Consider the following 142,031-nt stretch of genomic DNA (forward strand, 5'->3'; position numbering starts at 1 on the left):
GTGTGTGTTCTGTGTGTGATCTGTGTGTGTTCTGTGTTTGATCTGTGTGTGATCTGTGTGTGTTCTGTGTGTGTTCTGTGTTCCGTGTGTGTTCTGTGTTTGATCTGTGTGTGTTTTGTGTGTGATCTGTGTGTGTTCTGTGTGTGTTCTGTGTTTGATCTGTGTGTGATCTGTGTGTGATCTGTGTGTGATCTGTGTGTGTTCTGTGTTCTGTGTTTGATCTGTGTGTGATCTGTGTGTGTGTTCTGTGTTCTGTGTGTTCTGTGTTTGATCTGTGTGTGTTTTGTGTGTGTTCTGTGTGTGTTCTGTGTGTGATCTGTGTGTGATCTGTGTGTGTGTTCTGTGTGTGTTCTGTGTGTGATCTGTGTGTGTTCTGTGTGTGATCTGTGTGTGATCTGTGTGTGTTCTGTGTATGATCTGTGTGTGTTCTGTGTGTGATCTGTGTGTGATCTGTGTGTGTTCTGTGTTTGATCTGTGTGTGTTCTGTGTGTGTTCTGTGTGTGTTCTGTGTTCTGTGTGTTCTGTGTGTGATCTGTGTGTGATCTGTGTGTGTTCTGTGTTTGATCTGTGTGTGATCTGTGTGTGTTCTGTGTGTGTTCTGTGTTCTGTGTGTTCTGTGTTTGATCTGTGTGTGATCTGTGTGTGTTCTGTGTTTGATCTGTGTGTGTTCTGTGTGTGTTCTGTGTTCTGTGTGTTCTGTGTGTGATCTGTGTGTGATCTGTGTGTGTTCTGTGTTTGATCTGTGTGTGATCTGTGTGTGTTCTGTGTGTGTTCTGTGTTCTGTGTGTTCTGTGTTTGATCTGTGTGTGATCTGTGTGTGTTCTGTGTGTGTTCTGTGTTCTGTGTGTTCTGTGTTTGATCTGTGTGTGTTTTGTGTGTGTTCTGTGTTCGATCTTGACTTCACTAAAATAAATGTCCAAATGGCTAATTGTTTTTTCATCATTTAAATGTTATATGACTTTAACCAAATATCAAAATCATCAAAAGTAGCAGCAGTTTCCTGATGTTCTGGCTAGCTTTAAGTGCTGCTGAGTTGCTTTGCCCTGCAGGCTTCATCCCACATGGATGACCTTCTTTTTCCCATACTGCAGAGGTCTGTATCACCTTACTCCCACGCAACGCAGAGCCCACGCAAAGTTTTCAAACAGCATGCCGGTAGCTTTTCAACTAAATGCGTACAGTATAGCTCATTGTGAGGAGCAGGGCACGAACACTGGCAGGTACTGGAGGTGCTCGTGCCTACCCGTTGTGAGCGCGGATGCACCCACTTGAAATAGGATTCAACAGAAGGATGGCTTCTCATCAGAAAGTATGAAACCGGTTCAACAGTGGAGTTTAATTTCACCATGCCAACAGTAACAAGACAATGCTAAAATTAACATACAAATCGCACCACCTACTCATTTTATTATTGGCTGCTTTCTGATTGTTCTAAATGCACAAACAGTGTATCATATGCAGCATGCCAACCCTGCCCAACACAGACCACAGAGAATAGCAATACATATTGAACACAAGCATATCTTTATTTATTGCAACAATCCAAGAGGACATGGCGTTCTTTGGCTCAGCCGTATATCACCGCGTGTGTCCCTTCTGGTAACAAGGGAATAATCATGTGAGCTATAAGGACAGTGGTGTACATTGTCCTCATGCTGTTCTCCTCACAGCAGGTCGTAAGGGGGAAAAACAGTTGTGACAGCTCCACCCAAGGCCAGGGCTGTATAAACAGAAACATTGGTTGTATTGTATACTTTGTATAATTTTTCAGTAGTCTACCTCTTTGGCATTCAACAAACTCACAGCAGGCAGCATACATGAATTCATACAGTCGTGAGCACAGGAGGAAAAAAAAAAGCAGCAAATCCAGACCTCAGTATTTCATATTTATTGATATAATTCAACATTGCATGGTGATACATTCACATAAGAACACCACCATGAAGAAAACCTATATAAAGATAGCATATTCTTGCTGTACATACAATATAATATATAATTTTTCATGTGTTTACATTCAAGAATGCATTGTGTGTGTGTGTGTGTGTGTGTGTGTGTGTGTGTGTGAGATAAATCACGTGGCCTCAGTGTGAGTACAGCATCAGAGCAGTGAGCAGTGAACACACACACACACACACACACACACACACACACACACACACACAAGTCCTATTAAGAATCCTACAGTCTGTCAGCGCTCGGCTGCAGTGACTCTCTGTTACTCTGTTGTGTTGCTGTACACTAAGGTTGAGTTGACCCCACGGGACCACATGTTTGGACGAGCCAGCTGCAACTGAACCACTCCTCTAAATCTATAATCACATACAGTCTAAGTGACTTGTATTGTAGATTTCACATGAAATACGTTTTAATCTGCTCAGTATTTACAACATGTACATAAATGGTATTTCAAAAGAGAACTGCATGCTTTTAGCATGCCGAAACCCCAAAATGGAGACCCATAATTATAATGCAATTCAAAACAACAGACCGACAAGGAAAACTACTTTTCTTAAGGCTCTAAGTATTCAGCTTTTGTTGAGAATGTTTCAGAGAGGTGTTGATTAAACTCTATGGTTATTTTTTAGATTATCGATTTTGGTGATGAGACTACATTATATTGAAAGGTCACCTGTCGATTTCACGGTGTCATCTTGACTAGCTAATTCAGCACAACCAGTTGAATTTACCCATAAGTCTGTCAACATTTAATACAATAAAATAGATTTCTTTTTCACTATTTAGAGGACTAGCTAGACATTTTGGGAAAGAGGCTTATTGACTTTTTTGCCGAGAGTTAGATGAGAAGTTTGTAAGCACTCTCTTGTGTAACAGTAGTATCAATCTTCTCATCTAATTCTCTGCAAGAAAGCCAATAAGCCTATTTCCCAAAATGTTAAACTATGACTTCAATCAATGTACCTACCTGCTCCAAGCAGTATATGCAAAACATCAATAAGACATTACACCATTCGATACAAAGTTTGGAGCAAAAGAGCTGCATTTATACAAAAGAGCTTTGCAAGATTTCTTGTAAACACTGTAACATTGACCGTGTAATAACTGCTTTAAGCAAAACTGAATTTTATTATAAACCCTGGCACATTTACATCTTATCCTCATATCATCCCTGTGTCTTGCTTGTAGATATCCAACATGTTCCCCTTTGAGTTCAGAATAGACATCATACCATCAGAGCCGAACTAAGACAGAGACAATGTCAAACACATTCAAAGAGTTTTTTGAGTATTTATTTGTTCAAAGTGTATCAAATCTTTATTTTTAAAGCTGCCTTGGAGCATTAGAGTGGGTGGCAGACTAGATCATCTGCTAGCTAAACACATTCTTTGGAACGGTTAGGTAAGCACCACTAGGAGACCGCTCTATCATACAACTGCATATGTAAACAGACTTCACCATTTGACAGAGTGCAAATTATATACATTTGTGAGTGTGTTCTGTTGAATGATTTTCTTCAGCCGCAGAGGCTGTGTTTCCGACAGCATCCGGCTGTCCCTGCTGTGAATGTTAGCTGTCTTTAGCATGGGCTTGGTGGTTACATTAAAACATCTCCCAGAGTTGGAAATGTGTTTATTTCTTTCACTGGCTTCACACACCAGTGAGTTTAATAACAGAACACACCTGTGACTCTATTTTTAATTACTACTAATAACTAGCCTGGCCCATGAGTGTCAGTCTCACAGGACCTCTGCCAGGCAGCGGTCAGTACCTTCGCTTGCTTCCAGCCGCACCTGCCGGCTGGTTTTTCTGTTCTCCACCCAGGAGTTGTGTATGACGGTGCCCCCTGGTGAAGGGTCTACCTGGAGCAGGGACACCACCCTCTTCTTGACCTTAGTACGGAGGGCACGCCGCAGCTTCTGTCGGGTGAAGGCGTAGAGCAGAGGGTGGGAGACGGTGGTGCCGTACGACAGGGCCAAGAACCAGAGGCGTAGGCTAACCAAGGCGTCGCTGGGGCCTATACCCAAGATTAGCATGTTGGTCACAGAGAGGGGAGCCCAACAGCACAGGAACGTGGTGATAATAATGAGGGACATCCTGAACACCCGCCTCTGTCGCTCTCGCCGATCCCTGTGTCGCCGCACTGCCCTCCTCAGGGCAATGATGGCAGACACGGAAGCCTGGACACCCATGGTGGTGGGCATGGCGGTCGCAGCGCCTGTGTCAGAGGTCACGAGGGGGGCGGAGGACAGGGCAGGGGGGGAGGTGGCTGTGGGAGTGGGGGAGGGGGAAGGAATGAGGGGAGGGTGGCAGAGTTGTTTGGTACCATCTGCGGTGCACTGCTCCCCTCCTACCTGCCCGCCGTCGTTCATCCTGAGCCCCGCCTTCGGTTTTGTCTGTCTCTTGTGGGGCCCCTCCTGCCCCCTGCCGGAAGGGCCCCTGAACCGCGGGCCCTTCTTCATGTGGGAGCCAATGCGGATGTTTAAAGCCCTCAGTATTCTGGAGTAGGTGAAGAGCATGACTGCCACCGTGGTGAAGAAGATGGGTACCTGCAGGATAAGATGGTAGTACATAGCCAGACCTGTGTGGAAGCCCTGCCCACCGACACACAGCAGTGTCTGGTTACGCCACGCTGGCGCCACTGCGGCACTGATACCATGCGAGGACAACGACAAGGGTGTCACCTGCCCTCTCTCCTCTGCTCCTTCTCCACTGGACCACTGCACCTCCAAGAACGGGATGAAAAACACAGCTACCGAGGTGATCCAAACAGCGGCCAGAAGCAGCGTTGCTCTACGTGTGGTCAGCAGCCTGTTGGCCGGCCGCACTGAGATGTCATATCGGTCCAAGCTGATGACCAGGATGTTGATGGCCGTGGCTATGCTGGCAAAGGTGACGCCGGCCTCATGGAAGCAGCAGAGCAGGGCCATGTTTGGTCCTGGAGGCAGCAGCACAACCATCAGAGTGAGGGGCAGACACAGCACACACACCGCCACATCCAGCACATGCAGATTCACAGTCACCATATTGCTCACCGAGTCCACTAAATTGGATTGAGAGCAGTAGAGCACCAGCACCGTCAGGTTGCTGCTGAAACCCAACACCAGCTCCAGCATGAGGAAGGAGGTGAGCGACACCTGAAAGCCCAGCGAGTATGGTGTGTACCAGGACGCCGGGCCGCTGGCCAAGCCCCCCCCTCCCTGCTCCTGAAGGAGTCCCATTCCCTCCAGGCCGGCCACCGTCCCAACCCAGTCAGTCGTGGCTGGGCCTGAGGTGTAGCTGTCCGTCTCCATGACGACCTCTCAGCCCTCATATATTGTATTTGTCATGCAGTTGATGAGCTCCCATGATGCACCCGACTGAGCCTCCATGATGCAGCGATGAATAACAGCTTGATGACAGCGCTGCGGAGACAGAAACACAATTCATACAGATGAAAAATTAACGGGGGAGGAAAAAAATAAAAACATTTTCTCTCTCATAGCAAGTCAGACATCTCAACATTACCTAGGATAGAAAAGTTATAACACAGAGATCATAACAGACATTGTCTACCTACCTACCTACCTACGATCAATTGTTATAAATAAGCATATATCATTCCCAGCGTCTGCAGATTGAACAGGTGCATTATGCATCAGGCCAGCCTTCAATCTGTCTCCTTCCAGTATCTCTGATTACCGTTTTGGCTCAGCCACAGCCTGAGACCTGCACACAAGCTGTCAGAACCTCAGGCCGCTACAACAGACCATCGCTAATGTGTACTGGAGCTCTTGGGAGTGGGCATTTGAATCAAGATAAGTAATCAGACCAATCACTTGCCCTCTTAGTGGATCAGTAAAAACAAAGTGTTCAAAGAATTGTCTATAACATGACTGAATTGAATTGTCAAAAACTCTTCACAACTTCTAAACTTTCTTTCGTCATTTGAGCCATCACATGCAAAATGAGACATTCAATTATCAAAATCTGTCAGTCATACTTGTGTATTCCATAAACATTAATATTATATCGTTATTACACAATACGTTACATGTAAAACATTGCTAAACAAATAGATTTACTGTGTACGTACAAATGTGCATATCCTTTTTCTGTGTACTACAGTATTGTCTTTTCGCAGTGAACTTTTACCTACATTCTTGAAGAATGTCAGTTTGCTGCTTACTGTACCATAGAAGAATGATTCTTCTATGGTACAGTAAGCAGTCAGTGCTAATAAAGAGAGTTTAGTACATAAGAAACCTTTCCAGGGATGACTGAAAAAACTGTTTTTGACCAGTACGACTCACACGATGACAAAACAACTTTTCATTTTAAGGAAATGTTTTGGGTGAGTTACTACTTTTTGCAGACATGCAATAGAGACCGTTTTAAAAAATGAGCCAAAGTGATTGAGAAAAACCTCAGTGTTGAAAGGTTTCCGTTAAACTGACAACCACTTAATTAAAATGTAATTTAGTATCAGTGTTCCATCTAATTCACTGAAATATACTGTGGAAGGAGGTCAAGGAAAAGCTGCCTAAAAAAACAAAAGGTAAACATCAATCCTGAAGCAGATTTCAGGGAGATGCATGTGATTAAAACACAAGAACAGTAAGTTGGCATTTGTAACTACAGTTACAACCAAAACAACTAATTCAATCTCTATTGAAGCACATTTAACACATTAAAAGAATTGCTCTTCTTTGTCTTCATATGTCCACCAGCACTTCTAAAGCTCACTAACATGCATGTTGTTTGTTCAATAAGAAAAAAAAATGTTGATGTGATTTTAAGGGGAGTTACTGTACATGCTGTAAATGTTTTTTGACAAACAACAATGTATCCGTTTGCCAAGCACAAAGCCTATTGTATGTGCAACACCTCCGCTGGTTGACCAACAAAATCACTGTAGCAACAGTTACTGGTCAAGCAATAGCTACACCCACACATCTCTAAGTATGTGTATGTCTATGTGATTATTTATGTAATTTTGACGTACTTCAGACAAAATCACCTTATGACTCCAGCTTTATACATATTGCACAAACATTTCTTTAAAATAACTTCTTATTAGGATGCATGATCAATGTATGATGATAGTGGTTTCAGTCACTACATTTAAACATTTGGACCTTGGTGGGGATTTTAAAAAAACGTTTAAATAAATTGCAGGTTCATTCCCATAATTCCCATCTTGAAGAACACGCAGTTGATTAGGCAGGAGGCCACTGATTGCACCTGTGGGAAATCACTTGAATGAATCCAATCACAGAAATCATCAAGAGGTGAAAATCACAAACGCAACGTTAAAACATTCGCTGATGACCCGAAAAAGTCGAAAGCACAGGAAACAAACAAACAAACACGAAAGATCAACTGTCGACTATCAACTGCTGGAAACAAGACATTTGGTTTATCGATGGACTCATTTTCTCTCAGTTTCTGTTGCCACGGCAACTACACTACAAGAGCCTAGATTAATGAGGGCACAGGTGTGATCGCATTGAAGTGTGTGACGTGTGACACCGAGCTCTTTGGTGATGCAACGCTAGTGACAGAGAGACGGTAGAGTAGTAGAGTTAAAACATCAACTACAAAAGCATGTTACATTCCCACGGAAAAGATAAGGGAGACAAAAACTAATTCCCTGGTGCTCAGTCTGCCTTTTCTGTTGACTTTCATGTGTTCCTCTTCTCCCTGGGCATTGTAAACAGCAGAATGGGGGAGGAAATGGAAGTCCCCTAAGATCAACTGCAAAATAGTATCAGCAAATTACACACTTTGCCACAGCACTGTTTCTACAGCACTGTTTAAGCAAGTGAGGAAGCAGATTCGTGGTTTAGTTAAAACTGTGACAGATATCTCATGGAGATGTAAGGAGAAATGAAAGGAGGGATACTGAGGAAAGTAAAGTGAGAAACAGCCAGAGAAAAAATTGAACGTGTGCATGAGCGCAGCCCTGCAGCCACTCTGCTTGACCCACGTTCCAGCTGGTCCGTTCGTGAGCAGACTGTCTGATTTCCCCCAGAGGCTGGAATTGGTAGAGAGGTGGGGGGGGGACATGGGATTTGGAAAGTAGTGGATTCTTGTTCAAAAGAGGGCATGCATCACCTGGAAGTAGGACATCTGAAATGCCTGCTACAGAGCTGAGACAGATTACAGAAAATGTAAGAGAAGGAAGTAGAAAAGAAGGGCGAGCCAGGATCACTGGTAAACAAGATGTCCCAGGGCGCTGGTTTCCTGGTCGCCTCCAGTACCCAACGGGCTGCTTCTGTCCCAAAAGGCTCCACTTATGATTGCCTGAGTGAAAAGCATGATGACTGCCTGGGTTAGATGCTTAGCACAAGAAAAAGCAATCTGGTCATTGAATGGCACAGGAGCTGATGGGGACTGGACCTCTATACGATACTCAGGTTTTCCTGTAATCTAGGGAGTGATGGTTTGGCTGTGCTGAGTTTGTACGTTCTATTTTTAGGGAGTATTGGTGTGATTTTTTAACAGTATTTTTTTTTATAAGGGTATGTTTTCTACTTCTGTTTCATCACTGTGTATTACAAGGTTGAGTTGCATAAAGCATTCATGTGAAGCAGAAGTGTGAAAAATCAATCAACCAGACCCTGCTCTAATCCAACGTGCCTCATGTCTGACCCTGGAGAGTGCTGTGCTGTTTCACGCTGTTCTTCATCCACAAGATGGTTATTCAGAATGGTCTCCCTCTTTGAAAAACCCGACCCAGAGTCAATCTCTGGGTTGGTTCGCGTTAGGTCTTGTACAGCGTTTTTGTATTTACGAATCCCCTCGCCCGCCCACCCCTCCTGCTAACTAATGTAAGCCAGAGGCAGTCAAGTGTGAAAAACCAGGCGCTGGTCTTAAGATGGCTTCCTAATTATGTCGCCTGCGAGTGGAAGATGTTCAACAGGGAGTTGCCCAGGTGACCATGTGTGTGAGTGTGAGTGTGAGTGTGTGAGTGTGTGTGTGTGTGTGTGTGTGTGTGTGTGTGTGTGTGTGTGTGTGACCATTATCTGGCTTTGCACTTAGATCCTAACATACTGAGAACCAGGAAAAGATCACATCAAGGAACTTGCAGTGAAGTCGAATGTGAAAGCAATGACACTATATTTGTAAAATGTAATGTCAGGTGATGATGTTGAGAACCATGAAGTCATGTGATTTGTGAAGACCCCCTAACACATTTCATTGTTTGACAATACATTAATGTTAACCTTGGTCATATCTGGCTTCAGTTGATGCCTGATATTTTCAGTGCAAAATGCAGAAATGTGCATATTAATTTCATTCTTCAAAGCTTTTGACGTCACATCTGGGTCCTAATCCCTTATCCTGTGTTTTTGATTGTGTGTCTCTCCATTTGATTTGATCTCATTTCAGTTCTATTTATATGTAAAGACTTACAATGTGTAATATGTTATTTTGTATGCAACCCGTTTGTGAAAGCTTGTTTTGTTGCTTTGGGATTTTGTTTTAATGCCATCGTTCTTCAGAATAATCAAGTAGAACATTAAAACATTTCAGCAATTCAGGAGCAAAATAGTAGACATCACCAATTTCCATCTAATTTCTTAATTTGCATCTCCCAAACAGTCAGACGTGAATGTAACAATTTAAAGCTGGTCGCTAGGGATTGTATTGTATTGTAATTCTGGGCAATACAGGTTCAGGAAAAAGGAAACAAAAATGTAAATTACAACGCTTCATGACAAAACAAGCAGAGACTGATCTAATAAGAATTTTTCATTTTAAGAGTAAAAGCCTCAGCAGGGGGGTTAATTCACAAACTGGTGCACCACATCCACGGCTGCCACTACACAGATCTAAGTGACGCCCTACAACGTTTTCCTCTTCTGTGTAGGAAGCCCGAAACTACGTATGTGACATGAGACTGTATAACATGTATAATTGAACAGCTAGTCACACCAGCCATCCCCAGGAGCAGCAGCATAAAGATTAAACGACAGGGAAGATAATCTTGCTATTCATGTGAGACAAGCTGATGTAACAGGTTGTCAAACTGATATATAGTGAAAAAGACTTGCAGAGGAAAGGCACATGAATAGTAATGTAGGAATGTTGGAGTAGTAATGTCTTTTATTTTATGGGAATACAGTGATATTATATTATTATTTTCATCAACCACACAAAAAAAGATCATGATTTAATCAAATACAGCAACAGTGTGCTAACACTGTGTGATTACTGTTAGATTTATAATAGTATGTATAATATATCTGTATAATGTTTATACACATATATATATATATATATATATATATATATATATATATATACATATATATATATATATATATATATATATATACATATATATATATATATATATATATATATATATATATATATATATATAGTTTTTTTGTGCATTCAAAAGCGGCCCAAATCAGATTTATTTTTTTTTGTACATACAGTATGACTAAGATCAGTTTTTGTTTTTTTTAAACTACACGTCACATGGAATCTGATCTTTTCAGTTCAAGTCTGATTTCTTGCAATAGTACCTCAGTCTGAACACTCATATCGGAATTGATCACATCAAATTCCCACCACTACTGGCTCCCACTCTGCATCCACACACACCTACGTACAGAAGAAGCATCTATTGCTTCACAAAAAGCCATAATTAAAAAATGTGGCCCTCTTTCTCTCCATCCTCATCATCATCTGCTCACAAATTCACTGGCCTCCATACAGGTCAACTTGTTAATGTCAGCGTAAACGCTAAATTTAGTGGCCTCCATGTTTACTTCCGAACGACTGCGTGTGATGACTTTGTTATTATACCTCTCTGCTACGCTAGCTTCTGAAGGTATACTGAAGGTAAACGCATGCTGCTTTTGCCTTTGTAACAGTGAATAAAGACCTACTTTACAGGAACACTGTTGTTCCTAAATTTCACTGTCTTCTGTCTCGATCATCAGGTGATGTGGTGGTTCACTTTTAAACTGCGATCTGTAGCTTTAGCTTCTATCTTCATCTTTATAACCCACCTTCACTGTTGAATCAGTTTGACATCCTGGAAATATATTTTTGTGTTTCCAACAATTTGATACTGTTTATTCAGTGAGTGCAGTTAGTGACAGTGTGGACTCCATGGTAGCTCTGACACCTTGACGGAGCAGCAGCGGGCGGCGGGGCTTAGCAAAGGCCCAATTCCTAACCAGATTTGATCAATAATTCAGAATTGAACACAAAGGCTTGCTGTGTGAACGTAGCCTTAGTTTATCATGTTAGCATGCTAACATAAATTGCTGGTGTCATGTCATTAAGCTATCTACATATTCATCAGTAAAGCATATCCACATATTTCTCTTCACATAACACATGGGAGTTCACATGAACTCTATAAACATCACAGATTTATAGCAGTTAGAAGTAAATCAGTTTAACCTCATTAAAATGCAAACTTATGCAGCAAGGTGACTGAAGATCTAATCACTTCAACTCAAACGAGGGAAGCTGTGAGGAAAGTATAACATTTTTATCATGTACAGTTTCATACACTGTACGACGCTCCGGTGGTAGGACAGAACAAAGGCAATATTCAGGGTATTTATTCTAATGGATGTATAATGACACTGTAGGCCCATTACAGAACACGCACTACAATAGAAGACTTTCCATCACAATGTGTAGTAGAAAGATGTTGTCTACTTCAGGTTCTTGAAATTAAGCTGACCACCACAAAGCAGAATTTTAACCAGACTTTACTTAGGACAAAGCACACACAACTATAGAAAAGGACAGCATTCAAGTCTGAGAGTCTGCAGCGAGAGGGGGTGAGTAACGACAAAACAGAGAGGCTGGAGTTAACACGAGGAACATACACTGTGCACTCCTACTATGCATTAAACACCCACCAGCATTTGTGTGTGCGCACAAGTGTAAAAAGACTCCCTATTGAGACGTCAAGCTGTTATTTGAACACTCTCTTCAGTCACCGCGTCATGATGGAGGCAAACGGTCTAGTCAGAGCAAAACACTGGCAGGCCACTGCTCATCCTCAGCACAGTCGGCCTGGGAGAGAAACGCACGTCTTTAAATTTGTACACACACACACACACACACACACCCGCACAAACAGTTGTACAACAGGACACCTGCTGAGTATAAGTGGTCTTGTAGCGGTAGATGAATACAGAGAGGATGAAAGTCTCATCTGGAGCAGCGCTGGAGTGTTTTCCAGTGTAGTAAATGTTAGGGATTATTTTCTCTGCCAGTAGATGAAATGTTAAACAAATACGAATTGAATAGAGATTTCCCCACTGAATCTGACTTAGCTGGTTGTCTGCCTTTAACCCGCCAGCTCTTTGAGGCATAACTCCAAGCTTCAAATGTGAGGACGAATACTACAGTGACATTACGTTCACCGTTTTCAAGATTAGTATCATCATGGAAAGAGTCGTGACCATTCTAAATGCAAATAAATAGTTCTACACTGCCAATATGTCCATTTAATGCATGGTTATGGACACATAGCGGGAAGCGGGCTTGCACATAATTGTGAGGCTCTACTGGGACTGAGACAACATAGAACAGAACAATCCTGGGAGCTTTCAACCATATCACTCACTTCAACAGATGTATCTCCATGACAACTTAACCATCCACTGATGATCATGTGATGCGGTTTAAAGCACCAGTAAAAGCCATTATGGTCCTTCAGTTAAAATTGCTTCATCCAATACTATATCCAATGTCAGGAATTAACTTTGAAGCTTATCTATGAGGACGAATGTGTGAACATAGTTGTATTATAGTGTCTGGTGTTGGATTGCTTTGTAGTGTGAAATGTGAGTGTATTGTATGGCATCAGACATTACAGCCTTCAAAAAGGTTCGATCAACTCCTATCAGGGTGAAAATGGAAGATTTTAACCATCAGGTTGTAATACACTGCTAAAAAAAATGAAGGGAACACTTAATCATCACAGTAAAACACCAAGTCGATTAAACTTCTGGGATATCGATCTGTCCAGTTAGGAAGCGTTAGCGATTGTGAATCAATTTCACCTGCTTTCTTGCAAATGAAGGAGACAACAGTTGGAGAGGAGAGGCAACAGGAAGACAACCCACAATAAGCGTTTGGTTTTGCAGGTGTTGGCCACAGACCATTTCTCTTTCCTTATTCTTCTCGGCTGATTTTGCTCTAGTTTTGCATTTTGCCAGTGCCCTTGTCACTACTGGTGGCATGAGGCGGTACCTGCAGTTCATTCAGGTAGTCCAGCTCCTCCAGGATGGCGCATCCATACGAGTTGTCGCAAGAAGGTTTGCCGTGTCTCCCAGCACAGTCTCAAGATCATGGAGGAGATACCAGGAGACGAGCCATTACATGAGGAGAGCTGGACAGGGCCATAGAAGGGCAACAACCCAGCAGATGGATCAGTATCTGCTCCAACATGACCTCCAGTGGGGCTACTCATGTGCATGTTTCTGACCGAACTGTCAGAAATAGACTCCATGAGGGTGGCATGCGGGCTCGATATCCTCTAGTGGGACCTGTGCTCACAGGCCACCACTGTGCAGCTCAATTGGCATCTGCCAGAGAACATCAGAATTGACAGATTCGCCATTGGCGCCCCTGTTCTCTTCGCAGATGAGAGCAGGTTCACAATTAGGACATGTGACAGACGTGAGACATGGAGACGCCGTGGCGAACGTTATACTGCCTGCAACATCGTCTAGCATGACCAGTTTTGCGGTGGGACAGTAATCTGGGGAGGCATATCCTTGGAGGGTCGCTAAATCTCCATGTGCTACCCAATGGTGCCCTGACTGCTGTCAGATATGTATCAATGCGCCAAGTAGCACTACAGCGTCCAGGAGCTCACTGATGCCCTGATCCAGGTCTGGGAGGAGATCCCCCAGGACACCATTCGCCGTTTAATTAATAGCATGCCCAGACGTTGTCTCAGGAGTGCATACAGGCACGTGGGGGGCCATACACACTACTGAGCCACATTATCGTGTATTGAGTTGTTGTGATGAAAGTTGGATCAGTCGTGATTTCTATTTTTCACTATGATTTTGAATCCAGCCATCAAGGGGTTAATGATTTTGGTTTCCATTGACCATTCATACATCATTTTGTTCTCGATAAATTACACAATGAAGATATCAATAAAGATTTTCAACTTGAATTTTTCGTTCCTCGAGAGCCGATGTGTGATTTAAGTGTTCTTAATGTTTTTATATACACCAGAGCTGTTTTATTATTGCATTAAATTGTAGTGGTGTTGAGTTGTTTGTTAGAGGCCTATCACACCATGATATGTGGGGTGTTTTCTTTTTCTAGGGGCCTAAATACATTGAAATTCAGGCAGGTGTTAAAGTAACATGTATGAAAAACAACGGGAAATCAGTGCTAATTTTAGCTAGCTAAGCTATGTCAAATAACGACGGTTTGAGACGCCTCTCGGCGTCTGATATTGACGCACAAGGGGAGCATCAGTAAAGTTTAGAATTTCTCCACAAAAAGTGAGGAGAATTCAAGTTACTGTTTGACTTGATTAGGCTCTTCAAAATATTAAAAACTTTGTTCAATGAAAAAATAAGTTGCCAGTTCTAGACAATACAACACTGTCTCATGATCAACACAAACAAATACACACAAACTACGTCAGAACACTCTTAACCGTCACTGATATGGTCAGGGTCAGGAATCTGCTTCACTCTGAGTGGTTTACTGACCCTCTGTCCAGGGTTTTTACTGCCCTTAACTGTGGCTGTTGTTAAAGCATCCAGACTTCCAATGCAGCAATCCAATAATCATTTCGGTCCAAGTCATAAATATTTTGGCTCATTTCATAATGGAGCTGAGGAGCAGCTGGAAAAAGCCAGCAGGACGGCATGAAATATGGAGAAATACAGAGAGTGCTTTTAGGGAAAATATGAGGGGGAGTAAAATCAAGCAAAAACCTCAGCTTCTTCAGCAGGAGACTCATTTTTAATGTATGTATCTCTTTGAGTGACCCCTGAGGAGAAATCTGAGAGTAACTTGAACACTCAGTGAGTGCACCTATCGCCATTTCAGTCAAAATACACTACAAATCCATTATGCAGACATATTCTCCAAATGTCGGGCAATTCAGGTTTGAGCAAAGCATCCAGGCTCTCACTGAGGACCTTTGTGTTGTCCTGTTACCTGAATTATTTATTGCCAAGCTGAAATATGGACCTAAATAACCAACCATTGAAAAACCTAAGCTTGGGGAAAAAGCAGAGAGAAGGAAAGTGGGGGAAAAGAAGAAATGGGAGACAAGAGAAAAAAAAGGGTGTTGCTACTGACAGATGACAGATGCTGAACAGAAAGCCACATGGTGAAATACGAGGAGGTTACTTAGCTGCAGAAGGAGTCAATTAGAAGACAATTTAATAATTTGTGTGTGAGACAGAGAGGGGAGGGTGATGTATTGGCACACAGGCAGACACACTCCCTGTCTTCATGTGTCCAGCGGGACTTGGTTTTCCTCCTTCATGTTCACAATCAAAGCCGTCCACAGCCTTACTGGCCTATCTAACCCCAAAGGCATTACCAAACACCATTAATACTCAAACAATGTAACAATAACTGTCATTATCAATGTCATTATTTTCTCAATGAATCATTTGGATAAAAAAAGTCAGAAAATAGTAAAAAATGCCAGTCACTATTTCTCAGAACCCAAAGTGAAGACTATTAATTGCTTGTTTTTGCCGACCAACAGTCCAAAACCAAAAAAGTTATCCAAAATAAGAGTAAGAAAACCAGTAAATAATTACAGTTGATAAACTTGAACCAGATAAATCATTGATCGACAGGTTGATTGAACTTGAAAACCACATTTTGGATTAAATAAATCAAGACGGACCTGGAGGAAACAAAATCGTTTGAGTTTACCTTAAAATGTTTCAGATTAAGGTAAAGTCCTCAGCGCAATTGTAGTAACTTTAAAGAAACTGAATAGTTTAACAGACTAATTAATGGCAAGTACTAACTTCAGTTCATCACTCTCACTTTCAATTAATCCTTAAGGTTTAATTATACCTTATTTCATGTAAGTTGTTATTGTTGATTCTTCCTAAGGATGGACAGATAGACCTATCAACAAACGGATCCTGACGGGAAGTGAGAATCGATGACGAGAGGTTTAAGACATTTTAAAGATATTTTAAGTGATATTTGGCCCCTGGGCCGTTGGCACACACAACAAAATGCAAAAAAAAAACATCGCAAACACCATCCAAACAGAGAACCACGCTTTGACGGTATGCATGGTGAGATGTTTCCAGCGGACTGCATTGAGGAGGACTCCCTCGGGAGCGTGGGAGAAATACAGCCTCAGTGCCCGTAACTGTGTCAAGCACCTACTCCCACATACAGCCCGTGGGTTCGAATAAAACCCGGATTCCTCTGCTAAATCGATATTTCGTGGAGCGCTTTGTGCCAAACAGCACACAGGGCGGTGTGCTGTGCACTGCACGGGAGGAATGCAAGCAGCCTATCCATCTTACCATCAAATATGCACAGAGAGTTTGACATAATATGCATTACCATATAGTGTTTACAGTTTGTAGGGATTTTGTAAAATAGCCACACGAACGGTTATGGAGTAAAATACGCTGCGTAAAAGTTCAACTAACCTATAAGGGAAAAGTTAAAAAAGGGCGTTTTAACGTTTGAAATTAAAGCACACGTTACTATTATAGAAAATGATTCAATGGACTGAAGTTATTGTTGGACTGGATCGGTCGGAGCTGCCTGCCAACTGTTTACCAAGCGGATGCGCAATTTTACACTAAAATGTCTTTATCGGACAAACGGCTGCACCGACAAAATATACATCGCAGAATAAAAAAACCAACACTTGGATTATTGAGCAAAACTTGCACTCTTACCTCTTTGAGTTGGAGCCGTGCGCTCAGCGATTCATGTCCGCAACATGTGTGTTGATGGGAAGCGTCCCTTATGTCCTGTGGGGCCAACAGTTGAGTACCTCTCTGCGGAGCAGCCGAGCACATGCTCAGCGGCAGCAACAGCTCCACCAGGGGCCACTGGCAACAACACAGCTCAGTGGGACGGAAGGACGGACGGCCGTCCGCAGGAAGCGCTCCTGCTGGATCCACAGAGGACGCTGCTGCCAGGATGACTTCAGCTGAGTGAGGGAGGAGGGAGGAGGCATCTACTACCGAGGACATTCAGATCGAAGGTTTAAAAACTCCGAACCTGTCTGTGCTTTGATGCTGGTAGAAACGTAAAGCACTAAATGAACTGTCACATTATTAAATGCGTATGTGACAAAAAAGAAGATATGATATCTTTGTGGCTTCACAGGGAGCTGCACAAAAACGGATAAATTGCCTCAAGTGACGTCACTTGAGGCAATTTATCCGTTCAGTGATTGGGGCTGAAGACTATAGTCTTGATGCTGACACGTTATTTTAATTGTCACAGCACACCTACATAAAATGAAATCTGACATTTGCATTCAAACTATCCGAAGCATTTTTAGGAGCGGTGAGCTGCTGTGAAAGATTTGCGGCGGCTCACTCAAGATCACCTCGAGAGCCAAGTTCTAACCACCGACTTTATGATTAAAGCACATTCTGCTCGACCCACTGAGCCACAGCAGTGCCAAAAATCTAAAGCTGTCGAGATTCAAAGAAGTGAGTTCACTGTAGCCCACTCATCAGCTTTGCCTAAGGCTACATTAGCTGCTGCCTAACTCATACTGACAGTCGGCAGTTGAGTTCCAGTGTGAGTAGGGCAGGCGCCAGGTTTTGACAAGGACAAAGAATGTATGAAAGTTAAAAAAAAAAAATGTATTAGATAAAAAGCAAAACTCTGGTTCTGCTGCATCATGTTTTAATTGCCCATCATGAGTAACATTGTCAGGACTGCGATTGTAAAGCAGTGTAACTCATTTTAAATGTTTCTACATTTATTCAACTGCCAAATTCTTTTGGAGTTACAGCAAGTTCCGATCTTGTTTTGTTTTTTTGGTGGAGTGAACCCTTTAGTTCACAAGTGTCCCTTCTAATGACCACAGAATTTACAGTAAAGCCAAGTCAGCCAAGACAACAGCATGTCTGGGTATTTTCAGTTGGCGCATCTGAACATGGTGAAGGGAAAGAGAAATCAAACTACTCGCCAAACCTGTTAGAGCAGATACTGTAGAAACCAATCTATATGGAGCCAATTGTATAGCTACAATTCAATACACTTTATTAGAGCCATCAGGAATACTGTGAAACACAACGAACGTAGATTAAAGCACAAGAAACAGACAGCAGTCATGACTCGTTTCAGTGCAAACAATGGCCCTTGACCAGTGTTCACAATCACTTTAATGTTGGCATTGTATGCAACTACTGCTCAGGCATTCATGAGATGCAATTTAATTGATGAATGGTCAATAACCAAATTCTGTTGGAACATGTTTTGATTATCCCATGATTCATTATCTCATTACATTTAAACTGCATCCACATCCCTCAATACATTAGCAAACAATAAATCAACTAATATGTATACATCATCTTTCATGTCAGCACTGACTGAATCCGAAATTACCAAATGTGTCGATGGTTATTATTTCTGGTTATATTTTCTGTGGACAGAACAAAAGAAAACCCAGCAGAAGAGACAGCGGGAGCGAGCCACAGTCAGTGTCCAACTCCTGACCTACTGATATGTATACCTCAGACATTTATCTTTTTCTAGGTATATCAGACTGCCAATTTGGTGGAAAATCTGTCCTCAGCTTTTTTTTTCCTGCAACCTTTTTACGACAAAATGGCAAAAGTGGCACTTCTGACGCCAGCTGAGGCAATCATCTCTCTTCTCTCTCCGTATAATGGTTTGCTTCCGGCCTCTCGCCCCCTGCAGCTGCTCTTACTTCGTTCTCTTCCTCTGATTTTCTGAGGCAGGGGCAGGCTGCAGCTGACAGGACAGTGCAGGCCAGGGGACAATTAGGGAAGCGTGGGAGAGACAGCTGGACCTGTTGCCAATTACACTGACTTAGACCAGGAACCACACACACACACACACACACACACACACACACACACAAAGCCAACTTAATGGGCTCACACAGCACACATAAGTTCACTTGTAGACCTACTCTATGTAGACTTAAATGGATTTTCAGGAACGAGAAAATATAAAAAGTGTTAGTTTTATTTATTCATCTCCATAGGAAAAAGTTACAGTAATGAGTAAATGTGCTTACTGAGGAATAACTTGTGGTATCAGCTTCTACATATGGTGCAAAACAAAATAAAAAAATGTAACAGAACAAGAAAGTGACTGAGACTGTTGCAATGTCTAAAATGTCTGCAAACTGCACAGGAAACTGCGACGTGAACATGAAGAGATCGTCAGTTTCACCTGCGACCATCTACATTGTGTCCTAAATCTAAGAGTGGACAAGGTGTCTCCACCATCGCCAGCTCTAGTCCACGATCAGTGGGATATCCTTCTCAGCAGCATGCTCTGCAGCTGCCTGATCCTGCCTTCTTGCGGCAGCGCCATGCTCTTCTCTGCTCGCTCCTCTTCCTCCTCCTCCTCCAGCAGCTGCTCGATGTAGCAGGAGGATCCCAGCAGGATGTGGCCTGTGGCCTGCATGGAGAAGATGGTCCATCGCAGAGCCTCCCTAGAAGCACAGGGAGACAAAGAGAGAGACAGTGGTCATACGTAGCAAATTCCCATCTGCAGAGCAGCTAAGCAGACACTCAGCATTGGAGTAACTTGAGAAATACATAAAGGTATGAGAATATATTTTTCTTGAGTAACAGTCACAGGAAATTAACTACACAAGCTGATGAGAAGATGACCGTCATGAAATAAGAATCATTCATCGCATCAACTGCATCTCATAAAAAATGGACACCTAAGAAACAAACCTCTTCTACTGCACTGTGAGCACAAAAGACCCATATTTGACAAGTCTGCAAAATGTAATCCTCTCTGACTGAAGCTCTGTGCCAACGCTAAAAAACAGCAGATCTCAGCAGCGATGACATAACAGGAATTTAATCTCGGTAAAATCTAGCCTTTGTTCTTCTGCAATCTGATAATTTCAAATCGGCCACCCACACAGGTATATACGCATAAAAACATGGTTGTGCACAGAATACTACTACAGCTGCTGCTATGTTAGAAAAGCAGCCGATATAGAATAGAGAATGAACTAGAAAAAAATGGAATTGTTAGTAGGTAATAGCATTGCAAAGGTGATGTTCCGTTTGGTATTTTATGAATTAGAAACTCATTAAAGTAGATTTTCATTTCTGACTGGATTAAACTGTTACTAGGGAAAGTCACCAGAGAAATCCTTTGACATGAAGAAGAACCAAACATCAACGACATGACAGTTCAACACAAAAGCATAATAGTGACAGAATGTTTGAGATCTTTGACAGACACTCACTTTAGCATCGTTTTGGCAGCGTAACAGCGCAGGTCATAGGAGACAGAATAAGCGCCGTACAGGGTTGCTTTCACGTTCAGGCAGCCAATGAAATCCCTGGGGTTGTTTTTGTAGAGGTCAAAAGTCAGCTTGGCCACATCTGTCCGGTGCTGTGTGCTGAGCTGATCTCTGGAGGGGCTGCTCTGTGAGGCGACAGGACCGGAAACATAAGTTGGGTCAAAGGGGTACAGACACATTCTGCTGGCGTGATTGGGCCAGATGACACCACCGAGCTCCGCCAGCAGACATTACGGACTGAAGCGGCTCCTGCCAGCAGTGACGGGGAAGGCAAATGACAATGAAGCAAGGTCAATGTGAAGTCACCAGAGGAAACATGTAAGGAGGGGGGGGAGATGCAAATCACTGCATGCATTCTAAGGAAATTAATTGCTTTCGGGAGAAAAGCCACGTAAATTTAACACCAGCCTTTGATTCTTCTTCAAGAATTATGAAGAAAGAAATTAATCTCTGGTGTTCGCCCCGAGCTCAGCCGTTGCACAATAACTGACATATTCCTCCTCTATTCAGTTTGAGGACACAATATTTGCTGATTAAATTTCAATGTGTTATTCTTCAGTCTACAGACCCCTGCACCATCCATATTCATGGCTGCTTCATTGAAGAAAACAGATATTTTACCCGTCTGTTCATTCAATACATCAAAGAATCACTGGCGTACCAAACGCTGAATACAAGCAGTCAATCAACATGTTAAACATCACACTGGTGCAGCTGATCAACACCGTCACCTGCTGGTTGATGTGAAAAAAAAAGGTCAAACACTACCATACCGGATGTGGGGTCCACTTGTGGCCCTTCTCCAGGACCATGAGGACGGAGTTGTCGGGCAGCGTCTGGAAGAACTCCTCCGTGTCCACGCCTGTGCCGTCTTCATCCAGCACCAGGGCGCCGACACACGGCACGCTCAGCGAGTCGCTGACCTGAGAGAGCAGGCACGGGGAGGAGCAATTCAGATAACGGCCATTATACAAAAGATAGAGCATTGTCGCAGTCAAGTGTACGCCTCAGTCTTGTGAACTTTGACCAGCATGAGTCTCACAGGCGGCACGGCAATAAGTGAGTCACAGGCCAATCTGTCTGTGGTCATTTTTAAATCAACCGGTTCATCGTCATCCACTCTCAACTACTTCACAATTCATGCTCAGCCATTTTGACACTTCACACAAGCTCCTTGCCTTGGTCATCAGGTCTGTTAGGGAGTTTGCCATGATGCCCTTCTTCGCACTGCGGTCAGCATTTGTGACCCTGAAGGGCTTTGGGCGAGGAGCTCGACCCGACAGGAGCTGCTGGGTCATGGAGGCGCTGGCTGACACGCTGGCTGTCACACACCTGAGAAAAGATAGAAGACGCAATACTTCATAATGTTCAACCTCCTCATCCACTATTAACTGGTGATTGTTGACTATCCCATCCAACAGTGCAGCGCTCTTACTTGGAGAGGGAAGACGGAGTCAGAAGGCTGAGGGACTTCATAGCGTAATCCATCTGGGAGCACATCGATCTGCGATTGGAGCATCAGTTTAGCATTTAGACTTCAACTGTGAGACAACACATCGTCACTTACAACATTACCGACAGGCCTCACAGAAGGAGCAAGCGGCAGCTATGAGTGACTATTGCAGCTTGAAAGTTTATACGTTTTACAGTCAAACAATAAAAAAAAAAATGAGGGCAAAGGATCTAAAGGACATTCTGGTTGTGTATGCCCTATTGAGTGTCCATGTCTACATTGATCATAATTCACTTTAATCTGTAAACCAGACACTTTCTTCAACAAACTACACACATTTCACAAGAATTCTCAATATTATTTTTTTTAAAAACACAAAAATCTACAACATATATGATCTCATTGCTATAGAAAAGACAAGCTGTTGTCCTGACCGTGTTTGAATATAATCCGTATCGTGGTCGTTGTGATCCTCAAGTGCTGCTCCTAACGCCACTGAACCTGTCTGACACGCTCTTCTCTTCTCGCCGTTTCTTGCACCACTTGGTCACTGACCTTTGTGCTGATGACTGTTGAGCTTGTTGCAAGCTTTATTGAGTAATTCTCCATGAGCACTGCTCTGACCCTCCCCTGTGATAGCCCTGCATTGCAGTTTGTTACACGAGCCATAGCTACATTTAACTGAGCATCCTAAAGGAACTACTTTCTACTGAGGAAAATGTCCCTGAGAATGACAGTGTGGTCTGTGGAAGTTACTCAGATTTACCTGGAGAGTGTTATTGGAAAGAGTTCTAAGGCGATTCAAATCATATTTTCTAATAAATCTGATTACAAATACTTTGACATCAAGCTGGAATTAAATTAACTCACACAGACAAACTGGTGACGGCTGCCATGTTCTAGTTGAGTTTTCTCCCTTTAATGCAGTCAAAGGAGGAGTGGGTGACAACAGAAAGATACAGGTATTTGGGTCATCTATGCTTTTTTAAATTTCCCATTATTTAAAAAAAAAGAAAAAAAAAAAAAAGGAGAAAACGATGGCATGTTTTTTTTCTGATAGACCTAATCAAACTTCAAACCTCTGAGAGAAACTTTGAGGACAATTTGCATTTTTAACTGTCAGAGGTTGCGGAGAATGTGTGACAGTAATGTCATTTCCCAAATTAGGTCATCGTTCAATGTTATCTCACACATTGGCGTGTGGCCTATGGAGACAAAGAGTGTCCACACCTCCCAGTGTTATCACATGACGGAACACATCTACAGGTAGTCTGAGATCACTGACCACAATAAAACCCAGGGACTGATATGAAAACTATGTGACAGAAATCTACTATTTTAAATCTGCTATAAAACTGTGTTTCTCCATCCTTAAGACCACATTCAACTGGTAATGTTCCTAAAATGGTTTATAAAGAAAGACGTCTGAATGTTTGTGGATCAGAAGTGACCTGGTGAGACCTCACCTGTTGTGTGACATTTGCACAAAATACTGCCCCATTTAAATAAACCTTAGTCCAGATGAAAGCACACAATTCATGCTTCTCTGCCAGTGGCTATATTTCACTGTCTGATAGCCTTTATGTTTACACTCATCAGCCTCCTGCACAGCTGTGGCATTAGGAATGGAAATGGAGGAAATGAGAGTAAAACTCTCTTATCACATATGAAGAATTCACACTGGCATTATTATTATTATCTGCTTAATTGACATTAAGCCTACTGTTTGCCTATTGGACAGGCTATCAAATCATTATTATGTTTACTTGGCAAATAACGACTTCCTATAGTCTGAATTAAATGTGGGATTTACAGGAAGAGGGTTGGGGCTCTGTGTGAGTAACACATCCAACTCAAGGGACTGAGGAAAATCATAATTAAATATTAAGATAACATTATGCAGCATTTAGATCAACAAAACGTCATGTTGGACATACTGAGGTAGAACAAAAATAGCAATTTACAACATCTAAGACGGGGCCAACTAAAGACAATAGCCTGCCAACAATACCACCATAGAGTAACGCTAAATGTATAGTAATAGAAATGCACTAGTTTCTATTAAATGTGTGCACCAGCTTGTTTCATATTTCATAGAACAAAGTGTGATAAAAACCCAATGAAAGGACAACGTGAAACAAGTGGAACAACAGTAAAATATTCACTTACTTTCCCCCCAGAGTGTTTCCTGATGTAAAGTGCAGCCACATGAACCCGTCACCGCCTCAACGCTAATTAATAACACCTGGATTAGACTGATTAACCACCGCAGTTTGCGCCATTTCATTAAACTAATGATAGCCACAGTTAAGAGAAACAACGAGGACATCGCGCGGACAAACGACGAACTGCCTCAGTTTGGACTGCAGTGGGTCGGAAACACGTCGTCACTTGCACTTGAAATGCTTTGGAGAGTGATGAATATCTTTACTTAAGTAAAAGTAGCACAATATAGTAACGTTATTCAATTTGTACTGAAGTAAAAGTACAGATGTAAACTATTAGCAACACATTTTCTCTACTTTAAGCATCCCAAGTAAAAGGAAGTCTACCCAGGAATGTGATATAACCCACGGTGAAAAAAAAAGAAAAACAGGTTGTATATAAAATATACTAGAAATAAAATGATGTATATAATATATAAGAAATACAATTATATATGATGCATACCACAGGCTTGTGCAGTACAATACTTGATTGAATGCTTGTAATAGCAGCTGTGTCAGAAATACACTTCTCGAGGCTAATCTGTGAATAATGTTTAAACTCAAACTGAAAAGACTAATTTAAAATTGTGATTTCTCAGCAAAGTGAAATCATTAAATAAAACAATGTAGCTTCCATGTACATATTTATTGTGATAAATGCCTTATGATGATGAGTGGAGTTTTTATGTTTTGTTTGTATTTACATGACAGCATTAGAGCACATTTCTACACTTCAGACTGTAGAGTGGAGAACAAAGCTTTAGGTTATTACTCAATTTTTAATAAACAGTATTATTTCCAGAAGTGCCAATTTTATATTACAACTTCTGACGAAGAAGCCTGATAAAAACCATTTAGGCGTCCTTAAATAGATTATTGTTACAGCAATCTTATGGAAACATAAACAACCTTGTGCTCATTGATTCCAGTTGGGGTAACAACCACATGGGCAGTTTGTACGTCTGCAGAGGTTGTTTTACCAGCGTAAAACAGAACAAACTCAGATGTAAATCAGATGAGCAGCTTATTTCACTGTGTTGCTTCATATTTCATGCTCACTGCAGGAGCACAGATGAATCATGCCACAGATATTAACGCAATGTAGAGCAGATAATGCATCAGACTTAAAATAGCTGCGACTTGTTTGCCAAATTTATCAAGTATCAGTGAACAAAGGTCTATATAAAGGGTCTGTTCTGCCTTCAGAGGTCAATATCCTGCCCACGTCTTTGTCCCGTTATCACATATCTGTGGGTGACGCAAGCTCATGCGGCTCAGACCCATTCATTTGTGCTTTATGGGTTGCTGATGCTTGTAATTATACTAAGCATGCCTGATATCAATGCGAGAGAGTGAAATGAATTAGACTTGAGAAAAAAATATGATTATCATATTGGATTTAATTGAACAATCTTTTCTTTGAATTCAAGATTACACATGCAAACACAGGAAACAGATTTCAGAACCTGATCACAGTTTCTGACCCATGGGTGAACAATCTTTGAGACAAGATACCAGCTTCATCTTACTTTGTTTGACATTGTTTGCAGTGTCCTTTAATTTGTTTTACATCATTCTTTCTATTTACTTCTGTTTCAAGAGTCAGCCCATGGAGTGTGGTTTTGGGTGTAAAACAATCATATAATAATTTAATGCAAGTATAAAAGTAAAGCAAATCTAAGCTCTAAAGGACAGATACTGACCGTAATGACTGATTTCACCTGAACTAACAGTGTTTCTAACCAGGTGCCAGTGTAAGAAGTTAACTCCTCTGTGAGATGAGATTTCGTCCATCGAGCCCCCGGCAGCTCCCAGGTGCCCCGCTTCTTATTTCCTCTTGCCTATTCGTGCCATCAGTTCTGCATTGGCTGCAGCCTTGGTTCTCATGTCCTGGTTCTTGGCCAGGTCTATGAGGACACTGAGGATGCTGGTGGGGACATCAAGGGACAGGGCGAAGCGGGACCCCTGCTGGGCTCTCTTCGGCACCTGGGAGGCTGGGCGCGGGGCTCGCTCTCGCCGGAGCACAGTGTGATGCTCTGATCGGAGCAATGAGTTCAACACACCGCTGCGGTTTAGGATGTCGACAGCCAGCACATCCCTCTGTGTGTCCTCATCAAGTTTAGCAAGAGCTGGAAAGCTCCTCTGGCTCTGGGCGATCCAAGGCAGCAGCAGCAGCAGAGCCAGGCAGAAACATACGCGCACACTTCTCATGGTCAGGACTCTGTCTGCAAGGACAGAAGAAGAACAGATCAGCCAGTGGTTCTAGATTTCACAACTCTGACACTGCAAGGCTTCTCTCCAGGATGGTATGCATCAGGAATTTTCTTATCTGCAATAATCTGATTACATATGCAAATCCCTTTTAAGTTGAAAACTGAGGCTTTTTATGAAAAACAGGAGGCTATTACATGAGAATATAGAAGAGAATACGCGAGCAGGAAATTCCTAATATTTTGTAAATATCCAGGAACATCTAAGATTAACATTGTAATAGTCCCTGCCAATGCACAAATGGATATAAATGATCTATCCAGAGTGCAGTGAATGGTAGTTTTGAAATATAGATTAAAAAACAAAGAATAAAAGCATGTTGAAAAAGTAATTTGTTTACACAGTTTTCTGCAGGGAATTACAGATTCTCCAATATTTTGTCCACTTGTCCTATAAATAATACAGTATTTTGTCCAACTGCCTAAAAAAATAATGCAATATGTTGTAAAATATATAGGCTACAGATAAACCTGGGTAAGCATTATCAAATGTCATAATCTCAATCAATACTTACTCAGTGAAAAGTTAGTGACTTGACAAAAAGGCACTTCTCCTTCCTCTGGTCTAAAGCACGGCTTTGCTATTGATCTCTTGTCTTTCACCCTATACTACTGTCTTCTGCCTCCCAGCTTCTTCTTCTTCTTCTTCTTGAGCTGCAGGAGGACGGACCTGTGTGACACGCAGTCGAATGTTCAAATGGACTTCTGCCTGCTCGTCCACGACTTTGTCTTCATCCACGTCGGTCTTCGTCGTGGCACTGCCCCTTCCCCTCTCTGTTTATCTTTTATATCTTTACACGCCATCACCCTCCCTTCATTTCATCTCATTTCCTCTACACTCATTGCTGTCTTTCTCTTTCTAAAAATAACACAATGGTAATCACAATAGTTTGCCTAGAATGAATGGGAGAGTTGTCCCCGAGACACAGCACAACTGAAACCCACCACTTCCGTTCAAAAGTTAAGTACCAACACGTTGCAAGAAACAATCCCTTTCTTATCATGGTGTTATGAGTTCCTGTATTGTCAATCATCCATGCAGACAGGGTGACGAAAGTCTCATCATTACAAAGGGGAGGAATCTGTTATGTTTAAAGGCAGTTTGTAGGATAATCCATAAAGTATGCTGGCCGTCTTTCTCCACTGTCTAAAAAAGAAACATGTGACTTCTCATCTTAAGCCTTGCAGATCATCAGGATCCTCTGAATCAGTGCTCAATGGACAGAGACGCCAAAGGCCTCAAAATGGATAGTTTAACTGTATCGTGACCGTCATAAGACAAAGTGCGAAGGTGTGATACCATGAATATGAATGGTGTGCATGCACTTGTTTGTGGTTTTACTCAAATATGTTTAAATCAACAGAACGTTTTCTCATCAACTAGTCAGAGTAGAGACAAATCTCTAGGACCAAAAACAAGCAGCTTACGTCAAAAACTCCTCACATGGGAGTTCTACATGAAAGAACAGCCCCAAATTTTTCCACATTACTGTGACGGTGATTTAATTCTACAGGGAGCATTTAGTTGGGAGAAACAGCAGCTAAATGTCATCAGTTAGAGTTTAGGGAGGCAATTGCATTTCTTAAAATGGGATTAATGTGTTTCATAATAATTGAAGTAAAATAGTGGAGACTGTAAATTTGCTCCTTGGGTTCCTATTTTGAAATGATGGGCTTGATTAAAGATCTAATAATCCAATAAAAATCTTTTTTGTACACGTTGTCAACTCAGATCTGATTTTGTGCAACGACAACCACCCCAGTCATGTGCACGTGTGTTCTTGTGTGGTACCTCGAAATGTTTGGCATGATATGGAAAAATAAAAAAATACTGGACACTGTGCATTGTTACTTTTTTAAAGGAACATTATGTATGAGTACAGAAATCTCTATTTTAAGAGCACAGAAGAGGGGGGTGTTGGGAGGTTAGACTGGAGCAATCATAAAGAAAGCCCTCTGGAGGACTTAAAGGAGGAAGGGACTGTCAGGCCCAGGAAGGAGACCAACAACACAAAGCCTACCTTGTTTCCTGAGTCATCTCCAGTTCAGCCCATCAAGGGATTTTTTCTCATCTGACTAATGACATGAATATCACAAGAGCAGCCCGATTTAGACAGTTGGGCCCTCAGGGGCCTTCAGGATTACAAGCCGTCTCAGTTACACTCAGATAAACAAACACGGGTCGCACAAATGTCATCCAGCAGCAAACAGACGTCCTCGGTTGTAGGCTAAACCAATAGCATCATTATCACAGATACTGCATGACGCAGCAATACACGCTAATCTAAGATGACGTCATATCTATGACTCAAGAGCCAACATATATATATATATATATATATATATATATATCACAGCAGGTTCTATTTTGTCATTCAAGAGGCCCACTGACGTAGATTAACTCAATGTATCAAAGAGCATCTCATTGCAATTACTTTGATCACTGATGTCAATCCGATTGAAAATACTGTTCAAAAATAATCATATGATAGCAGTCAGAGTAATACAGATTACAAAATGACAACAGCAAATGCTGAGAATACATTACTTACAGTGGCACCATTGAAAAGCATGGTGCTGCCATCAGTGTATGGCAGAGGCAACTAGACTGGAAAAGTGCTTTACAAGTCCACCAATGAATGAATGAAACACAAGGAAAACGACTAGTGTGCATTTAGGAGGAGAGTTATTTGTTATTTATTCTTTTATGTGTGGATTTCAGCCTCAGAATTTAATGTGAAGGTGACAAAAATTGTGTGTGCACACATTCTCCTTATTGCAGTTGACCATGACACTAAAATGGTTTAACACTAAAAAGTGTAAGAGGTTCTAAAAGTGTAATACAAAAACACACTGGGACAATATTTTACAGTATTTTTTTATTTTGTCGGAATGAGAGCTTCTGTTATGTACAATAGAGGACAGAAACAAATGTTACAGAAATTATAAATATACTCTTGCTCCAGACTGGTTGTATTCTGTGTGTCCAGTAGATGATTATTTACTATTCAAGTCTGCCCTCTCTCCCCTCCTCTCTGCAAGTCAGTACCAAGTAATGAGGACCTGTACAGTACAATCAAGAGGTAACCAATCAAATTTAATACAATGTGCAGACTGGCTGCCCCCCCCCCCAACCCTCATGGCTAAATAAGAGTGATCAGTGGGCAGTATCAGAGAGGGAGGCGTGGAGAAGAGAGTGGATGAATGTGCTGTCAAGCCAACGAGCGCTCAATCCTCAGGTGTTCACCCCTCGCAGTGATGACAGGACGAAAACGGGAGTACGGTTGAGGAGGAAGATGAGGAGCAAACGTGGGACACACGGAGCAACACAGCTACGCATCCTAAAACCTCAGCCAGTACATGGCACTGCGCATTCTGTTGTAGTCGGGTAGCTGCTCCACAGGACCTGTTGGAGGAAGCCAGGAAGGACACATTAGAGAGAGGCTACAGCCTGGGCCCTGACCTCGCTGCAAAAACACCAACACCAACAAAGAACTCACCGACAGCTGCCACAGCAGGACACTTATCGTAGATATATTTGGAGCAGATGTCTCGCACCATCCTAGGGGTCACGGCCTGAAAGAAAAGATGTGGAGGGGAAGTAAGAACTCTTACCCTGGAGACAGGCTACAAGACTTATTTTTACTCAATTGTACAAATGGCCTAAATGGATCAGCGCTCTTGGTTCAGTGTCGTCTCACATCGATCCGAGCGTCCCACTCTGCCAGAGGAATACGGCGCCCATAGTTCAGGACGTGTCTGCCGATGTCATCGCAAATCGGGGTTGTTCCTAAAAAAGAAACGGGTGTGTTGACTTGGGATTCGGAGGAGCTTGTCTGTATGTTTGTGTAAGTGCATGACAGACATGTAACGTACCATTGAGCTGTCCTACCAGGCTGGCCTTCAGAGCGTTCTTGCCTCTGGCTACATCACTCTCCGTCGCTGTGGTACACAGGTTCATCCTGCGCAGAAATTGGGAGGAAATAAGAAGAAATACCTACATCGTCCTATCATTCTAAACTGAAATAACATTACAGTTATGTTGTTCTGTGAGCGTGCGTCTCTCTCCCGGAGTCATTACTGACCAGGCATTCTGGGACCAGTGCATCATATCTTCGATTTGGTGCCCATCAGACACAAAGTAAATGCCCAGCAGGCCGGTGTCGCAGTAGGACGAGTGGAAGGCCTGGAAGCTGTGACACAGGTTCTCCTCCACCGCCAGGCGAGCCAGACGGCTGCTCAGGTGCTGCAGGTGAGAGGAAGAAATGAGCATTTACTATCCGACTGTTCAAAATCAGAGTGAGATTATAATCTCACCTGCATCAGGTAGCAGGCAAACATATATATGGTATTACATTTAGGTTGACCTGCTCCAAGTATGTGATAGTGAAAGCAGTATAGACATTTCTAAAATAGCTATTCTATTCTGTACATAACAATTTTTTGGCAGCTGCTATGAATTTCAGGTCTTGTTCCTCCCTACAGGTCCGGAGTCAGGGGTGAGACCCCTGACCCAGGTTTACAGAGAGGATCATAGTCTACCCCTTCATAATGGCCACTCAAAACACCAACAACCTCAAGTGGGCAAAGCTAAAAGGGGACACAGCTGCATAAGATTAATTAACTTTACAAGGTTGACCTTTCTTCATTGCTGTCTTTTCTTTATTGCATAAACTAAAATACGCTTGCACAAAACTATTCTAACCAACGTATATATAATACATATTTAACCAACCTTTCCGCCACCATAGGTGAGGTCATAGCTGCCGATGATGGAGTTGGCCACCATGAGTGGCACGATGTCTGGACTGGCAGCACTGGCCCCCTCCACAGCAATGGCAATGTGGGCCAGAGGCAAAGCATCATCACGCATACGGATCTGGGAACAGATCAACAAATCAATTATACGCAACGATGAAAACAATATCGCTACCAATACATGCTCGATGATCCTCCCAGAATAGGCCAGAATCACATCTAATGCATCGAACACATCAATCTAAAATACAAGTTAAATAACTTGAAATTATTCTGTAACAGTTAGAGGCCAAATTACAAGAAATTCCCTGAAGGCGCTCCTGAGATATCACGTTCACGTTATTGGGATGGACGAATGGGAGGCATGAAAGATATTCCCGCAAAAACATTCTCAACATATCTCACCTCACTGCCTGTAAATCGGCAGGGTGACAACACGGGCACGGCATCTCCCTCATACTCAAAAGACACTCCGCTGAAGTGAGTATTGGCCAAACCGACCAGCTCCTCGTGGTTCACACCTATGGAGGAAGCACATCAGAGAGACGCCAAGTCATTCCAGGAAAAGTAGAAATCCACAGCTACCAGAGTGCCTCCTAGCAGTGTGTCTTAGGACTAAGAGGGCCTACCTCCAGTGTGTGTTGGGACTAAGAGGGCCTACCTCCAGTGTGTGTTAGGACTAAGAGGGCCTACCTCCAGTGTGTGTTAGGACTAAGAGGGCCTACCTCCAGTGTGTGTTGGGACTAAGAGGGCCTACCTCCAGTGTGTGTTAGGACTAAGAGGGCCTACCTCCAGTGTCTTAGGACTAAGAGGGCCTACCTCCAGTGTTTTAGGACTAAGAGGGCCTACCTCCAGTGTTTTGGGACTAAGAGGGCCTACCTCCAGTGTTTTGGGACTAAGAGGGCCTACCTCCAGTGTGTGTTAGGACTAAGAGGGCCTACCTCCAGTGTGTGTTAGGACTAAGAGGGCCTACCTCCAGTGTCTTAGGACTAAGAGGGCCTACCTCCAGTGTTTCAGGACTAAGAGGGCCTACCTCCAGTGTTTTAGGACTAAGAGGGCCTACCTCCAGTGTCTTAGGACTAAGAGGGCCTACCCCCAGTGTCTTAGGACTAAGAGGGCCTACCTCCAGTGTTTTAGGACTAAGAGAGTCTACCTCCAGTGTGTTAGGACTAAGAGGGCCTACCTCCAGTGTTTTAGGACTAAGAGAGCCTACCTCCAGTGTGTTAGGACTAAGAGGGCCTACCTCCAGTGTCTTAGGACTAAGAGGCCCTACCTCCAGTGTGTGTTAGGACTAAGAGAGCCTACCTCCAGTGTGTGTTAGGACTAAGAGGGCCTACCTCCAGTGTGTGTTAGGACTAAGAGGGCCTACCTCCAGTGTCTTAGGACTAAGAGGGCCTACCTCCAGTGTTTTAGGACTAAGAGGGCCTACCTCCAGTGTTTTAGGACTAAGAGGGCCTACCTCCAGTGTCTTAGGACTAAGAGGGCCTACCTCCAGTGTCTTAGGACTAAGAGGGCCTACCTCCAGTGTCTTAGGACTAAGAGGGCCTACCTCCAGTGTTTTAGGACTAAGAGGGCCTACCTCCAGTGTCTTAGGACTAAGAGGGCCTACCCCCAGTGTCTTAGGACTAAGAGGGCCTACCTCCAGTGTTTTAGGACTAAGAGAGCCTACCTCCAGTGTGTGTTAGGACTAAGAGGGCCTACCTCCAGTGTTTTAGGACTAAGAGAGCCTACCTCCAGTGTGTTAGGACTAAGAGGGCCTACCTCCAGTGTTTTAGGACTAAGAGAGCCTACCTCCAGCAGCAGATAGCACCATGCGAGGGGCTTTGTAGTGGCTGTTGATGTAGTCCACTAGGTCATGGCGGGTCAGAGTCCTAGAGGAAGAATTGCATGTGAGTATTGCTGGTAACTTACACAATGGTACACAATTTGCTATGATATGGAATAGATATACTGAAAGGAAACGCAAAATGCTCTGTGATAAAGTTACATTTAGTCAATTTGTTCTTTTGAAGTGATAATTACCATCATCTCAACTAGAGGTGTGGAAATGTCTCAGTTCTGAGATACATCGCAATGCGATGTGAGCGACTCTGCATCAATGCGGTGACAGTGTATTTACTGTTTCACAGAGGGTGCAGCACTGAGTGTGCATGGAGCAGAGAGATGGCACTCTGCACTCTGCTAGCTTGTTGCTGTCACAACCAATATTATTATTATTATTATTATTATTATTCTCAACAATGTTAGGCTGAAAAAAAAACGTGCATGCAGGCTGAAATTTAGAAGAGATACGAGTAAGGAAAAGAAAAAAAGCACAAAAGAAAAAAGGCACCAAATATAGCTTTTAAATATCTCGGATCATGTTTTTTTTTGCCATTGATACTAATTGCCGATCATTGATGATCCATATTGGCAGATACAGATCCCTTTGTTGTTTGATTATAGCAGCTGGTCTACAAGGCTCCAGAGTTATTTGCCACCATCCCAATAATCATTTCAACCACTCTGAAGTCAGTAAACCATCAAAAATTCAGTAAAACCATATTTGACACCGTGATGGTTAACGTTAAACTGTGTAATGAATCCGCAGGTCACATGTGTGCCGAACCGTACGGATCGACAACGATCCGATACATCACTAATTGTGACCACTTTTTAAATGTGTGTGTGAGCATGCAGTTCCTCTTGCCTGGCGTTGTTGGAGGGCCCCAGCACACTGTGTCCCAGAGGAGTGCCCTGGAAGGCGGTGGCATGCAGCAGGTCAAGGCAAACTTCCTGCAAGTTACCCTCGACTTCCTCTAGCTCCCGCAGCACCACACCCCTCTGCTGCTCGATCTCCGCCTCGTTCAGTGAGCAGCTCTGCACCACCTCTGACAGCAGCTCCACGGCTGAGAAAACAGAAGTAAAAAAACGAGTGTGAACTCAGTTCCTGCCCCATATAGTATAGGGCAAAGTAATTGGGGTTCTCAATTCATCAGGAATCTAAGTTTACGTGTTGATTGGTTGATTCTTAACACCTTCATCTTACAAACAACAATGGGTTTTTATCAAATTATTGTGAAATCTAGGGGACGATGCATTTTACTGCTTAACCAGGTCATCTAACCTTTGGGGAGGTCTTTGGCAAGAGTCTTCATGTAGTATGCAGTGTGCTCCCGAGAGGTATACGCGCTCAGGTGTGCACCCATAGCCTCAACCTGCTGCTCCAGGGCAGTCTGGGGGTGCTTCTTGGTTCCCTGGGGGGGGGGGGGGGGGGGGGGACAAAAGGTGAATGGAAGAAACTGTGTCTATTGAAATTCTGCGTTTGCTGGAAAAAGATTGTCTCTCACCAAATAGTTTGCTGAGACAATGTTTCACCTTTTGCTCTGCTGCAGTTTCATTTCTAATAGATTATTGTAAAACAGTTGTGTTGGCCAACAAAATGTTGACAGTTAATGTAGAAGGTTTGATTTGATTTTCAAAAGCTGATATGCAATGTGAAAACATAAAGCCAGCGTTAGCTGTTTCCAGACCATTGTCGGGAGGCACAGGGGAGACTTTGTTTTGCCTGCTAGGCTGAACATGATTCTCACATCAGGGTTACACTGTACATTTTCTACCATTATAAAACTGATTTTCAGATGGTTCTGTGGGACAAACCATTGGGCGGTTCAGGGAAATGCATTCAACAGAGATCAGATCATAAACCCAAGGGATACAGTCAATGTGTTAAAGTGAATAACACTGAATCTAAACCTAACTTTAATTTGTTTACAGGAAGAAAACTCCACAGGGTACCTTTAAAGTCATGAAGTCTACTAACCTTGAAAGCCATGTGCTCCAGGAAGAAGCCTGCTCCGTTGTTCTTCTCACTCTCATAGCGACTACCAGCACTGATCCACAGTCCAACCTATGACAAGGGAAAGATATGTGAAGCATATAAGAAATGATCATCGACAGCAACACATACCACACAATCTGTCTATAAAGTGCTAAAACAACTTCCTACATTTGCTGTAAATAGACCCCCCTCATTACTGTGTTCTTACAGTGCAAGTGGCATGTCCAGTCTCCTCAGAGGCGACCCTCAAACCATTGTCTAGGGTGGTCAGGCGAGTTTCAGGGGCTCCCACCAGGCTCTGCGCATAGCTGACTGAGGCATGGCTGCGCCTCAGAGACAGCAAGATGGGCTGGAGGAGAAGAGATAACACGTCATTTTAAAATCCTGTACATTTAAAAATACTGTTAGAATAACATGCATTACTGCAACTGAAAATAAGCAGGCTCACGTGTGTTTTCTGTTCTTAAAATAACACATTTTAAGGGACTGGACACAACAGATTTGAGGCATGTGCTCTCTTGTTTTCTCATTAAGACCAGAGGTAAAACGCAAACTGAATGTAGTGATCGAGTAACGAGAGTCTCTGGATGTCTGACTGTTCTGAACACTTCAAATCGATCCATTCACAACTAAAGCAAGGATAGAAATGTTTGGCACAGGGCAACACTTTGCAGCTGACATTGACACCACTGCCACCTACTGCTATCTGCCAATGACTAAAATTAGAGAAAGCCAGAATACCAGTATATATATCAGTATGTATACCAATTGTAATCGGATGTAAAACATGTAGCTTTAACTGTCTAGTTTAACATATCATCCATCACATTGCACTGTAAGGTACTGTCATTCTATAACCATTTTCATTTCAGACGGTATTTTCACGTTACTGTGAAAGTTGATTCTCAACCTCGTTTCCTGAATAATCTAAAATCAGTCTCAGTGCAAAGTGTTGACATTACTGTCGACATGATGTAAAAGTACGTATTCAACAATACAACATGTTGACGACTGACTAAAGTAATACAGCATTGTCACTAGTCGGCGTTTCCAAAGTCACCATGCTAACGCTGCTAGCAGGAAGCTTAGCATGTGAGGGCAGGTGAGGACAAGAGGCAAACGTTACAGCTGCTGACCTTGTGACAGACCGACACAACGTCCAGCTGATCTGAACAACACCTATTTAAGCGGATCTTTCACATCAAGAGTCCCTCACGAGACGTACCGCCTCATTTGACAGTTGACCTTGCATTCACTGCTAGCTAACTAATGCTAACAGTGTAAGCTAACCCGTTCCCGTAGCTCTTAGCGGGCGGTACAACCTCTCCAATAACTTTCAGCGTTGCGCCAAAACAAGCCGAGTACAGGTATCCCACATATACATGTCATAGCTTTTCTGCCCACCCTTTAAATCTGTACTTACACTGCGGGTTTTGGTGAGGGTTCGACCCACAGTGCTCCCGACTCGGCACACGGACGCCGCCATTTCTTCGTACGGTTACAGAAGGTAGAATAAGGGGGACGTCTTTGACTGTTGTCGTGTAGCGCCTCTTCTTCGTCGTCCTATAAAGATGTGGTTTACTTCTTCGATTGGGGAATTGTCGCCACCAACCGTCCATTGTGTGTTATTGCGGTTGACATCTGTAGTGAAATGCAGACAGGTTTAAAAGACTCCATTGCGTTTGTTTTTCTCCCGTTGTGTTGGGTTAGGGTATTTTTATGGTGTATACTTTTCTGTTCTGCCTGCTATATTCTAAAAATTAATTGATTGGATGCTTCAATTTAGGGAGGCAAGGAATACAAGATTTCCTAAAAATGTAAATGTTGCCCTTATCATCCTTATCATCTCCCCCTGTGCTTTCTCCCTACAATCCATGATGACTGCTCCCCCTGGCTGTTTTCCTTCTCTCAATATAGATTCATCAATCCTCTCATTTCCATAACAGACACACACAGAAACCTGACATATAGTGTAAATAAATTCAGTGTATGAATACTGATATACAATATTATATGATATATTTATATACTCTATGTATGTATACACACATATAAATGTACATTTATATGTGTGTATACATACATAGAGTATATAAATATATCATATAATATTGTATATCAGTATTCATACACTGAATTTATTTACACTATATGTCAGGTTTCTGTGTGTGTCTGTTATATATATATATATATATATATATATATATATATATATATATATATATATAGTATATCATTTTAAAATTGTATTTACTATTTATCCTTAATTTTCTTTGCTCAAGTTTTCAAATCATGAGTTCAGCATCACAAGTGCCTTAAGCAATGTGCTGTAAAAGTGTGTTTTTCCACCACATAATCTCACTTAATGCCATGGTGTTTGTTTTGTTTTTATTAGCCTATTATTTTTGACTCCACCACACTACACAGGTGGTGAAGGGATTTTTTTTTTTTTTATGATGCTCACAGCACTGAAAATGCCCTTTATGAAAATCAACAGCAACATTCCTGAAACAGTTTCCCTGTTGCTCTGGATAATCCACACACTTTGCTGTGAACATGTACATGAACTACTCTACCAAAGAAAAAGACCCAGTACAAATAGTTGACAACTTGTTCTGGGGATGTTCTGGGCAATTTTGTGTTAAATCAAATTAAAGAAAATTAAAAGAAAGTAGTGAGTAAAAAACAAGACATGGCAATCTATTCAATTCTGACTTTATTATGAGGTCGGCAAAAAGGAAGCTCGACCTGGAGGAGTTCAACAATGATTTGGTCAACAAACCTTCAGTGTTTTAGGCACTCAAGGTGCTGCTAGTCTGGACTGTTTTGGAAAGAGACAAAGAGGTACAGGGTTGGACCTCCTCTGATACCTCTGGTTTCCTCTTCCACAAAAGTACAGAGTGAGACTGGGCACTAATGGGCAGGTGGATGGATGTCACACTCATTGGCAGTGGAAGTGAGAAGGTTTTAACAGGGGCTTGTACAGGAGGAAGAGGAGGAAGTGGTGGAACCCCCCTGCTGATGTATTTCAGCTGAGTCTCTGCACACTTTAACAACATCTTAGGCAGAAGCTTTACTTTTTCTGCCCTAGGTTCCTTCTCCTTGACTGGGCCGCAGTGTTTTGGTGCTGAACGGTCGGAGGACTGCAGTGGAGGAAGTGAGCAGGGACATCTGATCTTATAGCCCTCCACAAGTAGGTTGACCCCGACATACTGTGGCATGTCTACGGCTGCCTAGAGACAAAAAAGGGACATTTAAAGTAATGTATTTCTCCCTCACAAAGGGGGCCACTTGAACTCTTCGGTACCTGCTTATATATGAGCTCAAAGTCTCCAGTGTTGGCAGTGCGGTCTGCCCTCCGGTCCAGGACGACACGTAATGTGTCTTCCTGCACAGCATTACAGAGGCGGGTGGTCACAGGGGTGGAGGGAGCCATCGTGGGACTGGCATTGACTTCTATCAACCATGGATGCAGGTCAGGACCTTAGAAACACAGAACGACATATATCTAAGTTGTGATTATTCCTCTGTTATCATAATTGTGTTTATCAAAATGTGATCTAAATTAGAATTGAATGCCATGTTTATTTTACTACTTATATATATATTTTTTTACAGCTCCAGAAAAAGCATTTTTAATATATAAGTTGACTGTGTTGATACAGGCAGTATAACATATTCTGTAAGATACACTGTAAGCATAAGTTACAGTGATCCCATCCTACCGAACATGAAGTCAGCACCGTAGAGCTCAAATGTGTTGTTGCGGTCCTCCATCAGATCCTGTGTTGTCTGTAATGCGTGGATCACAGCCTTCTTCATCCCGGGGACCACCACTGTCCGCCACTGAGCCTCCCGGCCCTGGCTGGACAGAAATGTCCTGAACTGGTCATCCGACCACATGTTGTCTGCTGGGATACCGCGATGGCGTTGTTTGGAAGGTGTCAGGTGCTTCTGGATGGAGTTATTGCACAGGTGCACAGAGCTGCAAGAATGGGGTAAAGAGGCCAAGATTGGAAAGACAGATGAGAGGAAAATGGTGACAAGGAATGGAGAGAAGTATAATGAGACATGAACTAAGAGGACATGGTTAGAGAAATGATACTCTCACTGCTTCTACTCTCCAACTACTTTCTTGAGAAGTATCCCCGTCTTACCTGTCCAGTGTATCTAGTGAGTAAGGCTGAGTAGAGAAGCGCAAGTAGCACTTTTTATAGAACCACACAGTCAGAGGGTTCCACACGGTGACCAGGAACCACTGGCGCACGTCAAATTTGGTGCCATGGGCCAGCAAAGGACGCTCCAAGTACTTCTGCACTACCCACTTGCTTTCCTTCCTTAGGGTTGGATTACTGTCCACCAGCCTGAGGATCTGATCCAGACGCCTGGCACAAATGATACCTACAAGGCAGGTGTCGCAGGTCAGCCAGGATTATGTCAGATATTATGTGAACAGTTTGTCTGACTTCTCACCTCTGCCCCTGGACTTTGCTCCAGGTTTGATGATCCAGATGTTGTGTATGCCGCCTATGTCCAGCTGTGGACTGACCTCCACCAGCCTCTGCAGCATTGCTTTGCAGCAGGTCACAAAATGATCACTGTTCTCGATCTCTGCTCCTTCACTGTGCGAGGAAACAGAGAGACTATAGTGAGATACCGAGGAGCACTTTGGTTTGCCAGTTTCCTTTTATCTCTCACACAGTACTCACTGAACAACGAGGTAGTAGCCGTTGATAAACTCTGCCCACTCCTCCTCTGTAAGTGTTTGTGGTGTCTCTAAGGGTACGTCAATGTCCTGATGCTCCAGGCTCTCTAGAAACTCTTGGCATACTCTGAGTGCGCTGTTAATCATTTTGGAAAGGACCACTGGACTAGATTGCGGTTTGCTTCGTATCTTCACAGCCCGAATGTTGTGTCTGGTTCCCTCTCCCTGAACTCCTTGCTCCCTCTCCACAATGTACTTCAAAAAACTGGTGCAGGCTGTCCTCCTGTAGTCCTCTACACAAAGCACAGAGACAGGGAGGCATTTATTCTAAGCGTTCTCTGTGAGTGAAGGTGGAAGGATGCTGGAAATACAATAAAAAGAGATAGGTGTAATCTATGATGGGCCGTTAGGTCAGAGCTGACCAATGAAAGCAGCCTGCTCATCCTGTGCTCCTGGTCTGTAACAGCGAGGGAAGAAGGTGTCTGGGTCAGCTGAATCAAACCAGTGCAGGTTCCTCAGGTTCACACACAATCCAACCTGACAAAGAAAAGACAAATATCAATGGTGGACAGGAGACAAGTGAATAGTCATTTTTTGGCTGTAACAAATGACTATAGCATACAAATGTACCTTGGTGGTGAAGCTGCCTGCTTTTGCAAAATGATTGGTAATCTGTTCTTTTTGCAAACTCTTGGTGTTGATGGCGTCTCGACGGTTTGTCCAATAGAAATAAACCATTTCATTACGCACCAGGCGAGACTGCATGAGAAGGGGGGTAAAGGATGAGAGCTGAATCTGTTAAGACCCTTAAATGTCCAACATGTTTCACAAAGTTAGCAACAAGCTTTCCCTTGCTGTGCCTCTTCTTGCCTGTTTGCATATCACGTGAGCCTCATTGTTAGCCTACAACCATGAATGTTATTTTTTACCATGATATCATACAGTCCATCTGGATCCTGCTCTTTTTCGAGATTGTCTGAGTTATCTGAGAAGAAGGAGCAATGTAAATAAATGATGGGATATAGATCGATAGATATCCACATCCAGTGATAACATGATTTCTGAAACAGTCATTCTTTCATCGAGCTAACCGTCATCGCTGTCACCAGCATCGTTAGTGCTGGCTCTGCGGGCGTTGTGGTTTGGGCGGTGCATGCGCTGCTCCACCCAGCCTCTGGCCCTCAATGCTGCCCTGATGACAGGGTAAGGGCCCTGGACGGAGAATATCTTATGCATCTGAGAGGAATCAGAGCAGACACCAGTCATGTACAGCTTTGTGGAACAATCAGAAAATGTATGCGACCACATAAATGTTGTGTATATCCAGCAACATTAACCCACCCTGACAGCTTTTTCTGCAAGGGCTTTGGCTGTCCTTAACCTCTCTGGGTTAAGAACAGGTAAACTGACAGAACTGCGGCGAATTTTTCCCTCCGGAGGTTTACCTGACGCACATACACACAAATCAAATTCTGTCGAGTGATGTATACTGTTAGTTGTCTAGAAAGCTCTTCAGAGATGATGCTGTTCATGCAGTACGGGGAGACTATCCCAAGGGAACCCATTAAGCATGTTGGTTGTTCCCCTGCAGGGTAAACCTACTCGTTTGGGGACTTCTGCCTTCATCTTGGTTGCATTGCTGGACCACAGCTGTGACCTTCTGATCCTTTGATGAACCTCCTGTTTCCCCTGCAGCAACAGAGGGATTGTTACAGTACAGTACACAGAATTGTGGTACAATAGAATCTTCTTCAATGGCATAACATGCCAACATCAGCCCGGTACATTAAAGAGGAAAAGGCAGGAGAATATTCACAACATATAGTTTCTTAGAACATTCAACATAGCATATGCAACTGTAAAATATATATTACAAAACACAATGTCCACACATCTGCTGATGAATAAGATATATGCCTAAACTGGAGCGACTAAAGATTATGGCTTGACCTCTTTACCTTGGAGCAAAAAAAGTGGGAAGTCATGAAACTTGAATACGTGGCCTCTGAGTTCAATCATTTGGTGCTCCTGAGTGTGACCTCATTATTAATTCAGCATTCGTGATCTATAAATGCAGTCCTTCGGAGGTGTGAAGTCGTACAGGATATACCTTGAAGATACCTTTATGTTTCAGTCTAGAAACGAGTCCCTCAGCAGCAAGTTACAACAGGAGAACCCAGAATGTCCTCTATTGAAGGCCCAAGCTCTAATTCTATTTCCAACATGTAGCTCTAAACAGTTAAAATTGGAATATATGCCCATGTTATTACCATTGGAAGTGGTAGATGGTTCAACTAAACATTCAGTGTTATGAATTATGGTGATGGGGCCACCTTTTGATTAACATTTGAAGAAAATAAAGTGATTTCCAGTATTATTTGTCTGGTCCATGTTTCCTTTGTTGCTCTGTGTCTCTCACCACTGTCTGGACATGGTGCGTTATGTTGTGGAAAATTTCTAATGATAATCAGGAGAAGAGTTCAGGAGAAGAGTTTTGTTCACAAATTGTCTTTGTCTGTTTATTCATTTGCAAATGGGAAGATAATTCAACAGAGCACGTATCACAGCAGTCTGTTGAAAAAGTTAATAAGCTACAGTTGTTATTTCCAGTTTCAGGTTCACAGCAAGGACACAGTTGTTTATGCATATTTTTTTCCATTACAGTTACCTCTATTGGTAGCCTGGTGTCCCTCCTGGTCCAGCTGGACAGACTGTTTGGACCTGATGGCCTCCATACTAACATCAGCTCTCATTCTTCAGGGAAACCTTTTCTTTGGCTCTGCTTCAAGATCCGCTCAAGAGGACAGTAAACACAAGTAACATGCACATGATTAAAACGCTGTAAACAACTGGAAGGTGTCATGGATCTCTGGCAACTGGTTTTGCAAGATCAGTGTCTTTCCAAGTGCACTGGACCATGAAGTGGGTCACATTGCTGTGCAGTAGACAGGTTGGCTACTCCTGTCAGGTTTATACCTAATACCTCAGGCAGGGTGTGATACTCCTGATTCCCTCCAGTAACCTGTAGAACAGAGGCCCCAAAACCTCACACATATCCCAAGAACTGAAAACCACCACAGGTTACAAGTCCTCCTTTAATGATAGCAACACTTGTTGCAACTTTCACATTGCCATAAACATACAGGCAAAGTTGCCAGCAGCAGGACACACTGTTTTCTCTACTGGAATATTAGCATAAACCATTTGAAGCAAAGCTTTGACCTCCTGGTTTCAGTGTTTGTTGCTCTTACCTGCTGCTGATGTCCACAGGTGTATCAACTCGAGAGGCCAAGTTTGACCGGAAGGTATGCCTGACTCTCGACCGGTTTACTGTCACCATAGCAACCACTGGACAGACAAACTCCCGATGCAACCACGTGTACAGAGACATGTATACACGACCATGTGTGTGTGTGTTTGTGTGTGTGTGTGTTACGTAATATCGTTGTCTTGTGGAATAATTTAATACGGTGTGCTGTGTTGTTGTTATTATTTTGAATTTTGACAGTTGTTTGTGTGCTGTCGCCATCTTGGGGCTGCAGTACGTCACGGGTGTCACGTGACATAACAGCAGCCTGCCCGGGCAAATCCCCGCATACACGGTTTACTGCAGTCGTGAAAAAGTAACTGTTTTGTTTCCTGAAATGAAACAAGGGTAAACCGCTAAACACTGAATGCGTGTTAACTTAGTTTAGCTTAACTTATTTTGAACCCTGAAGCGGAAAAGTTCTATTTTCGCCCTAAAAATGTGTGGTAGAACCGCGTGCACACTCGCTTCTGACGAGGTGAGCCGAGCCTGCTCCTACAGAGACCGAGGAGGGCAGCGGAGACGACCCCGCTGGAGGGACGGAGACGCGGACAAATACCGACCCTCTTACAACAAGAGCCCGCAGACCACGAGTCCCGTGCTGCTGTCACAGAGGCATTTTGATAAGGTAAGGAAACACTGCACGTGCCTGAGGGCGATTGATAAACTGTTTTAAGTGATGGACGAAGATATTGCCCTATGACGTCATTAGACACATCTGCAGAAAACATCTTTTGGTAGATAATTGTGGAGGAGAGGAATACTCAAATCTGTAATAATTCAATACGTACACACATCAATCCAATGCAACAACACACATCTTAATTAGTAGTTAAAATTATTAACCACAGATTTAGAACCGTTTAATTGCCAAAGTATGTTGCACATACAAGGAATTACATGGTGGATGGTGCATAACATTAAACAATCAACACAGTGCAAAATACAAGACATGACTTAAAAATAGAAATATATTGAAATTTACAATAAAATGTAAAAATATGCTAAATAAGCAAACAAGAGTATAATAAAACAAGTATGTTATTGATAAGTAGTAAAAATTCTCTCAGTCACAGTCTCAACATTATGGACCATTATAAGCCCCCCAAAAGGTAGTATGTACTGCAGAGTTATTGCATTGAACAGCATTGTTGTATGTTGTTGGCACTTACGTTATTGTGTGTCTGCAGGATGCTCCTGTCGATGAGTGTGTGTTGGCCTCCATGCGTTGGGGTCTGGTCCCTGCCTGGTTCAAGGAGAGCGACCCGAAGAAGATGCAATACAGCACCAACAACTGCCGCAGTGAAAATATACTGGAGAAGAAAACATACAAGGTGCGTGCAGATTTAGGCACTGCTAAGCTATATTACCATTATTGCTTTACGTCTAATCACTTTGTTCGTCTCCCTAAAGGACCCGCTGTTGAAAGGGCAGCGCTGCGTCATCCTAGCTGACGGCTTTTATGAGTGGAAGAGGCAGGCAAAGGACAAGCAGCCTTTCTTCATATACTTTCCTCAGACCCAGGAGAAAACAGAGGGGGAGGATGACCCCACAACCTCAGCTGGCAATAAGGAGGATTCAGAGACCGTGTGCCCTCCAGAGGAGGCCTCCCCTGACTTGACAGAGGTTCATATTGGGGTTTCTATAGCAATATAAGCACCATGAACATTTACTTTCATCCAGATGAGAATGCAGCTAGGGCGGAAATGACCGTGACTGATAATATCCTGTGTGGGAGAGGAGCCAAAGCTGTGTGCATGTGTCCTCCAGGTGTTTCTTTAGCATTCAGAATGTCATGCTACATACTAACCGGTGCCAGGCTAAGGAGTGTAAAATCGGTCACATTTTTCATAGAATCTAATCGTTGTGGCTGTACCCCTCTGCTCTGTGTGTTTGTTCAGGGAGGAGAAGCACCCGGTGAGTGGTCTGGATGGAAGTTGCTGACTATGGCTGGACTGTTTGACTGCTGGACACCACCAGGTGGCGGAGAACCCCTTTACACATACAGCGTAATCACTGTGAACGCCTCCATGAACCTGGAAAGCATCCATGATAGGTGAGGATAGATAATGAGGAAACGCTGTTGATGTCTGTATGAAATTTTAAGTTCCTGTATGGTTTGTGGTTTAGAATGCCAGCAGTCCTGGATGGAGAGGAAGAAGTGAGAAGATGGCTGGATTTTGGGGAGGTGAAGTCTCTGGACGCCATGAAACTGCTCCAGTCGAAAAACAGTTTGACTTTTCACCCCGTCTCTTCACTGGTAAACAACTCTCGCAACAACTCTCCGGAGTGCCTTCAGCCTGTAGATCTTAACAGCAAAAAGGTATCAGCTTTACTGTGGTGTTTTACTGGAAAAGTGTCAGTTTGTCTGGTGAGTTGAGAGGTTTAAGCTGACCAGTCTGACCCTTTTTAACCCCACAGGAGCCCAAACCCACAGCCAGCAGTAAGATGATGATGAGCTGGCTGACGAGCAGCGCGCCTTCAAAGAGGAAGGAGCCGACCACATGTGAGAGTAAAGAAGAGCGAGAAAGCGAGGCAGAGGCTCAGCCCAAGTCTACAGGGGCCCTTCATGAGTGGCTTCAGGGGGCCAATAAGAAACCAAGAAGCAAATGAAGATATGAACTGGGACTGAAAACTCTGCAGTGTTAAAAGACCGTTCAGGCATTATTTATTCCACTTAAGCTATTTTGACAGTTGTGAGAAAAACATGCTTTTGCTTCGTTAGTAATCTTTTTAAACGTAATAAAAAAATAAAAAAAAAGCTACACAGATACTATTTCATTTCAAAATGTTCGCAATAAATGTCAGAAATAAAGACAGCATGCTTTAATCAAGATTTTTATTACCCTTATTACTTGAAACGCGAAGACATTTCGAAACAATGTAGATGCTATGCATTTATCTTATTAATAATATAATAATGATGAATGCCAATACTTCCCCACACCTTTTTTTTATTTTTTTCTTCTTTCAAAAGTTACAGTATGTATGCTATCTTGTAATCTATAATGCATTTCGAAGTTTTTAACATAATACGAACAGACGGTTAAAGATCTGATCGGTTAAAAGAAATGTCAAGCACTTAAATTGTTTGCCAACACGAGCAACTGGCAGAGTCTTGATATGGAGATTTACAACACAACTTTTTTTTGCCTTCCCCACGCAGTGATTGAGAGGTCTGCAAATATACAAAGTCTTGCAATAGTTGACGGTAAAAACTAACTTACTAACCAATAGTACTCGGTTATGAATGATATTTATACTTGAGTGAAATCTCTCCTCTCCGGGGCCATCGGGTAGAACGACACGCCGTCTTCATTTGGTTCATTCCCACGTCAGATGTTGTACCAAGAATAACTGATTACGAGATGAACCTACGTTTTCCCAATAGAGGAACAGCAAATAGAGTGTTAGGGACAGCACTTGCGTCAAGGAGCCGAGTCTGAACTCACAACATCCTCAACCTGAGCTACATCTGCATTTATTGTGGCTCCAAAAGGGGGATTCTTAAGAGAGTGTTAAGTAATTGTGGATGACAACAAAGTGCAAAAAAAACTCCTGTCATGGTACTAGATTTTCAATTATGTGCCAATTAACAAGAATCAGCAGGCAGCATATTATTGTGACCCACATGCACCTTCACACATTCTGCTCCTTCACTACTTCAGCTGATGTCTTTTTTGAGAGTCAAAGAAATTTAAGCCACAACACAAATGACAAAAAAAGTGTGTGTGTGTGTGTGTGTGTGTGTGTGTGTGTGTGTGTGTGTGTGTGTGTGTGTAGAGGGGGGGGGGGGGGCAGTGTTTCCTCTCAACACAAACATGAAGATATAATGTTTCGATGTTACCAACTAAAAAGGAGTTAGAACCAAAACTGGGCATGAACGCAGCGATATATACGGAACCGAAAACAAGCTTAGCCCAAACCACCACCGTCATGAAAAAGTATGTGGGGAAACACTAGGAAGTAATAAGCATCGTACGAGTGGACTCCATGATGTTTCCTTTAGGTGTTCTTTGGGCTAGGAGACTCCTATTTTATAGAAAATGTGTGTTTTGTATACATAAGGAGGTGAGTGCAGCATGTTTTGTAGTAGTATACTCCATGAGTGGGATGCTGCTTGTATGTTGGGCTTTAGGGATTAACACAGTGGACCATGGGATAAGGGATATATAGACAAGGCAAGAAAGGGTAGTGAGGGGCAGAGACAGACCCCCCCCCCCACCCCACCCTGAAGATCTCCAGAGCCCTCAGCAGCTGCAGGTCTCCGCTGACGGCTTGGCTCGCTCGTTCCTGTCCAGCTTTATCGGCTCAGGGAACTCGTTGTACAGCTCCACTTCGGTCTCCTGGAATCAGACAAAACAGTTGCATCTCCCGGCTTTCACAGGACAAATGTTGAAACATTCAAGAGACCGGGTCAAACCGTCTTAATGGGATTTCCTGCTGGAAAGGTACCTGTTTTAGGGCGTTGCGTGCGATAGTCTGGAAGGCCTGCTCCACATTGATTGCCTCCTTGGCGCTGGTTTCAAAATATGGGATGTTGTTCTTGCTTTGACACCAAGCCTGTGCTCGCTTGGTTGTCACCTGAAACGCAAAATAGCTATTGTTTAATTTAGAAACATGAGAGAGTGACTGTTCAATCCAAGCTATTTTTAAAAACTGTTCTAAACTACATTTTAAGGGCTCAAAAACTACCAAACTTCCTTGAAAAACAACAACAATCGGTGCATATAATGACATATTATATAAATTAGGATTATCTGGACCCACCTGTCTGTTCTCCAGGTCTATCTTGTTGCCCAGCACCACAAAGGGGAAATTCTCCGGGTCTCGAGGGCTGGCCTGGATCAAGAACTCGTCCCTCCAGCTGTCTAGAGTCTTGAAGGTGTTGGGTGCCGTCACGTCGAACACCAGCACGCAGCAGTCTGCTCCGCGGTAGAACGCTACGCCTAAGGACTGGAACCTCTCCTGACCGGCTGTGTCCCAAATCTGAGAGACAGGATAGATCAGACGCGGTGGGTTCACATACACTAAATAATCAGATTACTGTAAATAAAGCGATTAAGGCTTTGACTGGAGAGTTTACATGGTTCACATTAACCAGATCTGTACCTAATCTCCGCTATTCGTTTAATAGCTATTTTCCTTAATGTATATATAAATTGCTTTTACAGAAAAGTCATAGAAAGAAATAATGCATTTACTGCCATAAACCATTAAAACCGTGGCAGTCTATTGTTCGAGTGGGGGATATGAATTAGCATTTGTATACCTTTATTTTGCTTTCTACGATTGTCTTAGATTTGATAATTGTGTTTTGATAAGACAGAAGTTACTGCGACATCATTTCTCAGTACCTGCATTGTGACAAGTCTGTCATCCACCATGACTTCTTTCGTCAGGAAATCAGCACCTATTGTGGCTTTGTACTGGTTACTGAACTTCTTATTCACATACTGGTTCATCAACGAGGTCTTCCCAACTCTAGAAGGAGAAAAAAATATAAAATAAGAATCACAGGAGACATTCAGAAACAAGTGAAACAGAAAATGTAATTGTGATGCATTGATTGGTGAAGTTCAAAATAGGTTCCTTGCTGGTTGAATACATGTGAGCATATTATTATTACCAGATTAAATACCCCAACTAAGTGTTTTCTTTACAATAAACCATTAAGCATCACTCTTTATTGTTGTCTCAACCACACTCACCCAGAGTCTCCGAGGATGATGACTTTGAGTAGTACTTTCTTCCTTGATGTCATTGTGCCACAGCTGTAAAGACAAAAAGAGAAAGAGAAAGAGAGAGAGAGAGAGAGAGAGAGAGAGAGAGAGAGAGATGATTAAAAGGGAAAAAGAAAATCCCCAATAGAAGCAGATCAACGGTGCGATTGCTCCAACAAGATGAATACAGGAGTCGTGCCACGGGGACCCTTTTGATATGAGCCAACAGGTTTCACAGAAAGACGATAAGGCATGTGTGCTTCTCCAAATACACTCCGAAGAAAATTGGGCTGTTCTTGGAATGAAACCAAGCACACTGTCTGCAATACACAAGTTTCCTTCACAAACAAAGACAAATACAGTGATAGAGGGGCAACAATATGTGCTCCACACTGTACCAACGCTCCAAATACAATTCATGAAACAATTCACTACTATTTTTTTTATTTTCCAAAATATAATGGTAGTGTTGAAATGACATGTACTATGTACTACGTTTTTTTTTTTAAATTATTATCGTTGTGCTGTAAAGCGTTGATTTTGTGATATTTATATTTTGTTTAAACAAACCATTCAATGGGAAAATAAACAACATTGTTTCATTCCCAAAGATAGAATTCTTGTACCTTTAAAAAGCTGGAAGTTACAACAAACTGAAAGCAAGAATGGAACACACACCCAGTTACTCCAAAACATTCTGAATGGAACCATAAATCAAATGAATTATTACACATCTGTGATCTATTGCCTCATGACTTCCCAGCTGAGCTCTGTATTTGTCCTCCCAATCAGTTGTTGCACGTCAATCATTATCCACACAGACTTAACAGAGTTTAGTAAAACTATTTGGATACTAGTTTAACTTGTAAAAGAAGAAGCAATCTAGGACTTCGCTCAGCTCTTCTTCAAATGTGCTCATCCTTCCCTGAATAACTGATCTATATCGCTTGATATAAAATCCCTGATAAACATCTCTAAATTATTTCTCCCAATTTTTCACATAAAGTCATGCTTATTTATTGATTGTTGAAAAAATCTGAAATCACAATCATGTTTCTGGTAATAAAAGATCCGGATCATCAGAAGTACAGATTATCTTTTTGTACTACAACTCATGGCTGATGCTGATTTAAACAGTATTGTCTTTGCGCCTGCTCCAGACATCACAACGCATTTCTTACTTTATATAAACAAAGTCATTATTAACAAAAATATGTAGCAGTTTAACGCCACACATCACTTTTACGTTTACGTTAAATTAATAGGAGAGCCACGGCTTGAATCCACATCGGTGCTGTTATGAAGCAACACTATCGTGGAGCTCTTGCTGCGGCTCTCATAATCTGCACCCCATGACAGTGTGTCAGGGACTGATCACATGGTTACAAAACACAGGACTAAGGGAACCATGACTTGGCAAACATGATTAGCACAGCAAATGCTGTAGTTGCATACAATACTTACACATACACACACACAGGTATAATCAATAAAAGTGATCAATCTATCGATCTCTCTGGTTGTACTTAATTCCACTAAATAAACCGACGCAGAGTCGTGTATCAATATGTATTTTTACCTATAAAGACATCAAATACACGGGCTACCACGGTGTTATACATTAACGTTACATTTTGGGATCAAAATGCTAGATAGCTAAGTAAGTAATTACATGTAATAAAAACAGTATCATTATTAAACACACTCTTTTTACACACCGTGTGAGCTAACAATTACCACATCAGTGACACTTCTTAATTTAAGCTAACGTTTAGTTAGCTTAAGATGTATTAACAAATGTGAAACTAAGTTGACGACAGCTAACGTTGTATGGTGAGTACATATCGATAGTAAAACCCAATAACTAAAGTCACCAGAAACTCACCTGGGCAAGGATCCTGCGGTAAAAAAACAAAAATCAAAACTGGACTTTTCTTCTGCCTCGGTTGGAAGCGTTAGCTCACGCGCAGGCTAGCTAACAGGCTAACAGCTCCGATAAACGTCTGCCGTACGAAAACAACACGTTTAAAGCGTCGACAGCTAAATTATCTCCGATAGCTAGCTTCGCAGCTAACTCTGTTTGTCAAAGTCAACACTGCCACTGCCGATGTAAATCTCTCTTCGTCCTAAACGGAGGCGATGTGGCGGTACAATGGTCCGTTTTCGCCCTGTTAACGTTGACGCTTGCTTTTTCCTGTCAAGCTAAAGTGCTAATCTGCTAGCCGAGATCTGTTCACTTCCTCCAAAACAAGCTCTCTGTCGGTGAGAGCTGACGTCACACGCTGGACACGCCCTGTTCCACAGCAACCTGAAAAGTCACAATAAACACAAAATGTCAGAAATTATATTATAGGTTTAATTACATATACAGGAACAGAAGAGCAAGTGAAAACGCGGAAACTAGATGAGCCTTAAATCGTATGCTTCTCCTTCATTTTCATTGTCTTAGATAACAATTGTGATTAATTAATGAGTATTCAGAACAACAACATTTTGGCCTACATATCATCTACGTTGAAGTTAAATTGGTCTTTTCTATTAGCTATCTGTGGTTAACCAGAATAACCTGCAGTAAGAGAGCCTGGGACAAAAGTGTGACCTACTCCCCTCTCCCCCCTGATGTTATGTTTACTGCCTCATGGCTGTCATTCACTCCGCACTGTTCCAGCCACTGTGGTATTCTCTCTTAGCGGTCAACAGTTTGGGACCTAGTTTACTTGCTCATTTCCAGAAGCTCCACAGTACTTTCCAGGTCTCCAGCAGAGTCAGCTACTCCCATGTCATCTCTGACCAGCTCACTATACCCAGAGGGAATATAGGCCAGGGGTGGGCAATTATTTTTCACATGAAAAACAGGGACTGTAGAACCAATAGACTGAACTCAATCCTGCTCAATATTATTCCACCTCTTCATAAAAAGCAGTAAATTGTATGGTTTTGATAAGCTGTGAGTGGTAAGAGTAAATATTATGATCGGTGGTGGAATGTAACAAGTATACAGTATTTGCTTAAGTACTGTGCTTAAGTACAAATGCAAGGTACTTTACTTGAGTATTTCCATTTTATTCAACTTTGTACTTCCACTCCATTACATCTCAGAGGGAAACATTACTACTACTACATTTGTCTGGCAGCTTTAGTTACTAGTTACTTTGCACATTATAATTTGTCAAACCTTTCCTAACTACCCAAACAAGGAGCTACAATGTGCTCCACCTTAAACATCTGTAGCAGGAATAATGATCCAAAAAATATACATATGTAATAGTAAAACACTGACAGGCATCATGTTTCTGAAAAAGGTGTACTTTTATTATAATTGTTTGTAGTCCAATTACCTCATTTTGTGTTTTTTAGTTCAGTGCGAGAACTCTAGTCTGTGTTGGGCTTGAACGAGTGCACTGAAGTCAGGTTGAATGTGAAGGACAGCTGACAGGCGATTGTCAGTGAGAGAGGATCTGGATCTGGATTTGTTCATCGCGGAGAATGTTTGTTCACATATGTAGGTCGATCCAAAGAGAACCAACATCTTCTGAGCATGTTGCTCGGGTCGTTATGCAAGTCTGGTATAGGCCAACATGTCATAAGATGATGACTTTGATTTTGTTTTTTTCCATTTAACTGACAATAGATGATTATTTTGTGTGTGTAATTCCATTCTTGCTGCAGTTTATTATAGTCTATAGAACTGAATCCACAGTAACATTTAAGACATTTAGCAGGCTTTTTAATCCAGTGCTATAGAATTAAATAGTCTTTTCAACTATGTCCTGAACTCCATTGTAATACTGAGTTTTATTTATCACATTTCACTTACAGAACAGTCCCCTTGTGTTGTGTGTGATTCAAGTGTTCTTGATTGAAACCCTACATCTCACACAGTCCATGGGCTGAAGCCTACAAAGACATTAACAGCAAACAGGTACCAGTTGTCCATAAACCCCATTCAATAACAACATTGCGAGAACGCTAAAACACCTCTTGAAATTTTGAGAAGTTACTCACTGCTGCCGAAACCCGGGATCGAACCAGGGACCTTTAGATCTTCAGTCTAACGCTCTCCCAACTGAGCTATTTCGGCGTGGTGACATTGCAAAATGACAAGTAGTTAAACATAAAAACTATATATTCCACTGAAATAGACATTTTAACACTAATGGCACACTAACGCGGGTGCCATTAGGACATTAGGAGGCCACTGACTACCAACAACTATTTCATGGTCAGAGAGTCATCAGGTTCCGACATTTAGAGGCAAAAGTTTTAAGTTATCTTAATGTCGTTGTCTTCTGAAAAAAAACAAAAAACTTCTTGAATTATAGTTTTTTATCTGTTTGTGCCACAATCGCTTCCGACGCACAGCGCGTTGTAAAGAGCACGCCGTGACGTCATCACGTCGGACGGAATGAAGCGTCATCCTTTCTGATGTAGAGCGGCGCGGCGGCCCTTTCTTTGCTGCTCTACGGTTTGTTTCCCCTCACGCTGTCCGTTCTTATCCCGGTTTTTCCCCCTCGGCTCTGAATTATTTCTCTCTTAACCATGACTCGAAAGTCGCCACTTCTCGCCGCTTGCCTGCTGCTGATTCTGGCGGCCGTGAGCCGGGAGGTTTCAGCGGACGGTTTGGTGAACGAGGAGGTGAAGAGGACAGTGGACCTGGGCACTCATCTGGCCAAGATCACCGCGGAGATCGTCCTGTCCAACCAGGGACACTCTGCCGTGCACAGCTTCGTGTTAGCGGTGGAGGCTGACGTGGCCCCTCACCTGGCGTACATCGGAGCTTCGGTGAGCCTCACACCAGTGAATTAAACACCGCTAGCATCTCTATCTCCGGCTAGCTAGCATTTAGCCTGTAAGCTAACTACTCCATAGTATGCTACTCATTTCTTGGCTGTGCAAAGCTTGCTAGTCTCTATTCATTCATTTCCTTTTTCCTAAATTGACAGCAGCAGCAGTGCGCTGGTTATTAGCATGCTAACATACGATGTTACAGTGTGTTCAATGAATGCATGAACACAGCTAACTTACTCGCTAGGCTCATGCGATTCAGTGTGGTCCAGTAGAAGTCAACGTTAGCTACTGTTTCTACATGTGACGTTATATTGCTTCGTGCACGGTATTGGCATGAGCTCATTGTCTTTGTGCATAAATGTACCGAACTACTCAACCTAGATTAGGTCGATTCATTTTTTGAATTGCTAAAGATGTTAACTTCCGCAGCGCTGCACGCTCTGTCAGTGGCTGAATGACACGTATGAGCTGGGCAGCTCACTTCCGTGTGTGACTGCGCAGTACTGCCCCCTTCCACTGTTTTGTGTGAAGCTGCAACAATGCTCTGTTTTTAAGTCAGAATAATAATAGGATACACACGGTTCCTTAAGGGAATTATTCTACGTTGCAATTTTAGACCTCTCACTTGTCCGGTATTTAGATTGAAAGCGTTGTTCTTTCATAGAGAGTATGCTCAAACCACCAAGTTTTTTTTTTTTTCCACAGGTGAAGGGTGATGAGGAGGAGGATGGGACACTTGAACTTCAACAGACAACAATTCAGGGCCAAAGGTATGAGATCGGACTCTCACATTGTTATCCAGCTTTGCTTTTGTAGTTCCTGAGAAGCTGATATTTTACAGCGTTATGCAGATGTTTCTTACCCGTGCTCCTCTCCTTCTCCTCTGATCCCGTTCAGTGGGGTTTTTTACAAAGTGCAGCTGCCCTCCAGTTTGGCAGCGGGGGCTCAGCTGAAAACGAAGGTGGAGATGACATTAAGCCACGTCCTGAGGCCCTTCCCCACACACATCACACAGGCCGAGCGCCAGCTGGTGGTCTTTCAGGGGAACCACTACCTGTACTCCCCGTATCCCACCCGCAGCCAGACGACGCGTGTCCGCCTGGCCTCCAAGACGGTGGAGACATACACCAAACTGGGCAACCCCAGCAAGAACGAGGAGATCATCGAGTACGGACCTTTCCATGACGTGGCGCCGTTCAGCGAGGTACAGCTTTGACCACATCGGATGAGCTTTGAGCGAAGCTGCAAAAAAAGAAAAAGTTTCTGAAACGTTGTGTGTTGTGTCTCTTCTCTATTGTCCAGGATACAATGAAGATCCATTACGAAAACAACTCGCCCTTCCTCACCATCAGTAGCATCATCCGGACCATTGAAGTCTCTCACTGGGGTAACATTGCCGTGGAAGAGACCATCGACTTGAGGCACACAGGAGCCATCCTGAAGGGACCTTTTTCACGCTACGATTATCAGCGTCAGTCAGACAGCGGCATCTCATCTGTCAAGTCCTTCAAGGTGTTGTATTAAATATAAACCACTGTTGTTCTTTTTACTGTTAAGGTGATGATGATCATGACTATTTACTTTCTCCCCAACAGACTATCCTCCCTGCCTCGGCTCAGGATGTCTACTACAGAGATGAGATCGGCAACATCTCCACCTCCCATCTGCAGGTTCTGGAGGATTCGGTGGAGGTGGAGGTCAGACCTCGCTTCCCCTTGTTCGGAGGCTGGAAGACCCACTACATGATCGGCTACAATCTGCCCAGCTATGAGTACCTCTACACCCTGGGTGAGTTGACTTCTGACAGCCTAACTAACCCAAACATAGGAGGCACACTTTGATTCCTACCCATGTCCACACAACCGATGTGTGCTGTGATCCTGATTTAAACCAAGGCTGTTGTTCATCTTCTAGGTGACCAGTATGCGCTGAAGATGAGACTAGTTGACCATGTGTACGATGACCAGGTGATTGACTCGCTCACTGTGAAAATCATCCTGCCAGAGGGAGCCAGGTCAGTGATTGCAAGCAAAATCTTCCGTATGCCAGGTTTAGTAGAGACTTCTGCAGTATTCGAGGCCGAGTTCTCATGTTTTCCCTGTAATGTCCTCTCAGAAACATCCAGGTGGATACACCTTACAAGATTGATCGCATGCCGAACCAGCTGCACTATACTTATCTGGATACGTTTGGCCGACCCGTGCTGATCGCCACGAAGAACAACCTAGTGGAGCATCACATTCAGGATGTTGTGGTAAGACGAGATTGGAATTCAGACATTCTAGCTTACATGCATATATTATTTACCTGCATATTTGTAGGAGATATCTTGGACTGATGTAACATGTAGCTACTACGGTGTTATTAGCCACATTAACCAGGTCGGCTGCAGAGCTGGTGGTAGTATAAACCTGTTTGATTCTTACCTATTGAGCCTTCCTCGGGACAAACCGAGTTATCTGGGTAACGTTGCTTAGTAAAAACAGGAACAAGTCGTTTTACACCAGTCCTTGTTCCAGATTTGAGGAGCTTCTGAGTTTGTTTGTTTTTCAGCAAAGTTATCTAGATAAATTGTTAAACTTGCTTTGTGGATCTCTGCTAATGGAAAGAATAGCAAAAGGACCCGTGTGTTTTTCTTAGTGGGATTTATCTATAGCACAGTCATTAGGGGCTGTTTAGTTTCGGTAATGTTATGAAGATGTGCCTGGCTGTATGCGTTCTTCACAGTATTGTATTCTCACTGCGACAACAGTCAAAACAAGGTGTTTAGTTTATAATATGTTAGAGAGAAAAGCATGCAATGCTCCATCCCTGAGAAGCTTTAGTCAGTAGAGGTTTTGGATTTTTATCAGCGTAGTAATGTGATAATATATTCTCATTTATTCACATCTCTCTACTGTAGATATCCAATAAAAGCATAAAATGCCCCAAAAAAACCCTTTATGACATGAGCTGTGAAATTGTACACAAACCTGACTTAATAAACCTCTTTTGTGATTACCAGGTTCATTATAACTTCAACAGGATCCTGATGCTGCAGGAGCCTCTCTTGGTTGTAGCGGCCTTCTACATCCTCTTCTTCACCGTCATCATCTATGTCCGCCTGGACTTTGCCATCACAAAGGTATGACAGGTTTCTGTAAAGGGAGCCTGGTTTCTGCTGGCATGTTTTCCCTCACTTCGGCAGATATTCTGCAGGATTCTATCTTCATTCAGCTCAGTAACTGTTTTTAAATCTGCGTTAATGTCTTTCTTCTTTGTTCAGGACCCCGCAGCTGAGGTGCGTATGAAGGTGGCCTCCATCACCGAACAAGTGCTGACTCTGGTCAACAAGCGTCTGGGTCTGTACCGACACATGGACGAGGTGGTCAATCGTTACAAGCAGTCCCGCGACACCGGGGCGCTCAACAGCGGTCGGAAGACCCTGGAGGCCGACCACCGCACCCTCACCAACGAAATCAGCTCGCTGCAGGCGCGCCTCAAAGCCGAGGGCTCCGACTTGGCCGATAAGGCGAGTGAAGGCTTAGTTGAGAGCATAGACAGAAATGGTCGTAAGTGAAATGCTCAAAAAGTACAGCGATGTTAACCCCCCCCCCCTCTCTCTCTCTCTGTGCTTTCAGGTAGGGGAGGTGCAGAAGCTGGACGGCCAGGTGAAAGAGCTGGTGTGTCGCTCCTGCCAGGAGGCGGAGCGGCTGGTGGCGGGCAAGGTGAAGAAGGAAGCTTACATCGAGAGCGAGAAGACTCTGACCGCCAAGAGACAAGAGCTCGTCGGCCGCATCGACAGTCTGCTGGATGCCCTCTAAACTGCTCCGGCCACACTGGCACACACACACACACACACACAGACAGACACACCCTGCTACATTATACGACCGACTATTTGTATGAATGAGAGTTGAAAGGAAATGTGACACAAATGCTTACACATTTTTTTTTTTTTTTTTTTACCATCTTAGAACCCAGACATGGACAATTAACATCTCATCTCCTGGTAGTGATGGGTTTATCCAAACATGTGTGCCTTGTGATAAACTTGAGGTCACTGCGCGCTCAGCTTCACAGCAGCTACGACACAACTTTTGGCTTTTTTTTTTTTTTGTCTGTCTGCTTTTGAGTTTGTTGAGCTACAATTTAAAATTTGTCACACTGCTCGAACTTGACACCAGATTTTGATGTTCAACTCTGGACTTTTTTATTTTTTTTTGTCTCCCCTCTTCAGTGTGTATGGTTATGGGACTTTTATTTTGGAAACTAATAGGAGAAGGGCCCACATGTTTTCGTTCTCATGTCTTTACTCACATAATGCCGTATTTTAAGATTGGATCATCTCTAGCGATCAAGTATTAAGGTGATCTTTATCTAATCATGTCTCTTTTGCACTTACAACTTTTTTTTTTTCTACTCGCCCATGACTGACGTTTATATTTGGACAAATTTGAAGCTCTGATTCTGACTCATCGTCTCAAATGTTTGTTTTTGATGTTTCCCAGTCATATTTTCTACATTTTGTATGATTTTGTTTTGTAAGTGGTGGTGTTTGAACATGAGATTAGTAAAAACATGAGATTAGGTTGTATGCGAGAAAAGACATGGGAGGGGACACGAAATGGGCAATGTTATGGAAAGCTGTCAAATTTGAAATAAAGTTTTGAGAAACTCATCTTTTAGAACGTTTTATTTTTTTTAGATCAAGGTGTATGAAGATGGACATCGGGAGTTTTACTTTACAGCTGGTGTATTAGTTAATTTGGGGAAGCAGTACCCTTGATTAATCAAAAGAGGGCGCACCTGTATCAAGAACCACCACTTAACCATATTGGGGACTTTCTTCTGCTTTTTTAGACCCTGACATTTAATACTCTGCAGATAGTCATCCTAAAATAAAAGTCTGTGATCTATGCACTATGCCCCTCTTTTAAAACTGGCACCTCAGAGGGAATTTCCAGCACATTGTTACAGTCCTTGTTTGAGTGAAACCCCACCTATCACCCTCTCCTCCCCAGCCAGCAGAGCAGCCGACCTGCCTCCATGAATTTCGGAGCCCAGGACAAACACAAGGGTCAGTGTGAGGTCACTGCTTTCCCTCTGAGGTCACCAGGGGTCCTGGCAGGTCACTTCCTGCTCCATAATAACCTCACAATGATAATGTTAACATATTGTATGTGCCATACAATAATCATTCTGAAAATACACAGCAGGGGGAAAGCAAAGACAATGTCTGTTAGCACTGATGCTCGGTTGCTGGTGAAAGACCACACAATAGCATTTTTGTTTGCGTGTTTGTGTACACGAGTGGAGCTTTGGAGCGGTGAGAGTTCGGAGAGCCGCCGAGTCTCATTCTCACAGCAGAACACAGCCGGCAGGACTGCTGCTGCTTGCACACTTCCAGCTCAACACCAGTGGCCGCGTGGAACAACACGCTGAGCTCACGTCTGCTTTGTAACGACGCCATCGGGTCACTCTGGGAGTTTGAGTGTTGGACTGAAAGGATTTCTTTGGGGACTCAAAATTCAATTAAAATTTGTGGATTTGAGAGGTTTTATAGAATTAATTACTGGCCTTGAAAATATAATTTAATAAAATAAAAGAACCTAAATTCATTAGTATATTTAAGCTTTCTGGATCAACACTATATGATAGAGATTCATAATAAAAACACTGCAGTTTGAAAATTAATTTCACCAGGATTTTGGGACCAGAGTCTGTCTGTTCTGAAACGATTGTAGGCTACAATATATACATAACATCTACTGATATGTAATCTGAAGCAATATGTCATAGGTTCATAGGAAAGAATAAAGTGAGCATTGAATTTGTTTGCAATCAAGTTCCATGCGATTTGTTGTTGTCTACACATGTCGTTGTGGTATTAAATCAACTGTTTTGTATGTTTTCTCTAATGGAGGGTAACACCTCTACCAGGACCAACCTCCTGATTTCAATTCAGCCAATTTCCTATTATTTGATCCCTTATTTATATCTTCCATATCATCAATATGTTCAGTTATTGTGTTAATTGCTCCTGGAAATTTTACATCTTTTACAACACATTTGTTACAGAGTTTTGCAAAGAGCTTTAAGTCGTCACTGTTTCTGTAGTTACTGCTGTCTGTTTTTGTAAGGCAGTATCTATTCAATTGTTTAGAGTAATTGTATTTGTGTGATATTGTTAATTAAAAACTTAATTTAGGGCCCCTAAAAAAGCAGTTAGATATTGCACTGTGTTTGGACAAAAAAACTGAAAGCTCCTTCAGCTCTTCTGTCCATTTGAGTTAATTTGAAACATTGATCTTAAAGCCACATAAAATGTGTGATTTAAAGGAAGCTTCCAACATTAAATCACATGAATTCCACCAAAGTAAAGGGCTATTATGCTAGGGTCAGCTACTTAGCTTTTAGCAGGACTGGTTTATCTGGTACTTTCTTTCTCCATCAGGATTAGATTTTCTTTTTGTTTTGTCTCATTATATCATTTCTTTGTTGGGGCATCATTATTTAATACAGGAAAAAAGAAAATGTGTCTAAATTAGCTTTAGGGTATCTCAGCCACTGCAGTCACTCTGTTTTCTAGTTCTTTAAAAATCGGCATGCTGTTTTCACGGTATTTTTGTTTTTTTGAAAAATGACATACTACACAGAATAGTACTCTATTGCCTCTCAGACTGGCCATTCATTCTCAGAGCATACGTGATCAACCATGTGATCATCTGTTAGAAGAAGTAAGTCTCTTAATAAATGCCTCTTATTCTTCAATGTGCCTTTGAATGTGATGTTAGAATGGAGCTGTTAGCAAGTATCTCACTGCTGGACTATTACCTGCCTCATGAAGGGCATCACTGAATACCGCTCATGTTTTGTTGATGCATTGGCTTCCCTGTTTGACTTACGTGATATCGTTGACAGCGCATTGTCTTGTGTGGTATTGGTGTTTGGCTGATTGGCCTTTCAGTCTTTTCAGTTCCAGCTCTGTCCTCTGGCCCAGGATGTGATTACCCGTCACAGAAGAACTGCGGTTTATCTGTTGGCGTAAGCCGAGCAGAATACTGTTTAAACCGGAATTCATGTGCAGCAGTGTATCCTGATGTGGCAAACCGTGTGTGAGTGTGTGTGTGTGAGGTGGATGAGGGGTTTGTGCAGGGTGGTGGACGGGTTGGGCCATGTGGTTGAGCTGTCATGGTGTTTGTCTCCCCCCCCCTCAAGCATGGAGTTGATTATTATCTTCCTTTCCTGAGGTATAGTAAAGATGCAGAGTGTGTTCTTGCTTTATCTGCCAGAAAAATAATGAATATGCAAAAAGAATGTGGAGTCAAACTACGTATCAGTTGAAGGGGTAATCCACAAACCCTGGGCCTTGTGACGTGGTGGTGATTGATTACATTGAGGGCTCACCTGCAGTACTCTCCCTCTTAATCTTTCTTGCTCTGAAATACACACACACACACACACACACACACACACAAAGAGAGGAGCGGCAGAAGTCACCAGTCAGGGAACAATATCCTGCTCAGAAGACCCTTCACAGCACACTCTCATAAATCACTGAGACAGAGCCACCACCCTCACTGTCAGTGTGTTATTATGCACACACACACACACACACACACACACTCACTCACTGAGGTCCACGTTCCTCACGATATACATTCATTCAATTTTAGTCAATCCTGGTACCCAGCCATAAAAGGATGTCATCGAAAAGAAGAAATATGACTCGAATCTAAAGTCAAAACTTGCCCTCAAACACGCCTCACCTGCGCTGATTCCCTCTGGCTCTGCTTAAAACACACATCTTCACAACAGCAGCTCTGTGTCCCGCTCTGCCCCTTGGCCCTCTGCACCGGCCATTCCTCAGTGACAGGGTGCCGGGATGAGGGGATGAGAGGCTCTGAAGGGCGAGGTGAGGGATGGATGAAAGCCCCGCGGCTGAGGTCCCGGGGCCCTGCGTCTCGTGCAGGTGGCAGGTGTGATCTGGCCGGGTGCAGAAGCGTGAGGGCAAGGAAGAGAGGGACAATGAAGGCGTCTGTGGCCCTCGTCGCAGCTGCAGCGGACGGGGAGGGGGAAGCGGGGATGACAGATCAGACAGTCAGACGGACAGAAAGATGGAGGAAGGGAAGGACAGCGTAGGACGCGCAAAGATGGAGATGGGACTTCAAACGGAGGATTGGGCCCTGGGTGCAGAGAGACGCATTCTTGTCTGGCATGGACGGAGGCAGAGCGGAGAAGATGGACGGCTCAGAAAAGGGCGAGCATCAAAGTCCACAGTCGTCCTCCTCTCGTGCAGATGTTTACATCGCACACACTTTTGCTCAAAGCCCCCGTGCTCTGCCTATATCTGTGTGCATATTGATGTCAACCTCCCTCTCTGTATGGATTTGTATCGATGAGACAGTAATCCTCTTCCCTTGCCGCCCTTGTGTGCAACTGTCCACAGCTCCCACTAAGACCCACTGATCTCTGCCACATGGCGCTCCATCAAAGCACCGATGGTCATGCCTATCAGGGCAAGTTTTTGCCAAAAAAAAATGCACCCGCGTGGCTCACACATGTCCCTCCGTGCAGGGGATGAGCGGCGAATGAAGGTCTAACGCTACTTTAGACTTTCTATCGTCTTGGATCACATGAAGGCGAGTGAAACAATGCTGCTCTCTGTTTTTTTTTAAAAAGCACTCTTGTCTGAGCGTGCGCACGGACACACGCACACGTTTCCTACTTTCTCTATCGGACCTGATTAGAGTGACAGGGGCACTTCCCATTGGCTGTGAGAGTGGCCCTCTCCTTCCCAGGGCAGCCAATTTCCCCTACTCCAGAGCTGATAGGAAACTTTGATTGTCCACTGAGCTCAGGAGAGACAAAGAGATTTTTCCTCTTGCAATCCACATATCGCTCCATCACATCTCTACAATCTCCCCACTTGCTCTCTCCTCCACCATCTCTCCCTCTTGAAGGTTTCTTGCCTTAGTTCCATGATCACCACTGTTGTGGGCTGCTGAATGCGAGTCCATTAAACTGGCACCGACTGCTTTGATGGGCAGGAAGTTTCACTTCATACGGTGACATCTGCATCCTGTGACACAATCCTACCCTGCTTACACGATCGACTGTCCTGGCTCACCACTTTCCTCTAATAGCATTCCTATTATTTTATTCTGCGAGCACAGGAGAATGCTGCTGAAACATTTGCATACTGGTATGTACTCATGTTAGGTGTGAAGTGGATCAAGAAAGAGAGGGCCGGGGGGGGGGACAAAATAAGCGAGGCGTCTAAACATGTGGAGCAAGCCAACAGGAAACAGCTCTCCCTCTCTTTCTCTCTCTCTCTCCACCCCGGTGCTGGCCCTCCCTGAGAACACACTTCCTGTCAGAGCTCCTCTGACTTCCTGTCCAGCCACTAGGAATCCCAGCTGGAACATTCCAGCTGTGCAATAGTCTCCCTCCCTCTCCGGGCTGCTTGATTATTACAATGTCTTTCTTGCTCAATCCCTCAGTCTTTCGTGCAAATATACAGTGAGCAGCACACGCACACACACACACACACACACACACACACACACACACACACACACACACACACACACACACACACACACACACACACACGTAGAGGACTCAGAGGCTCTTGTAGTGCTACTGCATCCCCTCGTCGCCAGGGGTCGCTACATAACAGCACATTCTCTCCTGCGTGACTTGACTGCGTCTCTCTCCTGCAGTGTGCACGTCTTCGCCTCAGTGCTGGGGGAGACTGGGCTCTTCTATCTCCTCAGAAAGGCTCTGATTTATATTACTAGTTGTTGTTTTTTGTGTGTGTTTTTTTAGCGCATGGAAATGCGCAGTGCCATTAGTCTAATGGCATTACATGGAATGGCACATGCATGTTTATAAATGTGCCTTCACGCGGGGATGGGGTGGAGAAAAAAAGCAGGTTTGGTGACTTTGTGTATGACCTTTTCGGAAAGAGAGCTAATCCCGAGCTATAATAGACTCCGGGACCGATATGGAAAACTGCTGCACCGTTATCTCGGTTGTCTAGGAGACCATCAGAGTACCGGGGCCGGTGGAGATGCCACGGTATTAAAAGGGGAGTGTGTGTGTGTGTGTGTGTGTGTGTGTGTGTGTGTGTGTGTGTGTGTGTGTGTGCGCGCGCGCGTGTGCTGGAAAATGTTTTCTTTTTTTTCGTCATAAGTGTCACTCATAAATACTGCATTATAGACGCACGTTTTGTTTGTTTTTTGCTACATTTGGCCAGCAGCATTATTATTGTTCGCATGTTGAAATTATAAATTAAATTTGAACACATACAGGAAAAGGTCAGTCATGAAAAAGTGTCTCGTTATTGGCTAAATTAAACTGCTCTCGCCTGACATTATAAAATGTAGCCCGGTGGGTCTTCTGTTTTCCGAATTATGGCAAACAAAGACTGTTAACCAAACGCCACGGCAGTTTATTTAAACGATAACACGGGCCTAATGTGAGGCCCGTTTGCTCTGGAGACAATTGAGGCCCACTGACCAGACCAAACGAAATCAGAGAAAACCAACGGTGCATGTTAAGCGGCTTAGCTTGTTGTGAAACTGAATATAATGCTATCACGTTGCGATGTGTTTATTAGGAGGGAATCATCCCTCACAAGTACAATCGTAGATGGAAATTGAGCTCATTGCGTTATCTGCATTGTATGCTGTTATCTAGGGACAGCCTAAAAATATCAAAATCATGCATATATTTAGCCTACATCTGAATCAACTGTGAATTTTCTAAGATGGTAAATGTGTGACAAAATCGTCTTATTTTGTAAAAACTGATGAGCTATAATCATAGCTGAATTTCCAAAAGGTGGACTAAATAAAAAAATAAAAAATAAAAGCTCCATCCTCGAGCAGTAATGGGACTAATCAGACAGATAGGCATCATATCACAGTGATGTATGTTTAATACAGCTTGCATTGATATGTAAAGTGCCGTGTGTGTACCAATGGTCTCGCCAATAAACTCCCTCTAAAGCTATACAGAGCCTATATTGGCTGTACCGCTGCTGCGCGTAAATATTTCTCGCCTATCTGTCTCTATCAACCTGCGGGACCCCCCCCCCCCCCCCCCCCCCCACACACACACACACACACACACGCACTCTCTCTTTCACGCACACACACACGCACACAAATGATGCATTAGATGCATTGAATGTATTTGTTGTGCAAGTTTGAAAAGGCGGCGATAATCTGGGAGTGAGAGATAAGGAACACCAATTTATTCAGCAGCACTTTGGACCCCGCTTCCAGCCTCGGTCGGCGCTGACACCCCCAGCAGTTTGCTGATAACGATTAGGCCATTTATTATCTTCACAGAGAACAAAGATTGCGTGGTGCCGATGAAATATTACCCCTGGTAATAATCAGAAGGAGAAGGGCCCTGGCATCTAATGCAGTGTGCATATAATATCGTCCCTGACGAAAACCGCACGCACACGCACGCACGCACGCACACACACACACACGCACACAGGCGGTGTCTCGTGCAGAACATGCAGAAAATTGATTAACAATACAAGTGCAAGTAGACACAAATATAACATTAGGCTATAATGTTGTGAAGTCGATTATTGATACAGATAATAGGTCTATTTTTAACATGTAATAATAATAGCAACAATAATAAATACAACAACAATAATAAGCCCACATTTGGTGGTTATCATTTCAGGAGGTAATTATTTTCTGACAGCGCCTAAAAAAAAAAAGTAGTTGATTTAACACTTGTATAAACTTTGAGTTCTCTATTTGACCAGCTGCTTTAAACCTGACTGATAGCTCTTCATGGTGAATTGTTGTCTGAAAGACTCTATTGTCCCAATTCTCAGCTAATTCAATTCTAATTAGGCTAACAACAAATACTAAAAGGCATAATGTTGACTCAAATATATTGTTTGTATCGCCTAATTATATTAATATTGAATATAGACTATAGTATACATGTTGCAACTAAAAATGTATACCAAATAACCAAAAGTCAAACTAATAATGCTGTTTTTCAACATATATTTCTATATATTTCTACAGTCAAGTTAATAACAATATACAGACAAACTTTAAAAAGAGAAATTTTCATCTAAAAAAGCCTCATAGGTTTTATAAGTCAAACATTTTAAGAAACCATTAAGCACTTTATTTACAAAGTTATATTTCTGTGGACGTCCATTGTGCCAAAACTGGATATTTTGAGCTCTCGCATCTTTGCTCTGCTGATTTTAAACATAGAAACAAATGTTATTTATTCAGTCAGACTTCACATTTCTTTTCTTTTTTTTTTGGTCTTTTCTTTTTGTGTGCGTGTGCACTCTGGGGAGCACGAGCCCCGAGTTGCAGAGGTCCTCGCGCCCCTTGCACCTGCCTGGCTGCAGCGCCGCGCACGAGCCCAGGTCGCGTGCAGGAGATTTTAGGGGCTTTGCATGTTTTACAAAGTTGTTGTTACTGTGTGGGATTTAAAGCACAAAAAAGACGAGGGGGGGAGGATCTTTCTTCTTTAACACATTTAACGGGGGGGGGGGGGTCATGAAGCAGAATCTCAGTAAGTCAATTAGAACCAGCGAGGCTGTCAGTTTTAGTGACAGCAAACATAAGAGTAACATATCATTAACAACATGTCTTGCCTTACATTTCTACTGATGTGCACATGAACGACTGGACATTCAACAATGCACATTTCGCATTTACGCTCAGTTGACCAGGTTCACAGTAAACCTTTTTTTTCTTTTGGCTACAAGCTGCGAGAGTTGGTCGTTTACAACTTACTTCCAAACTCACAGAGATTGAGCACATGTATCGTGTTGCACCTGGCTGGCACAGATGGGGGCCAGGGACATCCATTGGCCCTTGAAAGACCCAGGGAGTCCTCACCCAAATGCATTTATTTAGTTTAGAAGTGAAATAGCCTACTGTTCTCACGTCCCCACTTATATATCAGACCTGGGGTCCTTGAGATAAAACGATAAAATGCTGGGATCCCGAAAAAGGGGCAAGTTCAACGCTATTGATCGCCTCTTGGGAACAGGTATTGCTGCCAGTTTCTGTCTATTTAACCGGGACCCGGAAGACGGGGCTGGTGGCTGACGTGCCATTACGTTGCTGTTGCTCATACGGCCGCTGAAGTTTTTTGCTCATATTCAGAAAGGTTTGGATACAGCGAGAGAGGAGGGAGGGACTGAGCGCAGACACACACACACACACACACACACACACACACACACACACACACACACACACACACACACACACACACACACACATCGCTCTCTGCCGGGTGATGAGACAGCGAGCAGCGGCTCCAGGCCACGGGTTGTTCCATGTTGTCTCGACAGCGTCTTTAAAAAAGCAAGGCTCGCTTGGACAACCTTTCCTCATCGGTCGGTTATTTTGCGCAGTTATGTTGGAGTGAATCGGATAGACCCACTTTCTCTCTGGTTTGACTCCGAAAGCGCAGCCACTCTGCTCCCATAAGACTGAATCGGTAAGTGAATTGCAAATATATTTTTTTAATCTTGCATTTTTATTTCTTCTTTTGGGAAATGTTATTTCCATTTATACATTAAAATAGATAAATACGTAAGCAAATATATGGCTATAGAGGCTCTAAAAATTGGTAAAAATAAATAAATAAATAAATAAAAACATCTCGTCGATCGTTATTAACATTATTGTAGCAAAAAACAACAGCATATTTTTCTGCAGCATTGCTTGAGCTCTAGCTTTCATGACTGTTTATGATGATTATACTTTCACGCTTTGTGCAAAGGCCCTAATTCCAGCTTATATTTACCTTCACATTCAGCCTCAGTTTGTCACGGCTTTTAGCCGGTAAACCTCCATAACGTCTGAAAAGAAAGCGGCACAGCATTGGATTAAACGTGTAAAGAATATAGACGTATGCCTTGTAAAGGTTCGTTGTCAGCTACTTTTGTTACTCACTGGCAACTAGTCTGCTTTCCTATCTTTTTAGACAAGTAGCTCTATTATTATTCTAAATGAGCGGACAATAAAAAAGAAAAGCATTGAGCCCAAACTGATAATTAATGCACCTACTAATAATAATATTCCACCTAGCAGGTCGCGTAAATACTATTAATAATTCATTCTATTGTCGCCCACTTTATGTTGCCGTGGGCAAGGTGTTCTATTCCTGCAGGCAAACCCCCCCCAACAAAAAAAAAACTCGATCACGAAATGGATTAGTGTATCATCAGCATGATGTTAGTGACCACAAAGGTATTCAATTGTCACGCTTTAAAATGCGTAATGACTTGAGCACTCATCTCTCATCAGCAGAGAGAGCAATCACATCCCTACAATGGTGGAGCAGAGACAGGGGCGGGCTGGGGTCTCCACAGGCATGCAGGAGCTGCACAATACATGGCACCTTTTACACCAAGCAACCTCTCTCTCCCTCTCTCTCTCTCTTACCTGTGTTGCTGTGTGCATCACGCTTAATGGGCTTTTTGTGCATGAAAAAGAAAAAAGAAAAGTAACTGTCTGAAGCTCTGTTATTGAGAACAGACTGTGTAGATTTGTAAGAAAGAAACCTCTTGTTATTTTTGAATGAATGAGTGACTGAATGAATGGTCATGATTTGAACACTGGTGCTGAGGAGCTGAATCTCTGATCTCTTTTTGATCAAACACCCCAGCATTGAGCTGTGGAGAACTTTTCCCAGAAAGAATTAAAGCTCCAATAAGGGATGTTATTGACAAACCTAAGAATCATCTTCTGCTCCATAATCCCCTTTTGTTATGTGAGCAGTCCGTGTGTCGTGTCCTGCTCTATTCTGAAATGTTATTATTCTCTGCTCAAACTGCTTAAATGGGAGTGAGTGTGGCTCTCTTAGCAGCGTCCAGGCCCCTCTCCCAGCAGTTATATGGCCCTGTGTCCTGGTGCTTGTGTCCATAAAGCCCCCTAGTGCCCGGGCTCGATCTAATTAGCCGTGAGTAAAGGGGACAATAATGCTTCAGCTGGTTTGTGTCATTCTTTTCTCCCTGGCTCTGCTTATCTTCAGGAGCACCACTGTGGCTCTTCACACTCCTCCCCCCCCCCCCCCCCCCCCACACACACACACACACACACACACACACACACACACACACACACACACACACACACACACACACACACACACACATTCGCACAGTCACACACCTCCGCTCTTGGATAATGATGGATGACCGTGCCCAATGGGAACAAACAGGTAGATAAAGCCAATCCCATTTAATAACAGCATGGATCGGAATGATAATCTTGTTGTTCATTAGCCACTGCGGCTGCACAGCGACACAGTTGTTGCACACAGTTCTCACCCAGGAGGTGTTGTGGGAGGGATAGTGTTCTCCGGTCTAGGATAGCATCCCTGGGTGAAACAATACTGCTGTGTCCTTGAGAAAGACAGAGGGAAAGCAACAGCAACCCCCCCCCCTCTCTCTCACTAACCCTTCGTCACCCTCTCCCATCTTTTGTTCCAGCACAGATACAAATGGGATTAATGAAGGTATAAATTACAGAGGGCTAAATCCTGCTGAGTAATCCATTTGGCAAACATGAAAACAACAATGGGCATGCTGCAGCAGCTAGAGCCTTATAGCTGGACCAGGAACCCAGAAGCACAGGCTGACCACTGCAGGCTATACAGTGACATGTTACAGTGCTCCGGAATAAAAAGTGCTTTCACTACTATAGCCTCAAGAACAAGAGCATCGCTGGTCATCCATTCATGCTTGAACAGAGGGAGTCGTTGTTGCTTCGGGTTCAAAGCAGTGTGACAGCAATTACTCGATAGTAGCATAAAATAGCTTCTCTATTAGACACACAAATTGTGTATATTTGATGACTGATCTTGTGTGCGTTATAGTACAATATCTATAAGTTGACTAGGAATAGTCGTACAAAAGGTAAGTTCTCACTCCACCTGCCCACTTTTCTATGGAATGTCAGTTATTCAGGTAGCAGGCCCTCTGCTGCCCAACTTGCACTAATTTGTTGATTTTAGGAGTTGACAAGCTCAAAGGGCTGAGCTCCTCAACTCACTGCCCCTGGCAACATGCCACTGATTTAACGACTGACGACTGACACACACACACACACACACACACACACACACACACACACACACACACACACACAGCAGGTATAGCAGCAGATCAGAGCGTGATTGTAACCCTAATGACCTGCATCGGGGATACCGTGTCATCGGGGTTACGAGGGGTCTTTTACTCAGAGAATTTGTCCAGGTATCACAAGCTTCACGTGACTCCCCCGCAAACTCTGTGACGTCAGGGCCAGGCGTCAGCGTGGCGGCCAGTCTAGGCTCCGAGAACCCTCCAATTATTCCCTGTCAATCACGAACACGCGCGCACACACACACACACACACACACACACACACACACACACACACACACACACACACACACACACTGCAAGTAGGCCTATATCTTTATGGGCACAGGCATGGATTTGTGCACACGGACTAATCATTTTACACGCGCACCGCTAATTCTAAAATTAGAATGGAATAGAATAAGACTTTTTGTTCGTAGTTTTATTTGGCCTTCATTTTCTCCCCTTAATCCACACTGGCAGAAACTTGCTTGTGTATCCTTAAAAGCAGCAAATAACAATAATAATGACGGTAATGAAAATGAATGAATTAACACGCCTTTGTTTGGGGGTTTGATTTCTGTTTTAATTTGTATTGTAATGACGGCGTTAAGAGACGCTGATGGTGACCAACTGGTTTTCGTAGGTGAGGCCTTGCGCCCATCCCTGGTGCCACCAAGTGAGAAAGAGGCGCCATTCATATGCAAACTGCATCGTTTGATTGCTCTGTCCTCGAGACAAAAACACTGTTTTCACAAGAGGAATGCCCTGCTACTGATTAAAGACAATTAGGCGCTCCCAACAATGGGGCCAATTTCGGGGGTCATAAATCGACTGTGTTGGTTTTAGAGGTGCTGAAAACTCTGTTTATTTACATAACAGCAGTATGGAAAAATCAACGCCTATAATTATTGTCGGTGATGCGAGGCTCAATCAGCAACATTGTGAAAAGTTAACGTCACTCAAAATGTCTCAGATATATTAATATATTTTATGAAAGCGAGTTACATCAGATTACGCTTTCTGCACCATTATAATAGGCCGTGTAAGCCATATATTGTGCAGGCTGAATTCCCCCTCATGTTAGATGTCTGTCTTTAGGCTTATAACTGCCGCTAAAAAAAGCAGATTATCGGGGACCGATTGCTCATTCAGTGTGAGCTTCATGAGAGAGAAAGACCCCCGGAGAAATTACACTGCTGATTGATAAGTCTTTTAGTTTTGTCGGTGCAGGGACATGGAAATTGAAAGGAGAGCAGAGCAGGGATGCAGCGAGCCAATTGTGGCAGGGCTGGTTGTGATTGGCTCAGACCGAAGCCCCGCCCCACGTGGCTTGATATGGGAATTTACTGGCGCCAGCCGCATCAGTCTGCGCCACATCTCATTAATGAGCCCGAGCGCTGCATGGATCAAGAGGTTTACACAAGCTGTATTCGCAGTCAGCTGATCGGAATTGCAACAGGTATCCAGAGGAAACATTTGTATTTTTTTTTTTTACTTTGTGCGGGGACGGGATGCATGGCTTCGACATTGAGGCAGCTGCCTTTCTTTTCAAGCTTTAATCATTAGGGACCTAAAATGTGCAACGTTTATTTCACGTGTCAGCTGCTATGATTCGATAAGAAAACTATATGTATAAAGAACGCCTCTTTGCGTGGAAGGAGAGGTGGAGCGGCCACGGTGTTCATAGGCTAAATTAACATTTTGTTTTCGTCTCATTACAGGTTAAACGGAGGAGAAAGGAGACCGGGTTATTTAAGGATTCTATTTCTGAAGTAAATAAACACACAGCCGAGACGTTCACAGCTCAGGAACTATATTGTGAGGAGGATTTAACTTCCACTTGGAGGTAAACATAGCCTAAAAGTAGCCCGACGCACAGAGAGACGCCTGCAGAGGAGAGGACCATGGAGGTCGCAGCGGCCGATCAGTCTCGGTGGATGGCGCATCATCACGCAGTGCTGAACGGCCAGCACCCGGACTCTCACCACCACAGTCTGAGCCACAACTACATGGAGCCCATGGCGCCTTTACTGCCCCAGGACGAAGTTGACATGTTTCTGAACCACTTGGACTCTCAAGGGAACCCCTACTACACCAACTCCCGGGCAAGGGTCACGTACAGCCAAGCACACGGTAAGATGCGCACACGTTTACAGTGACCCTTCAAGCTGTGATGAGTGTGATGAGATATTAGGATCGCATTTGAAAATTGTACACGTTATTAATGCCCTATTTAAGTTTTTGTATAATCCATCACAGACTAAATAGAGCTTTATATATATATATATATATATATATATATATATATATATATATATATATATATATATATATATATATATATATATATATATTATATCATCTGTGTGGCTCTGGAATAGGTATATTAATTTAGTACGGAAACTTTAAGTTGAACAATGCATGCAATGTGCAGTAATTTGCTTTAAAAAAAACTCATCTAGACTTCACGGGCCAATTCACCAACATAAAAGGAATTTCTAGCAAATGACAGCCAGAGGAAAGGGAAGTATGTCATTTAACCCCTCTCTGTTGGGGCAGGGGTTTCTGGAGGTAGAGAGAGAGAGAAAGAGAGAGAGGCACTTCCTGGATATAAAATAAAAACCGCAAATTTACTAATAACAATCTTTAGTCCGGGAGCTGCAGGCGATGATAAGATACAGTCCTGGCGAGAAGCTTAGAGTGTGTTTGCTGGTGTAAATAGGTATTTATCTATTCAATCTAAGATACGACTTGCAAGGCAACTGGCAAATCATTTTAATTGTGAGGGAAAACTATCTCATTTCAAATTAACAAAAATATTTTTATCTTCATCTGGATCCAAATGGATTCGAGTAATTCTGTGTATTTAGCAGGTAAGATAAAGGTATTTCTGTTTTGCAAACTGATGACAAGAGTGTGTCAAAGAGGCGTTTAAAAAAAATAATATATTAAATACTATATTTGGATTTCAGCTCGTCTCGCTGGGAACCAGGTTTGTCGACCACACCTTATCCACAGCCCCGGTATTCCCTGGCTGGACCCCGGGAAAGCTGCCCTTTCCGCGGCCCACCACCACAACGCATGGGCGGTCAGCCACTTCAGCAAACCCGGCCTGCACCCCGCCAGCTCCGGCTACCCCTGCAGCAGCAGCACCGGCACGGCACCGGTCTCGTCGCTCACGGTGTCCCACTCCAACGCGCACCTCTACAGCTTCCCCCCTACCCCTCCGAAAGACGTGTCCCCGGACCCCGGCCCCACCTCTCCGACCTCCAGCTCGACCAGAATGGACGAGAAGGAGTCGATCAAGTACCAAGTGCAGCTGACGGACGGCATGAAGATGGAGAGCTGTAGTCCGCTCCGCAGCGGCCTGGCCTCGATGAACGGCCAGGGCCCGGCCACGCACCACCCGATCCCGACCTACCCGGCCTACCCTCTGCATACGCCCCACGAGTACGGCGGCAGCCTCTTCCACCCCGGCAGCCTGCTCGGCGGGTCCTCCTCCAGCTTTACGCCCAAATGCAAGAGCAAGGCTCGGTCGAGCTCAGGTGAGTCTCACGTGCGTTTCTCCCTCGCGTCAGATGGCAGATCGAACTGATAAGGCCTACTGAAATGGTTATGGTGGATTCAGCCGAGCAGTGAAGCATTACACACTATAGTTTACCCGATCAATCATCAGCAGATACACGTTGTCACCCTGTAATAGGCATTCTGCTACTGTTGTACATTTCGTTTATATACGTGTAGGGGTCCCTCCATATTGGATTGTATGCGAGTGTTTTTTTATTTATTTATTTCATAATTATTATTATTAATGTTGATGCCACTTTAGAAAGAAATTGTTGCTCCATTGGGTCACTGATACAAAGAGAGATCATTTCCATATCGGACCCGTCTGTCCGCTTTAGAACCCGTCCTGACAAGTCTTATCTTTTGTCCCATCGCACTCCTCGCCACTTATAAAGCCGCATCCACTTAAAGGCGTCTCCTTAGTGGGGAATCAACCTCAAATGAAACTCATCAGACTAATCGGGGTCAACCCTTTACCAGGCTACATGTTCAGCTATAGGGCCCATGATTGAATGTTTCTGTGGGCAACTTCAAAGTAAGGAAAGTGGGATTACAGCTAATTAAATTAACCAATTATTCATATATATGTCTGACATATAAAATAAAACGGAATGATTGTAGTTTCACCAGAGATTACACAACAACACTTTTTTAAATATCTTTCACGGAGACTTTACATCGACATTAATTCGTTTTACGTTCATGTTCAGCAGTCGACTGGGCTTCTTCTTCGTGCCATAAACTTGTTTTCTTTTAAATGTGGCCTTTATTGCACTTAAAAAACGAAGGAGTCACGACGCCCTGGCTCCTGCCATATCCTGTATACCTCCAAGTGAACAAATCACGACCTCCACCCCCGCCCACAGCTCTCATAGTCCTAACAAAGCACAGGCGACAGAGCCCTGCTGTTTGTGTTTTTAAGCATGGCCTTGGCCCAGAGCACCGACATGAAGTGGAGGGAACTATAAGTCCACAGTAGACTTGCTTCTATATGAGTAGATGAAAGTGTATCCAAACAACACTTATACATAACTTCAACATTTTGAGATTAGTGCATTGAGTAATACTGATTAAAATGTACATCATTGTTTAAAAAAATAGATATAATAATGCACCTGGTTCAATAGACTGCATGCGTTATTAATAGTAATATTAGATAGAGTGATATTTAAGGGAATATTTAGACATTAGACATTAAAGTGCAGACATTTGAAAAACAAACTCAGTCTGGTAATGACTCTGTAATTTTCCTACATTGTTCCAGCTGTTGAAATAATGGACCAAAAATAATAATAATGGAGAAACATCATAGACTGTTTTAGGCTAACACGTCCCTCCAAATGTAGCTGTGTAATAATCAATATTGTCATCTATTGCTTTTTAATACACCTGGGCGATGCTCGTCGGCTGATAATCTGAGTGAATGTGAGCTGTTGTAGAAAGAGAAACGCAACACTGTGACATTTAAAAGAAGCAGGCCAGACTGCGCCTGAATCAGCAACACAAACATTTCAGCTACGGCATTAAAAAGGCTCTTATCTATCAAAGTCGATGTCCATGTGCCAGTAATGGGGATTGATTGTTGTGCAAAATGCCACAATGACATTTCAGTATAGTGGCTCTCTCTACACTACCTTTTCACACAGAGCTTCCCTTTTTTTCTTCTTATTTCAACACTAAACATTGCATAACACATAAATACATCAGTCATTGCTGATGCATATTTTAAATGTTAATGAACCCGCTTTAATGTGGTTGCCTAACCTGCGAAACGCTTTAAGAGGAAGAGAAGGGAGGTACAAATTTAAAAAAAAAGCGGCGAGATGCATTTCAAAAGGAACATAGCTTTTTGCTCAGGTCAGATTCCATTGTAGAGCGAGGGTGGGACTGTGGGTGTCGCTGGCATTATAACAGGAATAATGAGATGATGCTCTAGGGAGAGAGGGATACTTGAATTAAATGAATCGGTCGGTTTAGCAACAGGCTGTTTGAAGTCAGTCTAACCTGAAAGGGAGAGGAGAGCACGTGGGAATAACTCAAAAAGCAGCTTTTTTTTATAGAAAAACACAAGTACAGGAAATCTAGTTCACATCCAGTCACTTTTTTAAGAATAATAGAAACTTCATCAACTGACTGAAAACAATTTCTATATTATCAATTGCAGCCAACATGGCCTGCAAGCTTTTCATCAACGTTTGCAACACTGTCCGCCACATCTAATACCATCACCACACACGTATGTTTCCTCTCATGGGTGCCCACTGAGCTCATGAATAATGTAGTCCTAATTTGATGGCGTTTCTCATTCTTCGTGTCGGACACCTCTGGACAAGTTCTGGCGGTTTCTGGCCTCCCCACTCTGGATCGGTTTACATAGAGGTGTCTGTGTCCATGACAGCCGCGCACACTTGGTACACCTGCACATTGTCGCCATCATGAGACAGATTTTGACTTCATATTACAGGGCCATCTAGGGTCCCACGTCACCGTATTGTCGCCAGCTGCTATGTGTTGCTTCTAATGGACAGTGAATTTTTTAATTATATAAAATTTCTTCTTTTCTCCTCCTCCTGAACTCTATGCAGAGGGCCGTGAATGTGTAAACTGCGGTGCCACCTCCACCCCTCTGTGGCGAAGAGACGGCACCGGCCACTACCTGTGCAACGCCTGCGGACTGTACCACAAGATGAACGGCCAGAACCGACCACTCATCAAGCCCAAACGTAGACTGGTGAGTCCTATACTCCCCACTCCATCGCTTCACTTTGAGAGAGGGCACCCAAATAAGAGGACAAAGCCGATGCCGGCAGCACAATTCCAGGAAAGTTATATTTTCCCTATCATCTTCCTGGAATTGTTTGTCCCTCTCGCCCCCTGATGATCCGCCTTCATGGCCTGTTACAATACTGCTACTATTGCATTGTTCCTGCTATCATTATTGCTGGTACTTCTGATACTGTTACTGATACCATTGCCCATGCTGCTTTAGTTAACACCAAGCTTGAGTAAATGAAAAGCAGCATGGACACATAACATTCTTGTAGTGGATGTACCACTGCACAGCCACTTCTGGCATTAACCCTTCTGAAGCTGGACACATTTCTCTGCACCATAGTTAATTCATTTCGTGGCATTCAACTCTCAATTTATAAACCCATGTAGTTTAATTATCTTTGAAAACATTTACTCTCAAACAAGAGTGCACCAGGCTAAATATTTTAATATATATAGCCTGTATTATTATTTTCAAGGATTGATATTTTACAGTAACTCCTGAATCCTTTATTGTTCAGCAGGATTTTATTTTCTTTAATACTTAAGTGGTCGGTGCTTATTCAGTTGGTGTCTAAAAATTACAATAACAATACGTTTTTTACATTTTTAAACTGGCTGGTAGAAAAAAAGATACACATGCCATTTTTACATTTATAAGTATTGGTAAATAATATAAATTATCTGCAACATAGTCACAAATAATACTAAATTCCACTAATAATAATAATGGCTAAATTAGTACAAATTAATTACTGGCTCTAAAATGGATATTTAAAAAAATAAATAATGCAAAGTTTACTGCTATAAACTTTCATAAAAAGTGGTCTGGGCTAAGATTGCATCTACGATAGCGATCAGCAGATAATTTGACTCGCCAATAAACTGGCGACTTTTAAAACCTTATTACGGGCCTATAATATATATTTATATATTTGCTTCGTGTTGTCCCCTTGACCAGCTCCACGTCGTTCCTGCTCGTGTAAAAAAGCCCATTACATTTTCCACTGGCTCGGCCCATATGGCTGTAGCTTTTGCATTTTCAGCTCAAGTGTTTTTCAGAGTTTGTGTTCAAAGGGGCATCCAGTTGTTTCCTATCCGGATATCTGTCCGGCCCAGATAAGGAAGTCAGGCTCCCGGCTGTTTCCGCCCTCAACCAGCGCGCTGCATTCTCTGTGGCCAGACTGACATATACTGTAAAGAGATTATCACAACACTGGAGGAGCCGCTTATGTGTGAAGAGACAGACCGTGAGGGGCGGGGATTGGAAAATAAATGGATTTATGTTTTTCCCTTGTTGATCATTCTCGATGCGCATGTGGAACGGTCTTAAAAGCGCAGCGGCTTTTTTTTTTTTTTAAAAAAGATATAAGTTACATATTTGATTTCGCCTAAGAAAGACCAGGGGTGGTTGTTGCTGTTCTCCAGGTCAATAGCAACGAGTCGCCCTGAAATTAATTAACAGGAAAAACCTGGATGCTGCCTGCAAAGCGAAGAGCCGGAGGCTGCTTGCATGTAAAGCTAATGTTTCTTATTATGTGTGAAGAATTGATCCGCAATGGACGCAGCAGCGCATTGTCAGGCAGGACACCGGGTCTTATGCGACTTGTAGCCCACTTTCCCTGGATCAGGATAGAGGGTTTACGCAAGGCCTTCATTTGAACCTGTTAATACCAGCATATTTATTTGTAATATATTAAAACATGATAATCGGCGGAAGGCGTGTACAGAATCAGGCATTGTGTTGGCCAACAAAGAATGTCCCCATGACTTATAGCGCAAATTAGAAAACGTGATCATGGTGTAGCGGTCTGCATACATGCAATTGATTTAACGGGGGAATTATGTGTTTTCGGTCTGGGTGTCGCTTCTTTTGATGCTATTCTGCACATGGTTCTGCGGTCTCACGGAAACCCACAGTTTGATTTAAGAAAAAACAACAACTTCCCCTCTCTTATTGATTTTGTGCTGAGGCAGAAAACACTAAATTCACTGCATGCGATGTGAGTGCAGTGGCTTTAATAACACGAATGTTTAAATGATTCAACTTGTATGGGTGTCTAAAGAGCCGTGACAGTTGGGCACCTACGTGTTTGTGCTGCTCGGTGTCCGCGCTGACCTCCACGTGTGAATGGGTCAGTATTCATGATGTATATATGTTTCTCTCTGCTTCCTTCAGTCCGCCGCTAGACGTGCAGGCACCTGCTGTGCAAACTGCCAGACCACCATCACCACCCTGTGGAGGCGCAACGGGAACGGAGACCCGGTGTGTAACGCCTGCGGCCTTTACTATAAACTGCACAATGTAAGTAGCCTTTAAAGAAAAACTTGCACTCAAGTGCAGGGTTTGGGGGGGGGGGGGGGGGGGGGAGGAGGAGGAGGAGGAGGAGGAGGAGGAAGGGTATGCCCGCTGGTCGTTAACTGGTCAAGTGGGCGGACAGCTCGTATCGATTTAGGAGCGGAGGAACTGTGAGAGTGTCGAGGCAAAGCCTGCTCACCCCGTCGAGCAGAACCCACCGGTCGTCTTTTTTTTTTTATTAATCCGTTGTTGTTTCAATGGGGGGCGTTACTCCCCGGAGAGGCTGCAGGGTGGGACTGTCATTCAGTGTAACGGCGTCGGTTACACTGATGAGGATTTGTCTGAGGCTGCTCCTTTCAGCTCCAGCCAGGCCCTCATCCCCATGTATTCATATTGACCAGGACTGTTCTGTTTGAAATTAGACAAAAGCCCCAAAAAACGCCCCAGACTTGCAGCTATATATGCAAAACAGATGCTCATTATTAATAGCAGTTATTCAACACATGGTGTACTTCTTAATATTGGGCTACTGTGAAGCAAAGGCGTGTAAATCCTAACAGGAAATGCAGTGTGTGACATATTTTCTGGTGACATTTTAAATTATGAGCCGGAGTTGGGCGGCAAAATAAACCTCCACCACTATAATGTATAGTATTCACACTGTCAGTGAGGCTTTTGTCCGGCGTGCCCTGAGCTAATGTGCGGTTCTCCACAGGTCAACAGACCCCTGACCATGAAGAAAGAAGGCATCCAGACACGCAACCGCAAGATGTCCAGCAAGTCCAAGAGGAACAAGCGAGCAGGGGACGGCTTCGACGAGCTATCGAAGTGCATGCAGGACAAGGTTTCCCACTTCGGCGGCGCACCCGGCCTCACCAGCCACATGACCCACATGGGTCACCTGCCCCCCTTCAGCCACACGGGACACATGCTGCCCACTCCCACGCCCATTCACCCTTCATTCGGTCACCCCCACCACTCCAATCGCTCGCCTGTCTGGGCTGAGCCCCTGAGTCACTGAGGCCCCTTCCAGGCCCCAAAACTCCTCCGCCTGTAGGAGCCACCACGTCGCCATTAACACTAAATGGCCTCCACATCAACGTCGTAAGCTGAGCAGACTACGTTGCATCATGTACAGCGGTTGGAGGGGAGAGACTTTCAGTTGGACTTGATGACTGAATGTCGCGTCATTCCTGAGCTCACTGATGGGACGCTGCGAAGCAGGAATTTAGCGAACTCTGTGAAGAAGCTAATATGATGAGGGGTTTCTTAGTCCCTTGGTGACTGAAGCTTGCAGGAATGGAGTGAATGGAGACGCTTGTCATTCTATTTGCTTATTTTTACTAAGTCACTTTGGTACCCACCTCTCCATGACCCTGTAACAGGAGACTCACGAGAGGTCCTAAAAAGAAACGCTGTTTTCACCTCACGGCCATCTCATTATACACTGAGATACGTGCACCCTGTCCATCCCCAGGCTGTCGTCCAGAACTGCCGTGGACAGACAAACCCTTCAGCGCTGGAGGTCCAGAGACTGGCTGACAGCTACAGCACCCGTGCACCTCTGTTACGGAACCAGTCAGACGCAGACTACAGTACCCACAAACCAGTGCTCCCCTCACATGCTGGATTGTACACCACCACATCGCTCACCACCTGTTTTTAATAATGGACTTTTATGGAAAACATACACAGTAAATAGAGTGTTTATAAATGCTTAATTGCTATTATTGTTGTTATATTTGATGTTATAATTATTGCTACGATAATTTATTTTCCCTCTTTAAGCTTTCGTCAAAGACACATGGAAACCGATGATTTTAAAAAGGTCCAGTGTGTAGGATTTCGGGGGATCATTTGGCCAAAATGGAATATCATATTCATAATGTTTTAATTAGTGTACAACTACGTGAAGTTAAGAATCATTATTCTTTCCTTAGCTTAGAATGAAGCATTTACATCTACAAAGGGAGCAGGTCCTCTTCAAGGAGTCCGCTTAGTTCCGCCGCCATGTTTCTACAGTAGCCCAGAACGGACAAACCGAACACTGGCTCTAGCATGAGCCTTTCATGTTTTTACCTAAATGTCACCGTAGCGCTCCGACACACTTGTAAAAGGAGGTGTGAGCGGAGGAGGGGTATTCAGTTGGTTGCAGTCTAGTGGCATCACCGCTAGACGCCACTTAATCCGACACACTGGTCCTTTAAATGTCATAGTTATTACGTAAAGAAAAACACTGACCTATCTTAGATGAAAAGTCCCTAAGCTGTACGTTTTTATCATTTTTTCCATCTTACAAAAGTAAAGGAAATAAAGGAAAATAAAGTTTAATACTAAAGTAAGATCTGTCACTGCCTCGTAAGTTCACTCTGTCTCCATCATTCTTCGACACACAAACATACAGGCATAAGACTAAACGCTGCTTTTAATGAAGAGTGCTTGATTATTAAAATCACAAGGGGATATCGGATGCATCAAGGGAAGCTCTGTGATCCCTTGAGCATGGTAATGCTTTGGTCAGGCTCCTCCTCTATCTGTGATGGCGTGTTAAGAGAAGGCCTCTTTGTGGAGCTGAGGCCCCGGGCTGGACCATTGTACCCAGACAGCAGACTCCAGCGGAGTCACACACAGTCATACATATGCACACACCCACATGCTCATGCACACACACACACACACAAACACACGCTCATGCACACACACACATGTGGGTGGGGGGGGGGAACAAACACAAACCCCAAATATATCCCATGCAAGGTCTCTTTTTAAAAAAAAAACATCTCTTAACAGCCAATTTTTATTTTTGAATTTGTATGTGACAAACACTGAGTCATGAGTGCAGTCCTCGCCCTCGCTCCCCGTGTCTGCTGGAGTTGCCCTCTCTCTCTCTCTCTTGGCTGCGGTGATTGGAGTGAGAGGAAGGACAGCGGGTCTTTAGTGGGAGAGAGAGAGAGGAGGAAGGAAAGGCAATCAGGCGACCTGAGCAAACACGTGGGGGTCCGCTCAGACCCTTCGCACACAGATGTGCACGCAGCTGAGGCTGCCAGGAAGCAGGCTCTGTTACTCCCTCATCTCGTACTCTTTCGTTCTCTTTCCCTTTGTTTATCTTTTTTTTTTTTCACCCTCTCTCTTTCTGATCTCCCATTTGTTCTGTTTGTCTTTCACTCTGCATTTTTCTCTCTCCACATTGCCGTTTCTGTCTCGCCCTACCATTTGGACGATTACAGTAAAATAAAAAAAGGGGGCTGAAGAAACTTTGAACAGAGCCAGCCACTAATGAGTCTGCTCGATTAGGGCCAATTGGAGGTCATCATCATTGAGTTCAGCATACCCTCACACACCCACAACACAAACCATCCCATTAAAAACGGTCCAAGCTAAAAGCGGACAGCTACCCCTCCCTGAACTCTCCACCCTGCTCACATCTGCTGGACTGCTGTGGAGGTTCGTCTGCTGGGGTTTCCCAGGGGTTGATCAAATTAGAAATAATATTTATCCAGGGACCTATATAGGTGCCGTTTTGTTATCCAGTGTAGCACTGCCTCGTCAGCTTATGCTACATCGTAGCACTCACAAAACTAACTGGCTGCACTCACACGGAGACAGGACTGAGTGTCTGTTTTCAGAGAGGGGGGTGGGATCCCCCCTGATCCACTTGCTGAACACCAGTGAAAATGTAACGCTTGACTGCCAATAAGCAGTCTAGCCATCTGTGTGCAGCACAGTGCTTGTGGGCGCTGGGCTGTGTGCTCCAGCGGGTTGCGTGCTGCTGCAGCCAGCAAGCCTGCTCGGCCCGGGCTTGGCCGGACTCCCGGAGCCTGAGAGGGGGGAGACGGAGAGAGCCAGCGCTCTTCAATGAGGCCCTCCAGAGGGAAGGAGCAGGCCTCCCAAAAATAATACAGCAGTCTGCCAGACCAGCGACTCCCAGCGCTGCCCTCGCCTGAACACACATCCAAACACACTGACATGTACATGCATGTGTACAAACATACAAGGATGGTGCGTGGCAGCGTTTGTGGAAGGCAGGGTGACATTTCCTCTCCCAGGCCTGACCAGACATTTGGTAGCAGGCACATGACATGCTCTTGAAATGAATGCTTGGCTGTGTTTTGGTCTTCAGCATGAGCCACCGCTTTTCCGTCTTCTTCATGGTAACATTTTTACAGACTCCGTCATGTGAGGGTTTTCCAAACTGTTTACTCACCGAGTCTCACTAGACCAACGGCTACATTCAACAGGACATCCACCTCCTAACTCACATCATGAGTTATGTGACACGAAAAAGAGCCATAAAATAGGATGTTACTTATCTTCACTATCAAAGTGGCATTCCATAGCGGCGATGAGGAGGAGAGATCTCGGATGCGTCGGCGGGGTGAACATGGTGGCCACCTAGATCAGAGCACGGAGAGGTTTACGACTTCAACCTGGAACTGGATGTTTCAACTCATCTCGACTCCCTACCTCCTTGTGTTTCTTCCCTCCGCTCTTCCGTTTATCCCCCCCCCCCACCACCACTACCGCTCATTCCCTCTGAGCTCCATGTAACTCTCCATTTCTTCATATTCCCCTTTCTCCATCCCCCCAACAAACTCCCACTCTTTTCTCGTCTCCCACTCCCCCGGTGTATTTGTTTTTCCATCAAATTGAATTAACGGAATCAAAAGGTATTTCGACCATCCCCTCGCAAAGTTGAGTTAGGGAGAGAGAGACACAGAAGATGAAAGGAAGTGGAGCACAGTTCAGATGCAGGTCTCTTAGTGTGTGTGTGTGTGTGTTGAAGTGGGGGTTGACCTTTGCCTGGGTCTAGCTAAAAAAGCATCCCTCCTTCCTCAGACCCCTAGAAGGATATTAAGGCTGCGAGACGGGACAGTATTTAGATAATACAAACATGGGACATTTATTCCTGCTTGTATTTGCCATAAAGTTCAGTCACTGTGTGAGATGCTTGTTTGTCGATCTTGAGCAATAAGAGAACTTTCTTATGTCTCGATGGAGCATTGACTAAGCTCTAAACTGTAATGGCTACCGAGCCACAGTGATGGGTACTATGATCAGACCCACGCATGAACTTCCTCTTTTAATGGATCAAGAGAAATTCATAGAAATACCCTTCTGACAGGAAAAAGGTGGGTGCATTCAGTAAAACACCTGGTGGACACTATTTATGGAAACCGCCGCAGATAAACCATTTGACACTTGAACGGCTCTCACTGCCTCTAAAATTAATCAGCCGTACATCGTAACGATGATGTGATCTGCAGAGCTGTGACAGTAATAACTGTCACTCAGAGAGAGGCAGCGCTGACAGCAGATAAACACGGATGACCTCTGATGACAGGCAACAGCCGCAGCATCCTGACCTGTCAAATCTCACTGATGATATCTCCCAATGTCTTGAATTAGTCAGAAAAAGTCAAAAGTTTTTTGGTATTGCATCATTTTGTATTTCTCCCGCATGACCCATAGGCATCCTTCACGTCTTTGTTTTTTTTTTCACTTCAGGCCCAACATAGAAATGCTGCTATACTTGCTACAGCTGCATACCAAGCTTGACTGAGAAAACGGCTTTTCAACAGCAGTGAAAAAAAAAAAAAAAAAACAGCAAGTGAGAAGTTCAAACAGGAAATACTTATGTCGTACGATTAGGACCTATTAAGACCATAGAGGTCCGACAGAGACAGTGAAAAAGAGATTGATTACGAGGGAGACTATTTAAGTGTAATTCTCTGCAAGGTTTCATTCTGCAGGGTAACATCCTGTATAAGAGCACTCAATACTAAAAATACTGGCTTTGTTAATTTGTTAATTATTTGGGCTATTTTTCCTTTATAAAACTCCCAGACGACGCTCGGACACATTAGCTAACAATATGACAAAACTGACTGTGTTAAATATTTTTTTAAAGCTTACTTGAGATGCATGGTTTACATTTTTGGTGCCTACGTGAAGCAAGCAGGTTTATTAACAATCAATAGTCAAAAATAAAAAAAAAAAGTTTAAATGTTAAATAACACCCCCAACCCTTAGAAAGCTCGCGATCTGAATTTTTCGCCAGCATGTGTTTTTGAAAGTAGAGAAGTGAAAGAGGGGAAAGACACGGGGAAAGTGTTTCATATCATTCATGGGTGGCTCGAGTTGGACCTTATTGCCACAGCTTGTGGTTTTGAAAAGGTTTCTGAGAACAGCGTAGTAATAATGAACGAGGCTTATGAGTGTACAGAGTTACAGGTCTTTGTGGCGGCTATGTTGTAGTCTCAGAGGATTATCCCACTTGGTATCCACACTGCTGAGGGAGATGTTACTATGCTAATGTGTCTGGTTCTTCTGTTTGCACACAATCCCAGCTGAAAATGAGGCGGATACAAAATTACCGACACGATTCTGAATTAGCATCAGTAATCTGACCGTTTTCCCATTCTGGTCACCTCACCCATTCTTTTTTGTGGCAGTCGAGTGTGTAATCTGCTCAAAAAGTAGCTGTCAGAAGCAGGGTGTGGACACGTAGAGCACCCCTCCCTGGACTCACCCTGAAAATGAGGTCAGTCTCCTCTCACCTGGGACAGGGCGCATTCAGGATGTTCACCTGGGACAGGTAGTGTTCGGCTCTCATTCATGTCGCGCTCTGCTGTGCTGAGGCCCTCCTGCTCACCTGCTCCGACAGACAAATTCATCCCCACTGTCTGAGGACAAATGAGCCCATTCATCTGGAGGCTCCCATTGACAAACTGGGGGGCAAGTACAGTACTAATGCCTGGGAGGGCTCGGGGGAATGTGCGTCTGGACCTGCCATCCTCTTCCTCGCCCATATAATGTCCCCCGCCGTTCCCACCCCCTGCCCCACTCCACTCGCTTTCACTAGCAGGTAACTGGAGAAAGGCGTGAGTGGAGGAGTTCGGGGCCACCTTGGCCCACAGCCAGGAGCGAGAGGACAGGACCCATGGTGCCTACCCCTGGATGGATCCTCTGGACACTCCCACAGGGACTGATGACCAGACAGAGAACAGGAGGACTGTGGAGGACAGTAGAAGCCCACAGAGACCTGCCGTGCCCTGTTCAGCTCGCTATTGTAGACTAACGATGGCTGCTTGTGTGGTGGATTAAGTGACAGAGCTGCTCTGTGGCTGCCCTGAATTTACCTCAAGCCTTCATTCTCATGGACCAAGTTGTCTTCACAACAAAGCGCGGCTTCTCTTAATGCATTGAGGTATTGAGGTGCCTCCAGACTGCTTATGACAGGTTTGCCTGCATACAGTTACTCCAGAGAAACATAACATTTGTCCTCTAGGGGACATTCTTCTTTTTCATTCTGTTGTTATGATATTATTAATTTACAGACACACAAGCATCATTGTGGAGAGACGTCAGAATGATGGGTCACGCTGTCAGCACAGTGCCTTAAGCAGTTGGTGCCTTGCTCAAGGGTACCACGGCAGTGCCCAGGAGGTAAACCGGCCTGTCTCCAGCTACCAGCGCCACCACACTCCGTTTTTTTGATCCGGCTACCCTCCGGTTCCCAAGCCAAGTCCCCAAAATTGAGCTACTGCCAGACACTGACACGATCGCTGAATCCCACAGAAGGAGCCGGCCGGCCGGGTCTCATTTCAGTGCTGCTCTTCTTGTCACTCATGCAGGAACACTGCATGAGCTGAGGGCATTCCTAGACAACCGTTGTGTTTATCTCAGTACGAGATTTTGTTTTGACTATGGCTTTGTCTACCCAATACTTGTCAGATTAATACCGATAGACAAACACCACCACCACCAACAACACACACACACACACACACACACACACACAGGCCAGTTTCTGCAGGCCAGTTTCTGCATGCCAGTCTTTAGAAGATGGAACAATCAAAGAAACACTGTGTGCTTCATTTACAAAAAGCATGATATGATTGAACTACCAATTAGCCACAGGGATATTTTGGACAGAGATGAAAAAGATTTAAGTGTTATTTCTAAGGGGCAAAATTGTGGATGTAAAAAGCTCTATTAGATCCAGCAGATAAAAAAGGAAGAAAGGAAGTTTTTGATAACTATTATTGTATCAATGTTTTATTCTTTTCTTAAAAAAAAAAAAGCACAAGTTTAGGATTTTCTTATTGACGCCTATTTCATAATCAAGGTCAGTAATTCCACATCTGTAGCATCTCGATGACCTTAACATTCAGAAATTGGACCGAACACCTGCTCTTCAGGACAGGAGACATGTGCAGACCTGCGACCATTAAACAGTGCATGCCTGAATTTATCAGTGGCATCACACACACATAAAATCATACACACACACACACACACACACACACACACACACACACACACACACACACACACACACACACACACACACACACTGCAGGCCTATCTTCTGGAGATCGGTATGAAAAAGGCGGTGTGCTCACTCATTGGCGCAGTGGGATGTTGCAACCCCAGCGCCTAACTGGTCCTTATCTCCCCTGAGCAGACTGCACAGCTTGATATGCATCTGTCATATTTGTCGGAAAGAAAAGACACCGCGGCGAGAGCGCGATGAGTCAAAAAAAACGGGCCAGCGACATTAAACTCACTTCCCTGCGGTTTCTGCATGACGGTGATTATTTGCTTGTCTGTGTCGACTCCCTGGTTGAAGACGACGCTCGAGACAAACAAGTCCAACGCAGTTCCGGCGTCACGGTACTGAGTTATTGTAATTACAACTTTTCATGCATGTGGATATCGTAGTACAACATGGTCACGAGCCGCGCCCACATGCCTGCGCAGACGTGCATTTTGGCAGTCGTGCTGCCCCGTCAGAAAACACGAAGCCGAGAGCAGATTGTCATCATTCCATCATGGCCATTACCATGACGACAGATAAGGCCCTGTCCTCTTGTCGTCATAGCCGCCTTGCATCGGCTCCATCTGCTGCTGTGGCTAGCTGAGCCTCAAACTGTGCGGGTATGAGTGTCTATCGGAGGGCTATCTGGCCCGATAAGAGCTGGGAGAGAGACAGCAGAGCATCACGTTTACAACCGGGCCGCTCACAGCACTCGAGGCTGCATAGAATACAGACAGAAGTGATGGTGAGAAGGTTTGTGTGCACGCTGTTCCCGACACGAACACATCTGCATACAGGTATGTATACAAGTGAATGTCAGGAGATGCTCAAATTGATCCTCTCTTGGCATTTCACACATTCCATCTCCTCCGTCTGGTGGGTTAGGCTGTTAAAGGGGCCAGAAGGTTGTGTAGGCAGGTATGATCCCTGTTCTATCGTTCCGGTTAACTCAAGTCCATTTCTCTGTGCTACGTTTAGGCCTCCGGTTGCCTTTTAGCCTGCCAAGCCATCATTAATTGGCATCACACACACATACAAACACATTATACATACACACACGCGCACTGATGCATGCACATGAATACAGAGCATCTAATCCAGCTAATCCACCCTGCCAGTTGAACAACTGGTAACATGGTTAATCGCCCATGTACAAAAATAAAGACAAGACCAAATTGAGTGATAGAATTATTCCATTTACCCGTCTTGATTAAAACATTTCACCACTGCCATGGTTCACTGGAGATCATCTGGAAAGAAGAAGAAGAAGAAGAAAACAACACATGAAAATTAATTAAAAGTCAGTGATGTAAACGGCTTCATTCAATTATTATTATGCAAGCTCTGTTGCATGATAACCGACACGTAGAGACACATCGAATTAGCTTAGAAGAAAAATAGGAAATCGGGGGGAACACTTTGAAACTCTTTAAAAGGGCAGGACAGACGTGAAACAGGAGACACTTTCTACAAACAAGGGAAGCACTCTCCTGAAAGGGAAGAAGGAGCAGTTTACGACTTTTGGACGGCAGAAATGCTCGCTGGACACAAGCTCGTTCAACCTCGGGTCACTTCCCAACAGCCCTTGCTCCCGGTGTGACGTCATAGGCCACCAGGGGGTGGGGGGTAGGGGGTAGGGGGTAGGGGGGGTCAACGTGAAGCGTGCTGAGACAGTATGGGCGCAGACCGAACTACGAGGCGGAGTGAGACAAAGGAAAAGTGTGGCGGCTCAGAGAGGGCTCTCTGATTCGTTTCCTTGGCAGGATGACAAAACTGTGCGGAATGCAGCGGAGAGGGGAAAGAGAAGTGATCAAGAGCTCAAGAACGAAAAAGAGGGGAAAGAAATGGACGACAGACGAGGGGAAAGAGGCCTGCCGAATAAGCCAGGATGGCAGGGCCTTCCATTGATTCATTTCCCCTTTCTCACCCTATTACCATTCTCCGTTTCTCTCTCCCACCCTCTTCTGGAACTACACAAACCGTTCGCTACACGACCGCTGTTCCTTTCTGTATCAAAACGCCATTTTTCTGGCCTGGCGGGAGGAACAAAATGAAAGTGAGTGGTTGCTCTCTTTACATCGACACATAAAGATCTGTACATTAAAGACTGAAACTATAACTGCCAATTTAAGTGAAGGAAAGCTACAATCAATACACACACACACACACACACATAAGCATGCATGCTCATGCACAGAGACAGCAGACTATATACACACACACACACACACACACACACACACACACACACACAATAACAGTGGAGAGGGCAAAAGGCTGCCTCCGTCAGCCACATTTCACAGTGGCCTATCATGGCAGGGCGTACCAGGCCTGCGGCCAACCACTGCTTATGCACTGGGTAAACACTACCACCTCTGCCCCACGGAGCCTAGGAGACCGCCTTCCAACATGCAACCCCAGTCACACATACAGGCATGTGATTAATGGAGTGTGAGCATTAGATATGACAGCATCCTTAAGCCCCTGTTACAAAGAGACACACACAACCTCTCTGTTTCTTTTTGGCTGTTTTTTTTTGTGCCCATCGCTCGTGTCCGCGCTTTATCCGCTGCCTCTGGACTCCTGTCAAGGCATTTTGCTCAGAAAATACCACCTTGGCAAAAATGTTTCGTTCCTAATTTGACAGTGATGAAATGCTCTGCCTCGGTATAAAGTGTTCTTAATACGGCCATTATAGTATATACAGGCTCTATACTGAATACTGGCAGCAGATCCAAGTTTCGAGGACACACACACGCAGTATTAAAGGACAGTGAGGATACTAACAAAGTCTGTGTCCAAGCTTTTCGGCGGACATTGAATCTTTACCGGGTGTAAATGTTAAGCTCACATCAGTGTGTTCTGTTCTCAGCGCTGACAGAAGCACACCATGATCAGCAGTTTATTCAGAAGGCTGAACTTGAAGCCCCGTGTTTACACGGTGTTAAGTCAGGTCATGAGTCATTTGCGCAGTCTTCCCCGGTTTGAATGTATTTTGGCTTCATTATATGCCCATCATGTGACAGTAGTCAGCCAGAGTGCCCCCCCCCCCCACACACACACACACTCCATGGCTCCATAGCTCCTCTTCCCTCCTCTGCTTCTTCTCATGCCCGTCTCTCACCCCCCCCCCCCACCTTCTACTGGCGCCTGCACGGTTAGTTAGGGATTGCCACAGGACATCATGTGACAAACAAGCAAACACACACACACACAAACACACTGCCGCTTGTGAGAGCGAGCACACACACACACCAGCAGACGTACAAACATGTAAACTACAAGCACCAACACATTCATTGGTCATTCTCCCTTCCATTGACTTCTTTCATGTGGGTTGAGTTGAATGAGCAGTAGAGCGCTCCAACAACAGAGTCCATTCTACTGCCAGCGTCGAGGCTGTGTGTCCATTCGCGTTAGTCCCGGCAGTGGCCAGACGCACCTTGAGGCAAAATGTTATCTATCACTTACTGTAGTCGCTGCCTTGCCCAATCTGGGATTTGTTACTTGTTTTTTTACACGACACGTTCAGTTAAGCTCGTCATGAATCAGACAGTTTTTAAATTATTTACATGGTTTGTCCTGAACGGTTCTGTTTCCATTAATATTTCTGAGAAAGAAGAGAGTTCAGGCTTCAAGCGCTTTAATTTACAAGGGGGGATTTCTCCATTTTGGGACTTATGGATGTCAGAACATCAGGAAATATTAATATCTTGAAAGGAATCCATTATTAGGATAACACCGTGTTGATCCCTCATTACTCGACCCCCCCCCCTTACCTACAGCATCCAACCCGGCCTCGGCTCGCTTCAATCCCCCTACTACCCCTCCTCACTTTCCCTCCTTGTCTGGCAGACCTCCAACATCTGAAACTCTAGACAGTGCTGGTTCTGCCCTTTCCACAAAATTTAGGAAGCCATTAGCAAACATCAAATCATTACTTCAGGAAAAGGGAGAGAGAACGATGCCTGGGGGGGGGGGGGGGGCGACGAAAGAGAGGAAAAGCACAAGTGAAAGAACAAGACACACAGAAACAGAGAGAGATATCAGATTTCTGCTGCTCTCAGTCACTCCATTACAATAATGTGCAGGGACCCATTTTACTAATACATAATGGAATGATACCCATAATAAACAGGCCGAGAAGGTTGCTGCACTGGATGCAACAACACACACACACACACACACACACACACACACACACACACACACACTCCCTGTAGGTAAAAAGAGAGAAACTGCAGGAACAACATCCACAGTTTATGTCAGCACAACATAGATTAACTGAAATTAAAATAAACAAAAGACAAACTGTCACTACCAGATGTTACATTCACACTAATGGTGATTGATTCCTCTCTTCGTGCCCACCAATACTTTCCCCGACTCTCACCCTCACTCTCTCGTTACTGCACTGTCACCCCAACACTAATCCAGTTCAAATGTAAACAGGCTTAGGTCTTCATTCCTCGCTTAGACCGTATCAAATGTATCAAAGCAGAGGCTCAGTGGTGTCCTTGGCTACAGAGGGGTCAGAGCGGGGCCACACGGGGCCACAAACTCTACTCAATTAGCTGAAGAGCCAGTTAGTCTGTCTGACCAACTCCGTGTGCGTTTCTTCCTGTGTGTGTGTGTGGCAGACGGGAACAGTGTGTGCATGTCATAGCACAAAATGTGTCCCAGAGTGTGTGTGTGTGTGTGTGTGTGTGTGTGACTGAATGTACATGGGGCTGTGTACTGGGTTAATAGGTCAGTTCACGGTTGTAAGGGGCATGAGTGTATATAATCGAGTGTGTGTGTCTGTGTACATGCGTCTAGCAGAGACAAGAAGTCTCAAAGCGCCACCAACCAAAAGGGAAAATATGTGGAAGGTTGTCTACAGGCTAAGGACAATAATACAGTCTGTGTCTGCAGCAACATTATTTCTGTGGCTCAGTCAGAAGCCCTGGAGGAGTCCTCGGTGGAATTGAGAGCGCATCGACCCCTTCTTCTAACAACCTTAAATATCGTTTTATTTACTTTTATATTTAACACAGAACACAATCCCCTCTTAGATGAGATACACATGAATTCTTGCAAGATAATTAGAAAAACCTTTCCAACCTGGGGGGAAATTATCAAACACAACCATCACAAAGTCACAACTTGTGATCAAGATGTTTACTTAAGACATTTAACACAAGTGATACATTTGTCCATTTTTTTCTGTATTAAAATCTACCAATTATGTCTCATTTCAAGAGATAATTTGGCTATTTCTTTCTCCCTGGGGGGGGGATTCTCTCACATGGAGTGGTTGTCCGAAGATAGAATCGTCGCACCTAACCTTTGACCCTTCCTAAAACATGTTGGTGGCTGATACATACGTGGGAAAGCTCTCATTATTTAACTAGTTCTATCATGGATCAGGAGGAGGAGGGGAGGAAGAGTCCCAGGAGACTTTAATTACAATCATTTTTTCTTGTCAAGCTCCAATCTCATCAGTTACTAATATAGTATCGCTCACTGGCTTGAAGCCAATAGGACACAAACTAATTAGCAAAAGTTAAAGCACAGTTCGGCGCCACAGTCAAATAAGGAATCGGTGGAACACTGAATGAATTCTGATATAATAATAATGATGTCTATTGGTTTGTTTTTGTTGAAGTGTCACCGTTGATTTCTTTTTTACCCAGTCAAGTAATCTGTATCATTACGGTCAACATATTTTGTGGGCTCTTTGTGGTCCCTTAGGGGCCCTCCAGTATAAGGGATCCTCCTCCAAATCTCAATCCCAAGCCCATCACTCTTCCTCAGGCACTCAACTGTCAATCTGACCCTGATCTGGGAAGCAGGTCTTATCTGATCCCCCAGGGCTCCCTGGAGGGGTTGGAGGGGTAGAGGTGGGGCGTCCCAGCCCAGCCAAGCCAAGCCAAGCCAAGCCATGTCTGCATACCGAAAACTCCCCATAAACAGATACCACAACACTTAACACCCACAGACGTGCAACCCAACCGTGAGAATGTGTGTTTTCATAGTTGGTATAGAAAATAAACAATTAGGCACAGGGTCCATAATAAGTAATACATGTAATAAAATATGAATTTAACTGATGTTGGAAATCTATTAGCCATTTATTAATGATAAAATACCATGACAAGATTGTTTATACCATGAAGAGAAAAGAATCAAAAATGTATTTTCCAGTGGTCGAATAAGTATACTGTACTCATAGTACAAGTAAAATTATTCTCCGTATAAATATTATCAGTAAGCATTGGTAAAGGCACTCATTAGGCCGCAAAAAAAGGCCTTTTTTTATTATTACTGATGCATGAGTGTGTGTGTGTGTGACTGAATGGCTATATTTAATAAAATGATCAGACTGAATCCTTTGTATGTAAAACGTTAATCTACAAAATACATTAAACTATCAGATGCAGTGGCATAAAAAGTACAATATTTCCCTCTGAAATATAGTGTATAAGTATAAGTAGCATATATAAAGTAGAATTAAATGGACGTACTCAAGTTAAGTATCTAAAAGTTGTACTTTGAGACAGAACTTGATTAAATCTACATTGTTATTTCAGTCTTTTACTGAAATAACAAACAATTTTTATTAATAACTTGTAATATCAAATACGACCCCTTCTTTGACTCGTTATTGACAACATTATGATAGATTTTAAAAGTACAACATATCAGACTTAGTCACTGACTAAATGATCCTGGTCTTATTTAAATCATATACATGGTTGATGAGATGAGTAGAAAGACCTTCTTTCAAGTCCTCAGGTCTTTAAACATCGACCCTAATGCAGGTTGTAACAGAAGGACCGGCATTTATCTGCTGCTTCACAAGTAGAAATCTCAACTGTAAAAATAATTGTAACGATAAATGAAAAACATTCAATAACATTATGAAACAGGAAGTGCTGCGTCATTGCAACAGTTATCTCTTATCGCTGCTGTCAGCTGTCAAATGAAGGAAAAAAATGACCAAAAAAAGAATCATCTTAAACAAGGTGCACTGTTGTGTAACTAGGACTGACCTGGAAATGATCTTCATAAATGTGATATCAGGTAAGCCTCATAGCATTTAGTGCTTAAGTGAATGCTTCGTCAGTGTGTTTGACATTGTATCGGTGTGTTGACTTCCTTTTATCGACAGATTCAATCATGCAGAAATAAGCTCAGTCAGGTCTTGTAGCCGATCGTCCCGAGGCTCGTCCATCAGACACAGATTCAATTGGATCCTTTTAATTAATAATGCCATTTATCGGAGGGGGGGGCACTGGGAGCTCGTCTTTGTAATTGGGACGCCTGATTAGGCTCCGGAGGAAGCTTTTAAGCCAGCAAGGTTATCAGTTCTCCTCCCTCTGCCTGTCATCATCTCCTCAATGTGGGCTCTCGTTCTCCTTGTCTGATCACTTCAATTTCATTATCTTCCCCTCCTCTGTCCTTCCCTTTTTGAATCTTCTCTCTGCTGCCTTCAACAGGTGTCTGGCATCGGAATTCCTCCAGTGAGCTGCATTGCACAGTGTATTATACATGTCAGGACTTCACATTTTTATACATCTTTTCATCAACTCCCTGCAGTCTCAGTCTGAATCAGGCTTAATGCTGCAGAAAGTGAGGCTCAGCACTCAGAGAGCTGGACAGCTCCTGTCCAGCCCAATATGAATGGGGACTTATTGATCCCGGCAGGCCTTGGTTAGGGGGCCCTAATGCATTTACACCCTGCTGTAGTCCCTCTACACATTCTGTTTGTCCCTCTTAATTACAGCTACACCATAACAGATCCATACAACTCCCCTGATACTCAGTGACTTTCTCTTGGCTCTGCTATTCTCCCCCATTTTCTCCCCCCACCTTCAGAGCCACTCCTCTGGGATCCCTGGGGCATTATCTCCAACGGCAGTGTTTGTAAGGCAAGTCTGGTGTTGGCATGGCTGATGTGTTTTGTTGTGTTCTTTCAAATTGATTCAAATTGACCAATAGTGCACGGCAACAATGAGGAAGCGCCCACAACTGTCAAATGAGGCTCCATGTTGTCATGGGCTGAGTTTCTTTTTACTGATATTCTGAGAATATCACACATATTAGTGATTCAAACGGGTAAATAACCACAATGTAACTGCAAGATCAGCTCAAGGGCACGGGGAGATTCATTTAGGTATCTGACTAAAAAAGAATGTCAGGGGAAGAAGATGAAACAGCATTTCATTTCATTGTTATGAGTTACTGCGTCTGACAGATCAAACATTTTTGTTAGTGTTAGGACTAAAACATGTCTTCCTTCCTCCCTTCCTCCATCTCTGTCTTCCTCTCTCTCGGTATGCTGTGATCTCTGAGGAACGTCCCACTCCGTCTCGGTCTCAAACTCTTAACCCCACCTTTACTCCCTCAAAACGTTGTCTTATAAACCGCATTATTACATTTCTGTACAGCCCTGACCTAGTTTTAACTCCCTTCGTCTCATTCACTCAAAAAAGGACAATCAGAGGAGCACTGTAGTGTAAAACATCAAGTACACTTAGTGGAAAAAAGAAAAAAGTCTGATAGTTTAAATGAGTTCTTCCTAAGAACCCTACAGCACACGTTCAGATGACTAACAGCAATAACAAATGATTCACTGTGGATAAAAAACACATTTTTTTCCATGCAATAAAACATTTTAATGTCCCATGTGACTAATATCTAACAGGGAGATAATGGTGTTAGGGGTTGTTCTGGGGAGATCTGTGATTTTTGTCTGCTTGTTTAGAAAAGACATGTAAATCACCCGAGACTACAGTCTTAAAACGTGACACAAGAGAGAGCCAGATAAGAGATGGGGGGGGGGCTGATCATTCAAATACTTAACCCAACACTTTCAAATGGCAACATTCCTGTCTAACAACCATGTAACTAATAAGTACATTATGTATTAACGTGATTTTCATTACACGCTAAAACTGAATTATTTTGGACATAGAAATTTGATGAACAGACTGATCACTGTTCAAAACCTTATTTGAGTTGAGAATACATTTTGTTACTGTGTTGTCGATGAGGAAGAACAATGTGAAGGAGAAAAATAGTACCTTGTAAGTCTTGGGTGGGGCAGGTGCTCATTTTGCACTTTTGTGTTGAAGTGTGTGGTACTGCGTTCTTTATCTGTTCAGTCAGTAGATCAGACACTAAATAAACCAACCCCCCCCCCCCCAAAAAAAATAAATATGAAAAACAAAACAAAACAAAACTTAAAAAGCTTGAGCAAAAAGCTCTGAAAACGGGGGGTCGTCTGTGAATGTAATGTTCTGGAACAGCTTTATTTGTGTTTTTCTTTCTGTGCTCTTTTCGCTGGTTTGAAGTGGGCGGGCCCCAGTGGGAATGATGTCACATACTTTTGTGCAGCAATCAGCATTTAGCAACATTTAGATCTGAATATGATAATGGTTGTGGGGTGTAGATAACATTTTATCAAACCAAACCCACAGTCTTAATAAAGCAAAGAGTTATTCAATGTTATTCAACTCTACAGATATGAACTTTAACTATGCAGTCATCATATTTAATGTCGTGGAGAAAATCTAAGAATTGAGACCAAGTTTTAGGAGGATCTACATTTTCTCCTTTATTAGTCAGTATGTATTCCTTAACATAGTTTCAGCTCTCCAATAATTATAAAATGCATACAGTTAATATACATAACCATAGGACCATAGTTTTTCTAACAGTAGCATTAATGGTATATTCTGTATTCAGTGGCTCATCCACTAACATATCTATGAAATCTGAGAACCCGCCCCCAGATATTACAACATTATCTGGCTTTTCTTTTCAGGTTGTACACAATCTTTTAGCTCGGCACACAAGCAGCCTTTTCAGATATCCACCTGACCCTCGTTGGCGGTCGTTCATCCTTCCAACACTGCACAATGCATTTGTTAGCTGTCGCAAGAGCTATTCTAATAAAAGTACGACTGCAATAACTCAGCCACACCCACCGTGGTTCAGCAGGGATTGTAAGTGTGGAGAGATCACTAACGGCTTTAATTACACAATTCCAAAATGACTTCAGGTATGGACAGGACCAAAACATAAGAGCGTATTCTGTGTAATATGTATGGGGTATAATAGACTCTGTAAAGTAAATTGCATTGCATTAGAATATATATGCTACTGCGAGAAAAATCATGGCCATTAACGCAAATAGTGGCCCACCCTCCCTCATTCCTATTTTGTCTTCCTCCCATTTTTCTTTAAATTTAAAGTCCTATAATCCTATAATCTGGTGGATACCAGAATATATATGTGATATGAAACCACAACCTTTTATTTAAAATTGAGAATAAAAGATTATATATCGCTTTTGACTGGATGCCAGAGGAATGTTAGAGTCCTAGAAGATACCATTTCCATAAACTCCAGGGTGATGTTGGCTGTAATTTTTTGAACAATACGGACTCACTTTCTTTTATGGAAATTAGTTACCGCTCCACCCACTTCTGCCCACTGGTCCCCTCTCGTCCCACTGCTCTGCTTTGGTGTGGGAGTTCTGTCCCGCGGCCCATCCGTTGGCTGGGTCCTAATCCAGTTATGGCTGAGGGGGTCTGGCGTTTCCCGTTCGGCTGAGCAGGCCGCGCTAAATGAGGTTTTTACTTGCCCCGGGGAGCCCAACTTTAATGGACCCTGGCAAATTAATACACGAAGAAGAGAGGCAGGCCAGTGCAGGGAAGGGTGCTCGGACCAGAGGAGAAGGAAGGACAGTGACAGTAATTAACAGGTAAAGTGATCAGTCGATCCACTCATCGATGTGAATCGGTCCCTCGCATAATCAATGACGAAGCAGCATCACAAGGACAGAAAAGAAAAACAAATGTACGGATGTCTACCGGCAGCTACGAGTTAAATAAGGTAGTGGTAATGCCGTAAAGCTCTTAGTGACTCAACATGGAGGCGGCAGCGGTCTATACACTGCTCAGTGCACTTCCTCTCTCCCACTATTGGAAAGAAACTATTGTGTGTATGAATGTATTTATAAGCTGTTGGAGCCCTTTGGTACAGTTAGAAAATAGCTCCATCTATACCCCAGCACTCGATGTCCCTCACGCATACGCAGACTCGCAAACAAACAGCCCTCCACCCTTTCCCACTGGGTCCATGGGATGGGCACTGGACTCAGGGGAAATGAGGTAACGCGTGCACGCACACACGCACACACGCACACACACACACACACACACACAGAAAACATTGGCAGTGTAGCGCCATCCAGGCCTCTGTTCTGCTTTGTCCATCAAAGCTGTCAATCTCAGGGCATTTCTTATTGCCCCCCACCCCCGCCAGCCCCCCACCCCCGCCAACCCCCCACCCACAGACCTCGACGCACCTTTTAAGGCCTAGAATATTTAGTCCTGCCGGTTGCCATGGCAACCATCCAGATGTTGGCCTCTGATTAGCTGGCGACGGTCAAATGAAATCAGAAGAGGTGTGATAAGATCGCGGGGCGACAGAGACTGGGAGAGTGGTGGCCGCAAGCAGAGGCGGGGGAAGGGGAGGAGGGGTAGGAAGTCATAGAAAAGGGGGGAGGTGGTGCATTCACACACATTCACACACTTTTTTTTGCAATTCACTGGAGAGTGCTATTTTTCCACCCAAACACTTCCATTTTCAATCTGTGTAATCTTTTTGTCTTTCACGTAAAAAAAAAATGGCACCAATTTTCACTCACTCAGAACCAAACAATCACGCTTCTCTGTTTGTTTTCCGAATGAGAATGTGCCAAGAACGTTTGTACAGAGTAACAACGGAGCATCTTTGACTCTTCCCCTTTCTCCTGAGAGAGTCAAAAATAGAAGCAAACGGATGTAGCGGAGCAGCCCGTTAATCCCGCAGAGAATTTGCCGTTAAGTGACCTATATGACTTTGAATTCCCAGTCAACGCCGTGCTTTCTCTCCGGCGAGGCCGATTCCAACGAGTGATACGAGGGCTACGAGCCGCACAATCAAATGGCTTTTATACAAACTCCAAACAGCACTTCTCTTCTCCCCTACCTGTCCCGCAAGTACCTAATCGCATCCAAAGTCCCATTTCCTGTCAATGAAATTACATTAAACATCTCCCTCTAGGTCCTTGTCCAAAGTGACCCCAAACTCACATAGACTGATAAGGGTGCTAACTAGGTAAAGGCTGAGGCACTTCCCAGTGTTCGGCCAGTGAAAAGAGCCACAGCGGAGAGACCGCCGGGGAACTCGGTCCTGCCCCTGCTCGCTCCATTTTCCAATAAACTCCGGCAATCAGATCAGCGCTGCTTTAAATGGACGACTTGATGGCAGCAGGCTGCATTAGCCGCTGGTGTTCTCCCAATTTGATTAGACGGAGACAGTGACAGTTTCCAGCCAAAAGAGGCAGGTAACACACACACACACACACACACACACACACACACACACACATGCGCAGGACCTCTTGTGGCCATTTGTGGTGCTAATTGGATGGTCTGAGGCAGATGTCATTATTGTTGATCAGTCAGCCACTTGACGTTTCCAAGTTGTTGGGCAGTCATTTGGGTGTATTAGCAGCTCCTTTAGGGCAGAGGTCGTGGCCCTAAGGCTATGTTATGTGTCTTTGTGTGTGCGTGTGTGTGCTTGTTCAGATGTGTGTGTGCTTGTTTGTTTGTGGGTGATTTATGAACGTAAAAACGACTCTCTCTCTCTCTCTCTCTCTCTCTCTCTAATGGCTCTGCTGCTTTGAGGGCCCGCCTTTTACGGTCATATAATTACCCCAGATTGTTTTTATGTACACAACGGGGTACTTTTCTAGCCGTGCGCGTGCCTGACATGAGAACCTGGCGACAAGCTGCTAAGTGCAACAGGCAGTGTCATAAAAATGGTTGCCATACCTCAGATAGCTACAACCTCTTTTCTGGGCAGCAGCTCCTCCTGGGGACTTACGGCGGAGAGAATGGTCCCTCAGTGTTCTTATCAGGTGAAACAAACCTCAATGATGCAAAGTAATGGCTGGGTCATATGAGAATGCACGTGTGAGGTGGAGACTGGAAAACTGGGCCCCTTATCACAGGGCTAGACAGAGAGGAGTGAGACTGTACTTAACAGATTTAGACGGTCAGTGAAGCCCAGCACCTGGACAGAGAGAAAGACGGGAGGAGAGTCGTATCTCAGGTTACAGTGCAGCCAGCCCAGCCTGAATCTTAGAGATACAGAGGAAACCCGGACAGGTCAAGAGTGGGAAAACTTTCAGCGAGAAGGCGGACCAAAAAGACTGTTCACGATTCAGACAATTTATATGCTCCCTTTGCAATCTACAATTTAAGCAGCTCCACAGCTTTTGTAAGGAAGTGCCAAATGGCAGAAAAAAAAAAAGCGGCTGGATGTAGATGGAAAGATTTAAAATGAGTTTACTCATGCATAACTCTGTGAGCAGATAAAAGCCCACCAGCGGCTGTTTTTTAGTGTTTTATGTTGGAAACACATTTGTGCCGCGCTGCGCTACCTGACGCCTTCCGATCCCGTGGCTGATGATGGACTGCGGATCAGCCAGTTAATTTAGGCCAGATAAAAGCCTCTCATCTCTGCCGAGGTAGATTACTGTAATAGCAGCCTTTCTCATCTTTTGATCTTTTTTTTTTTACTGCTGCGTCGGTTCATTTGCATGTGTCAGAGATACAGCTTTATTTAGGGCGCTTATTAATGGGAACAGGAGGGATTCTAGATACTAAAACCTGAGGCAGATTAGCACTGACCCCCCTGGATCTCGCACGCTGTTTCTTCACATACATTTTACGAGCATTTCATCTGTGTGTGCAGGTACACGCTCACAACCTACAATACTGTAAACACACACACACACACACACACACACACACACACACACACACACACGTATGAGTAAGGTGTAGACAGACACATGTAATCTAATAGCGCTGTGTGTGCACAAACAGCATGCGGAAAAGAACACAAACTCACAGAGTGATGCACAAACACATACAAACAGCATATTTAGAGACACACAACCACACACACTTTAGACAAACACAAATATTCCTTCATGTCTGCCCCTCACTGACAGCACGTTGGACTTCTAAGCGTTCTCTCAGGCCTCGGTCTGTCATCTTCCTGTCTCTCCCCGCCTGCTTCGCTCCAGCAGATATGGTCGATGTGGACGTGTACTTTGTCCAGATCATCCGTGAGATGAGATGAGAGGAAGTGGGAGGTATTGTTCTTCCTGTGGCGCTAAGCCCCTGGGCGATTACCCTGTCAGGAGTGAGAACTCAGCGCCGGCGCCGACTGCCACGAACCAGCGCTAAATCCCAACTGATCGCAAAAGAGGCCGATTTTACACTTTAGATTCCTCCCATCTCTTAATGCGGCCGATGAGGCAGAGGATCTTCGCCTCTCCCTCATCTTATCCGCTGCCGCTATCCTCCGCAGACGGTGGCGTCAACCCCTAAGCTTGCGCTGCGGGGATAAGACTCAACGCCTTGTCAGGCCAGATCAATGTGATTTTACAATGCAGTCCGAGAGAGAGAGATAGAGAGAGAGAGAGAAAGAGAGAGAGATAGAGAGAGAGAGGGGCCCGTATAGCCGAGCGTGGCAAAACAACGGCGCGCAGCCCCTTCCACATGCGCAGGCACTGCCTCCAAAGTGACTCTTGCCACCTCGGTGTATCTATAGCGTGCTCAAATGAGATAGCATAATCCCACAACAATGTTGTACACAAAATCTGCCAACTGCATCTGACTAGCTCACACATACCTTTCCTCACACTATCGTTAAGTTTATCACATGGGTTGATCTCACTGAATGCCTCATTGAACTCCCCCATCGGTTTATCTTATCTGTTTTCTCAGAAACACTCCTCGGGACAGTTCTTCAAATTCCACTTCAAGTCGTCAAAGCATTTTCTTTAGCGTGATCACTCGAGGGTACTTCCCTTAAAAATGACACGGCGGTGCGTGAATGTAACACAGAGGATGTGTATGTTAAAGAGGAATTAATGATGCAGTCAATAAATACTAATATTAGTTGTTTTTTTTCTAATTACATGTCCTGTAAAAGACTGGAAAAGTAGTACAGGAAATACGGCTCAGGGGCAGATTGACTGAAGGTGAAACGAGAAATAACAGAAATATTGTTCCCCATCAAAGCATCCAGCTGCACGATGACATCCTCCTCTCTGCCAAGTCCTCCGACTGATTTCCTGTTTGGGTTTGATTATCATATAGGGCCGCGCCAGTATATCATCCCCTCCCTCTCTTCTCCTCTCCTCTCCTTTAGTTTTACGAGTGACAGTTGGGAATAAAGTAGAGCGTAAATCTCTGGCAGTAATAAAGCTGCTCAGGCCAATGTTCCTTCCTAATGCTGGTTCGTCTCTCCCTCATCACAAATTTGTACTTTTAACAAGACAAGCCCCGACTGCCTTTCATTGCTCCCACTAAGTCATCCTCCAAGTGTCAGCTCTCAATCCAGGTTTAAGAGTAGAGCACAAACACATCCTGGTGAGTAGCAACACACATTCTAAACACACACACACACACATATATAAAGTCAGAGCGCGCTCACATGCTAAGCCCTACACACAAACATACTTGTTACAACTTTTGAACACACACACACACACACACACACACACACACTTCTCTTTGCCTGACCACATTCCTGTAAAGGGCGGTCATGAATCTTGACCAGGAATCTGTGTCCTCTGCTGGTAACGCAGCCTGTGGCAGCACTCCTATCCCCATTAAAGTCATCCCTGGGTGGGCAGGAGAGCCCCACACCTCCCTGACCTCCATCCATCAGCCAGGAGGGAGTGCTCGCCTCTGCTCCTAAATCCATCTGCTCGAGCATGCAGCGCACGCACACACACACACACACACACACACACACACACACACACACATGCACGCGCACACACCCTTTAGCAGCATCTTACCTGTCCAGTGCCCACAGGTGTCAAAACATGCACCAACAGCTCCAAACACAGCCCACAACCATCTAATCAGTCAACCGGTAGATAACAGAGTCAAGTGGTCAGATATTCAACTTATCACTTACAAATCCTTTTTCTACTCCTGATTTGTAGCAACAAGAAGGACAGAATGCCATTAATTCAGGAAAGCTTGAGAATGATCACAAGAGCTACATGTGACTTTATATATATGAGCACAACACACACATTTTTTGCAAAAAGGTCTGAAACTAGGCCCAAACACCCGGGCGTGCTTCTGCATTCAGAAGCAGTTTCGGTTGGTCGACAACAAGAAATCTGGGTGAGTGCCCACAGGTGGGCGTCAGGAGGCTAAAATAATTCCCCAAGTCAATGCAGCATATAATTGACAGAATACCGCAGACAGATGGGTGCTAAACTGACTCACTGTGCTCAAGACACTTGATCTGTCACAGAAAACCTCAGTATTATTAAAGTAATCTCAAAGTGACACCGCCAGAAAGCTTTACTCCAAACCAGAGTTTTCAATTGTTGATCTGATTTTGTGGTTTTTCAGAATTCTGTTGATCAGTATGTTTGAATAAAAAGCTAGCTCAAGAGAAAGTTCACAAAAGGTTACACATCTGCATATTTGTGTGTTTCATTCTGTGCAGCGGTAGCACAAAGTGAGCTACTTTTGAAACACAAATTCTTGATACGACAAGTTACGCTACATCCACACTAAGCCATCTTAAATCTGAAAATAATCGGAAGCTGCTTTTGAAAAACGGTCTCTAGGTTGGATAAATGAGGAAACTCTGTTTTTAAATGTGGACGGGGGAAATTAAGCTTTTGGTAAATGATCGCGAAAGACAACTTTCTGTCGTCTCTTACAAACATTGTGGTCATTAGAGCAGGAGATACTGTGCTCCTGAACAGCGAGCATCTATGAGTCGCTATCAAACTTGTCTGGCAAAAGAAAATGAGTTCGGCAGGATTAAACGGACTATAAGGTGATCACAAAGAGAAGGAGGAGACAGAATGGAGGTTAAACCAGCTGAGAGTCAGCAGACTAACCAGACTGTCTGGCCCGTCTTCACCAGATGTTGAATGTGATGCACACTTGTGCAGTTTGGCTACCAATTAAAGAGGAAGAATAAGAGATTTTTTTGATTTTTCTATCATTAAGGCGTTTGTTGACAATCTGATTCCCTTATTCATAGGCCCTAAAAGAAGCTCCCACATTACCAAATCAACTGATGGACAGAAAAGAACCCTCATTTCTGGCAGAAGCCCTAAAAAGTATTTCACTTACTATTTTTCTGACGAGCAACATGACAGGAGCCTTTCAGTGAAAAATGGATAGCTGGAGTATGAGCTTAAAAAATAAAGAGTCAGATGGCTATTTGGCCAGTTAGAGCATGTCAGGTCAGACAAACACAGACCCCGAGGCTGCCACAGTGTCAGAGGCCAAAGGCTGAGAGCCTCAGCGGTGTGCAGGAAAACCCTCCCACATATAGTACAAATGCAGTCTGTAAACAACAGATTAGTTCAGTAACAGGGGGGCATTTATTAAATATGTACGCGGATACCCAACGCACACATGAACACACACAGATGTACAGCACTCCCCCAGTCCATCGGTCCGTTTCTCACCGGGGTGGGACTGTGGGAACCATGCTGTCACTTCCTGTGCCCGCGGGCCTCAGCCAATCGCCATCAGATAAGAGCCACGGCTCTGCCAATCAGAGCTGTGGCCTCAGCTTCACATGGTGGGACAGGGGACGCGATAAGGACATAACTTGCCAGGGAAAAACGTCTTGATCTCAATTGTACCCCCCTTCAGCCCGACCCTCTCCCCCCTACCCTTCCCACCAAAATAGTTGTTTGGAGACAAGGTTTCTTTTTGTCTTTCGCCCATAATTACGCTCCCTTTCATCTGCCCCCCTGTTCCCCTTGACCCCTACTCTGGGGTCAGTGGCCAGGATATCCCACTCTCCTCGGGGCCAATAATGTGCCTTTTAGGGTGGATGAAGAGGGGCATTCATGCCAGGCAGACAGGAGAGCAGCGCGGAGAGTAATCACTCCATCACACTCTGCCCCCGTCTGTCCCAGCTCCTGCCCAAAACACCCAAACAGCTCGCCTCGCTGCCTACATCAAAGAACTGGACGCGGACTGCAGACTGAGCTTCAGCACTGCGCAGCACAGAAGGCGACTGTGTCACCAGCCAGGGAAAAAAATAAAAAATCAGTGGTTCACCAATCCAGTTGTGATCACCGTGGAAAACCCCCCGCGAGAGTTTTCACAATCTCATTTGATGATACAGCGAGGGAGATCGCTGAGATTCAAAGAACACTCGCTTATACGTGGAAGTAGCACGCACATACTGAAAGACAAACACGCAGACTGTGATCAAACAGACCTTTAATGAAGAAGGTCTGAACAGCCAGAGACCTGCGCAATGAGTCATCAAGGAAGTGTGTGAATCTTGGGGAATTTTCCATGAGCTGGACCTTGGGCAGACTCACAGACCGTACATGCATTAGCATTGTTCCTGAGCAGCTTTCACAGGAGGTGGTCTGGCTTGTAGTAAACTAGTCCCCGGACGCTGTCTGAGCAACACCAACTGTAGTCAGGTCACATTAACATTGTGGATGCATTTCAAAAAGTGCAGTATGTGAAAGGAGTGTCACAGCAAATCTACAGCACGTCCATGTGTATCTTATGGTTTTACTTTACTGTAAAATGTTGGAGGGCCTCTCTTGACCCCACATGCAAAGAACAATAAGCAAAGTGTGGAGCAGTATCTTAAAACATTCCACAAAAAGAGTTTGAAGAATGACTGGAATTCTGCCAAAATCTTCCACACTGTGAAAAAGCCCCGCGTCCTCGCCGAACAGCAAACCCAACTCTCAGGTCTGACAAGTATACTGCAGGGAACCTGTACTAGCTGTAGCAGAGGACAAAGAAGTAGAGGGCTTGTCAAGTAATACATCCATGGTCTGCAAGTGTTTTGAGAGTTTGTTTATTGGATTAAATCCAAAGTACTCGCACCTTCGCCTTGTTCTCCCGCTGCCGGGAGTAGAGCTACCCCGGCACCGTGGTTCTGATCCGGGAGACTGCTAATCCATCAGACTGGTGTTACTGCTGGTGATGTTTGTGATGGCTGAATTTCAGTTGCTGTGGCTGCTGACTGGGCGTCCGTCTCCCGGAGCTGTTTGCAAGGCCAGGAAGTAGAGATGAAGATGCGGGTCATTTTTGTTGTTTTCTACCAAAGATTGTGCAGAAACACCTAAACTAAAGGGCCTATGCCACACACTTATTTAGATTGTATGGAGCCTGTAGGTGAGGTGAAATGCTGAACCCTATTTGTTTAGAGCATGCGGCTGCATCTTACACATTGCACCTAAGAAAGTCAGAAGTTTAAACAAAATATAACATAAAGGACGAGTGCAGTGAAGGCTGTGATGCTGTGGCTTCATCAGCAGCCACCGGCCTGAATAGACCTTAACCAGTCAGCCTGCAGCCTTGCAGCCTTTAGAGTTTCACTGTGATCAATAGCTGGATTAATTGCTGAAAGGGAAGGGGGAGGAGCAGAGCGAGGAGAAGGAGGAGGTCGTCAGAGCCTCGGGCAGGGGAGGGTTTCAGAAGGTGGGGGTTAAGATGGTGCTGACAGGCAGGGAAAGCCGAAGGGATTTAAAAGGCGAGGAGAGGGGAGCTGGAGTTGGAGCGGTAAGAACCGAAAGAACGCGCTTCAACCCCCCGCCCCTCCACCCTACCCCACCCCAGGTCACCTGGCAGCGTGCGGGGCGGCGGGCCGTCAGATTAGGATCTGAGAGAGGGAGATAACGAGTTTATTGCCCCCTGGACGGGGCTGCTGGAGCCAGGGGAGGAGGAGGAGGGCAGGCCAAGCAGGCCGGGGCAGGAGGCTGAATGGTGGTGGGCGTTTGTGTTTGTTTTAACCTGGGGAGCTAGATGCAGCCATGGAGTGTCTTTATAGAATAGCACCTCTGGCAGGGCAGTAAAACACACAGGCAGCAGGGTTAGAATACCAGCAACACCACTCAACCAACAGTTACAGCAGCTCATCCATCACACCCTAAAACACACACACACACACACGTTTGATTGGACACAAACATACACAACCTTATCATCTCTGCGTGTATGTCTGTTTTTCCACGGCTTCAGTAGCTACACAAATTGAACGTCAAGTGAATAACCGACTTTGCAAATAATTACGACAGTTGCCATTTCTACCGCCCGCATTTGTGTGGAGTAAATTCATATCCCCGCATATCCTTTTAGGAATTCCACTTTCTCATTGATCAACAATGTGCACTTTCATGTTATCTCCTGAGTTATTGGAAATGGGATAAGGCCTGATCCTATTACAAGCAAACACAGAATAACGTATGAAATCTATATGTATTTCACACCGCTGTGATCTCTGCTCGCTGAATTCTGTGCACGTATTGGGGAGCCGGTATTAGCTTTGCGTGTCTGGCCCAGGCGCTGCAGGAGAGATAAGGGGAGCGGATATGAGAAATATGAAAAATAGCACTGTGATAGGATGATCAGTGGGAATGAGCAATACGGGCCGCGGTGACAAATGGGACAGGGAGCCAAAGAGGAGAGCGATGCAAAATGGCATTAGAGCCAAGGACAGAATGATTTTCCAAGAGGACCGGAAGCAAAACATACTTTCTTAGAAAGAACAGGTCAATAATACCCTCCTGATATCAGTCATTTATTCTATTTTACTCTTTTTTTTTTCCAGTTTCTAGTCATCTGTGAGAGTCTACTTAACACTGACACAGAAACACACTCACAAGCTCAGGTGCTGTGATGTCGCTGCATGGACTACACTGTACACACTAAGGATTTTAACAGTCTACAATGTTTTCACATTAGCAGAATATAAGCTAAAAATACTGGCAGCATCAGAAAAGACCTGCTTCAACTCTTGCTCTCGGTACATCTCGTCTTTACAAAAGATAAGATTATAGGACATGATATGTTTGGGTGTTTTTCAAAAGAAACAATTCAAACAAACATGAAAAATGGACAGACATCCGCATCATCAAGAGAAATAGGATGAATAGCACAGATCCTCCTCAAAACACACAAAACCCCCCCACTTTGTCTTCAACACTCACTCTCATACACACACTCAAAAAGGATTTTGGGGCCCTGTGGAGCGGCACGTGAGCAGCCCTCTGTCAGCTGTGTTTGCAGTGAGGCAGGCGAGGGGCGCCCTGCACCTCCGAAAGAAGAGTAGCGACCCGGGGAAATGGCAGAAAGGAGGGGTGCTGTGTGGAGAGGCCAAAGCCCAGAGTGGAGAGAAAAGATGGTCCACAAAACAGCTTTCCTCCAGAGAGAGAGAGGGAGAGACAGAGAGAGAGGAGGGGGCTGTTGGAACAATGCCCCCTGAGCTGCAGGTGCAATGGCTAAGACCGTGTGTGTGTGTGTGTGAGTGTGTGTGTGTGTGTGTGTGTGTGTGTGTGTGTGTGTGTGTGTAGAGAGAGAGAGCACTTTCTTTTTTGTGTTAATTGAGCTGATCTGTTGTCTTTTCTCTGCTGCAAGTTTAAATCACAGCTGATTAACATGTGGCTTTGTAGAGCTCCTGTGTGTGCAGAGTGTGTGCGTGTGCGTGTGTGTGTGTGTGTGTGTGTGTGTGTGCAGAATTACAGAGTGAGCTCCGCTGCCAGTGTGAGCAGAGTAATGACACAGGCACATGGTTTGTAGACACAGGCGGGCAGAGAGTGTTAACTTGATTTGCACTTGTATGGAGCGCAGAGCAATGGTTAACACATCTGAATAAAGGCTTTATGCGCAACATGTCGCACAATTGGAGGTGCACAGAGGCGTCACTCCGTCACTAGATTAAATAGCATAATCAGAAGATTAAAGGCTTTATGCCTAAGAACAGTGTAACAGGGGCATTCAGCTCACCTACTGTATTTACTACCACAAAGTCATATCACTATCATAACATTGCATCACTTCCAACACGATGGAGTGGCTTTGCACTTTTCTTTACACAACATGAGAAGCATGAAAACTTTATCTTCGGGGACAGTTGTTGTGACCGCAGTAGGTTAAACAAAGAGCACTTGAATATTGTTGAGTTTCACATCAAAACACTTTGCCGACTGAACTCATTAAAAGGTCCGGGCTCCTGACGCCGACGGTCTGTCCCTGACAGCAGCCCCCATGGTGAGAGATCCTGATAGTCAGACCCCACCAGACTGGACGGCCCTGTTTGGACAACTGGTTCCTATCCCCACACTCACATGGAGGCACCGCGGCCACAGGAGGACGGCCCTGCAGCCCGAGGCCACACCGGGGCCAGGGCCTCAGCGCTAACATGCTGGTAGAAAGGTAGCCGTGTACCACCCACCGGCTTTAGAGGTGGTCCTTACTTGTGGGAATGAACAGTGGATGCATGCATGTCAGCTCTAACTCGCACACAAACTTAATGCACCTCAAAGGGAGAGCCCCAGGGCCAGCGGCGGGGCGCTCAGACAGCCCCAGCGAGGCAGAAACACAGAAACATGTGTAAGGCCTTAAAAGAAGACACTCGCCGAGGAGTGTGTCCCCCGTTCCTCCCCCATCCCACACCTCGGCCCGTCCCTTTCATAGGAGATTATTGGGAGAGAGAGAGAGGAGCAGAGGGTGAAGATGGGGAACCGTGATATGGAGGAGAGCGAGCGAGAAAGGATGAAGACAGAAACGGAGAGACTTTGCTCTCTCCACCCCTCTCTGCAGATATTACTGCTTAATTAAAAGGGCAGCATGTGCTAAGTATTATTCCAGCTGAGATCTTTATCTTCAGCCTATGTAATAAGATCTTCAGCAGGCTTACAGCTAAATTTTCGAGCAAATTTCCTTCCTATTCTTTGCCCTTATTTCCTCTTGGCCTACGTGTGTTTTGTGCCGTCGCTGCAATCTTTTTGCGTGCCTGCATTGTGAGTGTGTGTGTGTGTGTGTGTGTGTGTGTGTGTGTGTCTGAGCCGAGCGGGACTGTTTTGCATGTTAATTAATGTAATATTTTGTACACCACTCGGGAGCGTGTAAGTGTTCTCTTGAATGTGTTCCAATTAAGAAACATCCCTTAGGCACAAATTGGTTTGGACACACTGAGAATGTTCCCTTATTTTTACATATTTGGAAGACGATGAAGAACGTGAACAAAATGCAGAGTTTACATGCAGTGCAAGTGTTACAAAATGTTACTGTGGAGTCTTACAGAGGAGCCCCGTTCTTCCCAACTGTCCGACCCAAAGCAATCTCTCCTCGTCTCCATCTGCGGAACATCTCGACAATGTTTCACGTCTGCTGCTAACGCTGCGACTACAGAGATGGTGGCTGGCTTGGGTGTCCAGCGGCGTGCCTTTAAATGAACATCTCCAAAACCGTAATAGCGCAACACCCTTTTGAAGTATTAAGAAAAAAAAAATGTGCCTAACACTGCTGAACTGCAACATGGTGAGATACACCATGGATACTGTCCACACAGACATCCCCTTCAAATCAGTTCATCAAGGAAAACATACTGCAGATTTACATACAACAGACACTCACATGTACACACACACACACACACACACACACACACACACACACACACACACACACACACACACACACACACACACACACATGTACACAAACACACACAGTAGGCATGATTGCCAAGTCATTCATGTATCATGGCTACTGGAGGGGTGGCCGTGAGCCCCTTTTTGCATTTTTTCCAAAAGAGTGGCTTTGGACTCACATTCAATCATCTGGTAAATTAGTTTAATCCTGCAGCAAATCTGTCCCTCTCTTGGGACGCTTCCAGAGGTGTCAATCGGAGATAAGGCCTGTGTGACAATAAAGCCACCAAACCGGGGGGGGGGGGGGGGGGGGGGGCACACTGCTCTTGTATTTAATGTATTTAATATAGGGGCCTTGAGGTGCTTTTTCTTGTTGTTAATCTCTGATGGTAGAACCAAAATTCCATTTATAGTCCCATAGGATGTTTTCATATTTGTTGCTGTTCTATTTATATGACATCATTGTGTGTTAAGGGATCTTGAAACATTACCATCCACAGCAGCTGGACCGGTGATATACAGACATTCATCAAAGGCATAAACAAGCACACACACACACACACACACACACACTTGTACACATACATACAAACAGTCTCTGTATGTCTCTGTCTCCCTTCATATTGAGTCAAGCCCCTGCAGATCACTTCTGCCCTCTATTGACTATGAATGGGACGGCAGCTGCAGAGATAGAGAGTGGAATTAAACAAGATGTGGGGATTAAGTTTTGATTTAATATGGCCTTATATAGAATCCAGACAGTCCAAGTACAACGTTATTAGCTGCTTAATTAGTAATGGACAGCTGGTATTGGAAGCATTTGTAAAAGAGGAACAGGAAGAGGAAAATTGGAGTGTAAACAATAGGCGTAAACTGTGACTTAATAGTATGTTTAAACATGTACAATTATGCTTTTTTAAATTAACTGTCATCAATCAAATCAAATTCATTTGATTTGATATTTTTGTATTCCAACAACCTACAAATAATAAACTTGGAAACAATGCTGAAGACAGAGGGGCACTTTATTATTATCACAAATTAAAATGTTCTGACTACAAGGTTTTACATTGATTACAATAAAAATGTAAAATTTGAAGGACTCTGTGACAAGCCCTGAATCCACTTTATTTTTTCATCAGCACAAGAATTAACAATTTTCGTAGCAATGAAAAATACTGAGAGAAACATATTCCAGTGATCCATCAGATTCTTGTAAAAAAAAAAAAAAATCAAATTTGAGTAAATTAGTATTAGTATGTTTTTTCTGCCACTACTACTGCTGGAAAATTAAAAGGTAGATCCCATCAACTGATCTTTTATGTTATGTCTATCTGCACATTAAACATATTCTAAACCTATAAAAGTTTCCACAAACAGTGAGCAGAGATTAACACGCTGCTGAATGGCAGAGCAGGGCGGGGGGGGAAGGCCGGGTGATTTAATGTGAGTCATTTTAAAATTAAAACAAGTGGGACACAGAGGAAACAAAAAGAGCAGAAGAGGAAAGGAAACTTCAAAATGCTCTTTGAGGAAAATGAGATCACAGGCTGCAATTATATAATTCTTGTCAAGTGATGGTGGCGATAGCCTAAGAGGAATGCATGCACGCGCACACACACACACACACACACACACACACACACACACACACACACACACACACACACACACACACACACACACACACACACACACACACACACGCACAAACACAGAAATAAACTCCAGTGGGATAATAGCCTCCCTGACTGCATTTTTAAATGTTGGAAAATGATGGGGGTCACACGGGGGTCAGGTACAGGAAGAGTACGTGTACGTATGTGTGTGAGGCCCAGAACACTTGGCCCCTAATAAAAGCACTTCTTCTGATTTCCTCTTTTGGTTTTTGTTTTTGTCCATTTGGTCCCTCTCTTTCTAGTTATGATGAAAGTCAAAAAGCCAAGCGTTCCCAAGTGTTCCCTGATGCCGAGTGCAGATTTGAAGTGGGAGCATGACTTGTGAAGTGTGTGTGTGTGTGTCTCAGGGCTTTGAGAAGCAGTCAATCTTGATATGGCTCCTTCACATGGACTACAACACGACCGCATGAATACAAACATACATAATGAAGAGTCAGTAAAAGTATGGCGCGCGGCTTCCAGATGAACGCTCAGAATAAACCGAGCATTCATGCTGTGGCCTACATATCATGGACGCTACACATCTCTACATCTCCCAGTTTACAAAACCCATTTACAACACCGGGAGGGACTGGAACACAAAAGGTTCCAGTCTGAGCCCTCGTCATCCATCCACACACACACACACACACACACACACACACACAGGCCAATGGTGGGGCCAGTGGGTCTGCTGCTAGGTTCCCAGGGAGCCTCACTGGTCTGATGGAGGCACTTTGTCTGAAGCTGGGGCAGACTACAGCAGACTCCAGAGGAGATGCCTATCAGCTACTGGCTATGCTACGGCCTGGAGGAGAGAGAGGGAGGGAGAGCGAGAGAGAGGGGACTACAATACAAGATGTTGAATGAAAAAATAGTCAGCATCAACATAGAAATCAGAAAAAAAAAGTCAGCCTGAACTTTTGAAAGCCATATGAGGCTACGATAACTCAGGAAATAAACATTTCCTATGAGTCTTGCGTGCCAGATATTGACATCAGCGTTTTACTATGACGGTCAAATGATCGGGGTAAATCCCTCAACGGGTGAGTCAAGTTAAAGGAGGCCAATTGCTCTCCATTGCAGATAACAGTAGCGGTGGAGGCCATAGGCAAGTGTTGACATGCAGAGTGATGTATAGTGAAACTGAGGGCGAGTCAGACACACTAAAGGGTCAACAAGGAGCGTGACCTCTCCAGGTGTGGCCTCCTCTCTCCGCTCCAACACAGCAGGCACTCGTCCACACTTTCGTTTTTTTTAATCTTCCTGAATGATCTCTGACAGGTTTAACATTATATGCAATATACAGTTCATCTTTTCCCCCTGGCAGGTATTGTAAGGTGCTGAGCAATGATAGGAACAACAAAAGGCGGATACCAGGATAAATGCAATTCCTTTCTGCTGTCCTATTCTCTAATCTCTCTCTCTCATTTCTGAGGCAGTGCAGGGTTATGGATTGGGTGGGTTAGTGGGTAGACAGATCTAATGTGTGCTGTCTGCTGCATGGCGACTTCTTAGTTAGAGCGTGAGGGCGCAGGGTGGGGTGGGGGGTGCCTGGAGGGACTCGCACCGTGACCCAAGGATCTCCACGGCCTCTGTCAGCGGAAAATTAGATTACAACAGTCGGACTAGGGGGGAACTGAAGAGGGGGCGTCAAGCAGTCTAAATATGGAGAGCTCAGTATGTCCATAATCACTTTATACAAGTTACATGAACCAACAGACTTATCGCCTCCTCGCTGTCCAGATTGCCGGTGTTGAGCGTATGTGTGTGTGTGTGTGTGTGTGTGTGTGTGTGTGTGTGTGTGTTGTGAAACCTCTATGACACAAATCCTCTGCAGTTGTCGTACCTCTGCGGTGTCCGTTTACAGGGAATCAGACAAAAAGAAGTGTACAGTGAAGCAGGGATATGTCTGAATGGATGGTTTTGACACGGGAGCAGCCAAAACAGGCCAATTCAGATGGTGCCATTCAGAATGTAGCCAGAAATGGGCACAGAGTACGTTCGCTTGACTAACACTCAACACACACAGAATGATCAACCCAAGGTGGAACATTTTTTTACTTTTTTCCTGGGATCTCAAAAGTCTTTTTTTTCACACTAGATCAGTTTATAGGACACATACAATGTGACTGCTCATGTGAAGAAAGACGACTGACTTTTATCGGCAGTCAGGAGACAGACAGAGAAAAGAGGGAGAAAAAAAGCAACAGGAAGGAGCAGTCTGGTGGACAGACGCTTGCAGCGACTGGATGGTGGCAGCAGACGGCTGTGGTGACGAGAAAAGGGAGGAAAAGAGCGGGAGGTGGGGGGGTGACGGACAGAGACAGAGCAGAAAATTGAAGTACATGTAACATGACACAAATGGACAAAAGTATTTAGCTAATGATTTATTATTAAACAGAGCAGGCTGCCCTCCCCGGCCCGATCCCCCGGCCTATAGCCCAGGCCCTATTGTAGGGAGATGGAGAGGCAGATAAGCAGGGCTGTAATGGTAGTCAGATGGCAGGTGGGCCGGCCGAATCCGGGGTTAATCACTGCTAAGTGCTGTGGAGAGGGGAGGACACAGGGCCTGGCTGAAACACTGTATCCTGGGGGGCATTGGGAGGACAGGTAAGTCGGCCCAGGTAACTCACCTCAGCGGCTCAGAGAGACAGCTGGACTCTCGCACTGGCTGCCTAATGGTGTTAACTCAAGAGAGTCGCCACAATGATACGTTACATCAACGCACTCCCCTCCGTCTCACTCTCTGTCTTGCTCTTTCAAACCATGTTAGGCTCTTTTGTGTGTGCGCTCCACCCTGCCTTATTGCTCCGAGCATTTCCGAGTAACACAAGTGATTTAATCTGCCTGAGAGGAAGGAGAGAACACTGTGTAACTGCAACAAAATAGAGAGCTCTGTGGACCTTTAAGTGGAAACTCTTCTCAAGCAAAACAAAACAAAACTTTAAGTCATTTTAATTTCACAGGTGAAATGAAACAAAAGGCTAACGTAATGCGTGTTATAACGTGATTATAATGAAGGCCTAAGATTTCAGATACTGTGAAGAGACCAAAAACAACAACAAAACTGATATTACTATGAATCTCTAGTTTCAGTTCATTCACATTTTTACATAAGCAGCCCCCTATCGGTGGCTGCTTTCCACACTCTGAGCTGCATTCGCCTGCAGGGGATATCAGACTACATCACTTAAGAAAAAGGCCTCTCCTGCCACAGCATGAAATGCGGGCCGCCGTGCGTTTCAACAGCGGATGACAAACCCATAATGAAAGCAGTAATTGGAACAACATTTCAGGTTCGCGGTGCACGTCCTGCTCTGGTATCCCTGCCGCCAACCCAAATCATTCCCAAACGTCCTGCAAATCAAAACAAAACACGGGGAAAGGAACACAACTTTACAGAGCAGTGACTTCTGATGGGCCATTTCTGCTGGAGACTCCAGTCTGCGAGGAGGCGGGCCTTTTTACTCGGCCCCTTAACATGAAACAGCCCGCTACTCTGGGCTACATTCTGCTGGGGACAACGAAGGGTTCGGTGCACTGTTACTCCAACACACATGAGCTGTTGTTGTGTTTGGAAATAAAAAGCTGCACAAAAGTAGTCTGCACTGCACGCACTCTGCACTGCGATAACAGAAAAGAAATGCACACACACACACACACATGGACCTCCTCGATTTCCACAAACACCTTGATCTTCAAACACAACCACCAACCGCAGAGCTTATTTCTCTGCCTGCTCCTATAAAATGGAGTCGTCGTAAACAACGGATGAAGTCATCTCGTTTTAGAAGACGAGAAGAGGTCAAGTTGAACAGAGAGCCTTAGTTAAATCATCTGCTTGTAGTAAACAGTTGAGAGGAACATCCATCAGCCGGGCACGTGCCGCTGACAGTATAATAATAAGGTTGTGAGAGCTGGTAGCGTTCCACTGAAAACAGATGAAGAGAGCCACTTTTCTCCAGAGAGAGCGAGAGCGAGAGAGAGAGAGAGAGAGAGAGAGAGAGAGAGCGAACGAGGAAGGAGAGGACAAATAGAAATCGAAAAGTAGCTCATCACCTTTTCCATCAGCGTGGCGGGCGGCGCTGGTGTGACTGAACACAGTAACACTGTGGACCCTGTTCATAATCACAAGGTTACTGTTCATTGTTGGACGTGACCCGGTGGACATGAGTGACAAGGTGGGCAGCCGGGCTCTGTGCTACTGTGCGGATAATTACCTCATGACGACAAAGTGAACTTTGATGTACAGTCTCTCCCGCTGCAACGCTTTAATGACCTTAGAGCTGGTATTTGTGCACACGTTTGTGCAGAAAATGCCTGCACACAGACACTAAAAGAGCACACACACACACACACACACACACACACACACAGGCTGCAGCCAGCCAGTAAGCTTGATGTCAATCAAGCGGGTGTCTAATTAAAAGTAACAGGAGGAAGCTGCTGGGGACAGCAATCGCTATCGGACTCACATTTTCATATGAATGGCCTTTTTTAATTAAACTGAACAGCTAATAAGCCTCAGTATCCAGACCATGTAGCAGTTTAACAGACAAAGAGCCACAAAGAAAACACACACACACACACACACACACGCGCGCGTGCGGAAAATAATGGGGGATGAGAGGTAAAGACAGAAGGATGAATAATGAAGAGTCAGAAGCAGAGTGATGCATTGCCTTTGAACCTGTTGGCTCTCCTTTGTTTGTGGAGGCGCTTTGCCAGCAGCTATTGTCAACAAAGTTTGTTTAGCGTTGATGGCATTAAAGAACACAGTCCAACAGAATTTGCCTTTGCCATGAGACAGGGGGAGAAATGAAAGAGAGGTAAAAGAAAGAGCACAGAGCGCTATCTCGTCCTCAGATGAAAAGGAGAGTCTACAAACCATTTTGGGCACGCGTGCGCTGGTTATTGTGTCCCACAGCTAAAGGGAAATTATAAATGTGTTCGAGTTAGGGTGACTGGATCAAACACAAAACAACAATAAAATGAAACCAGCTGTCTTTATTTAAGCAAAGAAAGGCCACACAATAGGAGTATTCGCCACATGATTTGGGGTATCGTATAATTAAATAGAATAGGAAGAGTAAACTGTCACTGTAAAATTCAATCTTATTTCCATCAATGGATTTTAGCAGCTATTGAAATCTTTCATAAAAAGCATGACAGCATAATTCAGTGACATGAATTTAATGCTTAGCGGTTATGTGATGATCAGAGTTGTACTGCCAAGCTTTAACAATGACATTTAGCAGCTCCAAAAAAAAAAACAGCTTTGTTCATGAGCCAGACATAATTAATGTGTTGATCCTCTTCTATGTGAAATTAGCAAGCCTCTCAAATCCGGAATATAAGGGAAAAAAGAAAAAAGGAGAGATTTTCCTTCATCAACACCCCTTCCTTCTCATATCAACAGTATGTCGGCACACATACACGATCACACCAGGTTGCCAAGATATGTGTGGAGAGAGAATGGGGACAAAAGGCTAAATAAATAAAGGGGACATATGATTCCCATACTGCTAAGATTTCTCTGTGGAGGAGATTATGGTTCCGTTCTAACAAACACGACAAATCTCCATTTTCCCCAACCTTTTACAGCAGATAAAGGGCCTTGGATCATTTTCCTACACTAAATCCCAGATCAACTTCTCCTCAGCTATTCAAACCACCCAGCAGGTTGTTTCTAAATGGCTTGAAAGTGAGCCTGGAGATAGCCGGCGCTGCCGTCTCAAATGAGCTCTCCGCGCCGCCGTGAATGTTCGCTCGACGCGCTAATTCTCCCCCTTTCTTACTTCTGCCGAAACTTTTAACATCATGACCCGGAGAAACATTTGCAAAACTATAACAATAAAATTAACTTGTAATGAGCAAAATAATTGCACATCAAACGCCGCTCGATGGTGGAGCGCGAGCTCGGAAGAAAGGGCCCAATTTACAGATTACATGGCTCATGACTACCGAAGTTCAAAACACAGAGAAATTGGTTGTGAAGTGAGAAAAAAGGGCCCTTCCAAAACGACTCCGAAGCGTACTTTAAACTTGTGTAATGGATACGCTGCGGGCAACTGGGCAAATTTACCATGCAAAGAATCTCCATTCTGCACGCAGCACTTCAAAGGCGAAAGGAACCGAGTTTCAGGGAGCCAGTGGGCACAGGGAGAGGGGGGGATGAACTCGAGATGCACATTTGTCTCCTGGAGTGACAGAAATTTGCGGGTGGGGGGGGTGGGTGTTCAAAATGAGAGATTTAGTTGATCTAGGGCAGAGTAGCAGTTCAGTCAACACCACAGTGCTCAATCTTCAAAAACAGAAGAAAGGCGTAATGTAGAGAGGAGAAATGCTGAGAAAATTAAAATTGGACGACAAGACGCACGTCAACACTCTGAGGGGACCGGAGACGTTTTTCTCTCCTCTGCTGAGGAGCAACAGAAAGAAACAGAGAGATGAGATATGAGAGAGACGGCTGAAGCGACTAGTTGTTGTGTTACATGTTTCTGTATCAGGCAGCGGCCTTTTATGTCGTGCTGGTGGAGGAAGTAGAGGGGAGATTACATTAGCAATGATAAAGTGACCAATGCCATGCCGTGTCTCGCCATCAGACACACACACACACACACACACACACACACACACACACACACACACACACACACACACACACACACACACACACACAGTAGATTACGCCAAAAAACACCTAAAACTTAGATACACTCTGGACCGCAGTGGACAGCTGATATCACATGTGGGGGGGGGGGGGGGGGGGGGGGGGGGTAAAAACCCTGTGTGAAGGGCTAAAGCTACACGGTCCTCTTTCTGTTCAGCAAGCAAATGGAGTCAAATGTATGATTTTCTTTTTTTTTATGCCAATAAAACTCCTGTATTTTGTAAAGTTTTCCCTAAAGTTGCTATCAGCTGCAGGTAAAATACTGAAACAAGGTCGTAGAATTTCTATGCTAAAATGTTGAACGGTCAAATAAAAAAAGCTTTCTCAGACAAATGTGTTGCTATTTCTTTCGCTGTCTCAAAATATTAAAAAGAGACATTTTCTTGGCCATGTTTTTAAGCTCATTTCTCAAATTGCCGCCGCTTTCTCCCCCTCCCTCACCCCTCCCTCCCTCCCTCACCCCTCTCTCACTCACCCCTCTCTCCTCCCTCCCTCACCCCTCTCTCCCTCACTAGGCAGTCTCCTTCTCCTGTTCTGGAGTCTTATCTGATGGGAGCTCTGCCACTGTTTGTATAAAACACTGTTTATAAGGGGTTGCATATGTTAAAACATTAAAACACACATTAGAGTGCGCGCGCACACACACACACACACACACACACACACACACACACACACACACACCATCGATGCATACACTGACAAGTTGAGCTGTTCTGACCTTGCTAAAAAGCTGTGTGCAGTGGATTTGTTTGAATAAGGTTTTTCCTTTTATATTGTCAAGAAAAAAAAAAGAGTATACCACAGACACAACATTTACATTGTAGTTAAACAACATGGCAGACACATTAATAACATTCATCCTAATACTTTAATGGTTTTAAGTTGATTTACTCATTTATTTTTAAAAAGAATAACATGACACTGTTTGTAATTAGTGTAGGTCTGATGTAAAGTACTGACAAGATAATAGAATCAGCACAGCATTACAGTTACAGACAGACTTATGTGTCTGCTTTTTAAGTCCAATGACGTTTGCGAGACAAGGCAAAAAAGAACCAAATGATACAAATGGGTATTTGGATAAAATGTGCGTCAATAAATGGTTGAAAAGACACACGTTTCTGCATCCCAAAGTGACGTCGTCAAATCCTCACATTTGAGGACGTTTTGTCATTTTGCTTTATAAATGAATGACATAAGTGATTGGATGGTTTTCATAATAGTTATTTTTCATAGTTTCAACATCTGCCATTTAACTATGTTTTCAAACTGTAGCTTAACAGGCTCAGCCCGGGTCTGGACACGCGCTACGGTGCTACATTGTCTTTATTTGCATATATATATCAAACATGAATTTTAAGACACTTATCTGAAGTACACTACACAAGACCATTTTATTGAGTTTACTCTTCCCTCTCTAACAAAGTAAAGGGCAGTGATAATTGCTGTGGCAGCAGCCATTAGTCTTTCCATCAGTCTCGCTTCATTTTCCCCCATTCTGCCTGGTGAGTTGACCGCTATTGTGCTCAATTAAAATTCCGCCATTTGTTTTCTCTGAAAATTAGGTTACCTCCGCAAATTTGCACTAATTCACTAAAAAGTTACGCAAACCTCAGGCTCCAGCCGTTGAAAAAGGCCCCGTTGTTTGTTTAACATGCAACTTGAACTCTGTGACTTTTACGTCAACCCTTGCTCCACCCGTTGCCTCCCCTCCTCCGTCCATCTCTATTCTTAGACCCTCAAATATTAATCAATGATCCACGTGGTTCAAGCCAGAGACACCTTTACCTGTCTGGGATACAAATCTGTGAGATACATCGAGATGTGGTTTCGATTAGTCGACCGCAGCACTTCCTGGGGGAAGTTTTCCTCTGGGCTCACGCCCGTGGAATACGGCTCCTTGATTTCCTAAACTGCCAACAATGGCTCTCTGTGCTTCGGTCGGTCACGTCAACGTGTCTTTTCCTGTGTGGACAGAGGCCTTTAAACCGAGCAGCCGGGGAGTACGGTTCCCAGGAGGTTGAGGAGTGAGAGTTGTGTATAGACTGGAAAAGGGTGCCGTCAACAGAGACGAGCCTTTTTGCACCGACGCATGACCCGACTACTTCCGGGTCATGTCGTGATAGCCTTCGCGAAGGGTTATGCAGAGTGCCAGCCGTGTTTCACATGACCTCCAACACATCACATTCCTCAGCGCTAATATCATGTAGCCCTTTTTTCCCCTTGCTCTCTCCATCTCCCACACACTTTCAGACACCGCTACTTATGACTTATGTCACATCCGATCACGTCGGTCTAACCACACAGACCGAGAGTGTCGATCACGGCTGTTTGATGTGTGAACATTAGACCGGAGCGGGGGTTTAGTGTCAACAGCTGAGTCATGGGGGTTAATGGAGACGATCGCGAGTGCAGGGGTCTTAAACGCAGCACCCTTTCTTCGGCCACGCGTGACTGAAGATCATCATCATTAGAGCCGAGGGGATGCGGCGATGAGCTCATCATGAGGAGATGATGGTGCTCATTTGTCATGTCTATGAGGGGGAATAACTCATCCGCTCAAGAAAAGTGTGAAATGCAGCATGCAGGCTGTACACGCATTCTGTGTTTATGGCAAACTTTATTTAGTTTGACAGATAAAAGTTCTTAACGATGCAAGAAATGTCCGTTTCTTGTACATGCAAAGAAAGAGGGGCGGGTAATAATCTTTATCATGGTCTTTGTCATTTGGTATTACAAATAGAGATGTACGATATTAAGAAAATGAAATATTGATATGTTCAAAATACACACGATATATTGTAAATAATAGTGCCTCTTAAATTATTTTATACACATTTATGGTTGAAGATTCTCTCTACACCTCTCTACATAAAGCATAATGTGAGTGTAATGAATTTGCCAAAAAGAGACAAAATCCACAATAAACAAAGTTTGACTGATAGTGTTTGTTTTAAAAAAAAATCTGTATAGATATCACAATAATATCGTTACCACAAATTCTTTTGACCACAATAATCGTGTAGTGGCCCTGATAACAAAAGAAATATACATCTTGAAGTACAGTAGAGTGGTGGTAACATATGTGGAAATTCCCTTGAGAAACTTTTTATAGTTAAAATAAACAGATGGGAATGTCTACTTTTGGCTAATTCTTTGAATTACATGGAAAGCACGATACTTCAGCACTATGATGCAATATTCCTGTAAATACATTACTAACTAACTAACCTATTAAAAAGTGATAATTGATTTTTCAACATTACCTGAATAGTCTAATACATCTAGAAATAAAAAAACAAAAAAATGGATACTAATAAATCAAGAGCTAAAACAATTAAGTGATTAATTTCTTAGTCGATCTTTCTGTTGTTGTTTTTTTACTGCAAATGTATTAATTCATTTCTGTTACTTTACACTTAACGACTGTAATATTTTATCATATTACATTATATTATGGAACTCTTTCTGGCAACATGTGACAACACTGCGTACAGCAAAGTGCCAGATCTCTTATAGAGCCTTTAAACCTCTGAATGAACCCCGACTCAATGCTCAACTCTTAGCGGCTACAGAGAGAGTTGTGTCGGGGTCCATTAAGGCAGGCTAGGGGAGCACCGAGGTCACGTGACGGGTTCCCACAGTTCAGAAAACTCTGCTTCCCTAAAGCTACAACAGGAAGCAGAGTTTAGGGACAGACTAATGGACAATCATTATGCTTTCTGGCTCCGTTCACTCGCATTTGTTCGACTAGTGTGAGAACATAGAGCCTTCAGCCCCCCCGGCACAGAAAGGCAGTGGTATCTGCACTTTGTTCATTATGCTGCACAAGTGATAGCCCATTTTCCCATTTCTTGGCTTTTATTCATTTTAATTCATCCTCTAGTTGAGCCATTTCCCCGGCCGCCCTGCTCTGCTCAGTCTCCAGGTCTCCTCTCTATCTCTTCAATCCCCTCTGATTGGTGCAACTGAATGAAACACTGAAGAAATGGGAAAAAAAAACTGCATCTACAAAGTTTCCTCTTTGAAGCAAAAGCCCCCCCCCCCCCCCTCCCATCTTCCCTGTGTTTAAAACGATGGAGGCAGCTAATCAAAGCACAAGCCAACTTCTACTTCCTGTGTTCTCTTCAAAACTTAGATAACCCAATATTGTTTGTTAAAACGGCTGACAGCATTCTGTCCTCCCGTCTCAGCACCTGTCCAGTCCAACTCAAAACGAACCAGAATGGATAGAAGAAAGGAAGGTCTACAGGCAATATGGCGACAATTGTTAAAGTATGCTTGAGAGACAGCCAAAAGAGACAGACCCACCAATGTGGGCCAACAGAGAGCTCGCTGAATAGTGTGTGTGCATGATGTGTGTGTATTTAGGGGGCAGCAAGGATGGGAGATGTCAACATTTTTTCTCCAGAGTGCCCATCTTCATTTGCATAATTTCCATTCCCCCACGAGCAACAAAGAAAAGGAAGGAGATGCTCGTACAAAAACCAAATTGACGAGGGAACAATGGTGGCCTGAAGGGTCACTTTGAGGGGGGCTAAAATTTCCTCAATCACGGTTTAATATTTTGTCAGGCTAGTTTTGGGAAAATGCTATTTTGCCAAAGCTCAGTCAGACTCCTGCTTTGTCTGATTTGACGAGCAAAATACATTCAACCTGAATAGTTCTCACATAATCAAAAAAAGAAAGAAAACAATGCCTTTCATTTCACTTGTCAGTACCCGTTGACGTTGCAGCAAACCAGAAATGAGCAGCAGCCGCAGATAAAAAAAGCACAGAGGATGGTGGACACATCAGTGATTAATGCTCATCCTTCCAAAGTGGAGTTTGAGATGCATAATTCACTAAAGACCCGTGTCACATCAAAAGAGTGGAACAACTGCTAACAATCCAAGGAACTACGGCTCGGATGGACAGTTGAATCAAAAGCACACACACACTGTTTGAGTTAAGGCAAAAGTTTACAAACTAGGTCAATATATTTAGAGGGGTGATGAGAAACAGAAATGAAGATAATGGTTGCTGTATTAAAAGTTTGGTGAGAGCTGTGAGGGGTAAAGGAACACACACACACACACACACACACACACACAGCTGGCAGAGAGGCAGGTGTGAGGAGTGAGAGGGCTGATGTAAGGGCGAATGAGCGGGCGAGCAGGCAAAGATGGATGATGGATGGTGTTGATACAGGAGGCAGCAGCCCTGCTTTATCTAGGCAGCACAAGCCAGACCTGCCGGGGTGATGGGTGGGCTGTCAGCCCTTTGTTTATGGACCACCGCCCATCTCCCATCTCCTATATGCCCCAAAACCCCTAGATCACTCAAAAATAGCTCCTACCTCACCACTCTTTTGTCTCTCCATCTCCGACTGTCTTCGTTTTTTATTTTCTTTTGCTAACAAATGGCATTTTGTCTTCCCAAAAGTTTGTTTCAAATGTACAGTAGCAACGGAAGCGCTCTATAAAAGTGTCCATTCAATAGTTCTCCATTGGTTTGCAAATATTACATTAATTGTAATAACTTTAAGTGTTGATAATGAAGTGTGTCTTTGAGACATTTAGGTCCACAGAGGAGGAAGGAGAAGAAAGAGAGGATGGGAAGAAGTGAACCTAATCCAACCGTATCCCCACAAGTTGCACGCTTCCAATTAACGACTGGTTGGTTTATCAGTCCGCGACGGGTGATTGCTGTTTTTAATCATTTTCTTTCTCTACACGGTTTCTTCCACTCTATCAGTTCTTCCCACTCTTATCATCTAACCCCTCCTCGCGCCGTCTCGCTTCCCACCCCTTCTCTGTTCAACGCTGCCTCCGTTTCATCGGCTTTCTCATGGAGCAGCAGACTCACGCTGTGTCCAGCGCTGGAGCTCGGTCTGTATGTTAAATAAAAACTTTTGATGTGCGAGTTTAAAATCTGCCTACGGTTGTTCTTCGATCACCTTCCACAATGTATTATCCAGTTTCAACGTACCATCGGAAAGAAAACTCCGAACCGATTCTGTGATCAAGCCTGAATAATAGAGACAAGGAAGTCAAATGGAATAATGGGACAGAGATCAATGCATTGCCCCACGGTACTGGAAGTTAGACAAACTTTGAGTCTTTGGCTCAGGACAACAGAGGGTATTTTTAAGGCCTTTTCTCCTGACTCATCCAGACACAGAGCTGTAGTCCTCTGACAGAAATCAACAACCACCTCCTCTTTCACTTGCCTTTGTTAGTGTGATTGATTTGGAGACCTGAAATGTGCCTGTCACGTTGATCGATCTGTCCACTTGACGGGGTTCCCCCCCCCCCCCCCCCCGCCGCCCCCATCCTTGGCATGGTAATAAATGAGGGGCCCGGCAGTCCGCAGCAGTTATGGCTTCTCTAATTTACCCGACGCCTCACACTGACAGAGACTCATAACAAGGTGACACGGCGCTGTAATGGTTACGCTCAGTCACCTCTTTGTCGAGCGGAGAGAGGGAGCAGAGGTGGCAGTGCATGATGATGTGTGTGTATTTTGAAGTTTGTGTGGCGCAGAGCTTGTATGTGTGTGTGTGTGTGTGTGTGTGTGTGTGTGTGTGTGTGTGTGTGTAAAGGCTCACTGATTCGAGGTTACCTCTCCTCCCTCTGGTCAAGGTGTTATTGAGAGTGGGACTGTTATCTCTGTCCATGAAGATGCCTCACTAACGCGAGTACACCAATCCCGGCAAGCCCAGCAGCGTGTCCGGGTGGGTCGTTGCTAGCCACATCCTTCTGGGTGGGCTATAACTCATCTCCAGACGGGGATGGGGGCCCTTATCTCGGTCCCCCCCTCCACAGGCCTGGCCCTCGCCTTCTCCGTCTTAGGGAAAAGATTTCCCGGTGCCCCGGTGTGTGAGTTATAGTCGGGGTTAAGGTGACTGAATAGGCTTGTCTGTTTGAGTTGTCTTAGTGAATTTATGTCTGTGTGGGCAGAGGAATGTGAAGGTGTACGTGTGTGCATTTATACAGTATGTGTATATCTGTGTAGCCGAAAATGTATTATGTGAACAAGTTGCACGTCTCATCGTCATGCATCCGATCCCATAAGGTGAGACACTATTGTCAGAGGTTACGTATTCCAGTGAAGGGCATCATTACAGTTGCCCCCCCCCCCTCCTTCCACACGCATAAACCCCCACCCATCCACCCAATCCACCTACCCAATCCACGCCGCCTTTCTCTGTCATCTCAGCCTATCAATCAAAAATGTATTAAGTCCGGAGTCGTGGCCGATCAAAGGCAGAATTCCTGGGAGGAGAGCAGATAAGGCCTATCTCATTAATAAGTGCTTTACCATCGTAGGGGCCCGCGCGCCTCGCCACACCCTGCCTGCCTCCCTTTGATATCTAATTATCCATCCGTTTCATTCTGTCAGAGAGGGAGGAGAGGGACGACTCAAAGTGTCATCGCAACCAAATACTGTTGCATGTGTGTCTGTGTGTATCAGGATCTGGGCAAAAGGGCTGCACCAAAACATCATGACATGCGGCGAATCCAAATGTGCAGAGAGTGGCACGTGTAAACAAATGCAAATAAGATGTCCTTGCAAAAGGCAAGCGGGCCCGCGTTTGTATGGCCCCCCTCCTGAAAAGCTGTCATGCATATAGTGTGAGCCTGAGATGGAGAGAGGGATCTATTTTACAGAGTGTAACACTAACAGCCAACTGCTGCAGAGACTCGCAGGCGGCTTACAAATCCACCTTTTAACAATCTGTAGAAGCAATGAGCTCTAAGAGGGCTCCAAAGAGCTGACGACGGATAAGATAGTAGCGGGCGAGAAAAGAAACAAGATATTAAAACATCAAGGTAAGATATTGAGGAAAGGGGGACAATGGAAGGAGTGCAAGGGTTAAGAGGATTTTTAAGAAACGCCGGGTAAAGACTGATGGACAAAAGAAGAAGAAGAAATGAAGAGGGAAGGGAGAGGCAGACAGGAGAAATGAGAGAATGGGAAATGGGAGGGAGAGAAAGAGCAGGGCATTCTTTTCCCTTCTCTCCTTGGTTTTCTGTAAGAGTAGCTCAGGAAGATAAGGCTAAAAGGTCCGTCAGTCTGTTGTGGAACAATCCGTTCTGTGTGTCTCTCCCCCTTTTTCTCCCTCTCTCTCTCTCCCTCAAGATACTGCCTTTCTCTCTGTCTAATGGCACAACTCAGATTTCTAGTGATGCCTCTTGTGATATGGCTCATCTCTGGTGGCATGGTTTACTGACATCACTTGTCCAATACAATATACTCTCATCCCATAAAGAGCAAACCGGCCACAAGTCTATCACAACAGTAACATTCGGTGAACACTTTGGGCTATTTCTCTTTTAAGAACAAACTTTAAATGCAGCTAATATTCAAACCAGTGTCAATTATTGATATAATAGAAAGACTATTCAAAGCCACAATAAAAAGGGCTGAAATTATGTCTTCATTTAACTGAGCTGTTCAAAACCCTCGTCCCTAATCGCTCAAAGCAGAGCTTGGAGACAAACACAGACCGAGGAGGATTTAGAAGAACAAAACGGACACAAAACACAGGCCTGCGTGCTTAACAAAGACTCCAAAGTCTTCCTCCCCGTCCCATGTCCTCTTTTAAAAAGAGACCTTCATCTTTTGGCGTTCCTGTTATGAAGAGACTTTCTCAAAGAGGAGAGAGGAGGTGTGTCAAAGACTTGGGTCACAATGTTTACAAAGGCGACTTTTAATCCAATCACAGCATCCCCCTGCTTTTATTTCCCGTTTCATGGGATTTAAATGAAATGAAACATATTAAAAAACTAAATTAATTTATGGCTGAATAACATATTTTTTCTGTCTTAAATGGATGGGTTTTAAGACTGAAAGGGAATCTACAAAGGGCAATAATTAAAGTCAAAGAAGCAAATTAGTCCCTTAGACTTTAAAATTCTATTTTGTATTTATACATTTCTAAAAGGAAATTTTGATGTAAATCCAGCAAACAATGGTGTCTCTCTCTGTGTTTCCCTCTCTGACCTGTTGTGAAGCTGCCTGAGGGCTTGAATAACTGTCTGGTGCCATGCTGCCTCACCCCAAGGCCTTATGGGAGATGAAGAAGAGGTCAGAAGAGGTGTGTGTGTGTGTGTGTGTGTGTGTGTGTGTGTGTGTGTGTGTGTGTGTGTGTGTGTGTGTGTGTGTGTGTGTGCGTGCATGTGAAGGTGTATGCCTATGGCAGTTCATCGAGCCTGGACAGACAGATACATGGAAAGGCAGAGAAATGGGAAGAGTGTGAATAAGTGGAAAGAGAAACGCGTGTATTGCAATCATGGGACCCAGCGGGCTACACAACAGAGCACAAACAGTAGCAGAAAAAAAAAAACATGTGATAAAGACACTAAATTAGCAATATTCAAGCCAATGGCAGATTCACAATAACAGAACTTATTTTAATCAAATCTGGACTCCATCCATACTGGTACCTCCTTAAATTCAAAAGTAGATATGATGATGATTAACACACACACACACACACACACACACACACACACACACACGGCCTTCAGCCAACGTCTAAGCTTAGCTAACACCTTTCTCTTGGAGCATTACTATGTGAGAGAACACATCAGACCCACAAGCAGATGAAAGGGAGGTCAACCCGCTGAGGTGAACCTCTTCTCGGGCTGACCAGGGCTAGAGGCGCCCGCCCGCCTGGGTGGCACTGCCTCCACCCCTTAGATGAACGGGTCTGGTTGTGATTTGGTTCTGCGGAACGCTAAGACACAGCAGAGTCTTCCTGCGTTTTATTTTTTTTTTTCGTTCCCAGGATGGCTTGGCTAACATGGGTGAGGAAGGGGTGATCGAGAGGTCAGGGGGGCTCCAGTCAACTGTGCCCTGAGGGGGAATCCTGGGGAGGGATAGCAGAGTGGTAGCTGAGAGGAGGGGGGGGGGGTATCCCTCAGGAGCCTGGCCCCTCCCAAATCAAAACAAACAAACAGAGTGGTCCTCTGATCTAATCTGGCTGGACTAAAGCCCTCCACACAGACCGCCTGGAGCAGCTACTACACAGCAGCTTGTCCCGTCCCATCCAGCAACTTAGATGTACTGTAACTACTATAACAGCATTTTACAGGATCTTTTTATTAAGAGTTATCAGGTACATATGGAATGAAACTCATTTACATTAATACATTGGACGCATTAAGGGCTAGTTGCAATATTCTCTGCCTTGAACTGGAAGCAAGAGCTCACTTCTGCAGATTGAAGAAACAGGGCGGCTTCAACTTATTTACAGATATTAACAACAACTACTTTAAGCACTGCACTGAAAACACATTGATATTTTCTGACTGCAGGGGAACGGTATTTCATCGGCTACTTGTCTGGGAAAGCCAACGTGTTTCTGGCTCTTTGAATACTCACCCTAAACATTCCTCCTGTTTTTGTGTTTCGAAGCTTTGCTATGGTTTAGACAGTAGACTAAACTTCTCGGTGGCTAACTGTTACCACAACACAATGCTAAACAAATTCCTCTTCCTCGGCAGTGCACCCACCAATTGCAGCGCAGCGTTCCGTCAGCTGACCAGCGAGAGCAGATGAGGGTGAGATTAGCCCAATCAGGGGTCAGGCTGAGGTTATCACAACCACTCCAAAACTAAAACAGATGGAGAGCGGAGTGCAGCACGACTCAACATCTACTGTCGGCCTCATATCTTCGGGCCGTGTATCCTCCTGCTCCACTGGACTGGAAGAATGTCAAGACTTAGCTTTGGTTTTGGATTTTGGGTCAAGTTGCTTTAACAAAAATATAGTGTGGATCAGCAAGTCTGAGGCGTAAGACACGACTCGTGATAACACGAGACGTGTAAATCTCACACAGTGGTTAATGCTCTCTGTCCCTCAAAAGGGACAAACACAACATGGAAACAACAAAAGACGCCCGCACGCAAACACCTCTTTCTGGATATTCATGGTCACATAGAAACCTTTTTAAATCATGAAGTGAATCATCACAAACACACACCTAAAACTATTTCCTTTTGAGTAGCAGGGGCGGAAATCAGCCAACATTGGAGTTCGAAATATATAAAATACTGCCCACACAAACAGAAAAACAAACAAAAACAAAAAAAAAGAGAGAAAGTATTTAAAAGTATTTGCTGTTGTTGCGAGGGTTTATGATAATAACAGGTTTTCAGCTTTTCATGCATCAGTAGAATAGAGACCTGTACAATGCAGACCTGTCTTGAACTGGCCTCTTGCAAGTACAAATAAAACTTGTCTAGTTTGTACCAAACATCATTCCCGTCGTCTGTCAGTCTGCTCTGGCTTTTTTTCCCCCACTTTGTCTATTTTTGCATAATTGTTTGCTTGTTCTTTTCATTATCTCTCCATCTGGAATTCAACTCCCTGCAGTGATAAACATAAGGCCCCTATCAGTCCACTTCTCGTTCTTTCTCCCTCTCCAACTCCTTGCACCTAGATGAGATGCAATTGTGATTAACAGCGCCATGACAAGACGACACAAGACTTTTGTCACGATGCAAAAACAAAACAACAAACAAAAACCGACGAGATAAAATGATGGAAATATGTTCAACATCTTATCACGGATGCTAATTGTTTCCGTGTGGGAGGGGAGGCCGGCCGTGGAGACGAGCGGTGCGCGTGAGGGAGAGAAAGAGGAACTTGAGAATATCCTCCCTGTGCGTTTGGCCTGCGCCTGACTTCAGAGCTAAGCCCTCTCTCAAGAGAAGGTCAACACCAGGTTCAACTTTTCACCTCGGCAGCCTGAGAGAACACACTAAATACCAAGGATTACGCCATGGTGCGCTGCAATATTGCCTGGCCTTCACCACAGCAGATATGCAAAAATGTATTTAAATTAGGTTGAAATCGTGTTGGTAAAATCTTTTGATTTAGGTTACCTGCAAACTGCATTTTGATGAAATTTTGGTTACAAACATGAACTCACAAAGTCAACAGAACATCAAAGGGGACACCAAAACCCCTCGTCAGCCTCCTGTACTGAAGGGACAAGTCGGTGGACTGCAGTGATGGAGAGTCGATGACGCTTCATTTAACTTTTGGGCACCATGTCTAGTGGTGCAATGTATATTGTATGTGTGTGTGTGTGTGTGTGTGTGTGTGTGTGTGGGCATGGCGATGTCAGCGTCGGTCAGGTGTAACTGAACAGACAGACAGACAGACAGGCAGGCGGCCGGCTGGCGTCAGCGGCCACACGCCTGTCACGACACACCACACGCCGAGGAGCCGCATACCGCAGCACCCACACTGCGGGCACACAATGAGCGCTCAGTCCCCCGCATCACGCACCAGCGGCAGCAGCAATGTGAACTATTCACACAAGGACAAAAGGTAGAGAGACGGGCGGGGAAGGGGGAGGGGGGAGACCTGGGAGGTGAGGACGGAGGAAAGGGTTCAAAAAGTGCGGTTGAAATGAAATAATATCACTTGAGACAAACGTGCACTGCACAGCTGTTTGAGAGTGGGCATGTTTGCATTTTCAAGTTTTGTATACAACAAGAAAAAAAAGTTTATTTGGGACAGCTGTTTTTAGATTAAATTAATTTTGAGATTTACTTTGACAAGAAGAAGTTGTTAAAATACTAGTAAAGGAGGATGTCCATGGTAATAAGCAGCGTTTATTTTAGAATGATTATACAACTACTTTTACTTTGATTTAAACTATGGCAAAAATCCTAACTAGGACTAAAACAATTAATCATTTGCACCCAAATGACAGTTATCACCAAAATGTTTAATAATCAAATAATCATTTTAAGTCCTATATAAAAAGGAAAAATCCTAGATTGTCAGATTTGCTGCTCTTCGCTCTTTTTCATGACTGTAAGTTGAATGTCTTTGATTGTTGACTGTTAATCAGACAAAGTATTCAGTTTCATAATGTCACTTTGGGCTCAGGCAACTTGTGATGTCCAAATTTCACATTTTTCTAATATTTTATAGAATAAAAAATAAAAATAAATAGATTGACCAAAAAAATGATCAAGACATGAATCAATACAGAAAATAATCCTTCGTTGCTGCACTAATCACTACATTGATTCAGTCACTTTTTCAAAATATTGCTTTGTAAGCATACTATTTATCTTGAAAATTAAACATACGCAATACAAAGTTCCTGTTTTTCATAAGAACTGAAAAACTGAAAAGATCCTTGAAAATAAATATTATCTCACAGGAGTCAAACCTGACTATGGGACCTGAGTTGAGGCGCTACAAATGTTTTACAGCCCTCTCCCGCCCTCTAGTGGACCAGCAGGAGAACTACTTTAACTGCCTGCCTTTGCGGCACAACCTCCTTATTAAAACTCTTAGTCTGACCTGATGCTTCTAACCTTGTGGGGATCTGGGGGATGAAGAGCAAAGATATTAATGTCAGCCATGTGTGAAGAAGTCGCTCGAGCGCTTTCTTCAAGCAGGGCCAGTGGAGCACAGTGGGGCCCTCTGACACCCTGAGCCCCACACATCTGGTGTTAATCAGCAAAGCTTACACAAACACACACATACAAAGAGACAGACACACACAAGCAAACACTTCGGCAAAGATCCCCTTAAGAAAATCCCTCTCAACTCCTGAACTTCCGACATGGCTGGGGTCAACACACTTGCCCTGGATCTATTAGTACAAACACCAGAGCCGTGTAATAAGAGCTGGTGAGTTGTAACAGTACGGTGTCCTCACACTCACAAACACATAAAATACACTTTACACTCTGCACAGGGGCAAGTACAGCACATAACTAACCACGAAGGTAAAAACAAAGACACATTCAAATGGCGGATATAAAGGGGGACAGAGACAAAGAAGGTGTCTTCTGAGCTGATGATGAAAGAAAGATATATCACACCAGCCACAACAGTACAATCAGAGTGACTATAGTGGTCCAATACCTGTAGTACCATAGTAGTACCATACTATTTAATATGCCAGAAAAAGATTTAGTATGTCCCAATACCTAGTATGTCAAACATAGTATGTCATAAAACACCAGGATGTTCCGACTACATTTGGTCGCATTTTGCAGTTTGCAAGCCAGCCTGCTTTTCTGGCTATTCTGACCCACAATCCTTTGCACAATCCACTGTTATGAGGTGTAGTATGTCCCAATTGACTGTACACTGCATGCAACAGTATGTACTTTGCAGTGGTGGGCCGTCAGGGCCAGCTAAGCCTTCTCTGCTGGCCTAAACAGAATCACAAAGTTATAGCTATTTTATAATTTTTCACAAATACACTACATGTATTATCATTTGTTCCCCCATTAGCTTATTTTCTCATTGCACAGCTCCTGTCGTCCTCTGTTGCTCTGTTTCCAGCACAGCTTGTTTTAAGGAGAGCTTTTATCCAATCAGATTTCACTTCTATGTCTCTAGGTAAGAAGAGAGGCCCGATGCCCGCTAGAGAGCCTTTGCAGTTTAAGTAAATGGGGACGTTATTGTTGATTGTCATAGTCTTCAACCAATCAGATCTTTAGTTTGACATGTTGGGCGTATTCTTTGATGTGCCAGCGGTACCGAGGTAGCCTCCTAAGTACGTCTGCATTAACGTGCGCCGTGATTGGTCAGTGGGCCAGCGTGACTAATGCGAAATTTAAGGAAGCTGGCAGAAGTTAGTTGGAGTAGAATAGTTCAAATTGAAAGATATGGAAGAAGTTATGACATTTTTAGGGTTTTGCTTGGTGCAGTTTATTTATTTTTTTTACCTAGCTTTATTTTTTTAACACTCAATGGCTGAAGGAGGAGGAGAAACGGATTTAGTCGCAGGTGTTCCTGGCTGACAGCGTCGCACATTTTATGGCTGGGAATGCGTTTCATTTTAACTGAGCGTCTTGGTGTTTGGAGCTACGCTACGCTGACCTGAGGACGCTATAGACGGCAGGACACTACGGTGCTTCTTTTGAAAACTTTTGGAGAAACCCGAGTGGATCTACAAATCAACGAACACGTTCGCAGGGAAGCGGAGCTCAACGGCCTGTGTGGCTCTTGTGTGGTGGAATGCGTGGATCCGCTGCAGGATTTGCTGGATTGATGTCATGCTTTTGTTGTCATATAAATATACCTGTGACTGGTTCTTGTGAGTTTGTTCTTGTCATTGTGTTAATTACATTGATTTTGACTATATGTATTGTCCGTTAATAATGCAGCATCCCGTCATGCACGGATTCATGGATCTGCACTCTGCAGTTAGTGTTTTGTAGGTGTTGAGCTTCATGTAACATTTTATTTCACTTGTCAAATGTTGCAGTGTTATGTGAATATGCGGCTTTTACACGAAACAAATAACAACCCGTAGCTGTGGCATAATAATGAGGTTATTAGGAGGTAATTCAACTGTAGTAGGACAGCTCAGAAGGCCCAGGTATAAAATGCACGGCCCGCCACTGGTACTGTGTAAGGGCAATGCAGTATGTACTAAAAGTACAAAAATAAAGTATTCGATTTGGAACGCAGCTTGGATGTCTGATAGCTCAAAAGGTAGAGGTAAAAAATGTCCAGAGGCAAGCAGAGGGGTTCAAGTTTGAGCCAAAAATGCGTCCACTTAACAATAAAGCTTTGAACAATGACAACAAAACAAACACACACCACTGTATGCCATTCAGGGACTTCAATGGAAATAGTGAAATAAAGACAAAAGAAGAGACTAATGATTGTGAATACTGAGAGCTAATGTAAACTTTCAACAATTACTTGACAATTAGATACTTATAACATTAACAATGGCTGAACTTTAGCTTCAGGGTCCTAGTATTGATTTGTTGCTTGTTATTAAAAATGAAACAAAGCTAAATCTTGACCCTGTTTTATTATCATTATAGTGCCACCTTTCTATCCTAATGTCTTCTTGGAAAACAATACATATTCCTTGAAGCATGGCACCAAGATGAAATACATAGAAAGTGTTTCCTTGCATGACTACTTGCATGTAGCTGTGTCAGGAGTAAATGTGAGTACATAGCAGTCACATGTGACTTCATTTTGGATTACTGAATCTGTCAACAATGATTGTTCCACCCTAAATAATGTATAAAGCATACATGTAAAGCAACATTAATGAACATAATACAAACAGCAACACTAAGATTTCATATGTACCGACTGTGGAAACTACTTTAATCCTACACTGCTAGATAATATACTGTATGCAGTGTACTATGCCATACTGTAACAATATAAGTATAGTTTAATGAGCTCCTGGTGAACACATTTAGTTTGAGCACACACATAAAAGACATACCTTCGTCCACACGTTTATTCAAAACCTGCTTGGGGTCTTCTCTCTTCAGGTGAGGTTCAGTGGAGAAAGTCTCCTGCCTGTTGCTTCTATAGGGCTAACGTTATACATGTAGAAATGTTAGTATAAGCAAATTTTTGACAACTTCGTCGGTTAGTATCCTTGTAGTCTGTTTGTTTGTAGAAGTGAAACACAACGTTTGAAAATACTTCCGATAAAGGACGAATCTCACCTTTTGTGGGGCTTATTTAATTATGTTTTTGAGCGCGGCGTCTTCTTTACCTCCGGTTTGCGGCGCAATAAGCCGCAGTGAGCTCACTGCTGCCCCCTGTGGCCATAAAGCTACTCACAGGTTCCTCTGCACACCTGCTTTTTAGTGATATGAGATAAATGAAAGGGCAAACATGCCCAATACATATGTGTAGTAATGTAGGGCGGGGAAATAAATGCCACTATACAATTTAAAGTTACAGCATTTAATGTTTTCGCTAAAGTAAGTGTACTACAGTTAACCATACATTCCACCCCATGACCTCAAGGTACATGCTCTCACCATGTTCTTGTCAACAGTGATGGTGAGGTTGAGGAAATTAAGTGCTAGCTGTAGGCTACTTGTCCAACATCCCAGTGCTATATGTGGTATACAGTGGACCAGCTCCAAATGCTGAGGCAATCAAACAGAAACTGGTGTACATGTGTATTTATTGTAGTCACATATAGAGCCAATTATGGTTTTAAAGCATCAAAAACTCTTAAAAACTCAAAATTGTCCATGGAGCCCAGTTAGAGCTGTAGTGAGAGTTGAGGACGTACAGTATGTGGGTGGGTTTTTACACCAGTGTAGAAGTTTCCTCTTTTTTGAAGCAACAGTACAGTCACACAGTCCGTATATGCCAAGTAGTTATTGTTCACCTCTCCTCAAGGAGGTGAAGGACAGTATTGTGAATCAAGGGTGCAGCTCCCAAAGCACAGAGTGAGGCACAACACAATTGGTACAGTTATGGCCCGAGGTCATGTACATACCCGTGTTACCTCGAAGTGAACCCAAAGTGCAAATACGTTAAACCCAAATATGCTGGGCTGAGCAAGGTACAGGCAGTACTGCACTGACAGGAGGCTAAAAAAATGTACAGCAAAATATTGATTGGATTGCAAAGAAGTGTAGAGAAGTTAATTTGGTATGTGAAATACTCAGACTTATATAATTCTATGATAATATTGGAAAGCTTTACCATATTATTTATGTCATTAGTAAATCCATCGGCCGGCGTTCTAACTTTCACAAACAGCACACATTATCAGTGTAACCATCAGTAACATTGTCATTGGGTCTCTAACCAGGCTGCAAATGGTTCCTGGTTTGTCGTTGATGTTGAAGCACGGAGCGTCATCTCTCGCGTAAAGATCTTCGCTCTCTGATGACGTGTAATAATGTTTGCCCCCTAAAATCAGGTAAGTTTTGCTCCTTGGCATCAAGTAATCATCTTCGCTCTCTGACATCGAGTAATCTTCGCTCTCAGCAATAAAATCATCAAAGTATCCTGTCATACAGAAAGCATAACAGTCAAACTCAAGTGTGTTCGAAATACGTATGTACATGTGTGGTGAATCAAAAGAGAACTGACGTAAAAAACTAAAACAAATGCTGGTAAAATAAAGATTAAATAAGGTATTCCACAGAATTAGGTTAAAAGAGAGTGTCTTACCACTACGTCTCTCTGCTTTCTGTCGCTGGTCTGTGAAACAGGGCAACAATTAGAAAACACACAACACATAGTTGTTTTCTACTTACATATACTTATTTAAAAGGTTTCTAATAACAATATGCTATACATTTTAAAATAAATAATATACTGGTTTTACTGGTCAGTTTAGCAGATCACTATTAATTATTTTTCATACTCATCTGTAATAAACCTGGCCTGTTGTATTTCCCTCACCCTCAGTCAGTTTATCAGCGATGAGAGGGCCGACTGGTCCGTCCTCAGTTTCAGGCTTGGTGACCACCATGGAGGTGAGAGGGGTGACGAAGTTGTATCGTAGAGACAAGTCCAGTACCTTGGCTGTCACATTGTCTTTCTCTTGCTGAGTACCAATGTCACTGGGAGATCAAAGAGGAAGAGAAAGCAGAGCAGTTGATTGTTTAATAATGACATATAACGCACATGATGTGCTATAAAAAGCACATCTGTCACAGTTCGTGCAGAAGCCTGCTTCAAATCTTGGTGCAGTTACAAAACAAAGATGGCAGACACCATTCAGAAGAACAAACCGGTTCTCCAGTAGCTGTTGGATGGTGAGGTAGGCCCACAGACGCTCTGAGAAATCCCCAAAGATGTACTCCTGGTCTGGGTAGATCACATCAAAGTTCACCACACTGGCCTTTCCCTGCACCTGGAAGTCTTCCTCAGGCTAATGAAAGAGCAGAAAGATGAGAAATTTAATTTCAAGTATTACTTACAGGGGACGAAATAATAGTATCATTTGATATCAAGGCTTTCAAAAGTTTACTTCATGTAGGAACATAGATCACTTAGACACACAACATTTGCTAATTAATACAAAGTACAGCTGAGGTTGATAGGAACACCAATAGTTTTGCAGGTATTTGGTCATAAACTTAAGTATTGGACAAATTTGAAATTTTGACCTGATGATGAAGCCTGACGAAAAGTTAAGGGATCAAGTGAGAAGGATTCATCCTCTGAGGACCATGACTGTAAAATTGCCTGGCAATCCAACAAAATTGATGTTTGAGATTTTTCAGTGATAATTCCTTAAGAGATGGAAGAGTAAAATAGGATCATCATGGCACAGTGATTTGATCCCTACTGAGGCCCTGAGATAGTATAGAAGAAACTGAAACTGCTAAAGTAATAATATGTAGACTGAGAGAATCTACTAAAGTTCAATTTGTTTGTACTATCATTCTCACAATTCAATATTAAGTCACAGGAACTGTCTCGCATTTTGTCTATTCACCAAGATAGTGTAATACTAATGATTTAATTGACATATTGTTGTCCTTTTCTCACCCCCTGGGCGAACACCTCCACCAAGAAGTTATCCATGTCACTGTCAGTCAGCCGACCGGCCACCACGATCTCTGAGCCGTTAAACAACTGGCTGTAGTGGTTTTTGGTCACGAAAACCACTGCTTGGTCAGCATAATGCAGGTCTACCTCCAAGAGCAGAGGGCTTGACACCTCCTCATAGAAACCCTGGAACAAAGACACACTCCAAATCATGCATTGTCTCTTTTTTAAATGTCCTTGGATATGCAAACACACACATACACACACATATACATACAGTATATATACAGTATATATACTGGTATATGTGTATATATATATATATATATATATATATATATATATATATATATATATATATATATATATATATCCTCTCCGGGGAGCCATCACCTTAACGTGGTGGAGAGGTTTGAGTGCCCCCATGACCCTGAGGGCTATGTTGTCTGGAGCCTAGAGCCCCTGGTAGGGTCTCTCATGGCAAATTGGTCTCAGGCGAAGGGCCAGACTAAGAATGGTTCAAAAACCCCAATGAAAAAACAAAGAAGAGTCGAGGAGACCCTGCCCGGACGAAGCCCGGGGCCCACGTCTGGAGTCAGGCCCAGTCGGAGGGCACGACAGTGAGCGCCTGGTGGCTGGGTTTGCCACGGAGCCCGGCCGGGCACAGCCCGAAGCAGCAACGTGGCACCCCCCTCCTCTCCATCCTGTGGGCTCACCACCTGCGGGAGGAACCGCTAGGGTTGGGTGCGCTGCCCCATGGGTGGCAGTGAATCCCAGGGAACTCGACGGACCAGACCCGGGCGGCAAAGGCTGGCTCTGGGGACGTGGCACGTCACCTCTCTGTGGGGGAAGGAGCCGGAGCTTGTGCGGGAGGTGGAACGCTACCAGTTAGATCTGGTGGGGCTTACCTCTACGCACTGCATCGGTTGTGGAACCATACTAATGGATAGGGGTTGGATTCTTTTCTTCTCTGGAGTTGCCCAGGGTGTGAGGCGCCAGGCGGGTGTGGGGATACTCACAAATCCCCGGCTGAGTGCCGCTGCGTCAGAGTTTATCCCGGTGGATGAGAGGGTCGCCTCCCTACGCCTGCGGGTTATGGGGGGGGGGAACTCTGACTGTTGTCTGTGCATATGCACCAAACAACAGTTCAGAGTATTCGGCCTTCTTAGAGACCCTGACTGGAGTCCTGTATATCTGAAAAGAGGGGCGAAGCTGTCAGCCCAAACGGGTAGTGCGGGCAAACTGGGAACGTCTGGAGGAGGCCCCTGTCCGAGAGATCTTCAACTCACACCTCTGGCGGAGCTTTTCTAGCATCCCTGTGGAGGTTGGGGGCATCGAACAGGAATGGACGATGTTCAAAGCTTCTATTGCCAAAGCTACTGTGGTCTCAAGGTCTTAGGTGCCTCAAGGAGCGGCAACCCTCGAACACCATGGTGGACACCGGTGGTCAGGGAAGCCGTCCGACTGAAGAAAGAGGCCTTCCGGGCTATGTTATCCCGGAGGACTCCTGAGGCAGTTGCAAGGTACCGACAGACCCGAAGGGCTACAGCCGCTGCCGTGAAGGAGGCAAAGCAGCGGGTGTGGGAGGAGTTTGAAGTAGCCATGGAGAAGGACTTTCGGTCGGCACCAAGGTGTGTCTGGAAAACCATCCCGAACCTCAAGAGGGGAAAACGGGGAAACATCCAAGCTGTATACAGTAAGGATGGGACTCTGTTGACTTCAACTGAGGGGGTAATCGGGCGGTGGAAGAAGCACTTTGAGGAACTCCTGAATCCGACTAATACGCCCTCTATTGTAGAGGCAGAGCTGGAGGCTGATGGGGGAGCATCATCAATTTCCCTGGTGGAAGTCACTGAGGTAGTCAAACAACTCCACAGTGGCAAAGCCCCAGGGATTGATGAGATCCGTCCAGAAATGCTGAAGGCACTGGGTGTGGAGGGGCTGTCTTGGATGACACGTCTCTTCAACATTGTGAGCAGGTCTGGGACGGTGCCTAGGGAGTGGCAGACCGGGGTGGTGGTTCCCCTGTTCAAAAAGGGGGACCAGAGGTTGTGTGCCAATTACCGCGGTATTACCCTACTCAGCATCCCTGGTAAAGTCTACTCCAAGGTGCTGGAAAGGAGTGTTCGGCCAATAGTCGAACCTCGGATTGAAGAGGAACAAAGCGGATTCCATCCTGGCCGTGGAACAACGGACCAGCTCTTCACTCTCGCAAGGATCCTGGAGGGGGCTTGGGAATACGCCCATCCGGTCTACATGTGTTTTGTGGACCTGGAGAAGGCATATGACCGGGTCCCCAGGGAGATACTGTGGGAGGTGCTGCGGGAGTATGGGGTGAGGGGGCCACTTCTGGGGGCCATCCAATCCCTGTACGCCCAAAGTGAGAGCTGTGTCCGGGTTCTCGTCAGTAAGTCGGACTCGTTTCCGGTGAGGGTTGGCCTCCGCCAGTGCTGCGCTTTGTCACCAATCCTGTTTGTGGTATTCATGGACAGGATATCGAGGCGTAGTCGTGGGGAGGAGTTTTTACAGTTCGGTGGGCTGAGGATTGCATCGCTGCTGTTTGCAGATGATGTGGTCCTGATGTCTTCATCGGGCTGTGACCTCCAGCACTCACTGGATCGGTTCGCAGCCGAGTGTGAAGCGGTTGGGATGAGGATCAGCACCTCTAAATCTGAGGCCATGGTTCTCAGCAGGAAACCGGTGGATTGCCCACTCCGGTATAGGGAATGAGTCCTTACCCCAAGTAAAGGAGTTCAAGTACCTCGGGGTCTTGTTCGCGCGTGAGGGAACAATGGAACGTGAGATTGGCCGGAGAATCGGAGCAGCTGGGGCGGTATTGTAGTCGCTCTACCGCACCGTTGTGACGAAAAGAGAGCTGAGCCGCAAGGCAAAGCTCTCTATCTACCGGGCAATCTTCGTTCCTACCCTCACCTATGGTCACATGTGGACTGGGTCATGACCAAAAGAATTAGATCGCGGGTACAAGCGGCCGAAATGGGTTTCCTCAGGAGGGTGGCTGGCATCTCCCTTAGAGATAGGGTGAGAAGTTTGGTCATCCGTGAGGGACTCGGAGTAGAGCCGCTGCTCCTTTGCGTGGAAAGGAGCCAGTTGAGGTGGTTCGGGCATCTGGTAAGGATGCCACCTGGGTGCCTCCCTAGGGAGGTGTTCCAGGCACGACCAGCTAGGAGGAGACCCAGAGGGAGGCCCAGGACCAGGTGGAGGGACTATATCTCCAAACTGGCCTGGGAGCGCCTCGGGATCCCCCAGTCAGAGCTGGCTGATGTGGCCCGGGAAAGGGAAGTTTGGGGTCCCCTGCTGGAACTTTTGCCCCCGCGACCCGATCCTGGATAAGCGGTTGAAGATGAGAGATGATATATATATATATATATATATATATATATATATATATATATATATATATATATATATATATATATATAACAGGCATGGACATTATGTTTGCTGTAAATACCTTACCTGGAGTTGAACGACTGCATCTGAACCCTCAAAGATCCTGCGGGCTACTCCTTTGTTTTGTCTGGACATCACATCCAGGAAGGAGTAATCCACATCATTTCCAAATCCAAGAGAGAACAGAGTCATCTTCCCTCCAATAGCAGAGCCCACATTCTCCTGAATCCTCTCCAGGTTGGACTCCCCTACATGTACACAAGCAGGCATACAACTGTTATGTATGAGCACATAATGACAGCATGCAGTTTAAACAAGACTTAAGTTACTCAACTTACTTCTAAGGTTTTTCAAGAGCTTGTCAACCTTTCGAAAAGTTTGAATTCTTTTGTGATTCAAATTGTTGACAAATCTGTAGGGGATGCAGCACACTAACGGTTTGTCTTTATTCACAGACAACTTTTTAATCTTAAAAGGATCTTCCTCAGGTATTTCTTTGCAAACAGAAAGAAACCAGAAAGGATAAAACCCTTTTGACTAATTTCTGAAACATCTACTTATCAAAATCTTTATGCACGGTGCACAGAATCACCCCCTTTTTTATATCAGAGCAAGCTACATGTCAGACTTGTTTTAAGCTGTTGTGCTTAATCTACATGTAGTGAACTCTGACGTTTTTGAATGGAATATTAAAACCTTAACTTAAAATGAAGACATTTACCGCTGTTTGGCATCCCATCAGTCAGTAAAATAATCATGTCCGCACTCCTCCCTGGAAGGTTCTTATTTCGTCTTTCTCTCTCCAGCATGCTCACTGCCCTCAGTACAGCGTCATTGATATTGGTGCCTGAAAAATAACAACACAATGATTAACATGGACTTTTGTTGAGAAACATCATCATAGAGGACATAACTACAAAACAATTCTTCAA

The 142,031-nt window shown here is 44.0% G+C and overlaps 10 protein-coding genes and 2 non-coding genes across 14 annotated transcripts in view; 3 read left to right on the forward strand and 9 right to left on the reverse strand.

Moving 5' to 3' along the window:
- Positions 1-1,602: 1,602 nt before the first annotated feature.
- LOC137879662 (G-protein coupled receptor 22-like) lies at positions 1,603-17,227 on the reverse strand. The gene is made up of 2 exons (XM_068720559.1): positions 16,854-17,227; positions 1,603-5,363 (listed from the first exon to the last, which is right to left on the reverse strand). Exon 2 carries the CDS (start codon positions 5,250-5,252, stop codon positions 3,699-3,701), a length of 1,554 nt encoding a protein of 517 aa, XP_068576660.1. The 5' UTR covers positions 5,253-5,363; positions 16,854-17,227; the 3' UTR covers positions 1,603-3,698.
- Positions 17,228-19,122: 1,895 nt separating this feature from the next.
- On the reverse strand, positions 19,123-24,084 carry LOC137879486 (lipid transferase CIDEC-like). 2 transcript variants are annotated; one of them, XM_068720233.1, is made up of 6 exons: positions 24,066-24,084; positions 21,879-21,947; positions 21,622-21,775; positions 21,217-21,366; positions 20,387-20,568; positions 19,123-19,609 (listed from the first exon to the last, which is right to left on the reverse strand). In XM_068720233.1, exons 2-6 carry the CDS (start codon positions 21,941-21,943, stop codon positions 19,420-19,422), a joined length of 741 nt encoding a protein of 246 aa, XP_068576334.1. In that variant the 5' UTR covers positions 21,944-21,947; positions 24,066-24,084; the 3' UTR covers positions 19,123-19,419. The 2 variants fall into 2 exon arrangements, with proteins under 2 accessions (XP_068576334.1, XP_068576335.1); XM_068720234.1 differs by lacking the exon at positions 24,066-24,084 and adding an exon at positions 22,331-22,609.
- Positions 24,085-25,527: 1,443 nt separating this feature from the next.
- Positions 25,528-27,091, reverse strand: LOC137879570 (urocortin-3-like). The gene is made up of 2 exons (XM_068720378.1): positions 26,889-27,091; positions 25,528-26,328 (listed from the first exon to the last, which is right to left on the reverse strand). Exon 2 carries the CDS (start codon positions 26,312-26,314, stop codon positions 25,931-25,933), a length of 384 nt encoding a protein of 127 aa, XP_068576479.1. The 5' UTR covers positions 26,315-26,328; positions 26,889-27,091; the 3' UTR covers positions 25,528-25,930.
- Positions 27,092-29,235: 2,144 nt separating this feature from the next.
- On the reverse strand, positions 29,236-36,484 carry uqcrc1 (ubiquinol-cytochrome c reductase core protein 1). Its single transcript, XM_068720384.1, has 13 exons — positions 36,375-36,484; positions 35,160-35,300; positions 34,934-35,020; positions 34,238-34,367; positions 33,821-34,019; positions 32,923-33,002; positions 31,537-31,652; positions 31,109-31,252; positions 30,459-30,619; positions 30,250-30,335; positions 30,075-30,163; positions 29,874-29,949; positions 29,236-29,779 (listed from the first exon to the last, which is right to left on the reverse strand). Exons 1-13 carry the CDS (start codon positions 36,435-36,437, stop codon positions 29,715-29,717), a joined length of 1,437 nt encoding a protein of 478 aa, XP_068576485.1. The 5' UTR covers positions 36,438-36,484; the 3' UTR covers positions 29,236-29,714.
- On the reverse strand, positions 30,841-30,961 carry LOC137879728 (small nucleolar RNA SNORA26). The gene has a single exon (XR_011103760.1). It is a non-coding gene; the product is annotated as a small nucleolar RNA SNORA26 (small nucleolar RNA).
- Positions 36,485-37,672: 1,188 nt separating the features above from the next.
- LOC137879491 (tubulin monoglycylase TTLL3-like) lies at positions 37,673-42,631 on the reverse strand. The gene is made up of 13 exons (XM_068720240.1): positions 42,325-42,631; positions 41,259-41,345; positions 40,998-41,101; positions 40,748-40,892; positions 40,586-40,641; positions 40,287-40,415; positions 40,079-40,193; positions 39,661-39,949; positions 39,425-39,573; positions 39,109-39,352; positions 38,677-38,936; positions 38,259-38,434; positions 37,673-38,184 (listed from the first exon to the last, which is right to left on the reverse strand). The coding sequence occupies exons 1-13, from the start codon at positions 42,407-42,409 to the stop codon at positions 37,744-37,746; spliced, it is 2,280 nt and encodes a 759-aa protein (XP_068576341.1). The 5' UTR covers positions 42,410-42,631; the 3' UTR covers positions 37,673-37,743.
- Positions 42,632-43,230: 599 nt separating this feature from the next.
- Positions 43,231-45,793, forward strand: hmces (5-hydroxymethylcytosine binding, ES cell specific). The gene is made up of 6 exons (XM_068720144.1): positions 43,231-43,591; positions 44,154-44,297; positions 44,377-44,589; positions 44,865-45,019; positions 45,094-45,286; positions 45,385-45,793. Exons 1-6 carry the CDS (start codon positions 43,403-43,405, stop codon positions 45,574-45,576), a joined length of 1,086 nt encoding a protein of 361 aa, XP_068576245.1. The 5' UTR covers positions 43,231-43,402; the 3' UTR covers positions 45,577-45,793.
- rab7a (RAB7a, member RAS oncogene family) lies at positions 45,786-50,953 on the reverse strand. Its single transcript, XM_068720145.1, has 6 exons — positions 50,572-50,953; positions 48,675-48,737; positions 48,321-48,447; positions 47,734-47,952; positions 47,419-47,547; positions 45,786-47,309 (listed from the first exon to the last, which is right to left on the reverse strand). The coding sequence occupies exons 2-6, from the start codon at positions 48,725-48,727 to the stop codon at positions 47,214-47,216; spliced, it is 624 nt and encodes a 207-aa protein (XP_068576246.1). The 5' UTR covers positions 48,728-48,737; positions 50,572-50,953; the 3' UTR covers positions 45,786-47,213.
- Positions 50,954-52,694: 1,741 nt separating this feature from the next.
- trnaf-gaa (transfer RNA phenylalanine (anticodon GAA)) lies at positions 52,695-52,767 on the reverse strand. Its single transcript has one exon. It is a non-coding gene; the product is annotated as a tRNA-Phe (tRNA).
- Positions 52,768-53,103: 336 nt separating this feature from the next.
- rpn1 (ribophorin I) lies at positions 53,104-58,134 on the forward strand. The gene is made up of 10 exons (XM_068720352.1): positions 53,104-53,468; positions 54,180-54,244; positions 54,372-54,678; positions 54,777-54,986; positions 55,070-55,262; positions 55,389-55,488; positions 55,590-55,728; positions 56,479-56,598; positions 56,740-56,985; positions 57,095-58,134. The coding sequence occupies exons 1-10, from the start codon at positions 53,226-53,228 to the stop codon at positions 57,275-57,277; spliced, it is 1,806 nt and encodes a 601-aa protein (XP_068576453.1). The 5' UTR covers positions 53,104-53,225; the 3' UTR covers positions 57,278-58,134.
- An 8,525-nt stretch (positions 58,135-66,659) lies between these two features.
- On the forward strand, positions 66,660-80,589 carry gata2a (GATA binding protein 2a). 2 transcript variants are annotated; one of them, XM_068720419.1, is made up of 6 exons: positions 66,660-66,974; positions 71,331-71,742; positions 72,582-73,154; positions 75,762-75,907; positions 78,128-78,253; positions 78,963-80,589. In XM_068720419.1, the coding sequence occupies exons 2-6, from the start codon at positions 71,514-71,516 to the stop codon at positions 79,266-79,268; spliced, it is 1,380 nt and encodes a 459-aa protein (XP_068576520.1). In that variant the 5' UTR covers positions 66,660-66,974; positions 71,331-71,513; the 3' UTR covers positions 79,269-80,589. The 2 variants fall into 2 exon arrangements, with proteins under 2 accessions (XP_068576520.1, XP_068576521.1); XM_068720420.1 differs by lacking the exon at positions 66,660-66,974 and adding an exon at positions 70,981-71,068.
- A 54,749-nt stretch (positions 80,590-135,338) lies between these two features.
- The window catches only part of LOC137879706 (inter-alpha-trypsin inhibitor heavy chain H3-like), a 13,580-nt gene continuing 6,887 nt past the window's right edge, over positions 135,339-142,031 (reverse strand). Inside the window, exons 11-17 of the mRNA XM_068720632.1 lie at positions 141,821-141,946; positions 141,166-141,347; positions 137,689-137,874; positions 136,926-137,065; positions 136,594-136,754; positions 136,360-136,389; positions 135,339-136,194 (exon numbers count right to left, since the gene is read on the reverse strand). Coding sequence (XP_068576733.1) covers positions 135,926-136,194; positions 136,360-136,389; positions 136,594-136,754; positions 136,926-137,065; positions 137,689-137,874; positions 141,166-141,347; positions 141,821-141,946 — 1,094 coding nt within the window. The 3' untranslated portion in view covers positions 135,339-135,925. The remainder of the gene's footprint in view (positions 136,195-136,359; positions 136,390-136,593; positions 136,755-136,925; positions 137,066-137,688; positions 137,875-141,165; positions 141,348-141,820; positions 141,947-142,031) is intronic.

This window comes from Cebidichthys violaceus, unplaced genomic scaffold (genome assembly GCF_023349555.1).
Source record: "Cebidichthys violaceus isolate CVI_PGR_0920_01 unplaced genomic scaffold, fCebVio1.0.p SCAF_25, whole genome shotgun sequence".
In the NCBI taxonomy this organism is placed as follows: domain Eukaryota; kingdom Metazoa; phylum Chordata; class Actinopteri; order Perciformes; family Stichaeidae; genus Cebidichthys; species Cebidichthys violaceus.

Bases quoted from the DNA above. Each gene is read 5' to 3' on its own strand.
- LOC137879491 (XM_068720240.1), bottom strand. From the start codon at position 42,409: ATGAGAGCTGATGTTAGTATGGAGGCCATCAGGTCCAAACAGTCTGTC. The intron at 39,574-39,660 runs GTGAGTACTGTG...TTCCTCGCACAG, and splicing joins GGCTACTACCTCGTTGTTCA to TGAAGGAGCAGAGATCGAGA. The intron at 39,353-39,424 runs GTGAGAAGTCAG...CCTGCCTTGTAG, and splicing joins AGCAAAGTCCAGGGGCAGAG to GTATCATTTGTGCCAGGCGT.
- hmces (XM_068720144.1), top strand. From the start codon at position 43,403: ATGTGTGGTAGAACCGCGTGCACACTCGCTTCTGACGAGGTGAGCCGA. The intron at 44,298-44,376 runs GTGCGTGCAGAT...GTCTCCCTAAAG, and splicing joins TGGAGAAGAAAACATACAAG to GACCCGCTGTTGAAAGGGCA. The intron at 45,020-45,093 runs GTGAGGATAGAT...TTTGTGGTTTAG, and splicing joins CTGGAAAGCATCCATGATAG to AATGCCAGCAGTCCTGGATG.
- LOC137879662 (XM_068720559.1), bottom strand. From the start codon at position 5,252: ATGGAGACGGACAGCTACACCTCAGGCCCAGCCACGACTGACTGGGTT.
- rpn1 (XM_068720352.1), top strand. From the start codon at position 53,226: ATGACTCGAAAGTCGCCACTTCTCGCCGCTTGCCTGCTGCTGATTCTG. The intron at 55,729-56,478 runs GTAAGACGAGAT...TGTGATTACCAG, and splicing joins ATCACATTCAGGATGTTGTG to GTTCATTATAACTTCAACAG. The intron at 56,986-57,094 runs GCGAGTGAAGGC...CTGTGCTTTCAG, and splicing joins GCTCCGACTTGGCCGATAAG to GTAGGGGAGGTGCAGAAGCT.
- LOC137879570 (XM_068720378.1), bottom strand. From the start codon at position 26,314: ATGAGAAGTGTGCGCGTATGTTTCTGCCTGGCTCTGCTGCTGCTGCTG.
- rab7a (XM_068720145.1), bottom strand. From the start codon at position 48,727: ATGACATCAAGGAAGAAAGTACTACTCAAAGTCATCATCCTCGGAGAC. The intron at 48,448-48,674 runs GTGAGTGTGGTT...TTCTCCTTCTAG, and splicing joins ATCATCCTCGGAGACTCTGG to AGTTGGGAAGACCTCGTTGA. The intron at 47,310-47,418 runs GTACCTTTCCAG...GTCTGATTCCAG, and splicing joins CACGCAACGCCCTAAAACAG to GAGACCGAAGTGGAGCTGTA.
- gata2a (XM_068720419.1), top strand. From the start codon at position 71,514: ATGGAGGTCGCAGCGGCCGATCAGTCTCGGTGGATGGCGCATCATCAC. The intron at 71,743-72,581 runs GTAAGATGCGCA...TTTGGATTTCAG, and splicing joins CACGTACAGCCAAGCACACG to CTCGTCTCGCTGGGAACCAG. The intron at 75,908-78,127 runs GTGAGTCCTATA...TGCTTCCTTCAG, and splicing joins TCAAGCCCAAACGTAGACTG to TCCGCCGCTAGACGTGCAGG.
- uqcrc1 (XM_068720384.1), bottom strand. From the start codon at position 36,437: ATGGCGGCGTCCGTGTGCCGAGTCGGGAGCACTGTGGGTCGAACCCTC. The intron at 35,301-36,374 runs GTAAGTACAGAT...CTTCTCCTCCAG, and splicing joins CCCTCACCAAAACCCGCAGT to CCCATCTTGCTGTCTCTGAG. The intron at 30,164-30,249 runs GTACGTTACATG...TTTCTTTTTTAG, and splicing joins CCTGGTAGGACAGCTCAATG to GAACAACCCCGATTTGCGAT.
- LOC137879486 (XM_068720233.1), bottom strand. From the start codon at position 21,943: ATGTGCTCCCAGATGGATTACGCTATGAAGTCCCTCAGCCTTCTGACT. The intron at 21,367-21,621 runs GCAAGGAGCTTG...CTGCTCTCTCAG, and splicing joins TAACAGACCTGATGACCAAG to GTCAGCGACTCGCTGAGCGT. The intron at 20,569-21,216 runs GTATGGTAGTGT...GTCGCCTCACAG, and splicing joins ACAAGTGGACCCCACATCCG to AGCAGCCCCTCCAGAGATCA.